Source organism: Myotis yumanensis, unplaced genomic scaffold (genome assembly GCF_028538775.1).
Source record: "Myotis yumanensis isolate MYYU_CA2020_CCGP unplaced genomic scaffold, mMyoYum1.0.hap1 SCAF_15, whole genome shotgun sequence".
Lineage (NCBI taxonomy): Eukaryota > Metazoa > Chordata > Mammalia > Chiroptera > Vespertilionidae > Myotis > Myotis yumanensis.
Window position 1 is genome coordinate 29,456,180 of NW_027223766.1, and position 144,179 is coordinate 29,600,358.

At 39.9% G+C, this 144,179-nt stretch overlaps 1 protein-coding gene across 5 annotated transcripts; it reads left to right on the top strand.

Moving 5' to 3' along the window:
* The first annotated feature begins 1,087 nt into the window (after positions 1-1,087).
* Positions 1,088-103,328, top strand: ENPP2 (ectonucleotide pyrophosphatase/phosphodiesterase 2). 5 transcript variants are annotated; one of them, XM_070391862.1, is made up of 26 exons: positions 1,088-1,185; positions 25,298-25,400; positions 35,730-35,885; positions 39,626-39,751; positions 42,157-42,217; positions 44,983-45,080; positions 45,286-45,365; positions 46,074-46,193; positions 53,440-53,495; positions 59,412-59,477; positions 60,254-60,326; positions 67,356-67,464; positions 70,290-70,415; positions 73,752-73,783; positions 74,476-74,603; positions 76,791-76,878; positions 77,041-77,128; positions 78,182-78,366; positions 80,352-80,403; positions 87,775-87,849; positions 89,184-89,320; positions 90,744-90,879; positions 91,744-91,821; positions 95,133-95,265; positions 97,234-97,390; positions 102,738-103,328. In XM_070391862.1, exons 1-26 carry the CDS (start codon positions 1,165-1,167, stop codon positions 102,906-102,908), a joined length of 2,655 nt encoding a protein of 884 aa, XP_070247963.1. In that variant the 5' UTR covers positions 1,088-1,164; the 3' UTR covers positions 102,909-103,328. The 5 variants fall into 5 exon arrangements, with proteins under 5 accessions (XP_070247963.1, XP_070247961.1, XP_070247962.1 ...); XM_070391860.1 differs by lacking the exon at positions 1,088-1,185 and adding an exon at positions 24,974-25,079; XM_070391861.1 differs by lacking the exon at positions 1,088-1,185 and adding an exon at positions 24,974-25,079 and having other exon boundaries at positions 78,182-78,354.
* Positions 103,329-144,179: the final 40,851 nt, after the last annotated feature.

Sequence of the window (144,179 nt, forward strand, 5' to 3'; positions counted from 1 at the left end):
CCATCGGGAAGGACCCAGCAAACAAAAGGGAAAGGTTATGAGGGTGGCTAGGGATGGACTCTGATGGACTCTGGTAGCAGTCTCAGGAGTCCCTGGCTTGTACCACCTCTCAGAGTGGCCAGGCTGGTCCCCAGGACTTCCTTTTAGTGGCTGGTAAAGACAAAAATTTAGACTAATATATATAGAGAATAAACCCAAAATATATGTGGGTATCAATAACCCAAACAGCTCTTATATTAAAATAACTCTAACAGTCATTTTCAGAATTGAAAATGATAATTGAAATAATGATAGCGACGGTTGCTTTATAGTATGCATTGTAATTTTTTTTTTTGTGCCGTAAGTAGATTGTGATATAGTTAAGTTAGTGTGGCTGGTCACCCAGCAGGGAGGTGAGTGGCCTGTGCCTGTGGATAGGAAGGTGGTTGAGGGCCCAGATTGCACTTTCTGGTTGGGTGATTGGGCAAGTATCTTATTTTGCTGGAGCTTCTGTTTGTTTATGTTGTGAAAATGCAGTAACAGCAGAGCCTCCTGGCATTGTCCCGGAGGCCAAATGACAACGCGGCTGTGAAAAGCCCTTTGTAAACTGTAGCATGTTCTAGGAAAGAAATAAAATAATGGTGGTATTATTCCTGAGAGAGTGAGAGGAATTTATACACTATAGGCCTGCCCACGGTTAACCTGGAAGTGCTAATTCCGGGAACTCCTAAGCAACACAGCAGGAATCTTCTGCAGCGGAAACCCTTTTGAAAACAGGGGGAAAATCTACAGAATGACGGAGAAATGGCAAATCAAACCTCCAGAGACTCTCCTTGAAAGATTGCGCGATGAAAAATTAACTTGGCGCTGTTGGGGGTGGGAATGTGGGCCGCTGCCCTGGGTGCCCCGTCTTCAGCTTAGGGACACTTTCCTTCCCCAAAGCCATTTTAGTCAAAGGTCATGTGTGAGTCTTGTCAAAGGCCAGCTTCCAATGGAATCATTGTCCCTCGGGACAGCGGCCCCCTGACTACATCTGCATTGGAGAAATCCCAAAAGCAAACGGCCCAATGCAAACAAGATCAGCTGGGGCAGCCTTCCCGGGGCAGAGCTCACAGTTCCACGGCCGCAACTAGAGGCCGCGTCCGCAGCTCCGAGGCCCCGATCAAACACCCAGACGCCCGCAGCATGACCCGCCGCGCCGATCGGGTACGGTAGGCGCCTCTCTCTTCCCGTCCTCCAGGGCCTGGGCTCCCGGGTCCGAGCTGTTGTCCTGTCAGCCCAGCAGCCTTGCAAAGGGCCCCCGGATTTTCAGGAGAGCGGTCCCCGTTGGACTGCGTTCCCGTGCACTCAGCTGGAACAGTTTCCAAGCGCGCAACGTGCAGAGAGCTTAACTCATTCCTTGTGTTTGTTGCCAGAGAGCGTTTGGGTTTGTAAATCGGTGTCTCGTGTCTGCAAAACGAGCCGGTAGAACTTGCAGAGAGGGGCCGCGTACAGGTCTCCAAACCCCGGAGCCAGTGGGAGCTCGCGTGGGCACATCGGTTGCATCTGTGAACCCTGTCCTCCCGGCCCCCCCAGGCGTGTTGGGGTTATTACCTGTCGGACATGGGCTTTTTGCAAGAAGGAGGGCGGAGGGAGGCGGGAGGTTTAACGCCATCTGTCAGTAATGTTCCCTGGGATCCAAAGGCAATAGAATCAGCGCGCAGATGGAGGGAGCCCCTTCAGCGCGCAGGGTCCCCTCGCGGGCTCCACAAAGCAAAGACGGGGATTCCCAGGCGTAAAGCCTCTGGGCCCTTTGTTACTTAACTATTTGAATACGCCTTTCAAATCAACTGCTAATTTTGGGTAAGAGTTGAAGGAGCCTGGAGACTCAGCAGAGTAGGAGGGCTTTTGATCTGGACTTGGAGATCTCCCAGGGCAAACAGAGCAGGTGGGGAGAGTCGGAAGGGGCAGTGGGCAGGGGCGGCGGGTCAAAGGCTTTCCGGGATGGCTGTCCTGCCTTGCTCAGTTTCACTTTAACAGGTTAAGCCCAGAGCCTGGTCTCGCTGATAAAGACAATGAGAACAAAAGCCTTTCTAAGGCTCAGCAGGACGAGAGGGAAGCAGGCTCCAGTGTTTGTTTATGTGTTTATCACACACCCAGTTCCACAGAGGATAGGAGGTTTTCCACATTTCCATTCATTAGATGTTTTTTGAGCTTCTGCTCCCTCTTCCTCCCGCCCCCTATCAGCTGCCATCTCCTCCTCTTTCCCTTCAAATTTCTTAGCAATGTCTATCTCCACGTCCTCACTACCCAGTTACTCCATCCAGTTACCAGACATCTGCCTTCACTTCTGAAGACACACCTTGGTCAGGGCCAGCAAAGACCTTGATGCCTAAACCTTGCCCTCCCGTCCTCTCGATGTCATTTTGAACTGTTGGTTATTGCCTCTCTGGGTTTTTTTGTGTTTTTTTTGGTGTTTTTTTTTCTTCTCTGTTCCAGATTCCATGATACCATGCTTCTCTGGTTTCCCTCTGACCTTTTGAGTTACTGTTTAATGCCTTTAAAGGACTTCCCTTCATCAGTGTTGGTGTGTCCCACTATTCCTTGACTCTCCTCCCTTTTCCACCTGCAGTCTCCCTGGATAATCTCATCCACTCCGTGGCTTTGGCCACGACAAACAATTCTATAGCCTATCCTACTTTTCACCTTTTATACAGAACATCTCCACTTTGATGTCTCATGGAGCACCTTAAACTCACCATATTCAAAATGAAATTTGTCTTCTCCCTCCTTCTCCCAGGCTAGCTTTTCCTCTTCCATTGCCAGTTGTCCATGCCAGACACCAGAAACATCCTAGGTCACTTCCTCTCTTTCACCCGTGACACCTTATCAGTCATCAAATCCTATCTATTCTTCCTGCGTAATGCAATTCATGCACATACCTATGTCTCCCTCCATCTCTCCTGCTACTGTTTTAGTTAAAGTCAGTACCACCCTAAATTCTGTTCTGCTCATAACTTCCCATTAGCCCCATTTGGAGCCAGTGCTGTCCACTCCCAGACCCCCTCTCTTGTTGCTATATTGTGTCAAATGGTCTTTTGTGTCAAAAGATCATGTGGATCATTTTTGAACCATCTTCAGTGGGAATATATATATATATACATATATATATATATATATATATGAATAATGTTGGTGTATACAGGTTTTCCGAGACTTGCCTTTTACTTTCCTCTTCAATCTCATTGCTTTGTCATTCACTCTCTCTCCACATTTTAATGCACATGCTATGGACATTGTGTACAAGTTTAGGCATAATAAACTAGTTACTAAACACAACTGTCCTCCTCATCCTTCTCTTAGATCTATGTCTAACTTTATATTTCCTTAAAGACTCAGCTAAGAGTCAACCTAGAACATCTGCTCTCTATCCTCTAGAATGGATATCCAACATGCTTCCAGAGCTTCCTTTATTCTATAAGAGCATTTACCATTCTTTATTGCAACTATCTACTTTTCTGTCCCTCACTGGTCTGTAAACTCAAGAGCAGGAATCAGCTCTTTTTGTCTTATAATCCTTAGAACCTGGACTCAATTGGGATGTTCAATGAGGTCTTATGAATTCTTGCATAATTCTTGTCAATGTTAGGCATTGAATAGGATGGCAATAATACAAAAGCATATCTGGAAATTATCATCTATAATACAGTATGGTTAAGAAAAAAGAATGAAGATCAACCATGATTATCAGGAAAAGTAACAATCTTCCACTAATTTAACAAAGGAAAGGTTTTTGAGATAATGCCCAAGGTCTCCGTGTTTACCAGGTCCCTGTCCAATTCACATGTCCTCTGATGGGTTTCTCCTATTGCTATCTGTACCTATCCTAACCTTGCTGAAAAGCTGCATGAAAGGCCTTTTGCAGTTTTGCTTTGACTTTGTGAAGGTAAAGTGATCCTTTTCAGGCTACAAACTGGCATGGGAGGAAGGTAGTAAAGGCTGAGAAAGGTGGCTTCTAAGAGAGCCCTTTGGTAAGCTAAGAGACCCTGTCTGTCAAAGGTAGATGCTGGTATTTTTTGAATACCAGAGAAGATGTCCAGGGACCTTCAAAGGGACAAGCAGATGAGATTTCAAAGGGCTTCTAGAGAATGATGGAGGCTTTGGGAGAGGATTTGAAAGATTAGAGATGAGAAAATTTAGTTTTGATTTTCTGTGCATCCTGAAACTATAGACAGAGAGGTGAGTGATGATTAAGTTCTATAGAGAGTTGTTTAAATTGCAAATTGTTCTTGTTTGAAGCCATGATTCTTTTGGAGATTTGGATGTACATTAATTAATCTCAGGGGAAAAATGCATGATATATATACATGGTCCTTTCACAAACTTTCAGGGGGCTTCATATAAGTCTACCCTTGGGCACTCTGAGTTGTCATAAACCTCAGGTTAAGAATCTCTAAGCAGCCCTAGCCATTTTGGCTCACTGGATAGAGCGTCGGCCTGGGGACTGATGAGTCCCAGGTTCAATTCCAGTCAAGGGCATGTACCTTGGTTGTGGGCACATCCCCAGTAGGGGGTGTGCAGGAGGCAGCTGATCGATGTTTCTCTCTCACTGATGTTTCTAACTCTCTACCCCTCTCCCTTCCTCTCTGTAAAAAATCAATAAAATATATATTTTTTAAAAAGAATCTCTAAGCCAGAGGTCCTCAAACTTTTTAAACAGGGGGCCAGTTCACTGTCCCTCAGACATTCCACACATGCGCACTGCAGGCCTGGGACAAGTCAGCTGCTAAGTAGGACAGGCAGCGGCAGCAAAAACACCCGGCGGGCCAGATAAATGTTTTCGGCGGGCCGCATGTGGCCCTCGGGCCATAGTTTGAGGACCCCTGCTCTAAGCAAAGGATTGGTTCAATATATATTTGGGACAGTGATTAGTAGGAGCCAGCATAAGTCCAATGATGTATATTCTCTCTTTTGAGAGGATCCCAGTGGAATGTGTGGTATTGACCATGAACTTGGAGTCACAGGATCTGATTTCATGTCCCTGCTCTGGTATTTACTAGTACTGGTATTTCTCTCTGAATGATAGTTGTTTTTTTTTTTTTTAATATATTTCATTGATTTTTTACAGAGAGGAAGGGAGAGAGATAGAGAGTCAGAAACATCGATGAGAGAGAAACATCGACCAGCTGCCTCCTGCACATCTCCTCCTGGGGATGTGCCCGCAACCCAGGTACATGCCCCCGACCGGAATCGAACCCGGGACCTTTCAGTCCGCAGGCCGACGCTCTATCCACTGAGCCAAACCGGCTTCGGCTGATAGTTTTATTATCTATTAAAAAGGGACAACAGATGTTGGGAATTTTAGCTAATATAAAGTATGTGAAAGCACCTGGAACATGGTTATACTCAACTCACATTAACCAATTTGAAATACTGATTACAGGAAGGGCCCAGATCTTGTGATATCTTTCTGAATTAGAAGAGTGTATGTGGGCTGAATTAATGGCTGGTTCAATGTATTCAATAAAGGAGAGGTGATTAATAGATGGATATCTTTGGTGGTATGCTACTGGGCTCTGTTTTTATTCCTATTTTATTAAATATCATTGACATCTATGGAGACATAATACACTGATCACATTTGTTCAGAGAAAAGACATAGGAAATAGGAGTTCAAAAGCTATCAATAAGTTGTAGTCTATTTTGAATTTTTATTTTTGGAGGAGTGTGTATTGTGCATGGGTCCTAAAAGTCAATTGCAAATTATTGGGTATGTGTTTGTATGAGAGGGAGAGGGGGAGGCAGTGAGAGGTAGAGATAAAGAGGAGTATAGAAAGAAAAAGAGAGAGAGAGAGAGAGAGAGAGAGAGAGAGAGAGAGATAGAAATTGGCTTACAGAGGCTGAGAAGTCCCAGAATCTGTCATCTGCAAGCTGAAGAGCCAGAAAAACTGGTGGTGTAATTCAGTTCAATTCCAAAGAACTAGGGAGCTGGTGGTGTAAGTTCCAGTCTGAGTCTAAAGGACTGAGAGCCAGGAGTGCCAATGTCCAAGGGCAGAGGAAGATGGATGTCCCAGCTCACGTGGAAGAGCAGATTCACCCTTCCTCTGCCTTTTTGTTCCACTCAGACCCTTAGTGAATTGGATGATGCCCACCTGCACTTGTGAGGGCCATCTTCCTCACTTAACTGATTTAGATGCTAAGCTCTTCCAGAATCACCCTCACAGACACACTCAGAAATGTTTACCGTATCCCTGAGCCCAATCCAATTGACACATCAAATTCACCATCACAGAGTCTTTACAGAGGTTATCAAAGTGAAGTGAGGTCATCAGGGTGGGCCCTAATCCAATATGACTCGTGTCCTTATAAAAAGGGGAAATTTGACACAGACACACACGTGGAAGAAAGATGAAGTGAAGAGATACAGGGAGAAGACGGCCCACTACCAGCCAAGAAGAGAGGCCTGGAACAGATCCTTCCCCCACAGCCCTCAGAGGAAGCCCATCCTGCCAAGCCTCAATTTTGGACTGTTAGCCTCCAGGACTGTGAGACAATAAATTTCTGTTTTGTAAGCTACACTGTTTGTGATATTTTGCTATGGCAGCCCTAGCAAATTAATACAGATTTTATGAGAACATAATCCCCTTAGCATGGTTTCTGCTGGTAACACAACATTATTTTGCTCTTCAATCACCAGAGATTTTATTGTTGTTCATGGAATGATAGATGACAGTGAATTGCTGTTTCTCAGCAAAGCATTTTCATATCCATTATCTCTGTTGACTCTGACCGAAGCATAAGTGATGGGGCTTCTTATATCTCTGTTTTAGGGACAGGTTCAGAGAGACTAAGGGACTTATTCAAGGTTGCACAGATGGGACGTGGTAGAGCTGACACTCAAGCATAGGCCTTTTGATACTAAATACTGTGCTATTTTAATGAGTTAAAACACGACACCTTTCACCTTCATGAACATGTCACATACCCTCTTTCTTCTTTAAAGTTTAAAAAGAACTGGTTTGTAGCATGCTGAATTCCTTTTTTTTCTAAATCCTTTAAAAATAATTTTATCATTCTACTTGTTGGACAGTATCTACTGCCTGAAGGGACCGACTCCATCCCCTTCTTCATTATCAAATATTTATCGGGAATTTAGGCGCCTGTGTTTATGTGCACAGAATATTTCTTCTACACTCAGAAGCTCTGTTGACTGACAAAATGGGCTTTCTCAGTACCCAGTTTGATTACCGACACATCTAACTGCAAAACGTTGGAGCTGTTGGACAGAATTGAATTTTTCCATCTTTAATATGGCTCCACTATTAATTCAACATAGTGACGTGAGGGGCACCTCACATTTTCCAGGAAGTCGCTTGACTTTAATCAGCAGGAACAAATGCAAGATTATTGCGCTTTTCCTTGGGTGACCTAAGCCTGTTCTTGGCACCCACGAGTGCAGAGCCCTGGCCGTCTCAGAGCGTTTCTGTGGCTCCTACCCAAGGGACTTATTATGTTTGAACCTTGGGGATAATTCCCTAAGAATGTAATCTTTTCTCCCTGAAAGAACAAAATGTTGCTTGTGTTTTGGTTATTCTTGTTATAAATAAAACCAGTGGTTCCCAAATTTTGGAACCATAGAGGTCTATAGGTAGGGTCACCAGATTTGGAAAAAACAAACAAACGGACAACAAAACAAAACAGACAACAATAACAATAATATAAACAAACTCAGGATCCTCCAGTTAAATTTCAATTTCAAATAATCAGTGAATATGTTTTTAGTATAAATATGTCCCAAAGATATTAAAAATACTAGAAAAAGTATTATCTCTGGCAACCCTACCTCTAAGGTCATATTGGGGGTTAAAGTGTTGATAATTTTTCAAAAGTCTATGAAAATTATACATTTACCCGAGAAGGCTTCAGACCATCTCATGCTGGCACCAGAATTAAGCTACCATTTTTGATGACTTGATGTATTTTAAGGATCATGCAAAGCACATACATTATCTCATGTAATCTTCAAAACCAGGGGCTGGCAAACTACAGCCTGCGGGTCAAATCTGGTCACCACCTGTTTTTTAAAATTAAATTTTATTGGAACACAGCCACCCCCATTTGTGGCTGCTTTCACGCTACAATAGCAAGCTGAGGAGTTGTGATACAGTGATTGTGTATGGCCCTCAAGACTTACAATATTTATTATCTAGCCCTTTACAAAAGCACCCTCTGAAGGAGTAACTGTTATTTCCATTTTTAGAAAGAATAATGAAGGCCTGAAGAGGTTTAACTGGGCAAGGTCTCATAGTTCTTAGAATTCAAACCAAGGTCTGTTGAATTGCAAAACTTCTGCTCTTACTACAGCTGACCTGAAGGTCACTGTAAATTGCATTTGTCTTAAATGGCTTTAACAATGGGGAAACTGATTGGTGACTTCTTATTAAAAACATCTATCTGATAGACAAAGCAGATGGGATGGTGTGTTGGTTAAGTGCTGAGTCCCTGGGGCCACACTGGTGAAGCCCCAGTGAAGTCACCAGTTTCCTTATACCTCAGTTTCTAGGTCCCCGCCCCCCCCCCCCCCCCCGCCCCCCGTGAATTACAGATAATAATTATACCTATTTGGATGATTGTGGCTGGAGTTTAATGAGATGATGTCTAAAGAGAAATTAGAATAGTACCTGACAGGTGATCCACAAAACACTTGTTATTTCTATTTCAAATAAGCGTTATTTCCAAGTAGGGACAAAGTAAAGAGTTTGGAAAGGTTGGGAGCACTGACAGTGGTCGGATGACAGACACTTCAACAAGGAAGCTCACAGACCACGGTGGCCCTGCTTGTCAGGTGACAGCTATTGAAGGTGCTTTTCCAGCTTCTTTGTGAGAGAGGTCTTGGGCCTGAGCATGTCTGTTAGTCCTTGGCTGGCTTTGGAAGTCGTGTTGTGAGATGTTACAGGATGTTCATCCCGTTTTTGCTGGATCCTGAACTGTTGCCCTGATATTTATAGGTCTAATTTCCACTCCCAATGGCTCCAGATTGACTACAAATGTAGCCAGGCTGCCAGAGAATGGCCTTCCCAAATAACACAAGACAAGCCTTTTTTTTCTTTTTTACTTTTTAAAAATTGTTTAAAGTATTACAAATAGTAGTACATATGTCTCCTTTTTTCCCCCATTGACCTTCCCCTGGCCTCCCCTAACCCCCGGCACATGCCCTCACCTGCCCTCCCTCCCCCACCCCAGTGTCTTGTGTCCATTGGTTATGCTTATTTGCATAAGACAAGCCTTTTTCCTCAGTAACACCTCAATCTATAATTTGATCCCAAGGCAAAATACAAGGGGGAAAAATCAGTTTTTACCAGTATTCCTCATCCTCCAAAGCATGTTTTGTGTATGGAATCACTTGGAATAAACTCTATATTGCCCTGGCTGGTCTGGCTCAGTTGGCTGGAGCATTGTCCCATGCACCTAAAGCTTGCCAGTTCGATTCCCTGGCAGGGCACATGCCCAGGTTTTGGGTTCGATCCCCAATAGGGGGCATGCAGAAGGCAGCCCATTGATGTTTTGCTCTGACATTGATGTTTCTCTCTCTCCCCCTCTCCCTTCCTCTCTCTCTAAAAATCAATTTAAAAATCTTTTTAAAAAATCTGTATAAAGTGCATATTAAGCAGATTAGAATAGCCTTGATCTTTTGAGGAGATAAGAAGATAAGTTTGTTCCCTGAGAAAGAAAGGAGTGGAAGCCTTGAAAAGACTGGACAAATGTTCAACATTGTAACAAACAGTTCATGGCTAGTCAATATGGTGGCCAAGATGTCTGTAGTCTTTGTTAAAGAGAAACAGCATGAATGTGATGATGTGGACATCATCAACAGAGTTTTACAATGTTCCCAGATTATTTTCTAGGGTTGGGGCTTAGCATTCTTCTAGAATCTAGAGAATTCTTGAGAACTGGGGCCCGGCTGAGGAGAAATGGAGGGAGCAGGCCCCAGAACACTGCTGCAAATTTCACAGAGTAAAACTGCAGGACAGTTGCCTGATCTCTTTTCTCTCCTGCCTCAACCCTCAACATTGACACTGGTTACAATTTCTTTCCTCTTTCTTTACCATTGTCTTCCTTTGTTAATTTACTCAACCGCTATTTATTGGATGTCCCTGTGTGCCAGGCACTGTGCTAGGCTCTGGGGATACATGGGAAGGGACATAGATGTGTGGAGCTTACAGTCCAATGGGAGGGGCACGTATGCCAGGAATTAGGGTGAAGTGTTGCAAGACAGAAGGGTGGAGTGAGAAAGAGCATACTGGGGTGGGGAGGCAGTGTGGTCAGGGAAGTTCTCTGGGCTGCGAACTGAGAAGTCCAACGAGTCAGTTTCCAAAGCCAGCCAACCAGTAAGTGGCAGGACTGAAGTTTGAGCCTACATTTGCCTGACTCTAAAAACCATCTACTTTTCACTGAATCTTAACCAAAAAGAGAAAAAAGTTATACTTGTTCTGAAAATGTTTCCGCTTAGCTGTGTTGTACTCCCACGAAACAATCTGAGCAACAATGAGGAGACAAACCATTCAGCCATTCTGAGAATTCTCCAGGGGTTGGCCACGATGTGCTTGTAAGTGCCAAGTGCAGCTGCAAGCACCACTGCTGAGGAGTGTGGAGAGAGCATTGTTGGGCTGGAGCTGGGTGATCCAGGAGGAGTCTGCCCGCTCTTCAGATGCATCACAATGCCCCCTTTACTCCCTGGGATCGTGACCTTGATTACAATGCAGGGCACGCGAATCCCACTTGTTTATTCCTTTCATTCTTAGACAAACACAAATCTAATGAAGAAGCAAATAAGTCTGTCCAGGTCACAAGTCCTCGTGGAAAGGCAGGTCTTTCAGGGAGGTTGATCTAATGCTAGCAGGTTGCCATTGCAACATGCGTCACTCTGGGCTTCAAGGCTAGTACTGCTTTCCATGCTAATTACACACTGCAAACCTCTGCCAAGGGAGGTTAAGAAGGTCTGAGACATAGAATTAGCAGCCATCTTTCTTGGGTATTTAGATTTCTGTCTGTGTGGGGAAGGCAGCTGGTCTAGATGCAGAAAGTCTAACACTTTCTATAAGAGATGTGCTAGAACTCGCAGTAGACGATGGAGATGCCAATCCCTGTCTTTGAGGAACCTTCAGCTTAGAAAGAACAATTTCTGACCTGTCAAACTCAATAGCCAGGGCAAGTATGGTGGAACGATCAGGGCCTTTGACCCACTCAAACTGGATTCAAACCCTTTCCCCAGCCCCACCACTTGCCCTGTAGCTTGGAGCAAATGATTTCATCTTTCTGAGTCTTGGTTTCTTTACTCATAAAATGGGATTTGATAAGTAATTCATGCATTTATATAATCACCTTAAGATGTTATTATTTTTGCTGTATTTACTAACGTTATTATTAGGATATGGCCAATTCCTATTCTAATACAGACTGGGTGACTTTGGGCATATTATTCCAACTTTTCTTCTAAATAGGATTATTCTAATAGTCTTATTTGTGTGGCTCAAGAGCTAATGACATTCTTTCATCACTCACACCTCTCTATTTATTCCTTATTCATAGCTCATCACTAATTGATATAGTTATATATTTTGTGCCTTTTCCCATGCATTAAAATGTAAGCTCCACAAGCAGGTATTTAGGTTCTCTTATTAGTTGCTGGTGTCTTTGGGGCCTAAAAGAGTACCTGGAACACATTAGGTTCTCAATAAAATATTTGCCGCATAAATGGATGAATAAGCAAATGAATGAATGCCAAATCCTCTGTTTATGTTTAGCAACTGGAGGCTCCCAGCACACAGTAGCTGTTCCTGTGCTTAGTGTCATTATGATTATAATATGGTGTGTGTCGCCAGGCGGATCAATACAGAAAGATTGCTGCCAGCTCTGTCAGGCGACAATCTTTGTTCTTAGCGCCGGCATCTCATGCACTGTGCTGTAGTTGGGCTGAAACAACCAGGTCATTGTCAATAGTAAGGTCACATGAGACTACGTGCAAAAATAAGAGTTTCAGAATTTTTTTATCCATTCTCAGGAAGAAGTGGAAACAGCTGCAGAAAGGGAGGGAAGACTGGGCAAAGCAGAAAATAGCATCTTTTGCAAAATATTTTATCACATGAGGCCACAGGCTGTATACATCTGTGACCGAGACTTACCCAGTCCCAAACCTAAAGGCATACAAAACCAGCTGCATTGCTCAGATGACACAAAAGAGTATGTGGGTATAAAGGCTCCAACCTCCAATGGGTGCCCACGTGAAAAACTTGACAGAATCTCTTCTGTTTCTGAACTGTGAAAGGCACTAGAGAAAACCCTCTCCACTGGCCTCCAAACTTGAGATTGGAGGACATTCTTTTAAAAGTAAGGACACAGACAATAGGATGGTGAAGGCCTTGGCAGGGGGTGGGGGCAGGCTTGAAGAGGTCAGTGGGGGAAGAAGGGGACATATGTAATACTTTCAATAATAAAGATTTAAAAAAATAAAAGGAAACTAAATGTACCACAATGGTGTGGACTATAGCAAGAAATGCTTAGAAGTGGGACTCTGGTTAGGTAGGCAGATCCGAGTTTAAATGAACCTTTGTGAATGTGGGCAAATGACTTAAACTTCTGTGAGTGTCTCAAAAAGAGAAAGCAGTATGTGCTGTGCACGATTGTTGAGAATTCAGTGAGATCATTTCTGTAGGATGTCTGGCACATTCTAGGAGCTCAGCAGATGGTAGCTGTGGTTATCAACAATGAACCCTACATGGATTATTTTATTGAATCCCCACAACAACGCTCTGAGGAAGGCACTGGGATGATTCCCATTTCACAAATGAGGAACTGGAGGTCCAGAGTGGGTTCCTAACTCCAAGGCCCACAGCTAGTAACCAAGCCCAGTGGCCCAGGATTTTAGTAATTAACAAGTTGTATAACATCTCTTCTAAGAGTATCAGAAGCTTAGCAGGACAACGTGAGGGCCAGAACTTCTGCATTTTCTTGCATAATACTCTAGTGGCAAGCTGGGGTTATTGGATTTCAACTTTGAAGTGGCTCTGTGTTCACAAAGTATTATGAGCGGCCTATAAAGTTGGGAGAGGCAATATAAGGCCAGCTTGTCTTAGGCCCATCTTCTAGGTCAACCCAAAAGTATTTTACTTCATCTCTTGCTTAAGTCTATCAAATTATTTTGTGAAAGGTGTTTCTTTCTCCTTAACCCTGGCCAGTGTTCCCTTTACTTGTATTAATTAAATAGCACACACTAATTATATATCAGTCCATACCTAGCTACTAGTATATCTATCTGTATATTTCCTTCAAGAGACGAAAGAGTAAGAACAAGGTGTATGTAAGGATCCTTCCCTTTCCTTTTGATTTATCCAGAAAACATATGACTGAATTTTGGTTGTTTAATCATTTGAGTAGCTCTTTGCTGGTCCTGACAGAGGGAGAATTCAGCTCCCTAAGAGTTTTAAGAAGAGAGGAAAGTAATAGCTGCACAGAGTTGGAAAGGACTTTACATGTTGTATAGTCAATCTTCCTCTGAGTTTAGAGACTTTATAAGAATTCCTGACCAGCAGCACCCAGCCTTTCCTTGAATAGTGACTGGGGATTTTTAAATTTTTTTTGGTAAGAACCCTGACAGCACTGATTGTTAGAAAGTTCCTCTTATTATGAGATGAGGCATGCTTCTCTGTAACTTTTAGTTTTGTCCAAGGAGATGCATACAATAAAACTCATATATGCCTTGCATTGCCCTTTAAATATTAAAGAAAGACAGCCACACCCACCTTTTCCCACCATTCATGCAGGGCACCTAGGTTGCATGGTCACAGGGTCCTTAACCACTTGCCAGAAGGGGAGCTCATTAAATATCCATTCTCTCAATACCTGTGAGAGTGAGCCTTTTGAAACACAAATTGAATGATGTCACTGCCTGCCTGGTTCAGATCCCTCCAGTAGCTTCTCACCACACCCAAAACGAAACCTAAAGGTTCCACTATGACCTTTGAGGTCCTGCATGAGCCAGCAGCCCCCATCACCTCTTTGACATCATCTGCTATTCCTCCCCCCATCTCTCCCTCCACTCCAGCCACATTGGCCTTCCTGATCACACACAGGGCTACTGCTATCTCAGGGCCTTCCACTTGCTACTCCTGAATACACCCGGTTCTTCCATCCACATTTGTGTTCAGATATCATCTCTTCAGAGAGACCTCAGTGCCATTTAATTGAAAATAGCTCTTCCCATTACCTCTGTTCTCTTGCTCAGCTTTGTTTTTCTTATCATTTTTCAACTACCCAATATTATATTTCTTCTCCCACTAGAATGTGGGACCCATGGAACAGAGCTTGTATTCTGCTCACTTTGCATCCCCAATGACTGAAACATCCTAGGTGCTTAGTAAAAGTTTGTTGAATAAATAAACAAATGAGTGATTAATGACTGGATTGGGTACGATGGACTCCTCATCATTCTGATCATGCCCCTCTTGATGCTGTCTAGTAGGGTTGTCCTAAAATGAAACATCCAGAGGCGAATACAACCCAGATGGAATCCAGACAGTACCAGGCTTTGCTGAACTTAACTCTCCTAGATCTAGGTAGTGATTGTTTATTAAATGGACCTACGCTAAAATGAGGTCATTTAGAGTTCTGGTCAAGAATGGGCTTCTATAGAACTTTGTAGGTAACAAAAACTCCCAGGTTTCTTTTACAAGAATTGCTGTCAATTCTGGACTCTCCTGTATTCTTTTTCAAGGATGTTATCCCAGATATTTTGATCTGGTTCTCTCTCCACTTTTTTTTCAACTCTTGATTTCAACCTGTCAAGGTATTTCTGAATTTTGAGTCAGTCCATGGTACATAGTACATGGCAGTTAGCTGTCACTGGAATATTGAGTTCAAGAACATACCCCCCACATCATGGTTCAGAAATCAGGAAGCTACTACCATGTATGTCACCTCCACAGATATCTCCTGATGCTTAGAAAGCTGAAGAATGGACATTGAAGTAATAGTGCAGAAAAACTTCCCATTCCACAGTCTTGTTTTCCCAGAGAAACCACTAGCAGGGGTAGGAAGATGGTTCCTGTCTCAATTCTGTATTTAGATCTCCTCTTCCACATAATGACAATGTCAGGGGCATAATTGGCAGAGTCTATAAACCATATGTATAACTCATTCTACAAAAAATCTGTAAGACAGGGGGGCCCTTGGAGGTGGGGTGGAATAGAGATTGAGTAAGTCGGTTCTCCAGATCCTCCACACATACCCATTGCATAGGTGAATGATAGGATAGCGTGTTTTAACAAACTGTTGACTTCCCAATCTCCCAATTAAAGTATGCTTTTTATCTCAATATCCCTGATAGCAAGTAGTATGTGGCCCCAAGTAAGTTTTCAATTAGCATTAGCTAATGCAGTTAGTACTTACTAAATCTGTGTGGATCCAATATTATATGAATTTGTAAAATTCTGGATTTTCAAAGTTTAGGGCAGTTGTCTCACAATGTCCAGCATTCTCTTTTATCTACTAGGAGTTTTGAAATGACATTACATAGTGGTGATATTTGCACATCCCTGAGACTATACTAAAACCCACCGAAATGTACAGCTTAAAGGGATGGACTTTACGGTTTAAGAAACATACCTCAAAAAGAGGAGAGGAAGGGGGATGCGGGAGGGGGGCAGAACTAGTGAGATTATCACTGCAGGGAAGTAAATTCCAACGCCTCTGAACTCACAGAAAAGGAACATTAACCTTGGCCTTCGGCTCTCAGGTCAGTGCCTTCAAAGCTGTCTCCAGAGTCACCTCAGTTGCCCTCTGAACCTACCAACAGGAAGAAGCATTTGATTCGTGGTATGGACCTATTTTTACCAGCCTCTGTGTATGATGAAACCAGAACATTCCTAGAAATAGGATTTCCTGGGGTTTTCTCAGAGCACGTCAGGCCCTCTGCCATACCACTTTCATCAGGTGTCCCGTTTCATTTTACTTTCAAATAAAATAGTGTAAGAAGAGAACCCAGTTCTCACCTACAGATCTCAAGGGGTTTGAATCTTAATGGCAAAAAACTGTAATCAGAATTTGTGGGACAGTTGTGGGAATTTAAGAGCCATGCCTTGAAACAACATGGATGAACCTTGAGGGCATTATGCTAAGTGAAGTTAAATTGCTTCTTTTGTTAAATTGCTCCCCAAGTATTTTAGACATTTTTGATACTATTGTAACTACAATTGTTTCCTTAATTTCATTTCAGATTGTCCATTGCTAATGTGTAGAACTATAACTGATTTTTAATTATTTATCTTGTATCATGCAACTTTCTAGAACATATTTATTAGTTCTAGTAGCTTTTTTATATATTCAATAGAATTTTCTATATACAAGATCATATCATCTATGAATATAGATAGTTTTATTCCTTTTTTATTTGAATGCCTTTTCATTGTTTTTATTGCCTAATTGCCCTAGCTAGAAATGCAATACTGCATAGAAGTGGTGAGAGAAGACATCCTTGTCTTGGTCCCAATCTTGGGGGGAAAGCATTTAGTCTTTTACCATTATGGGTAATGTTAGCTGTGAGTTTTTTTGTAGAAGTCTTTTATCAGGTGGGGAAAGTTCCCTTTTATGTCTTATTTGTGAAAGTCTTTAGCTAGTGTTCAATTGCAACGGGAATCCCAGAAATGGCAGTTTTGCTTCCTCCCCAAGAGGAAGTCATTGGGCTGCTGAGCATGTGACTATTCCATCCCAGTAGCAAGCATGCACTTCCTTTTAGGTTTGAGTTCAAACAAATGTCTTGAGTCGAAACTCAAATTCTTGGGGCTTTCCAATCCAAATCGAGGGTCTTTATTATTGTAGCTGAAACCTGTAGTTGAAAGCTGCCTCCAGAGTCACCCTACCCTTTGCCAAGTAAGTGCTGCTCATTTTCTCCTGAGGTTAGTGAGGACGCAGAAAGAGTGATTTATAGCATTTCTAATTTTAATTTACATATAATCTCACCATAAGTAAAAAGGAATTTTCCTAGAACCTATGTCACGACTAAACACCTATTATGTGCCCAGCACTTTGCTGAATGCTGAGAACATGACAGCAGATGCAGTCTTTATCCCCCTGTAAATAATAATGGCTAATATTTGTGTGTTTTCTATGTTTCAGGCACTGAGCTACTTGCTTAACATGCATTTTGGTCTTCATATCAACCCTGGGTGACTGTCATTTTGGTTGTTGTTAAAAGTCACCCAAATGTTAGAGAACTTAAGCAAGGTCTCATGCTTAAAAGTGGCAGACCCAGGTTAGTCAGGCTCTAGAATCCAGGTTCTTAGTCTCTATATCAAGTGGTTTCTTTCTCCTGTTCTTTGGGCATTTATGCTGTTATTGTTAAGACAAGAAATACTCAGATAAAACAGGGAAGCCTAGAGAGACAAGAGACAAATGTCTTTGGGTAGAATCCAGGTGTTCTTGAACTGAGGATGATGCAGTGGGTGCTGCAGTTAAGAAGAGGGGGAATGTTGTGAAGATGCTGAGCCCTGAGGAAGGCTATGGACTGACTAAGAATTGGATGAGTGCATTGGAAAGAGAAGGACTTTGGGGCTGAGAATCAGCATGAGGAGAAGTGTGATGCAGATATGAGCCTGGACTCCTTGGGGGAAGAGCTTGACTAGAATGAGAGTATCCATGGTTCATCAATGAAAGATCTGACTTGAGACAATTTGGGTCAGATTTTGGGATGTGTATATTACAACACAGGGTTGGATTTAGAAAAGTATTTAAAGAGTGAAATTAACTTAGTTATTTGTTGTTTTGTTTTCACAAGTTGCATTTCTTGAATTTCCAGGTTTCTGTGAAGGTGGTGTAGGTTAGAAGGGAGGTGTCTGGTTGGCTGGAATCCAGGCTCCCCACCTCTTTAAAGTACAGCCACTCTAAATTTAGATGTTGGTATTCCTTTTGAGATTTTACTTGATAATAGGGTTTTAGTGCTTAAAAAAGGGTTACAAAGCACCAAGTTAGCCAATAATTCTGCTTTACAGATGAAGAAACGTGGGTTTGAAGTGACACAGCCAGTTAGTAAGAGAGCAAAAATTCAAGTTCCAATTCAAGTCTCAATGCCAAGTAACTTCATTCAACAAACATTTATTGTCTGGCTGTTATCTCCCAGGAAAGATGCAAAGCTCTGTGGAGTACAAGGATGATTGGTCCCTGCATTCGAAGAGAAATCACAAAGGATAGAGGTGCCTAAAAAGAGATTACAGATAATGTGGAAGCAGAGAAAAGGACCCCATTGCTTTTCATGGGAAGGGGAAAAGCAGAGAGTGGGGAGGGCTCGAAGAGGAGTGACACCGGACCTGAATCTTCATGACTATGTTGGAGTTTTTCAGGGAGATTTGGTGGAGAAGGGCATTCTAGGCCAAAGAAACAACATATAATAAGGAATGAAAAGTGTGAGAAAACACAACTTAATTAAGGAATAGCAAATACTTTTCTAATTAAGAAAACTTACCATTTATTAAGCATTCTTCTGTGCCACACACTGTGCTAGGCAATTTGCATGGATTATTTCATCTAATACTCTTAAGAATCCTATGAGCTGGAAACAGATGAGAAAACCGAGCCTTAGGATGGAGAAGGGTCATGCAAGGTCTCACAGTTAAACAGTGGTAGAGCTGGGATCTGAACTCCTGGGGGCTTAATGTCACCTTGAGAGTCCTATGTACTTTGCTAGGCAGTTTGGATTTTATCCTCTTGGTCAGTGGTTCTCAAACTTGTATCAGAATCACCTGGTGGGCTTGTTAAAACCTGGATTCTGGGTTCTATCACCCCCAGAGTTTCTGATTCTGTAGGTCCGAAAAGGATTTGCATTTCTGGCAAGTTTCCAGGTGATTCCAACCCTGCTAGTTCAAGGATCACACTTTGAGAACCACTGTGATGGACAGCCATTAGAAGGTTTCAAGTTTGGGAGGAAAATCATCAGATTTGCATTTTATGTAGGGCTCTCTGGTCAATGAATGGGAAAAAATTACAGGCTGAATAAGAAAGAACTCAATGAAACGGTGTTTGAAGGGGGCAGAGAGGACACAAGGAAGAGCAGTTAAGAGATGAACGTCTAATACCCAACCATAAGCATGAAGATGAAGGGATGAGTCTAAAAGGAAGAGGAAAATAATTTAGGTACTAATAGCGTTCAGAAAGCTCTGATAAATGATAGTAATCATTGTAATTAATAAATAGAACCTCTGGGTATAGTGTCTGATTTAGAAGTGAGATGAAAGAATGGTTATAGAAGAAAAAGTAGTTTTGAGCTTGCTTTGAGTAGAAATGAAGAGGGGAGGGTGAACGGGTTGTTTGGGTCTTAGATGTGTCGAGTTGAGGCCCTCGTGTAGTGCAAGAGAGATTTCATGTTATAGAGAGAAGAGGACTAAGCTGGCTGAGGGGACCTGGATTCTAGTCTTGGCTCAATCACTTATCCACCACTTTGGAGATGACACACACTCTTTGAACTTCCATTTCTTCACCTGCAAGTGGAGTTAAGAACAACTTCGCAGCCTGCCTATGTAAGACTGGAAGGTAAAGGGTGAGAGCCTTCAACCCTGTGGTGGAACTCGGGATAAAAAACACTTTTCTCTTGCCAAAACCGGTTTGGCTCAGTAGATAGAGCGTCGGCCTGCGGACCGAAGGGTCCCAGGTTCGATTCCGGTCGGGGGCATGTACCTTGGTTGCGGGTGCGTCCCCAGTGGGTGATGTGCAGGAGGCAGCTGATCGATGTTTCTAACTCTCTATCTCTCTCCCTTCCTCTCTGTGGAAAATCAATAAAATATATTAAAAAACAAAACAAAACACTTTTCTCTGATTATATACACCCACCCACCCGTGCTCAGATATTCCACAGTGCACATTACAAAGTCGGCTCAAGATGAAAACTTTCAAGAGGTTCACCCACATGCTGGTGTGCCATCTGGCCGAATGGTGACAGCCTTCTTCCATTCCCCTGGATGTTTAGCATGCAGATTTCAGGGCAGCTGAAAAGATGTAGACTTATGCTGGGTTTTGAGTTTTAAAATGTTTTATTACAAGCTAGAGTTAGGGACAAAGCTGCATTATTTTGTTGGGGTAATTCTTTTTAAAACTCAATCATGAACCAATGTATTTTCAGTGTTTAAAGTCAGATATAACTTTACTTTAAATCAACTTTCTCAGCTGATTTTTAAAACTACTGGCTGATGTTTTAAAGCTACTAGCCTATCCCTTTTTTTAACTATGTAATTCTAGAATGTTAGCAAATGGATGTCTTTCTTATAAGCCAATTAAAAGTTAAGAAGTGACTTTACTGAATATGTATTTGGTCATCATAATGGTTGAATATTCATTAACTCAGGAGTCATACTTAATGCCTTCCTGCCCCTCAATGCCCATACCCAATTCATTAACAAGTCTTTATCCTGACTCACCTGGGTTTCTACCTCTCCATTACCCCCATAACCTTTTGGGTGGGAGGTATCACTATCTTTCGCCTGGATCACTGACATTGTTTCCAGAATTATCTATTGTATTCATTCCTGACTCCCTCCAATTCTTATTCTCATAGTACAGAGATTAATACCTCAAAATCTGATTAAACTTCCACCTGTTTAAGCCCTTTTAAGCCTTTTCATTGCTTTTAGGATAAAGACAACACCACCTAACATGACCATTGAGGTCCCACATGAACTGGCCTCTACTAACCTCTCCAGTCTCATTGCACTCCATGCTAACTTTTGCTTTTCCTGTACAAGTCAAACTGGCTGTCATTTCACCTTATGCGTGTACTGAGGTCCACTCTACACAGAACCTTTGTGCATCCTGTTCCCTCTCTCTAGAATCTTTTTCTCCTCTCTTACCTAGTTACTCCCACGTTTCTGCACATCACAGCTCAAGTGATACTCCACCAAGTCTTATCTGACCCTGCCGACTAGATCAATACTGAATTACAGTAGTTCCCTCTTGTCCGTGGTTTTGTTTCTTACACTTTCAGTTACACACAACCAATCCTGGTCTGAATATTAAATGGAAAATTCCAGAAATAAACAACTCATAAGTTTTAAATTGTGTGCCTTTTCCATTTATTTCTGTGTCTATTTGATGACAATGGAGAGCAGTGGACTATATCCGGTTCAGTTCCCTACATAATACCAGTGACCAAAACAGTGTTTGGTACACAGTAGGAGCTAATGAATATTTGTGCAGTGATTGAATATTCTTAGCTGAGATTGTTCTGGTGTAGGGGCTTATGCTTAGATTCCATTGGCAGTAAATGAAATGCATGGAAGTTTATGATATAAATTGAAGCCCTTGAAAGATGTGACAGTGTTGATTTCAGCTCTCAATTGTGTAATAACCAATAGCACAAGCCTGTTTGCATTTGAATAGGAATATGCTATTTCTCCACTGGAGAACCCCCTGGGGACATAGATTACTCATAGAACTTTGCATCTGTGGTTTAGAATCTTAAGTGGTGTCTACTTGGTACACATCTGCAGTTCTGGATTGCAGGAGCCAATTGAGCCAGCTTGTTTTTCTATTAGCTGTTAGAATGTCTTGCTCAATTTAGATTGGCAAAAGACTGCTAGCCCGTTTTTTTTCTGACTTTTCTAACAGCCCTCCACCACATCAGAATTGAAAACCAAGACTTAACTCAAAAAGTTTTAAAATAGACTCTGAAGAATACACCTGGAATTTGTCTTCTTACTTTCATAGTGCATGTGCTGTCGTTATTGCTAACTGACACCACTGAAAATCAGGTGGTCAGTGAATTGTCTAGTATCCTAGTGTTAGAAGTATTCTGGGAATGGTATTAAAGTCAAGGCATGTTAATTCTGCATAATGAGAAACTGGATATAGATAAAGTTTGAAGCAGTTCATGAAAATGCCATAATTACTGCAGGAGGCAAGAGTGACAACCCTCAATTACATCTCTCTCAGATCTCACTGTTAACCTCAAGCCCTCTTACCTTAATCAGAGCTTGGGAACAAGGATTCACAGAGCCATTTCATGAAAAGGTAGACTGTGCATTTGTATAAATGCAACTACTGTATTGCAATTAAGCAACACACACACTGCTGCTTTGTGCCACCAGCAAGGTAAATAAAAGACCGTTCTGCTGCTTACAGTTTGGGGATGATTTCCCTGGAGGAGTAGCCATGGTTTGTCACCAAGAGATCTGAACTTTAATGTCCAATCCATAGTAAATGCTGTTAATAATATATTAAAATTATATTATGAATTAGACCGAGCAAGTCAACTTTCAGGGCATAAACAAATGAACTCAGAATAATTTATTCTAATGCTCTGTTTCTCTAAATGTGGTCCTTACATTACTTACATTAGAATAGTCTATTCTGCCAGGTCTTGCCTGGTCCCTCAACTCCCCCTTCCCTGTCCCCACCCCTTAGACCTAATGCATCAGAATCTTGGGGAGTAGGCCATAGGCATCAACACTTTCAACAAGCTCCCAAAATGGTTCTTTTGCTTAATAAAGCTTGAGAACCACAGAGTGATTCTTTAGGGCCTGAGACTTTCAAAGATTTGTTTATACTTCTGGGTTTTCTTCTGCCAGGGGGCAGTGTTTTCTGACGTACAGCTAGATTAGTAAACCATCCTGGAAGTTAATTACAGTCTTTCTCATACATTTTCTTGATTACTGACCCGACCGTGGATGACCTTATATAAAAATCTTATAAACTCCAGATTAGGTGAACTTTCTTAATTTGGTTTTGTTACAGAACATTTTGGACTGTATTTCAGTCACTTTAGTTGAGTTTCTAGACCTATGCATTATTCAGATTTTTTGGTTTTCTCCGTTTTGGACAATGAGAGTTGTTTTTGTTGTTGTTGTTTTTTAAGAGATAATTGTATTTTGTAGTTGATTTGATGCCCAAGGTAGGGATTTTGGTCATCTTCCTGAGAATTAATATATAATGATGTCTTATAGTAAAATTCTGGTTAGCAATGGTTAGATGGTGTTGCGTGTGTGTGCGTGTTTGCGCGCTTGCACATGTGCAGTTATGTGTATGTGTCTGTTAATGAACTCCATATGCACAATGACCTGGTAGAAGATAAAGTTCTTTGGCAGAATGATGAACAGAAATAGTGACTGAGTTCAATCCTCTTAGATAATTGGTAACAAGTGCTGTACAGAAGCCAATTATGGATCAACTTGGCTATTATACTTATGGTTTTTTCTCCCTGCACAGCTACTCTGCATGTCAAAAAAATTAAGAGATGGTGTTCAACTTCTGAGTCTAATTTTATTTTCAAGGGGAGCCTTCATTATTCTCAAACCGAGTTTCCATGATCAAATGTCAGACAGAATCTAAAGTTGTTGGAGTCCGGCAGGGGCTGGGGAGGTTGGAGGGACAGGGAGGCAAGATTTGAAGGACATTGGGAACATCGTGGCATAGGATGTCATCAAGGCTGCCTTAATGTTTTCCTTTCTGGTTTATAGTGTGTCTCTGTAAAAACTAGCCTGCATCTTGAAGTTGAATATAAGTAGGAGAAAAATCTTACCCGGGTTTTGTTTTTTTAATGAGCCCTGCTGAATACCCCACTCAAAATCATTTCAGTATGGCACACAGATTAAAGTAAGAGACTTCTATAGAAAAATTCATGAGCCAGCCCTCTCGCCAGAGTGCACAACTAAAGGGGTTTTAGAAAGGCAACGTAATGTTTGCCAGTGTTTTCTTTTTTTCAATGAGCTGTTACTAAGTTCTAGAATATATAATGCCGCCCAGGCCTACTGTGCAGCCCACTATAATAAACAAGCTCTTGCTTTTGTGCAATACTGTTTTATTTAAGCAAAGCCACCGCTACGTTGCATAGTGAGTGGTGTATTTGTTTATATACACGCATGTTCTCTGTGGGAGAATGATGGTCGCTGGGCCCGGAGAGAGAAAAACCAAGGCCAAAGCTTCTTCCCTCATTTGAATCCTAAAAGCATACAAAATTTAAATAACTTTCAGATTTAGATGCCTCGATTTCTTTTTGATGGCTCCTGGCTGCCAAATAGCTTAGTACAGAAATTTTAATGCTCACAATAGCCTCAAAGGACACAATTTGAGGGGAAGAGGGCTGGATGATAATTTAACTGGGAAATAACCAGGGAAACAGTTCTTCAAAGATAAATTCTTGCACCACTGAGATTTCCTTCCTAAATTCAATCACTAATAAAGCTTCCCCATTCACCCCCCACCCCCCACCCCCCAGCCCCACATACACCAAGCTGACAGTTTTTCGGGAAGAGGAGGCAGAAATAAATTATTTCCCCCCTCCTCCAGGGCAGAGGACTTTCTGCTGCTTAGCTGGCATTCCCCGTGTTGTGATAAAAGTTACTTCTCTAAACTCTCACAACAGGGGGAAAATAATGCTGTCTCTTGTGTTAGTTACAATCTGGGGAGACTTGGTCCTGAGAATTACTTGAGGAGTCGGGAGTAGCTGCGAATGTGGCAACAGGAACAGGTCATTTCAACGGCCAGGAAAAATAAATACACGAGACAGAGAGGGGAAGCAATTAGGCTTATAAATGATAAAGCTTTCCTGTTTTTGTGTGTGTTTTTTTCTTTTAAAATAATGCCGTGAGGTTGATGATCCCTTATAACTAGCTGCATTGTAAACCTTCAAAGCTTAAAGCTGGTAGAAACCCCTTGCCAGTTCTGTTTCATTTTTATCGGATAAAACACATTTGGTTTCTTTTTGAAAGACCATGTTTTTGTGAGGGAAGGAAAATGAACATGAGCTGTTATTGGCCCCAGCAACCCAAGAAACCCTCATGTTAGCAGAGGAAACCACATGAAAGTGTGTGTGTTAGGGGAGGGACCGATAAGGGGGTGGAGAAAAGGAGGCTGATGTTTCCAGCCTCTTAAACTCAGGGCTGTGATTTGTGAACAGACTGTGATGCAATCGAGCTTTGGACAAATCAGAACAGCCTGTCAACCTCCCAGGTGGGATTACATGCAGTTAATAGACTGAGCTCAGAGCCCCAAAAAGCAGTGCATTCAGTGTGGGCAAAGAGAACACACTGCAAAAGGCTTTCCAAGAACCCTCTGCCATGGCAAGGAGCAGCGTGTCCCAGGCGAGGCAGGTAGGAGGAAGGTGGAATGGCAGGGCTTGGTCTTCAGAAGCAGCTCCAGATTTTGTTTTTCTTTTTGTTGTTTTGAGAAATGAAGACAGCGCTTTATGGTGCATTTTGGAAGCTGTGGAATTAGGTGGTGACGTTGAAGTCATTTGCATTTGCCTTCCTAGAATTTGATGCAGTCTTGTCTAGCTGTATTTGACAGCTCGATCTCTTTATTCCCTTAGGTGATGTCCCTGTTCACTTTTGCTATTGGAGCCAATATCTGCTTGGGATTTGCAGCAAATCGAATCAAGAGGGAAGAAGGCTGGGATGAAGGCCCTCCTACAGGTAAGTGTTGCAACTATCTGCATTTTCCACCTTTAAAAAGTGTTATACACTAGGTCATCAATAGAAGCTCAGTGAGAAAGGCATCTTTAAATAACTTTGCAGTATAACTAATTTAGTCCTTAATTTCTCCAAAATAAAATCAGCTCTGTGTATCAATCAGGTGAGAGAACGTGGTTTTAATTAGAGAACATTTATGATGTCTTCATGATAACTAGCCATTTAATTCTTTCTGCACTGCAATTCATACATATTAAGACAAAATTAAAACTCTTGTTAATAGCCGAGACCGGTTTGGCTCAGTGGATAGAGCGTCGGCCTGCGAACTGAAGGGTCCCAGGTTCGATTCCGGTTGGGGGCATGTGCCTGGGTTGCGGGCACATCCCCAGTAGGAGATGTGCAGGAGGCAGCTGATCGATGTTTCTCTCTCATCGATGTTTCTAGCTCTCTATCTCTCTCCCTTCCTCTCTGTGAAAAATCAATAAAATATATTTTTAAAAAATTATAAAAAAAATAAAACTCTTGTTAATAGACAAAATTAAAACTCTTGTTAATAGACAAGGCTAAAATAGAAGTGGTGAGAGCAGGTGCTGCTTTAATATTGGAGATACGTGAATCGGATTGATTATCCTGTGGCGTTGGATATAGTGCTTATCTCCAGAAAGTTCTGACCTGGGGGCAAAGAGGAGTGGGAATAAAAAAGCCAGTGAGCTGACTTCAAGAAACTTCAGAAATTTAGGACTAGCAGATTAAGATTTACCTAAAATAGGAAAAAGATTTTTAAAAAAGAAGGTGCTTCAAATTTGAGCTCATTGGTTTTTCTTTCGACCTTGAGAAAGGTAAGTTTTAACAGTGTACCTCGACTCAGCTAATAGAACTGAAGTGAAAGCGTTTCCTTTTACAATACACTGCGCCCTAAGCAGTGTGGGAGTTCTTATAAAGGAGCTCCTTGTGCAGATGGAGGGGGCTTAACTGACCAGGTCTTAAGTAACGAGTTGGTTAATTTCCTGGAAATTGGAGCTCCTGATGGTTTTATAAATAAAAATTACATATTAAGTAATGCGTACTCTAGGGGGCAATATTTTCTTGACTTTGCCTGACATCTCAGCATGTTTGTCTGCCTTCCTGTGCATTTTGTATTTCTCTGTATTTCTTGACCTGGCTGCCATAAAAGGCTATCACCTGTCTCTGGTTAGCCAGCATGAGCTTGTATTCACCAAGTTATGATACATATATTGTTGGATTACTAAGTCTTCCTTGTATTGAAAAGTTACTTTTGTGTGTCATGCCAGAATTATATGAGAAGTAGTTTAGTGAGTTGAAGTGGGGTGTGGTTGGGGTGAAAAGTGAGAAAACAAATAATAAAAATTGCACCCTCAGGGAACCAAATGGACACAATGAGTTGTCTTCTGTTGGGGCGGGGAGGTGAAGGGAGAGAAGAGTGGATCACTGGGCTGGAGAATCCTGTTTTTATTGGTAACAAATGCTCTCTTCAAAGACCTCCCTTTCTTGTTCCAGACAAGTATAACTCCCATTAACACCGACTGTAACTGCACAGACTGGAGGGGGCAGGGTCTCTAGACAATCCTTAGGATGGTCGTGTGGGCAAACTAGCAGCCCAGCAGCCCGGCAGCCCACTGCTGGTTCTTTCCAATGCACCCTCCAGGGAACTTTCTCCTGTTTTGTATTAATATAGCACTTTGGCTAAAACTGATAATTAGAAGCTGTTTCCTTAATGAATGTGTAAAATCCAGCCACTCATTATTTTTGGAAAACAGTCATGAAAGTCCTGGACTTGGCAGCCTGAATTCATGTAACTTGCTGTGTGGTCTTGGGTAAGTCACTTGTGAAGTCTGTTTCCTTCGCTGTACTAAGAGGAGCAGGTCTAGATGATTTCTAATTTTTCTACTGGATTAAAAAAGAAAGCCCATGGTTCTATGTATTCTGTGTCATTGCCTCTGAATGTATGTGCTCTCTACTGGAGAACTTGGAAAGTGTAGGCCACAGTTATTAACAAACTATTTCCATACATTATAAGAAACAGGTATAAGAACTAATGAAATAATGCTACTTCTGGGAAAATAATTTGATCTATATTCAAATTAATAAATCTAAGTGATCTTAAGTATACTACAAAATATTTGCTTCTTGAATTATTTGAGGAAATCATCTATTATTTTAGGCCTCTATAGTGTCTTCTAGAATAGTTTATTAGTGAAAAGTCTATCTATATGAAGCTTAGTCTTGCGATATAATGCCATTTAAGTCTGAGTGTTAGGATTTTGGTATGCTGGCACACTTTTTTATTTTTTATTTTTCTACTGATGGAGCTTATCTGCTGTTTAGGCAAGACCTAAAGAGATGCACTTTGGAAAATGGGTGAAGGCATCGTGCAGAGACTTGAAGCATTTTAATCTTGTTAAAGGCAATATGTGCCTAGAAAGGGCCTCCTTCAAATAACACATGTGGCTGGTTATTCTGTCAGCAAAGAGTTCACATCAGAAAACACTGGGTGAACTTTTCTATACATATTAGAACAAGATCCTGGGAAGAAAGACAGCCATGCCTGTGTTCAGCAACACTTTGATGTTCACAGAAATCTGGGAAGCTCAGTGCTTCTCGGTTGTTTCACAAAATAGAAGGAACACAAAGGGTATTAATGTATGGCCAGCTTCAGACTGATCAGAGCACGATCTCCCGTCCAGAAGCACACAGTGCCTCGTTTGGTAAATGTCGTTCCTCAGAGCTCTCAGCAATAGCTGAGGACATTCTACACACATGCAACTGCTGTACTATGGACTGGGCTGCTAGTTTCAAGGCTGTTGCAGTGCAAACAGTCTGTTATAATTAATTAACTAGCACATTTGTTAGCTGGATTTATTGTTAGGACCTGGTGATCTATTGGAAGTCATGGTGGAATAGGGTGTCTTCTACCAGATCATAAAAGATGTATAGATTTATTAGAAGATGTGAACTGAGTAGAGTCAGTTATAATTCTGTTGGGTAAATATAATGGGCAATCAGGTAAATGAGATGGCTGAAATACATTTTCAAAGACAGTGTAAGTGATAAATGCCATTTAGTTTGACATCTTTGTCCCATACCTAGATCTGATGCAGCCAGCTTGATTCACCTTTAAGACGACAAGAGAATTTATGTGTATACAAGTATGTGTGCACTCATGTACATGTGCATCCATGTGTGTTTATGGTGTTGTGGGAGAGTCTATTTTACTAAAGTTTGTGATAGATATTCTTTCAGTCTCCCGGTGAAAAATGGGATATCCTCTGAAGTATAAGAAACTTAATACTTTAAAGATGAAGGGAAATTGTAAGCTTGTGAATGGCTGGCTAGTAAACCTGAAAGCTCAGTTCAATTTATTATCATTTTTAGTAGCATGAAAGTTAAAAGTGTGTGAGTATGAATGAAATTCACAAATATAAATATGAAATGAATTTCTCTAACAACTTTATGAGCAAAGATTTTCTTTGTGAATCATAGATAAATCAGACAATAATAAGAGGAATGAGATGGTTCATGTTCATTTGATAACTTTAAGAATCTCTTTTTACAATGAGAAGAAAAAGCTATTTAAAAGATGGGCTAGTAGCATGTAGGAAACTGCAAAGCTGGCAGATATATCAACCCTCCTCTGTAAGGAAAACAATCTCATGATGTCATGGGGCTTTGTGTTAAACCTAGTGTAGAAATCAGGGGTGTTAGTCAATGGACTGAAATGACCTGAATTCAAATCTAAGGAGGGCACAGATATTTCATTTCTTTGTTACAGGGAGCTTTGGTGCAGTTATTTTTCAGTTATCTTAAAACTATACAGAATTCCTTATCTCATTTGCAAAAACAGAAATTTCAGTCCTCAATAAAGTTCAACATAGAATCTTGAGTCAACATAAAGTATCAATTCTTCCAAAATCATGTCTTAAAAAGAACATAATATAGATAATTCGGAGCCTATGTACAAAATGTGAAAAACCCTTTGTTAATGAAAACAGTCCTGTAGTTATATTCAGATGATCTAAAATTTTAGCCAGGCCTTTGCAAGCTCAAAGTAGGCCTAGAGATCAGATTTTCCAAATGGAAAAGTGGGATAATGTTGCCTCTCTACCAGAAAAGAGTTTTGAAAACAAAATGCCATACTAATGCTGATGACAATACAAGATGTTGGGTATTTGATGATATATTTAATTGACCTTCAATTATGTTTGAAGGCCAGTGTTTAAATTTTTATCTCATCAATTTGATAATAGTTGTGATTGAAAAAGGACAGTATTGTCCTAGCTGGTTTGGCTCAGTGGATAGAGCGTCAGCCTTCGGACTGAAGGGTTCCCGGCTCGATTCTGGTCAAGGGCACATGCCCGGGTTGCAGGCTTGATCCCTAGTGGGGGGCATGCAGGAAGCAGCCAATCAATGGTTCTCTCTCATCATTGATGTTTCTGTCTCTCTCTGCCTTCTCTCTTCCTCTCTGAAATCAATAAAGGCATATTTAAAAAACACGGAGAGTGTTTCACTGTGTTGCTGCAGCTTTGCAAATCATTTAGAATCACACTACTGACTACCATCACAAATGTGATCTGAGTGGTTTAGAAGTAAAATTCACATTTTTGATTTTTAAGATTGAAGTTTATAGAACTCTGTTTTGTTGCAGCCTCTGAGGTCTTTCTACATGAGGACGCTGCATTTATCCACACACTGAAAGTTCAGGTGTTTGAAACATCCCAGGTGGACTTATTTATTTAACACGTTATCTGTGAACTCTGACCCAGCACCTGTCAGAGGAGGGAACAGTGGTGCTGGCAAGGATGGGTATTTACAGACAGAGGTGAATTTGGGAAACAGGCCTGTATGAGGGTGCTGCTTGCTAAGATATGAGGTAAAAAATATCAAGGGAAAATGGCAACTTCGATGCAAGAAAGTATGCCCAGGAAGAATGAGTCACATGATCCAGAAGAGCCATAGACAGTATTACATTCTAGAGTTGGGTGACATCTCGAATGCCATCCATGTCCCTTGCCACCTTTCCCTGCCTTCTATACTTCAGATGGGGCCGGCATTCGCAGGGGAACCGTTATGTTTCAATGCTCTTAGAAAAGGAGGCAGCATAACAGGCTGTGAGCCGGTTCAAAGCTTTAGTTGCTCTCACTTTCAGGAAACACTCCAGCTGAGAACCACGGGAAACGGGAGGAACAGATAGGATGCCTCTCTCAAACTCTGCTCCCAGGGCCAGACAAAACTTAGAAGGAAGAATCATCCAGCTTTGAGCTGAGCTAACTGTTTTCAAGCTTAAGTACTGCCTCTCTCATCAGCCATCATCCAAATCTGGAAGTTTCTGCTTTGCAGGGAGATTTGGAGGGAAATATGATTGGGAGTCCAGGAGGAAGTAATGTTTAGGTCACATCTCTTGTCATGAATTAGGTTCTTTCCAATTAGGTTCATAGCAATAGTATTTTTAACTGCATAGATGGCACCAGAATTCTACATCACTACCTGTGGTGTGTGTGTGTGTGTGTGTGTGTGTGTGTATGATAAGATGGAGTGTTTCAGAAATAAGGTCTTATTTAACAAAGTAAAAATAATTTCACTTGGTTTTCTCAAAATTATGAATTTGGAGGAAATAAATCATGTTTCACATTGGTGTTTTTCCAAGTCATGCTACTGTGAAAAATAAGGGAAGCAGAACATTGTTTTTATGCATATCATAGATGTACATATATGCAGGTTTTAAAATTTGAAGTCCCATTTAAAAACAAAAAGTGTCGCTAGAGACCTGTAACCTTTATATTTTAAGATTCTGAAACTGACTTGTATCTTTGAAGTAAAGTAACGTCATTTAAGTGTGTCATTAAAAAGGCAGCAGTAGACATTTAATCTCATAAAAGTATTGGCAAATGCCTCGTACAAAATTCCAAACCTCCATCACACTTACACACATTTCTGATTTGATTTTTTTGAGGGTTTTTTCTTTGATGGTTTTGTTGTTGATTTTTTGTTAAGTTCCTTTTTAGTTCTGAGCTTCTATGGACATCTCAGTCATAGTCTCAGATAAAAATTATGGGATACTACAAGTTTATTGATCCTTCAGTTTTCATGACATCTTTCAATACATTATAGAGTCAAAATGCTCATGTCCATATTCTCTTGGTTTTTAGGTTAGATAAAGGAAGGCTTTACAGATGTTTGAATTCAGATTTGTAGTAAAGCAGGGAATCTTTCCATATTTGGCCATTGAATCAGGTACAATAAAAAGAGAAGTCCTAAAATCTGTTATTAGCCTGGAGTGGGGAGCAGGCTAGGGGACCTGGGCATAGAGGATGACTTACAAACGGCAAAGAAAGTAGGGGCAGGAGCTTGTTATGACAGAAGATCCAAGGATGGACTAGGCCCTGCAAAGGCAAAGTTCATTCTGTTCTACTCTATAACTTTATATTATTTAAAAAGGTGCAGCAGTTCAAATTTTTGGGGTTATTGGATTCGAAGTACTACAGGGCTCCATCCATCTTCGCACTTCTCATCCTGCCTTTGTCACTCGAATGCACGTCAGCCACGAGTGGATTTTGACATCTGTGTCCCTCATCCACACACACCCAGGAATTAACTCCGATCCAAAAGCTGTTGTTAACCCAGTCTTGGATACAATATTTTTAGGAGATAAATATTGGCATTATGAGTGTAAGAACAGCTTTATTTACAAAGCTGTCTTCAGTTTAAGGCAGCGGTTCTCAACCTGTGGGTCGCGACCCTTTTGGTGGTCGAACGACCCTTTCACAGGGGTCTCCTAAGACCATCAGAAAACACATATATAATTACATATTGTTTTTGTGATTAATCACTATGCTTTAATTATGTTCAATTTGTAACAATAAAAATACATCCTGCATATCAGATATTTACATTACGATTCATAACAGTAGCAAAATTACAGTTATGAAGTAGCAACGAAAATAATTTTATGGTTGGGGGTCACCACAACATGAGGAACTGTATTAAAGGGTCACGGCATTAGGAAGGTTGAGAACCACTGGTTTAAGGGTTGGAAAGGAGTATTGTAATTGATAGGAGCCAGGTATTGAATGAGATTCGATTGTTTTCAAAAACAAAGTGCAGGACAAATTTAGAGAATGATTAAGAAAATAGAAAAAGTCACATTGATAGAATGAAGAAAGTTTAAAAATGGCCAACATTCATTAGGTATTTTGGAAGTAAAGAAAGAGATAGTGAAGAGATTAGATGAAGGAAAAGCAAAGGACATGAATAGAGGAAAATTTCAAATGCATGCTGGGGCACCATAAAGAAGAGGAGATGGGGCAAGTAAGCCACTGTAAGCAATGTATTTTGAGATCTCTTATAATCTTAGCTATAAGCATAGCGAAGCATATTAATGTATGCAGCTCATGGGAATGACTGCTACTCAGAATTTATTAGATGACTGTTGGAATAATTCTGTCGAAGCAATACTCTTAAAAACAAATGATTCAATCATAAGCATTTTCCTTCTCTTTATTTTTACTATAAGACTTCTTCTAGTTTTCCTTTTTTCACATCTCAGTCCCCCTTGTCTAATCTCACCCCCTCCTCTCGCTTCAGTTAATTATGGTCCAGCGTGCACTGTTGATAGGTTGGCCAAAGTCAATAGAAAAATGTGGTTTATGAACCAGAGGGAAGGTATTGCTTTGGAAACCTGACATTAGTTCCTAAACAGTACTGGCTTCGTTTGTATGCATTTCAACATCCCACAGTCAACCATGCAAAAGCGTTTCACATCTCATGGTCTAGTGAATCTGTTTGCTTTAGCTGAACTGATCTGATGCCATAAAGGCTAAAACAGGGTGATTCTGACTTCAAAGAGGACAGAGGAGTAAGGGATGAACAGGATGTTCAGATAAATGGCTTCGCTGAACCTAGAAATGTCATTTAGCATCTGTTCTCCCCTGTGCCTCTGTTTTCTTGGTTTTAAAAGAAATGCATATTGATTATGAAAAAATTAAAAGATTACAAACATGTAAATAAATAAAATTACAAATAGCATGACATAAACAACACTTATTAGGATATTTATATGTAATACATATTATGTTATAAATATTATATATATATGCATATGTACATAGTCACATGAGAGACAGAAGTATGTACTAGTAAATAAACAAACAAAAAAGTAAAAAGTCTCTTTGTCTCCCTCTTTGTTAGTCATTTCCCCCAAATGTAATTTCTGTAAATATTTCATTACAGGAACAAAAAGGTTATTTTTAAAAAGTTATGCATACTTGCACTTTTTCTCCATGCTTCTGCCCCCATGCTTCTCCCTCATCGCTAGTTAGCTCTGGCTCTGTTTTTATTTTTTATTGTTTTCCTTATTACTCTTTGTATCTCAGTTACATGTAATATTATAACACTGTTTTGTACTTTGATCTTTCTGTTGTTATTGTTGTTATTATTAATCTTCACCAGAGGATATTTTTCCATTGATTTTTAGAGAGAGTGAAAGGGAGGCAGGGAGGAGGAGGAGGAGGAGGAGGAGGAGGAGGAGGAGGAGGAGGAGGAGGAGGAAGGAGAGAGAGAGAGAGAGAGAGAGAGAGAGAGAGAGAGAGAGAGAGAGAGACATGGATTGGTTGCCCCCTGACATGCTTTCTGACCAGGGTGGGGAATCAACCTGTGAACAAAGTACATGCCAGCTGACACTCTAACCATTTTTGCCACACTGTCCAGGGCTGTACTTTGATCTTAAAAAAAATTGTTTAGATATTTTGTAGATCTTTCCATATTAGCCTACACAGAACTGCTCATTCTTTTAAGGGCTGGGAAATATTTCATTTATGGCTAGAATGGTTCTTGTACATATATCTTAGCAAATTTTTTCAAATATGTATGAGAGGTAAATTCTAGTAATGGAATTTCTGGATAAAAGACGCATATGCATTTTAAGAACTGATAGATATTTCTGAATTGTATTGTATTTTACAAAAGTATTTACCTCTAGCAACAGGCATGACCCTGCTTATACATTCTGTTCAAAAGAAGGTAATTATTTTGTAAGCTAGGATGAAGATCCAGTTTAATTTTTTTTCAGACAGCTTGTTATTCCAGCACAACTTACTGATTAATCCTTCTTTCACTTACTGATTAAGTTTTCATTCTTCCTTTGATTTAAAATGTTACCTTTATAATACGAAATAATATTGAATATAAACTGTAATTTAAAATTTTTTAAATATTAAAATGTTACTTGCATTATAAAATAAATTCTCAGATATTTGGTCCTATTTCCTCTCCCACCCCTAACACTGATCTACTTACTTTCTAATACCAATCTATGCTAATTATTTAACTTCAGAATATATTTTACCATCTAGTCTTCATCAAGCTACTCTTTCTTTTCTATTTTTTTAATTTATTTTTTATAAACATTTAATATTCTTTCAAGTTTCAAGTAATCCTCTTTCTATTTTTATTGTGAATGAATTGAATCTTTAGGTTTATTTAGGAAGAACTGATATATTTATAATGTGGATCTTTTTACCTCCAAGATGGATAGCTTTCCATTTAATTAAGTCTTTTAAAATATCCTTATGAAAAGTTTTAATGTGTCCTTCATGTAGGTTCTACATGGGTCCTATTACATTTATTCCCAGATATTTTGTCTTTTAAGTAGTATGATGAATGGAACTTCCATTTAACTTTTAGTTGATTCTTAAGATTTCTAGCTATGCGATGATCATATGAAAACAATGAATGGGAATTTATTTTTGACAAGCTGAGATTGTGGAATTTGTGTTTGTGTAACTCTAGTTACAGGTATAGGTTTTGTGGCTGGAAGAAATCTTAAATCTCTATTTCAATCCCATGTGGTCAGATTGTTCTCAGAACATGTAGGCTCAGTTTTCCTTACAAAAAAAGCTATGGATTTTCAAATAGGGAAATGAGCTCTTGTCTCTCAGTACATAGATCGAAGTTCTCTTCTGTCCTGACATCATTCACATCCACAGAGACACTAACCCTCACAGCTTTGTAGTCATAATAATTGTAAAAAGCATAAACCCAATAGCCAACACTTGTTACACTTTCTCTATGTCTGACCGCCTGGTAAGTGTTTTGCATGGATTGTTTCATTTAATTCTCTTTATAACCTTGAGTTACTTTTATTAATCCCCTCACTTTACAGATGGGGAAACTGGCACAAGAAAGTTCAACAACCTGCTAGCAGGTGACAGAGCCATGCTGCTCAGCCAGAGTCTGACTGCATTACTGCGCTGCACCGCTTCCCAGGGCCACCCCTCCACAGTGACATGACTCACTTCTTTTGTCTCTTGTATCTTGCAGTGTTATCAGACTCCCCCTGGACCAACACCTCTGGATCTTGTAAGGGCAGATGCTTTGAACTTCAAGAAGTTGGACCTCCTGATTGTCGGTGTGACAACCTGTGTAAGAGCTACAGCAGTTGCTGCCATGACTTTGATGAGCTTTGTCTGAAGACAGGTATGCAACTTTTGGGTCCTCTAGCCTCGATTAGATCAACCCCTACTGTTATACACCCTGCTTTTGCCAAACCAAACTCTGGGTTTGAGTTTTGTTTCTTGAAGGGCTGTCAATTGTATGATGCGTACACCCAGCGTGACTCTTGTTTCCATACAAGAAGGTTCTTAGCTGTTGCAGTCATTACCTGATTTTGGAAATATTTGTGGCTGGGCATTTTTTTTTGTTTTGTTTTGTTTTTTATTTTTAATCTTCATCATTTCTGTTTCTTACTGTCAATTCCTGCATTCACTGCCCGGGCATCTGGGCTGAAATTGTGCATGTTCATAAAGTGTTGGGTTTTTTTGCATCTATCTATCTATCTTGCACAGTTTCTGGCATTTGTTTATTTTATCATATCGTTTAGTGACTATGGTCTACCCGGATTTTATTCCCAGTTCTCTGTGCAAGTGGAAAATTGCTCTGGAATGCTACTCGGGATCACCTGCTCAGGGTGGCTCTACAATCGCTTTCTGGCATATTTCTTCTCTACTAGAACAGTCAGTAGAATAGACAGGCTTCTGGAGCACTTTTGGAGACCTTTGCCATCCCACCTGCTCTGTTCCCAAAGCCTGATACTTTATGTAGGACTTGGACGATACCTTGTTTGCTGCCCACCATGCCTCGGGGCAGCATCACATTCAAACTCTCTGAGAAAGAGGACACTCAACCCTGCACTTCAGACCACTAGGTGCAGAGATCCCACAGCTCTATGGCCAAGTTATTACTTGCTTTTGGACTTCTCTGATGAGCTGATTCTTTAACAAAATCTAGGTTCTATTGATTTTGCTCTGACCTTTCTAATAATATCATTAGAAACAGAGACATTATTCTCCTCTACTAAGGAAATAGTCCTTAATTTATATGAAAACTGACATCAACTGCGTTATTAGTTCTGATTTGTTTGTTTCCCCCCCAAATAAGAAATGTTTTATTAGGTTGTTTTTTTGTGTTTTCTTGCACAATACATTTTCCAAACATTTTGGCATTTTGGGGCGGAGAGGTTACTTTCCTTTGGAACTCCTCCCAGTTTCCTTGGTTGTGAGTCTGCAAACTTAAATGCTAAGAACCTTGTAAACTACATGTATGGATGGAACAGATGTTCCAGCAAAGTCCGTTGGCTCTAACACATTCTTTCAAACCAGCAGCTGGTGTTTGCTTGGCAGTGAGGAACTAACTAACATTTTACGTTTCCTCTCTATGTTGAGTATCTTGTCCCTGACACGTCATGGCAGCCATCTGGATTCCTGATCTCAGAGCTCCTTGAAAAGTTTAATGGATCTCCTGACGCCAGCTTAGCCTTTTCTGAACGTAGCTCATGCCTTTCTTCCTAGGTTTAATAAATATGGACTACAATAACATGTTTAAAGTCATTTATTCTCCATGCATAAAGATAACATATGCCAAATGTGGAAGAATCAAATATCAATCAAATATTAAATAACCACAAAAGGCTAATGAAAACAGTCTTTGCGATTCTACTTTGCTGATAGAAGCACTCTCTGGAGATAAGCACAATCAATGTTTCAGTGTAAATTCTGACTATTTTGTGTGTATCTATATTTATACAAGTGTGTATATATATGCCGAATGCCTGCATAGTAGTCCATTGAACAGATATAACCTACTTCATTGAGAAATTGATCAGCACTTATATTTCCCTACCTTTTTACTATTATTAATGTATCATTGAACATTATTCATGCATATTTATATTTTGTCTATTTTCCTTAAGATAAATTCCTATGAGTGTGATAAAAATGTATATGCAAAAAAATGTATATGCATTTAAAAAATTAAATATATATTACAAAAATTACACTCTCAAAGTTTATATTCTTCTCCAAGGGCACAAGAGCTACTACTCTCTTTTCAGCAGTTCTCATTTTTAAAATGGATATCCTCATTTTTAAAGTCTTTTTTTCAGATCTGATAGGTAGCTTTCTTATCATCCAGTAAGGTTAAATGCTTTTATGTTTATTCCCATGCTTGCTTTGAAAATTAGGCAGTTGATTGACTCATACCTTGCATTATAGTTCACTCTGAACCCTGAATTTTTAAAAACTTCATTATTCTATGAAGTAATTAGTTCCTCAATAAATCAAACTTGTTAATAGTGATGCTGTTTTGCAAGCAAATGGATTTCCTTACGGAATTTGGGGAGGAATAAAAGTATGCTGGAGGGTAGAATTATCCTTGAATTGGGGGGAAAAAAAAACCATGATCTCTGTCAATCAAAGTCACCTTGGAAAATGGTTGATCCTTGGGACTAGGTCTGGATAAAGGAATTCCAAGCATTTAATCTTCTTGGGAAGAGAAGGCAGTGGAGATAGGAAAATGAAATCAGAAAATTGAATCAGGATGCAAAGGTAACTCTAAAAGAATAGAAATGAAACAGTAGTGGCATGATTCCCTAGAATGGTAACTATTATCTCTTTATCTGTTTATTCACTTAACAATGGTGTGGCTTAGTAGACTATTAATAAGGAGCAGCATGGCTTTTTAAAATCATTGCCTTCCCCTTAGGATATATTTTAGGAGATGAAGACTTGAAGTGTCTTGTAGCTCAGAAGAGGCTTTCTTGACCATTCTTCCTCAACCAGAGCCCCCACCCTGTCACTGTTTGTCAGTGCCTCCTGCTGTTTCTTTCGCAGCGCTCAGCACAAGCTGACATTATCCTGTTTTCTTGCTTATGGTCTGTCTATCCCAATTGGAATGTAAGCGCCATGCAGACTGGGTCGGGTCTTCCCTCTTCTTCACACCTAGAACACGGAAAACGTAGTAGAAGTATTTATTGAAGAAATGAATTTACTATGAAGTGTCTCAATATGGCAATCCTGAATTTAAAGAGTCGTATTTTATTTTCATGGTAATTTTCAATGGGATGGAATAGATGTTCATGGAATTCCACACGTGTGCTAGGCACAGTCTTAGGCACTGGAGATAGAATGGTGAAAAGGGGGGAGGGTGTTTTCCTGCTTTGGAACTTATAGTCTAATGGACAAAACAAGCCAAAACAAAAAATAAAACACTCTCTTTAAAATGAAAATATTACTTTTCTGAAAATATCCTCTGGGGAGAGTTGAGTCGTGAGCTCTCAATCAAGTATGCTCCGACAGAAATCCATAACTGGCCTCCTGGCCTTCACGAATATAGGGACTCTGACCTCTCTCAGTGTAGGTAGCACTCCACTTTGGTTAATGATTGGAACTGTGAGTGTTTTTAATATCCCTTTATAATCTTTTTAGGATTTAACCTCCAGTGCATCTGGAAGTAGATAGAGGCCATTTAGTTATACTATCATTTATATCAAGCTGATTAAAGTTAAGTAAAGCTATTTTGGAAATCAAGAGCTGAGCTATCGTGACTATGCCTACAATGGTATATACCCCTATTACAAAACTCCGATCCCATACATTTTATTGGGTCTTTTAGGAGAGTTCGCAATCAGTAAGGGTTCCATATTTTTTCCCCTAAGGAGCCCGATCATGTTTGGCTTTGTACTCTGATTTAAAAATCAGGCATTCATTCTATGTGTAAGTCCTCCAAATATCATCTGGGCATCAGGCCAACTCTAATTTCACAAGCAGATGAAATGATGTGGGGTTTTTAGCTCTTTTTGTTGGCAACCCTTGTGAGCAATTGTGGCCTCTTTCATTTGGTTTGCGTGAAGCAGCAAAAGTGTTTTTTTGTGTCGATTTCAGCTGGCGGCTGGGAGTGTACCAAGGACAGATGCGGAGAAGTAAGAAATGAAGACCATGCTTGTCACTGCTCAGAGGACTGCTTGGCCAGGGGAGACTGCTGTACCAACTACCAAGTGGTTTGCAAAGGTACATGTTTCCTTGGATTGACTTGAGCTTTAAAAGAATAAAAACTGGTGTGGCTCAGTGGTTGAACATCAACCCATGAACCAGGAGAACACGGTTAGATTCCCAGTCAGGGCACATGCCCAGGTTTTGGGCTCCATCTGCAGTAGGGACTGTGCAGGATGCAGCCAATCAATGATTCTGTCTCATCACTGATGTTTCTATCTCTCCCTTTCCCTTTCTCTCTCTGAAATCAATAAAAATAAATATATAAAAAATAAAAACAAAGGAATAAAGACTGGAGATACTCCAAGACATCCTGGCTATTGGGGATATAATGCCTTGGCTATGGGCTCTGGAGGAGGAAATGAGATGTGCCTTTACATTTCTCATGCTTCCTTCTTAGTTTTGCTTCCCTGCCTCTTACTGATCTGAAATAACAAGGAAATAACCCCAAATATTGAATTTAGCTAGAACCACAGTAATGAAGAGATGTTTAAAGTTCCTGCCTTGGTTGGTTTCCTAGAAGCAGAGCCTGAGAAAGGAATGCCATACGTGGAATTTATTGAGGGAATATTCTGCAGAAAAACCCATGTGAGAGAGTAAGGGAAGTGGGGGCAGAGGGAGGCGAGCAAGGATGCGGACCCAGGTAAAGTTTCACTTTGGGCTGCTCTACAGCAGTTGGGAAGGTAAATTTTAGTTCTTACCCTGAGGTCAAGGGTCCTGACAGTTCTAAGCCCAGGCACTAGCAGCAGCCAGACGAGGTAAAGAAGGTTGATAAAGAAGGTCAGGGCATCAACAGCTTCTGTCCTACCCCAAAGCCATGCATGTGTGTGCACTGACTTTGGATGCCTGATGGTATAATATGATGGTTTTCTTCCAATAATAAATAATAGTTAGTGGACTACCAAAAATATAAAAGACGCAGTTTCTGTCTTTAAGGACTTTCAGTTGCCATGGCACCCACTTATAGAAGTTAATGGAAAGATCCAAGAATCTTTATGTAAAGTTTGCAAGTCACTTTTTGGTGTCTAACTTAAGTCCTTCCAAGCTGTGGCATGGAATATTCAAGAAGAGTTTCTGTTAAGCATAGGGAATCTAGACAATAACATTGTAGTAGCTATGTATGGTGTCAGATGGGTAATGGAATTATCGGGGTGATCATTTCAGAAATTATATAAATGTCTAATCACTATGTTATACACCTGAAGCTAATATAATATTGTATGTCAACTGTAGTTGCAAATTTTAAAATACTAAACATAAAAGTTAAAGAAAAAAATTGAGAGAAAAAGCAAATCAGTTCTGAAACATGTGTAGTATTCAGTTGTGGCAAGAAGGTATTACATGAATATTAAATTAGGAAATTTCCCCTATCCAAATAATGATTGTCACTGTTGATAAAGCATAACTTTAATTGGAAATTTGTCTCCTCTTCCCTTTTATTTTCCTATGTAGTAAATGTACCAAGAAGCCACAAAGGCTATTAGATGAGAAAATAAAGAAAAAGTCCTAGGTATCATTGGTCATTGAATCATTAAACCAGCTTTTGCTGGTTTAAAATTCTAGTTTCAATACCTTTGTGAGGCCCATGTGTGCAGGGTACACTGGGTTATTACATTTTAAGAAGCGTGGTACTTACTTACACAGTTGTTAGTACTTAGATTCTTGTTGACCAGGGAGATTTCCAATGCTATTTACATGGGAGCAATTTCTCCAAAGTCTTGGTCACAAATTTTACTTATGTTTAAGGCTTGTGATTTTTGTTTGTTTTACAACAATTTAAGGTAAATTATTTTGTTAATTTTTATTTTCTCTAAAGGAGGCCACATTTTTTAAAAATCTGAGTTCTTTCTCTTCTCTGTCCTTAGAAGATGTAGTTTGTGCTCTCAGATCTTGGTGGGAGATAAAAGTGAAAGAAAGCATTGGTTTTTATTCCTAAATTCAAGGGCTGTACACAGATCCATTGGCAAATAATCTATTGCAATCTCCCAGCTATCGTCCCTGCATATTCTAAGCTTTTTCTCCCAACCTAAGAAAAGTGGTGCCATGCTGTCTCTGACTTTGAGATGTTTAGTGGGAGGGGGGGAGAATGTTCCATCTAATGACCAAACAGTTTATTTCTGGAGGGAAACAAACATGAAATGTTATTCACTGACGCCACTGGTGTTTTTATCTAGAAACCATTTAGACTCCGAAGGCTCGCATAAACACCACTCGGGGTTATTAAACCTTAGATTTCCCGTTGTGTATGGGGTGCTTTAGGAAGCCAACCCAGACACCAGGCTTTATTTCTGAGTTTCTTTTTGGATGGTGTCCCATAAGCTACAAATATCAACCAGGACACAGGTCCTGGAATTGTACTCTTCAAGGCTCTGGATGGCACCTATAATTTGATTCACCAATACATTGACCCATTTTCCTTATAGGAGAGTCACATTGGGTAGATGATGACTGTGAGGAAATAAAGACACCAGAATGTCCTGCAGGGTAAGTATATTTTATGAATAGTATGAAATTTTATGTATTAATTGATGAACTATCACAGGATATAGATGGGCAAATGCTTAAAAAGGATGCAAAACTGAAATCCACTTATACAGGCAAACTTGTGAATAATAAGTCAAAAGCTACAATGTGCATCTTGAAGTAGAGAAATTCACAGAAATATTTTTTCTAACCCTTCTGACATATCAGAGACTAGCATTCTCTATTCTCTGACTTAGCTGGAGATTTTACAAAGTGTATCTAAATGTCACTGAAGGAGGAAAGAAACATTTCTGCAGAGACTTGTGTTTTTAGTGTGTTTTGTCTCCCCCTAAAGTGCTGCTTTTGCCTTTTTGGGGGGGGTGGAGGGAAGACTCTAGAACTCAAAAATATCATCTGAGATGGTAACATCTACAAGATGCTGTAGAAACCTGACCTACCACCAAAGCAGAATGACACCCCAGTACTCAAGTGGGACCAGCAGAAGGCACTTATGCTTTTCAGGAAACTGTGGAAAATTCATGGACCCTTAGAATGCCTGTCAGAAAAGAATTTTTCAACAAATGTGTTTTATAAATGTATTTGTTGGGATGTGTTTTTTTTTTTTAAGCAAAGCTTGAGACACCAAATCCAAGTATTTATTTATTTTAAATTTATTTTTTAAAATATATTTTTATTGATTTTAGAGAGGAAGGGAGAGGGTGAGAGAGAAACATTAATGATGAGAGAGAATCATTGATTGACTGCCTCCCACATGCCCCCTACTGGGGATTGATACCGAAACCTGGGCATGTGCCCTTGGCTGGAATTGAACCCAGGACCCTTCAGTCACAGGCCAACACTCTACCCACTGAGCAAAACCAGCTAGAGCTAAATCCAAATATTTAGATATTGTCTCGATTCTGGCCTCCTTTTTAACTGTAATGGGAAACCTGAATGTCTTTGGACCGTTAGAATGGGATGGCAATGGTTTCTGACTTTAAAATGTGTTCAGTTGTTTTTGAGGAAAAACCAGTCTAAGTGGTAGAAGCCTTGTTAACTGATAATAGTAATGATAATAATGAACTCTTACATAGTATTGCTCTAAATGAGCGGTTCTCAACCTGTGGGTCGAGACCCCTTTGGCGGTCGAACGACCCTTTCACAGGGGTCGTCTGAGACCATCCTGCATATCAGATATTTATATTACGATTCATAACAGTAGCAACATTACAGTTATGAAGTAGCAACAAAAATAATTTTATGGTTGGGTCACAACATGAGGAACTATATTTAAAGGGCCAGAAGGTTGAGAACCACTGCAAATGCTTTATATGTGACTCATTTAAAATATGCCTTTTTAGTATGTGGCTTCAAGTAATCTCAAGCCTATATTAGCTGAATTATCAGAAACAGTTTTGCTTTTAGTTTAGTAGTCTCAAGTCTGATTAAATAACTGAATATTTAGAATATAACAAAGGGCCTATTTCATCAGATCCTGCTGATGTATAGTCTAGTCCCATGGTCGGCAAAACGTGGCTCGTGAGCCACATGCAGCTCTTTGGCCCCTTGAGTGTGGGTCTTTCACAAAATATTGCCACACTCAAGGGGCCAAAGAGCCGCATGTGGCTCGCGAGCCGCGGTTTGCCGAGCCGCAAGTTTGCCAACCATTGGACTCTAGTCCTTTACTGATTAAGTTTTGGAAATCTTCAATAATTTAAATTATTTTTGTAATTATTTTATAATTAAACCTAAAATAAATTTTTATTAGTGCTTAGTTCTAGTGACAGGAGTGCTACTGCCATTAATTTTATATTCATTCATTCATGTATGTAATAAATATTTATTGAAGCCCTACTATGGGTCCAGAAAATAAAAAGATAAATAAGACACAAACTGTGCTTTGAAACTAGTGAAGAAGTTAAACACTTTAACAGATCATTATACTATAATGTAACATATCCTATATAATAAAAGCGTTAATATGCAAATCTACTGAACGACAGAACAACCGGTTGGCAGGGGGCGGGGCTGGCAAGCAGGCGGTGCCAGGCCAGCCAAGGCGCTTGCCAGTGGGCAGAGGGAGGGAACGGTGATGGGGGTGGCGACCAGTGGAGGCTAAGGGGCAATGTGTGTCGGGGAGGGCCGGCACCATCCCCTGATTGGCCTGTCCAGTTGCCTCCTGCAGAGGGAGGCCAGAGGTGGCTGCGGCAGGGTGATGGGGGTGTCGCCGTCTCCTGAGTGGGCCTAAGCTATCAGTAGGACATTCCCTGAGGACTTCTGGACTGTGAGAAGGCGCAGGCCGGGCTAAGGGACCCCCCTATCCCCCAGTGCATGAATTTTCATGCACTGGGCCTCTAGTATAAATGATAAAAGAGGTATGAATTGATATCTTAAAGGAATTCAGAAGTGTAAGCAACTAATATTATACAAGAGGAAACCTTGAGCTGGGTTTTAAAGAGCAAATAGAAATTTTCCAGATAGCAAATGAGAGAATGCATATTCTAGGCAAATATAACAGCTTTTTACATTGTGAAAAACCTTGTTTGCGATGTGAGAGGCAGCCATGGAGGAAGTACATTAGGGGATATCAGTCTCTTCACTTGCTATTTTATGATTTTGGCCATTTAACTCTGGACTTCAGGTGCCACAAATGCTATGTGGCTGGAAGCTCAGCGGTATCTTTGGTTTCATCTTGGAAATCATTGGTCCCAATTATTGACAATGATTCAGCATGATGGAAACTCTGTGGCAATCATTTTTCTAAAGCTTAATGTGTTATGTTTCAGGTTTGTTCGCCCTCCATTAATCATCTTCTCTGTGGATGGTTTCCGTGCCTCATACATGAAAAAAGGCAGCAAGGTCATGCCTAACATTGAAAAATTAAGTAAGTCATCTGTAATCCATGATCTGCAAAGTAACGGTTCAGCTATGGGCTTTGAGATCTCTGGACACATGGCTGGAAATGAATGTTGTTATTGGAAATATAAAAGTAAAGATTAACACGTGCCTTTGATGGTTTATAGAATGGGTTTCTATGCACGAAGTGATTCCTGCCAGTTCTTTTGTTCTGATCTTAACTTCTGTTCCAGGGTCCTGTGGCACACATTCTCCCTACATGAGGCCTGTGTACCCGACAAAAACTTTCCCCAACTTATACACTTTGGCCACTGTAAGTATTTTTTCAAATGATATAAATTCAAAGGGCTGATTTCATCCTGAAATGACTTAAAGGGAGATTTTTTTTAAAGATGTTCCTTAGTGTTCAAAGAAAATGTTTCTGTTTTCATCTTATCTGCCTCAGCTGTTCACAGTAAATGCCTTTTACAACGTTGTAGGTGACCCAATGTCAAAGTAACTTTAAAACAAACCATTTTTTAGGTACAGTTTTCTCTGAATACACACATTAAACCTCTGAATTTTCAAATAAAAATGTTGACTTAAGGGCTGCTATGTATTAATTTTCAGATACTTCCATTTCTACCTTGCTTTCTTCTTTAAAAACATCCTTAATTAGTTTAATTATGCTTATTAGTTTTTGTTTAGGGTAGAAATAGAACTTAGAAAAAGGAAAAATGTATGTAGATATAGAAATGTTTTTGGAGGTACATAAGTAAATTTCAATTAAAGATTAATTTGGTATAATAAAAATTGTTGCCATCTTATTAAATTGCAACAGTTGCCAAATATTAAATTTCTTTATAATAATGTCAAGTTTATCAGATGACTTAAAATCAGTCTGTAGGTAATATTTATGTTTGCTCAGACACATACTTTTAGAAATTGTTTCTATAAAACCTTTTATGATAAGAAAATTTATAATAAAACTAATGTGGGTGGATTATTGTTACTTTAGTGATAAATTTCCTTTTACTCAAAGGGGCTGTATCCAGAATCACATGGAATTGTTGGCAACTCAATGTATGATCCTGTATTTGATGCCACTTTCCATCTTCGGGGGCGAGAGAAATTTAATCATCGATGGTGGGGAGGTCAACCGGTAAGTTTTGCATTTTTGGGTGTGTCTGTGCATTGAAACATTTCATCCCCAAATTGGTTACCAACAAAAGAGGTGCATATAATTTTCTCACACTTAGCAATGTTTCTTTCTTTTGTTGTTATGTATATATCTGTAGGTGTATGTATGTACATAATATACAGGATGGGGCAAAAGTAGGCTTACAATTGTGAGTAAATAAAATACAGTTTCTTCTAGTATTACTTTTATTAATTATTATATTATTTTCCATAGAAAAATAATGCAAGAGTAAATTATTTATGTACTCACAAACCTACTTTTGCCCCACCCTGTATATGTATATAATATGTATGTTTATCTGTATTTATACATGTATGATGTATTTCTATAGGTATGTATATACATGTGCATCTGTAATCTACACTAATAAAAGAGAAAGATGCAAATTGACCATACCTTTGCACCGCCCGCCAGCCAATCAGGAGTGAGCATGCAAATTAACCCAACAAAGATGATGGGTTAATTTGCATACACAGGGTCTGAGCAGCCAGGGGCAGGGTGGGATGCTTGCATCATCACCATGGCAATGACTCAGGCATTCCTCACCGCCCCAGCCGCTCCAGGCCTCTGGTCAGCATAGGAAGGCGGAAAGGCTGCTCTGGGCCAGAATGAAGGCAGAAAGGCGGCTCTGGGCCAGAGTGAAGGCGGTGCCAGCAGTCAGGGGAAAGAAGGGCCATTCTTGCAAGAATCTTTGTGCATCGGGCCTCTAGTGTATATATACAGATATTTATGTGTTTATGTGTGTACATTTATGTGCAGATATGATTATAAAAGCGTGAGATGATAAGTATCTTCATTAGGGTAATAGTGGTGGAAATGCTGACATAGGGATGAATTTTAGAAACATTTTGAAGAAGGAATAGTTAGGTCTTAATGATTTATTAGATTTGGGGGTACAATGAGAAAAAGAAGTGAATAACTATAACTACCCCAAAATTTTGGCCCAGGTGACATGTGAACAGAAATAGGGAAACTTGCTGAAAAAAGGGAACTCGATGAAACCCACAGTAATTTAATTATTATTTTTTTGTTTGTTTAACCCATTTTTTCAAAGTCTTGGAAGTTCCATATAATATGTGGAATCCTACCTTACTGATGGACCAGAAAATTAATACTTTGAAAGAAATCATCCTATTTACTTCAGATTAAATGGTTGGGCAAAAGTAAAAAGGGGTGTACATGGCTTTCTACATAATATTTTTCCTATGACTATGTGCTTGGTTAGGCAATTGCTTTGGTCAGACATGAGCAAAGCAGCAACGCGGGGCAATGGTTGTTGAAAGGACAGAACTGACTGAGGGTAGAAGGATGATAATCCCCACAGGAACACAACCCAGTACACATAGTCAATCAGAAACCTGTGGGAGAAGAATGGCAAACGGTTCCCTCTCATGTCAACTGTGACTGGGGGCTGTGTCTCCCTGGGGCACTGGTTAGGAAAGAGGGCTGGCAGACCTCCGTGGGGTCACCATGGCAAGAAGAGTGGACAGGGGCTGCAAACATCCGTGTGTTTACCATCCTGGAATGATCTCATACCTGGAAATGTTTGCTGCTATCTGTGGGCTAAATACAGAATATAAAGTAAGAAAAAAAAAATGGTATTGCTCTATGAGAAAAGGTCACAGTGAAAAAATATTCATATCGCATAATAAGTCAGCATACAAGGCTAAATGTGGACTTTTCATTAAAAAAATAAACATTGGAAGACTTCCTGTATGTCTGTAGAAGTGTTTCGTTATAGTAGAAGGCCTGATTCTGATCTTTATTCAGGCTGGACTCCCAGAAGTCTATGATGACCTAAGTTGTGAACATTGTGAAATTTGTTTACGGGGTGGATTTCACACACAGTTTATGATAGAGGAACAGTGTATGTGTAAATAAAATGATTGAAATTAGAACTCCATCTAGCTGTTGCTCGTTGGACTTTTGCATTAATTTTGTTATGGAAGCAGACTTGCCTGGAACCACAAAGGATATAGAGATAAATAGTAATTTTATCAAATTGGATCGCTTTACACCAAATATTGACATTAGGTTTCCTCTGGGTCGACATGACTCAGAAGATGAGTCCACACATTCATTAACTTCTGCAGAAACGGAGCAGAGGGATCGCTGTTAACCAGCCCAGTGAAGTGAAGCCTCTGTCTCAACTGTTTGCCTGTTTCCTTAATGACGCTCAAAGTTGACACATTTGACCAAGTTTAGTCCTCTCCTAATGCTGACCAAGATTTGTGGTGAAACTGATTTTGCTTCTATCTACTTGAACAAGACGCCACCAAGAATTCCAAGGAACATAGTAGCTGTAATTTAAAAACATATTTTATTGAAATTTGGCCTATAGGAAATACATGGGCAGAAACTACAAAAAACTACAGTATAAGAGTATAAGATACTATAAATAGTATAAGAAGAGTTACACCTTAATAAATATTTCTTAAACATTTATATCCTCTTCACAGAGGCTTGTACATTTCATAAAATCACCAGTAAAAAAAAATAATTGGTAGAAAGAGAATATTTATAAAAATATAATTAAAATACTTATAAAAAATAAAAATCTTAGATAATTAAGTTAAGCTCAAATTATTTTTATGGAGTGATGAAACCAGGAAAGTCATTTGGCTAAATAATATAGAGGTCAGATTAAATGGTGAATAAGAATCACTCTTAACCTAGTTTAAAATCTAATAGATGGGATGAGGCGTTTGTACAATGTCTATTTGAAAATTTGAATAGAAACAAACTTAGGCTCCATTAGGCTCCCCGAAATAATTTCTATAATTTAATTTCATCTTTTTAAAAATCTTGATATAGCCACTACAGCAAAAGTTGAGTCTGCTTTTAATTTGTCAATCTTTAGAATGCGCTGTTAAAAGTTGTCACTCACTCTATGATCCTACATTTCCCATACATATTTTAATGGAATTTCTTTTGTTGTTTTAAGATTTATTTACTTTTTTTCTCATTACAAATTCGTTACTCTTAATGGATTTTTTTTAAGTGTGTTTGTTTCTTTGAAAAATCTCTCTGCTGTAATCCTGCAATTTCTCATACTGAGATATCTCAGTGGGCAATTCCCTGTTCAGTTTAAATCTGGACCTGAGCAAGGTGGGGAAGGAATGAAAATCCAAGGGGCCCGCTACATGTGGGGATCTGAGAAATAAGTCCACCACCCCACCAGATGTGCAGTCTTTTAAAGCCCTAATTTCTGGAGGAAGGCCTTTCTAAGAGGAGCAGATACATTATCATCACTTCTCCAGGTGCTAGGCCCACTGCCGTTTTCTGCCAGGATTGTGATATAAGGAGCTGGTCTTGAGGCTGCCCTCCACAGTTACTGTAATATAAAAATGCAGGAAAGATGGTGAGTTCAAGAAAGAGACAGCAATGAGAAGAATGACATTGGAATAGAGTGAACTTCACAGTTAAAGGGATTCACTTGATGCCTCTTTTTGTCTCTTTCATTATCCAGCTAGTGGGAGGCTTTGCTTTCTTTTCAGGAAAATTTTATCTTTTCTTTATTCTGTTGTTTCTTTCCCATATACTGTTAGAAATCTGTATTTCTTTCTTTTGACTATATCTGCACATGCTTAGGATGGACTCTGCTCACCTGACCCCTTGCTATAGGCTCTAATTTATCTTTCAAATTGCAGTTGAACTATCTGCCCCAAGTAGCCCTTGCTAAGCTCCCCCATCCCCAGCTAAGCTCAGGGACCCTCCTTTGGGTTTTCCTATGATTTCTATCATAAATTTGACCGTATCATTTTGAAATGATTCACATGTCTGCTTTAGGGCCTTGATTTCTTTATTTTATTATTCTCAGGACCTAACCCACAGCCTGACACATGTAGGTGTCCCACTACTGCATTTTGAATAGATATGTTCTGCACGCCCGTTTGCCTGTACTTCCTTCCTCTTCTTCTTCACTCACCTTCTTTGACCCTAACCACCTGGAAAGAGCCACACTAGTCCATAGTCTCTTCTCCTGGATCATCCCACAGACTTCACATCCTTAGTTTGTTCTGACTCTAATCTCAATGATTGGTTTACTCCTGCTGGTACTGGACCCTCACCCTTCCTTCAGGTCTCCCAGAATTCAATGTATCACAGGTTCGTGCCTTTGAATGCAAAGGAGTCATTTCTCTCCAAAGAACTGCTTAGAAAAACTACAACAGTGATTCATGTTTTTGAAAAATGTGTTTTGCTTATTTTCTTTTTCAAAACTCTTCGCCTTCTCCCACAGCTGCATCCTTTACTTAATTTGAGAAAGTGTTTGATTTCACATTTAAATCCTTCTGGTTGCAGTGGGGAAGCTTTTTTCCCCCCCAATGATAACACATCAAGAGGGTACAATATTATTCCCACTTGTCTCTTTTTCAAACTCTTAATATCTAGGACACAAATGTTGAAAACTGTCTCTTGATAAAGCAGGGAAAAGGAAGAAATATTGGGATTAAAGGCAGGTGTATCTAAACCCAGTGTCTTCTCAGCTCATTTTTTTTTTAAGCTGTGTTGTTTTACCAACAGCTGAGGAAATTTACATTGCATTTATATTCGGGGGAAATCATAATCCCACTTCTCTGAATTAACAAGGAACTAGGAATTTGTCTCATTTCTCTCTTTTATGGCCCTAGGGGCTCTACTTCACTTTTTTTCTTTTGATGATTTAGTGCCTTTTTTTCTCTGTAATTACTAGATTTAACTTTAAATACATGTGACCTGCAAAGGAACTTTTCTGGCTGCTTATGATCTGCCGTAACTTAAGCACTCTCCATGTTTCAGTCTGGTGCCATTGGCCAACCTTACAGGTCGGCTTCATTACTGCTGGTATTTGTTTGAGATTTTTAAATGTGTTTGTAAAATTTTAAGTATTTGCTCTTATTTGTCCTCTTTTGGCATTTTTCTAACCATGTTGCCAATTTCCTTTTAGAAAAATTCTCCCAGAAAGCAGGGAGAAATATTTTGCTTCTTTTTTTTTTTTTGAGAAGAAATAAACACTTGAACTTGACATTGTCTTCATCATGCACATTGCTCTTTATACAATTGGTTACCTTTTTTCCCCGATTACAAAGATGTTACTTGTCACTGTAAGAATTTGGGAAAGTTCAGAAAAGCACAAAGAACAAACGATCTTGGTTTTACCATCGGGATACATTTAGCACCCCCTCTTGTGTCTTCTCTCCCAGTGCTCTCTCCTTGCACCCCCACGAAGCCTGCTTCTGGTGATCTTGTCCCTTGAGTGCTACTGGCTGAAAGTTATTTATAGGGCTTCCTGTTGCCAAGATAATGCCAACATCAGCATATGTTCCACAATACCAACATTTGAAAGTGCAGGGTCATCATTTGACAACATTGCATTAAAAAAAAAAATCCATTAGAAAACCCCATATCGATCTTACATTTCATATCTGCCAAATATTGCCTAGTACAGCTTTCTTGAAAATAGCATGCCACTCAATTTTTGAGGAAGTTGTTTGGAAATAAATACTCTAAGCTGTGTCCCTGAAATTAAAGTAAGTATGCAAACAGATCACTTAAAGTGAGAAACTGGTCTCTTCAGGATCTGGTGTGGTGTTGAGGACCTGTGGGGTGTTCAGCACTTATAGTTTGAGTGCATCTACTTGCTCACGGAGGTGCTGGAACATGAATGAATGAATGAAAGTCCAGGGCACAGTTTGAATCCTGGTTGGGCCGGGGTACCTGGGCATGCCAGAGTTTGTACATAAGATGGAAATATACTCTGGACCAAACCCTGGAACACTGGAACAATCTGAGATCCTTATCTCTCAGATCCATCCCCACGGGACCCCACCTCTGCCAGGCTGAGGACATCCGGGATCTGACAGGGTGCCTATGCTCTCCTGCCCCATCCCTTGCTTGCCAACTGCAACAGCTGCAATTTGGGGGGCTGAGGATTTTCATGCCCCCCAACCCCCCATGCCCTTCCCCCTTAAGGAGCTGGGAATTTGCAGTACTCTCCCAGGCCAGCCATCTCAAACCATGGCCTTCTGAAATCATGGCCGAGCTCCTCTATGCCTTACATCTCCCAATTACCACGTTGATCACAAAAACCAAAGGTTTTCGCTGGAGTCAGTAAGACACTCTCAAAGTCTGGATGCAATGAAACCAGAAAAGGGAGTGGCTGCGATTCCTAGACCATTTTTTGCTTCGGTCTTATAACAAACAAGCCACTCTTCTCCTTTCTGTTTGCCTCCTAAAGTGAGTGGGTTTCTTCTCACAGACTGCTCTTCAATGAAACACATCCTAAACTGTTTTTAATGTTTCTGGAATAACTGTATTATATTTCTTTCCATTATTGCATAATAATTAAGATAAAAATTAATCAAGTATTTACCAAATGCCAAGACACTGTTTTAAGGCCTTTAAGTGTATTATGTCCTTACAGCTTAGAATAAGCCTATGTGCTAGGGAATATTACCTATATTTTAAAGGAAACTGAAGTCCAGGGAGCTTAAGTAACTTGCTGGAGGACTGCAGGCTGGTAAATGACAGGGACAAGGCTTAAAATCCAGCCACCTAGCTACAGAGCTCAGGCTCTTAACGGCCCTATCTTCTGCCTGACAACCACATGGGCTGGAAAGAATAGTTTAAAAAACTTAATGAAATGCTTGGTTCGCCTAACTTATTCCAGGAACTTATTCCTAAAATTCCACTTCCTAACAGGCTAAGTAAAAGATACAAAGGAAAATCCAGAATAAAAAAAATAACCTTTCTCTTCCTTTTCATTCACTTAGTTTAAAGCAAAACGAGACAAAGTTAGGTTTCGAGATCCTGACATCTGTGTGCCAAATTGGGATTCTCCTCTGTAGGCTTTCAATAGTAAAGGAAACATATGGTCCACTCCTGGGTTCTTTGATGATTAGAATTCTGCCACATACGTGCGATGTTCAGAACAATGATCAGACGAGAAAGGTACAGAACAGACTTTTGAGATGAAATAAGAGTTTTTAAAAATGCCACTAGAATCAGGGCAGAGCTTTTGAAAGCTGTTGCAGTGAACAGATCAAATAGCATTTATGGAAATAATGATTCTGATTTCCAGATGTGAAAAAAAATCATTGCAAATAATGTGAAATTTATGGTGTGGGTAAAGTATCAGATAGCTGATCTAATATGCTTTAAAACTTTATTTTTTCTTCCTTGACCAAAGCTCAGAACATGTTATAAGGCTCTTATTTTTCCTCATTAGCTATGGATCACAGCCACCAAGCAAGGGGTGAAAGCTGGGACATTCTTCTGGTCTGTGTAAGTTACCTTTATTTTGTCAATGTTTGTAAAATTACAGTGATGACTGTGTTTGTGAAACATTGATTCAATTTTATTTCATTTCAGTTAAATGGAAAAGTGCATGAACTTACGAATATTTTCTGATTCAAAATAGCCTTCCAGTTATTTTTTCCAGAGATCATCTCTCTGTCCCCCCTTCCATCTCCTTCTCCCATCCTCCCTTCCTCTTCTATCTCTCTTTTATCCCATCTTTTTTTAATCAAATGTAAGGAAGATTTTCTCTTCCTCTTCTAGTCATTCCTTAAATTTCTCTGTCCCCTTTCACAGGTTTTTGATAACTTGCCACCCAGGGAATGTGTATTTGTCTTTGTTTATTGCCGTGGTTTGTATTATCATTTTCTATAAATAGTAGAGTCCTGGTGCACAGATTTGTGCACCAGTGGGGTCCCTCAGCCTGGCCTGTGTCCTGTCACAATCTGAGACCCCTCAGGGGATATTGGATTGCCAGTTTCGGCTCAGTCCCTGCAGGCCAGGCCGAGGGACCCCACCGGTGCATGAATCCATGCACCGGGCCTCTAGTATGCATATAAGATCTTTGGTTAATCTCTTCCCGCCCTCCTCCCGTCCCCCTTCCTTCTGAGATTCATCAGTCTGTTCCATGTTTCCATGCCAGTGCATTGAGCTTCTTCCCCCTGGTGGTCAGTGTGCATCATAGCTACCGGTCGAAAGGTTGAATGGTCACATAGGCTTTTATATATATAGATATTCTAACCTTCTATATTTATTTTGACTCACAACTTTAAAAATGTAGTGTGGGCTCAGGCTGATATAGTGGTCTAGACAGTGGATATTCCAGACAGGAGGCAGGGAAAGCCTCTATTTTCACCCCATTTTCCTAGTGAACCCCAGGATTTCCCTAAGTAGGAAAATGGGACCACTTACCCCCTCCCCCAGGTGATGGGGAGATTAGTAGTTAATGTTCATAAAGTAGAAGAAACTTACCTAATAAAAGTGCCAACATGTTGATTATTTTTAAGCTCTTGGTAAGAAAAGGAATCTGTTTTGACTTTCATGGGGATTTTGTTCCTCCTGAGATGTTCTTTCCATATTTTTTTTAAAAAACCACCTAAAGCTGTTTCCATGTTTGCCCCCTATTCCTTAACAAAAATCTGACTATTCTATAATAGTAGTGTGCTGACAGCAATCACAGGTTTAAATTAATCCAGAGTGGTACTGTCTATATTCTCCAAATTCAGGAATAAAAGTAGCTTTTTCAGATTTGAATGGTTAAGTTGTAATTGGGTTTGGTGATTTGAAGCGAAGACAGAGGACTCCTTTAAAAGTCTTTTTTCCCTTTTTTAAAAAGAGGTTTTCTGAGTTGTGAAATACACATGGGCACATCAGACACTTTACGTAAATGGCATGTTGATCTACTAGCTTAATCCTACGCATTACTTTTTCTATGACCCTTGACTGTCATAGATACTTATAGAAGTGATTTTTTCTGTTGGACAACATATTTGCCTGGCAAAATGGAGAGGAGCCAACAATGTAATTAATACTTAGTCCCTGCCCTTACCCCCCCAAACTGCTGTAAAGCTTTATTGAAAAGGCCCAGTGTTCTGGTTCTGAATGGGCATTTTCTCCACCCATTTCCAACCACTTATAAGAAGGTGGCTTGTGAGTGCTCCAAAGATGTCTGTGGTTTTGTTTTGCTTCTCAGGCCATTCTTCTTGTATCTATATCTTGAAAATGATTTGGATTCATTTTTTTGCTTTCTATTTAAAATATATTTTTGTAATTTAATAAAAACATGATCATATTTCCAGTTATTTAATGGAATATGTGTAAAGGCACTACACATAGTGCCTTTAGAAAAAATTTTAATTTAAAACCAGATTCAAGCCATAGACTTAGAAGGCCATCTTTTTAACATGATTCTGTGCTGCAATCTATATAATTCTTGCCTTTTAAGTGATAGTATTTCATTTCAAAATCATCCTCAGCTGATGCTGTTACATTTTTTAAAAATGTCAATTCATGTCCAAGGCCAGTAATTTCTTTTATTGTTTAGATTGATTCTAATCACAGCTCTGCCACTTAATAGATTGTTGACCTTGAAAAAGTGATGTAAGCTCTCACTAAACCCATGTCCTCATCTTTGAATGGGAATGGTAGTGTCTTCATCATAGGGTATTGTGAAAATAGAATGAGTTAACTTATTTAAGTGCTCAGTAGGATAGTTAGCACATAGAGAACAACCAATAAATGCTATTGTTCTTTTTTACATTATCTCTTTTAACATGACCAGAAAATGGCTATGTATGTCCTAAGGTAATTTGTTTTCCTTTATCACTAAATACCTTATCTTGTCCTTCATTTTGCATTCCTTTTTTTTTTTTCTGACCATGTCCAATGTACAAGGTCTTATGACAAATTATGTATCGATCAGTGATGGTCACGATGACAGCATGAACCCTATTTTCATTTCTGTGTGAATATATGTTCTTCCTTTGTCAAATATGTTTATGTTAACTCTAAATTGTATTTTAAACACTAATGGGTAAGGGCCGTGTTGTGTTGGTCTGTGGTTATTTCATAAAGATAATTTAGAACTCCTAGGAAATTTAGACACCACTTTGTCCAATACCTCATTTTTTGAGATTGGAATACTAAGGCGTAGAGAGGTAAAATGTTGTGCTCAAGGTCATACTTAGAATGAATACTAAGGCCTCCAATGTTGTCATCTTATACTCTTAACACACACACACACACACACACACACACACACACTCAGTCCCGCTCAGGAAGTCATAATGACCTGCTTATCTTTCTAAGCAGAGAATGGTAACTCCTCTGTTTTTTTGTTTTGTTTTGTTTTTTGGGGTTTTTTGTTTTGTTTTGTTTTGTTTTTGGTAGGAGTATCTTTTATCTTTAATTTTATTCCCACAAATGCCTTGAACATAATAAGCTTTTAACAAATATTTTCTGAATGAGTATATCATCTCTTAGGACCTGTGAATCCAGTACATAATTATAAAAGCTAACATTTTTCTAGACTCTTTCTATGTGCCAGGCACTATTCTAAATGCTTTATATATATTATGTCTTTTAATCCCTACAACAGTCTGGTAATATTATTACCATCATTTTATAGAGGCACAGAAGGGTTAGGTAACTTGCCAGTCTCATCACCATCACATGTGGAGTCAGGATTCAAACCCAGACATTCTGGCCTCTGAGTTGATGTTTTATTCCCTGCCCCCTACTGTTTAAGCACCCTGTCCAATGAAAGCCTTAAAGCAGTGGTTCTCAACCTTCTGGCCCTTTAAACACAGTTCCTCATGTTGTGACCCAACCATAAAATTATTTTTGTTGCTACTTCATAACTGTAATGTTGCTACTGTTTTGAATCGTAATGTAAATATCTGATATGCAGGATGGTCTTAGGCGACCCCTGTGAAAGGGTCATTCGACCGCCAAAGGGGTCGCGACCCACAGGTTGAGAACCACTGCGTAAGAGCATTCTGAACTGGACACAAATTCTAACAGCTTATATTTTTCCATTAGCATCAAATGAGTTCATCAAAGTCCATTTTTATGACTTAACACCGATTATATAATATAAAGCAGCTTGCACGTAGGTAGTGAAGTAAGATAAGATGAAAAGGCATTTGCTTTTTTTTTTAATTAGGAAAGAATTCAAAATACGTAATTCTTTTGTTCAGGGGATTTCTAAGGCTGACAAATTAAATATCTTATGCGATTAACCTGACTTTGCTATGCCTATTTCTAATTCAATTATAAGATATAATAAACGGGGTCACATTTATTCAATTGGAATTTGCTTGAATGAGGACTCATTTTATGGTAAACATGATTTTCTGAGTAGGATGGTTTAGACCAGTGGTTCTCAACCTTCTGGCCCTTTAAATACAGTTCCTCATGTTGTGACCCAACCATAAAATTATTTTTGTTGCTACTTCATAACTGTAATGTTGCTACAGTTATGAATCATAATGTAAATATCTGATATGCAGGATGATCTTAGGCGACCCCTGTGAAAGAGTCATTCGACCCCCAAAGGGGTCGCGACCCACAGGTTGAGAACCGCTGGTTTAGACAGAGAGAGACCCCTGTGAAGTGAAAATCCCTAGTCTATCAGAGAGGGCTGGAGTGGGTGGGGGTGGGGATAGGGGAGGCTGCTTGTTTAGAGATCCTGCCAACTCCAGTCTTCTACCATGGCTCTGAAAATTTGTCTTTCTCCATGCTCTTTCATGCTCACATCCACAAGGAGTAAATGTTTAAATGGCTCACCCAACATTCCAGGATACATTTTAAATAGTTTTTAAGAAAGGTTTTAGGTTCACAGCAAAATTGAGCAGTTGGTACAGAGATTTCCTATATACCCTCTGCCCCCACTCATGCATAGTCTTTCCCATTATCAACATCCTTCACCAGAGTGGTACATTTATTATGAGTGATGAGTCTGCATTGACACATCATTATCACCCAGAGACTGTGATTTACACTATGGCTCACTCTTGGCCACAGTGATTTTTACTAACCACAGTTAAACTTGAGCTTTAGTTTGAATTCATCATAAACATGCTCTAATGCCCAGTGTTGGATGGCGGAGCAGAAAAGCATGCTGTGCTCCTTGTTAGGAAAGAATAAGCACATTTCCCTATGAATAAAGACATCACTCAGCTTGTGAGCATCCGAAGGAAACTCCCCCAAGGATGCATTGCCGTCATGTTAGCCAAGAGCTCTTCAGGCGAGTGCCAGATTTAGGGTAATTACATTTCAACAGAAGAATGAGACTTAAAACACAAAAGTCATTGTGGATGAAGATTATACCCTTTTTGTCAGGCTCGTAATTATATGTGCCCATTCCTGATAGATTTTTATAGAGCCTGAAGAGAATTTCAAGAATGCCTTTCTAAACCCTTTATTTGTAGAGGAGGAACGTAAAGATTCAGATTAAATCATGTTTCCAAAGGCGTATCTATCTATCTATCTATCTATATATCTATATAGATATATATAGATATATATATTTAGAGATAGTACGATAACTAATTCTGATCATTAATAAAAAATAAGACTTCTTTTTAATACTTACTAGGGGCTAGAAACTACATGCCTTTTGCCTGTCTTGTCTCATTTCATCTTTACAGCCAGCTAGTGCAGGGTGTTTTGTTATTATCTTTATTTTACTGATAAGTAAACTGAGGCCAAAAGAGGTCAAAGAGTCTTAGAAGTCAAGAAAAGTCACACCACCTTCCAGAAGTAGATTGGACCTGGCCTGGTAGCTCAGTTGATTAGAGCTCATCCCAATATCCCAAGGTTGTGCTTTTGATCCCCTGTCAGTGCACATATAAGAATCAACCAATGAATGAATAACTAAGTGGAACCACAAATTGATGTTTCTCTCTCTCTCTCCAAAATCAATTAAAAAAAAAAGGCAGCTTGAGGATGTAAATCCTGGTCCCTCTGTGGCCACAGCTAACAGCTTTACCCACTAAATGGCAAAGATTCTGAGTCCTGGGTCCTTTCTGCCTGCAGCCTAGTCTCTGATCAGCAAGGCAGGTTCCTCATTTGATTGTGAATCAGTTTAGAGTCTCCTTTGTGGTTGAGCAATGTAATATGTTGCAAATGGAAATGGAAGTTCTAACACTGATTTGAATGAGGCTCTTTTACGAAAACGAAGTGAAAACAGATGGTGGTAATTAGAGAGCACTTGGCCTGGGTGCAAGAGCAAGTGCTCAACAGGCTGGAGCTTGTTGACACGCTATCTCCCATCATGCTTTGCTTGTTATTACCCTACAAAACTCCCATCATGCTTTCTTGATAATACCCTACAAAACTCCCACGTGTTTTGGTTATTACTGTATAAAACTCCCATCATGCTTTGCTTGTTTTACTCTCCAGGGTCATCCCTCACGAGCGGAGAATATTAACCATACTGCAGTGGCTCACCCTGCCAGACAACGAAAGGTATCTGTTTCCCTCTTACTGATTTTTCTTTCCCTTTCCTCCGTATATTTTAATCTTAGGTTAGAAGTGGGTCAAAACAAAACAAAACAAAACAGGCTGTGAAATCGAAGCACAGCCAAGGTTTGGTATTGTTAAGTTTTGTGATTCTTAGCCTTAAGCCTTACTTCCCTAAGAAGATACAATAGACTAGGTTATTGGGGAGCATTTAATTACATGGATTACTACATCTATTAATCCTGGCCTCTACCACATATTTTAAGGGAGTTCCTGGCTTGGATAAATGAACCAACTGCATTCCAAGGATTGGGGAAGCAGTAAGACTGACTTTTCCCTTTAATGGAGCTGCTGATTGCGTGGCCTCTGCGAATTGTCACTGGGCTGTATTATCTTGAGGATCAAAGACCTGAGTGTGTGTTCAGATTTTCCTCTGTGACCCTTTTTTTTTCTTTGTGAATTTTGATCTCTGAAGGCGGTACCAGACAGTTACTGCCTTCAGGAATCAAAGGGATGGTGATGTTTTATTATGTTCCTCTTTCATTATGGTGGTGGTGGTGTTGGTGGTGTGTATTGGAGGTGTTGTGAGTGGTGGATGTGGAAGCAATAGAAAGCAAAACAAAACAAAAAACAAGAATGTGATGTTTTCCATGGTAAGATTAATAGTTGTTGAGAGATTAACCTGATATGAGAGAATTTAAAAAAAAAATGTGTAAGGATGTTGGATATTCTTTGTTATATGTGGTTTGGGGGAGATTCTGAACCTTCCTGTTTTCCTCTAGGCCTTCAGTCTATGCCTTCTATTCAGAGCAACCTGATTTATCTGGACACAAATATGGCCCTTTTGGCCCTGAGGTTAGTAGCTTACCGTCTGCCTGCAGGGAACCTGTGTCCCTGGGCTACCTGATCTATGACCTTATTTCATGATTTGTACAAAGTCTCTTGGGGTGTACGTACCTGAAAGGTTTATACATAGTCAAAGAATTATAAGACTAAAATCATTTAAAAAAAATCTTCAACATACTTGTTTCTCTTGTAGGGATTTCATTTCAGATTGATTTGATATTCAAATAGATTTTAAACTTGGAGTTGATGGGAGGGGTATACCCAGCCTTGCAGGCATTAGTCAAAGGGTGAAGGATGTGGAAGGGCTGGCATTTTCCATCACTGGGACAGGAATGAAAAGGAATCTGGAGATAAAACCTGCAGCATAAAACATTGCAACTGACTTTCAACTTCATTAAAATTATTATGCAGTTCAGATGGGGTACGTCAGCTATAATCAACCAGGCATATGTTACAGCTCTGTAAACTTTTTAAAAACTATATTTGATTGATTTTTTTACAGAGAGGAAGGGAGAGGGACAGAGAGTTAGAAACATCGATGAGAGAGAAACATCGATTAGCTGCCTCCTGCACAAGGGGATGTGCCCGCAACCAAGGCACATGCCCTTGACCGGAATCGAACCCAGGACCCTTCAGTCCCCAGGCCGATGCTCTATCCACTGAGCCAAACCGATCAGGGCCAGCTTTGTAAACTTTTTATTTGATAAATTTTGACATTGGCATATACCTGTGAAACCATCACCACGATCGAGAGCATGAACATGTCCATCACCTCCAAAAGTGAAATAAGTTCTTAATGGAGAAAAATACTGTTGAATGAATCTAGTTAGCAGAGCAATGTGACACCCTTTATCAAACACTAATATGTGGTAGAAGACAATCTGTTTGTAAGGTAGTAGCCAGGATAACTTCAAATTCAGGAGGGGACGAGATGGTGATGTTTTATTATGTTCCTCTTTCATCTAGAGATGGAAATCTTCCAGTGTTTCAGCAATTATCGTTTAAAAATTCCATGACATTTGCAAAGCTAAACCTTTTAATATTTTCAATATTTCCCACTACTCATTCTTAGTAGAGTGATGAGGACTACACCAACATAATAAAACTTGATTCTGGCTGAGAAATCATTTAAAAACATTGTTAATGGCAATTGCCTTCAATTCCCTGTTAGGCCATGACAACACTGTTGGCTATAAATAAGTTCATTGTGTTCAGCATAAGGATGAGTAGATAACTGTAATACGGATAATACTTATTTTAAATATTTTTGAGCAAAACGCAGCCTGTTTAAGCAAAGACAGTAAATAGCAGGGAGCCGTAAGTATTTCTGAGTGCATTCACATTATGTCAGTGGTGATTTTTTAAGCACTGGAAACTAATGGCTATTTAAAATCATTCTTAGTTTGCCTTAAATCATTGAAGTCATATAAGTCTGATGCTCTTATTCCTATCCCTTTGATGTTCAACCAGTGTTGCATGATTATGAAACACAAATGATAAAATGAGATAAACATCTGCATGCATGAAACACAAACTTATTTTTGCCAGAGCAAGCCTGGCTGTTTTATCTTTAGGATGTCTTTCTTTGAGATTAAAGTGAACAAATGGAACCACATTTTATGAAAATGTTAAAAAACAAAAAACCTCTAAGCAGTTCCATGTGCCCTATTTAAAGGTTCGACTTTAAATAGATAATGATATCCCCCGAAAGACCCTGTGGCATAGGCACAATAGGGATTTGGGAGCCACTTGGTATAACCATGCTTTTAAAAGCATGAGGCTGGAACTTAAAGAGGTTTAGGGCTGCTCAAGTTGCATGGCTGATAAGTGACCTTAGAGATAGAACCTCAGAACTTCCAACTCCCAGACCAGGGTTCTTCCCCTGGAATCATTTAACCCCCCTTCAGGCCAGGAGATAAGCAGAGTGGTCAGTTAATAGCTATGTTCAAATTATACAAGACATTTTATGTCAGAACTTGGCTTTTTACAGTAAGCTCTTGTAATCCTCATTTTCTTAAAAGTTGTATGGGTTAGTAATAAGCATTCTTTTTTAATGGACCTCTCTGGATTTCTAATATGTGTAGTTCAGTTATGATTACTTACTTTAGTGTATGTGTGTATGCTTTAATTAAGAAATAAACTAAAAAGTTTTTTAATGTACTGAGCAATGATAAATGAAGCATAATATAGAATGTTTTAATTTGCTGTAATGATGAGTCTATGCTCATTTTGCTCATAAATATACAAACAGATTTTCCTTGTACCATTTTTTGAATTAAGAGTTGGAAGTATTCAGGAATACTATGTTCTTTTTAGTATTAATACTTCTTGTAACTAGGATATTCTCACATATTTACTGGGTAAAATAATCTGAATTAGATCTATTGGAATATGTCTTCAGTTATGATAACCTGGTAACCTGGTCACTTTCTTCTCCTAACACAAAGGATATTTCCAGAAGTCACTATTTTTTTTTTAAAATATATTTTATTGATTTTTTTTACAGAGAGGAAGGGAGAGAGATAGAGAGTTAGAAACATCGACAAGAGGGAAACATCAACCAGCTGCCTCCTGCACATCTCCCACTGGGGATGTGCCCGCAACCCAGATACATGCCCTTGACCGGAATCGAACCTGGGACCTTTCAGTCAGCAGGCTGACGCTCTATCCACTGAGCCAAACCGGTTTCGGCCAGAAGTCACTATTTTTTATTTGGTTCTAGGAATCTTATTTTTAACAGAAAGAAAAAAAAAGACAGTTTATACTTTAAAACACAAAACCAAAGCAAGCCAGCAAAATCTCTCTTCTGTTATAGACTAAATTGGTTTTATACCTATACATCCATCATATACATTTATTGTGCATGTAAAGATTATATTAGCTGCAATATTGTTTTTAAAATCAGGTACGTGCAATCTTTTCCATCAATGAGAAAATATCTTGCATTTGAAATTTCATTGAAATGATTCAGTCTAGCAAAATGGTTTGTGCTATACACAGTTGAAGTTTGTACTTTCTTGCTTAATTGAGTATACTTTTTTTTCAGGACAATTCTCAAAGACTATTCAATTAGATGACCAAACATTGGGCTAATAGTTTCAAGAAATGGTGTATTATTGCTCCTGGTTTCATAGTGTAATGGTGAATGTTCAGAAATATGCTTGCTTTTGATTATTGGCGCAACCTTTTTCTCTTTTGACCTCTATGCTTCCTCTGTGACCCCTCGTTCGGCTGCTCTTCCAGGCCTAGAGGCAGAGCTTTGGCTGGCTAGTGACTACCTTCAGAAGGCAAAGGATCCTGAAAAGCAGGGAAATTTGCCCCTCTCCCTCCCATCCTCTTAATAACCTCAGGCTAAGTCTTCTCAAGTCAGACTAAAGTATGGCTGGTCAGTGAACACTTAGCTTCCATCTACCTCTAACATTCGAAGAAGGAAATACATGCAATATAATCACTGGATGAAAACTCATTTTGACTAAATCCTGTTCCTCCCGCTGCTCCTCTAACCCGCTGCAATCAGAAGGGCCCGCCTTCAGAGTCTTCGGAATGTTGAGGTCTCTTGCAAAATGGCCGGGTGTCTGATAGGCAGACTTGAGCTCTAGCTGAATGTATTCAGTGACCATGAAATGAGAAACCCTCTTTCTCCTTTGCTTCTCTTCTCATGGAGAATTGCCTAAAACTAGAAGCATTTAAAAATAATACCAAACTCAACCAGAGTCTGTGGGGCTGTGTCTTTCAATCGCTCTGCTGGAGAGCGAGGATGAGACAGAAATGGAAGTGCCTTTGCAGTTGCTTGCTCTGGGAACAGTGAAATCGCATGGCAGATGGCCTCCTCTGTGGATACACTAACATTGTTCCTCCTTCTGCCCCTTCCTGCATCTGAATGAGTCTCTGGACAGTCCTACCGAGAGAAATCAGCTAGGTAAACAGCAGAGCTTGCTGCTTTAATTCACCTTTGCACCATCAGCAAATCAGGGGCCTGGTTTCCTCCAGCATCTGGGAAGTCCCAAAAGGTTATGTTCCTTTTTCAGTTTACGTGTTGGCATTCATTACTCTCTAGATTTTCAAAACAAGATGCATAATAGTGCCACTCCCCCCCAAATGGGTTTCTGGTAGAGTATAAGTTTACTCTTTCTTGATATGTGTACTAAGATGAAAAGATATTGATGACTTTTTACATTTTATCTAATTATACAAGAGAATTGTTTTTAAAAGACAGTTCTATTTATGGTTATCTTATGGCTTAGAGGTTCTCTGTATTAGAAACCTAAATTGTCAGTGGCAAGTTCTCTCTCCTGCTGAAAGTCCTGATTCATGGAAGTACATTCATGACCAAGGAGGATTGCTTATTATTTATGTTTTAGTTTATCCTTGGTTTTAAAATTTTTCCTGTTCCTTGCCAAGAACACTTGCTTTGATATAGTTGGTGGTGTGAACAGATAACTATCAGATTCTGAACTGGAACCACCTACATGAATCCCACTGTCACCTTGAAATAACCACGTGACTAATATTCTATTTAGTTTTCAGCTAGTACTTTTTAGATGGAGAGCTCTTCATAACCAAGATCCAGTCTCTCCCTAAAGCAGGAGTTTTGAAATGCACAATTCTAGGTCACCATCAGGTGTATCAACGCCTATCAGTAGGCTCCTCGGCCATAAGACATTTACATGGCCAGATTCTCTTAAATTACATGTTTGTTCTCAGTGAAGAAGCTGTGACAGCAGCATCAAGGTCAATTTAGGGGGTTTCTCTTGATAGAGATCCCTGAATAATCCTTCATACCAACTTTTTCTCACTTAAGGAGCCTTAGTTTTTCTCACTAAGACTCTACTGACCCCAGATGGCAAAGTGTGAGCTTTATTATCTGACCCAGAGGGACAGACGACTTCTGAGTCCAGACATCTCTATCCGCCAGTACAGGAGAGTAGTTATGGCTCACCTCTTACTCCGGCTAAGAGACCTAAGAGGAAGGTTATCCCTAAGAGGAGGCAGGAAAGACCAGTTGCTCCTCCAAAGAAAAGAAGAAGAAAATTACATAGGATGGATCATTATGCTGTGGAAACGCGTCAGGACAAAGTAAGTTTATCTATTGTTCCAAAGCTTTGTGGCGGGTAGGTCTGAGTTGAAGGTTTCCTTCAGTACCTTGGCTGGAAACTCAGCTGAATAAGTTTCAGAAAAACTCTGGTGCATCATCCTTTCCTTTGAGTCCAGAAGAAACTGGTCCTGCAGAGGTTAACACTGATGTGAAGACCTCCTAAACTTTCAGCAAGGCAGGAAAAAAAAGCCTTTTACTTTCTTTAGAGTTAGTTGCCTTAAAACTAGTATTTACATTGAGGCTTCAGTGAATGTGAGTGAAGAAGGTTACTGGCTTTGCTTCCACTTATTCACTGAATTGTTACAATGGTTCTTGAAAACAACCCAGCACAGTATCTGGGGGACTCTTCAAAGATAATGGAGATCAGAGCTCAATAGAAAATTGGTTTAGATTTGTGGTCTGTTCTTTCTGAATTCTAAAATGGTCTTAGGTTATGGACAAGAGAATAGCTGAGACAGAAATAAAGAGGAAGTAATGGGTAGATAAAATTGTGTGTGTTTTCACACAGGGATAATAAGTAATGTCTAGTCTTTTTAGTATATTCGCAGCAACCTAGAGGTTCATATTCTCAAAACCTTCAGATACCTCCAAGGCACATTTATGATGGTCTGAACTGATCCCTAAGAAGTAGGTTCCAGATTTTATCTAAGTTGTCTTGTTTAATAAAGGAGAATAAGTAATTGTCGAGGTTGATGTATGTTGTATATTTAGTATTTCTTTGTCTAGGCAAAGATCTTAAAGGAGAGCATGGTGTTCTCAGAAGCAAATACCACTCAATCCCCCATCTGTTAGCCCCTTCAGATTATGCATCTATCATTCTGAAATCTTCACTTGTGACTTCCTCCTTGGGAATTTGAAATACTGACTCCCATCATGAAGAAAAACAAGTTAACAACTGACCTTACCGGTGACATGTTATGAGGAAAGGTCTTGAGTCATCTGAGAAGATGCTAATGGAAGATAATATTGTGTGTCGGGATGGAAAATGCTATATAGATCCCTTCTGTTCTTATCTCAGTCATTTTGAGTGCATGTGTATAATTGTAGCTAAAATTTAAAATTCATCTTAAGTACTGTCAAGTCTTTGTCCGATGTTATGGCTCTTGAAAATCTTTCCGTTGCAGAGATGAAAGTGAAGGAGAGGCCACTAGTATGTGGGAGCATTCATACTGTTAGACACTTTCATTTGAAGCAAGAAAATAAGAGATGGATTATGTTTCTTAGACTTTGGACATGTTCTTCAGAGAACTAAGTTTTTGGGGTTTTGTTAGGCTAAATAAGATCAGTTGTTTACTTTTGTGTGCTAGGACTCTTGTAGATTCTTATTTTACTCAAAATCAGCTAGAAAGGGACTAAATTGATATGCAGAAGAGGTTCTTCTATTAAGAACCTATTATTCTCAGAAATTGACAGTTACTTGGAACATTAGATAGATTGCATTGTGTTAATGATGTTCTAATTTAGCATCCAGTGAAGATTACCTTTAACCTCAGAATTGCTTTTGATTCACTTAGCCTTCATCTTCTTGCTGTGGTTCAAAGCCTAAATCTTCTTGCTGTGGTTCAATGCCTAACGTGACTTCACCTAGGGCACAGGAGACTTAAACAATCATCTGACTTTCTGCTCACTCTCAAAATTCTTGGATTTAAATAGTTACATTTTAGAAAGGCATTTTATCTCTAAAAAAAGTTCCCTTAATATTTCTTTTATATTTTTTATATCAAAGTATCTTGTAAGGGATTGGATGAGGGGAGATTTTGTGCTCCCGAAAGAATACAAAGTGCTTAGACCAGCTTTCCATCAAGAATGGCAGGCAAATCCCCCTAGACAAAGCTCTGCCTCTGGGCCTGAAGTTTTCTTTCCAGAATGTTCTAGGAGTAGAAGATCTATGAGAAACTGAAAGGAAAAACAACTTGCAAGGACTAATTTGCTCCTTTTTCCAGATGACAAATCCTCTGAGGGAAATTGACAAAACAGTGGGGCAATTAATGGACGGCCTGAAACAACTGAAGCTGCATCGCTGTGTGAATGTCATCTTCGTTGGAGACCATGGTAAAGCTTTGTTTCTTCTTTGTTAATAGGATAGAGTCATTGATAAAGTTTCTGATGGTGTAGAGGAAAGGAAGGAACCCTTTCCCTCAGAATCCCAGGTCGTGTTCCTCACCTCTTTCCCCATTTCATCAGAATGGGGAAAGATATCAAACCATGACTCAAACTAGGAGATGACCTGAGGTGACCCCAAGTTCATTTTGATCAAAACCAGGCACTTCCTCTATCTACCTATTCTCTGTAGGAAAAGGCTTTCTACAGAAACCTTTCTCTTATTAAAATGTTGTAGGCAATTTGCTTGTTATGTTAACATCTTCCTCTGTGAATGTGACATTTTAGACAATAATACCCCATCTCTGATAGCCATATCCCCAAAAGGAGTACACAGGGTTTATGAGACTAAAAAGTAAATCCAAGCATGATAAGGAGGCAGAGATATAAGATTCTTGTCAAAGTGGCATATAAGTAAAAATATGTCTCTGTATCCACTGAGGGAATTCAAGACAAAACCAGAGGACGCTGCTTTAGTAGAGAAGACAGTTGAAAGACAGGAAGAGGCAGTTTTTCTAAATCACAGTGTAAAGTAGAAAAATTCATGGACCCTTTTTTGAGGTGATCAAGAATGTCATAAACATTATGTGATTATAGGGTTGGCAGGAGGGAGTCCTCAGAGAGCCTTCTAATTTCACAAGTGCTCAGATTGAGTTCCGGAAAGTAGCTACTACATTCCAGAACTCTTAAATTGACACAGTGACCCTGGAATATGGGGCTGCATTCTTCTGGAACTGGAACATTGGTTGACTCTTTAATAGTTTGTTAAGAATGAATGACAGGCAAATTTCCCTAGTAAACAGCTCTGCTCTGGGCCTGAAATTTTCTTTCCAGAATGTTCTAGATGATCTGTGAGAAGGTTTAAACAAACAAAAAAAAAGCAGTGGGACTGACTTGCTCTTTTGCAGGGACTAAATGTGACCCTCTGTAAAATCATGCTCCACAGGTTTAACCTTGTGGAAAGCTTCAGATAGGACCGAGACTTTGGAGCATGGGACACAGCTGATTCAATTGAAGTTGCCCAGAGGGGTCAAGAGCATTTGGTTACATGTTGGAGCCAGATGTCTTAAGAAGTAGATGGGTCCTGATGGAGCATTGTAAAGGTCTTGGGTAGATTAAACCTTGTGTTGCCATTGTGTAGGCTTCTGAGATGAGTAGATTGCTTTGGTTTGGGGAAGCCACAGCATCTCTTACATAAAAAGTAGTATGGTCCAGTGTTTCATTGGTGTTCATATTGCACTGCACCACTTAAGAGCCATTTGATGTGGTAGACGTTATGTGACCTCTCAAAGTCTCAGCCTCCTCGCCTGTAGAATGAGAACACTTACACCACCTACATGGGATTAGTCTGGAGGGTGAAGGATTATGGCGATTCAGAAGCACTTTCCATATGGTTTTCAAAAGCGAGAGAGAGATGGTTCACTACTAAGGTGGGGTAGGTGACTTCGTAGAAATGTAACAAATGGAAGATCCTTCCAATCTTCCATTAATATCTTTTTGTAGATTTCCTCTTCCTGGGTTAACATTGTACTAGAACATAGTAGCTTTTTATTGTTTTTATTTTTCTTCCTGTTAAAAAGCAAGATATAGAACCCTTGTACTATATTGGGATGTGCTTTTTCTCTCTTCATTTCAATTTGTTTATAAAACAGAAAGGTCTGGATCTGGGATCCCAGAAAGTGATAATTTGAATTTTACTAGATCCAGGGCACTTTGGGTTATAATTGTTTATTACAAAAACCTTAGGACATTCTTTATAGAATCACTTATTTCCCCCTCTTAGAGAATGTGCATCGAATGGATTGTGCAAAGCAATGTATTAAACTTTCGCAGTTCCATGTTATCTCATACATTCTGAAATGATAATAAAGGTCTCTACCAGCTTCCATGGTCTATGATTCTAAGACTTGAGTTTGTTTTTATTTATATATTTTAAACATTGATCAAGAAATTATCCTTGTCGAGGCAGGAAACAAATCTTGGGTCTGGAGGGATATTTGTTGGTTAAAAACATTCCCTACCTAGACCCTTTGTGTCTTCTAGTTGCTAACTTTCAGTTTTGACTGATTACATTGTTTACCACTTGTTTTCAGTCTTATTTTGCTTTTCACTGTTATTTTGTTCTTCGGTTTGGGTGGTCATTGGAGATGACATTTTTCTTTCTCATCTGCTGTTGCCAGTATTGTTTTGTCAGTTACCTCCAAGGCCACCAGTGGAGACAGTGAGGACTGGTGATTATGTACTCAAGTCAGGAGATATATTAGAGAGAGAGAGGGTTGGAAAATGACATTTTGTAAAAGAGACTTGGAACTATATATTCCAGTTATTTACACCACCCCCAGCTGGGGGGAAAAAAAGAATAAGATGCTTTTCATAAGGATTGTGTAAATAGATTTTTTTTTAAAAAAAGATTATGGTTTCTTCCTTTTCCTTGCTGTTCTTGCTGAATGACATAAAATGGTAATTGAGATGATGCATTTTTTAAAAAAAATTTCTTTATTGATTGAGGTATTACAGATGTGTCCTTATCGCCCGAGATGATGCATTTTTAACCACATGGCGCTGCAAGATAATATTCAATGAAAGCCTGGTGCAAAGATTATACAAAGAAGCATCAAAAAATGTAGTCAATTGAGAAATCTCAAAAGAGAGAGAGATCCTTGCATGTAGCTGTTAAAAACTAATTCAAGAGATGCCTGAATGTTATTAAGATGTGGCTGTGTTAAGATTTCAATTTTAAGATTGCCTGAAAATCTTTATTTTTTCCTTCCCTGTAGGAATGGAAGACGTCACATGTGATAGAACTGAGTTCTTGAGCAATTACCTGACCAATGTGGATGATATTACTTTAGTGCCTGGAACTCTAGGAAGAATTCGACCCAAATTTAGCAATAATGCCAAATGTAAGTCGATCCTTAAAATACTAAGTTGTTAGAGCAGTAATATTGTAAGGGCTTGTTCTCTGAAGCTACTCTGAATACTTGGGTAAAAATCCTGGCTCTGCAAAGATTTAGAATGAATTTAAATGAATAAGTCATTTAAACTCTAAGCCTCAGTTTTGCATCTGAACAATGGGAATGATAATAACAGCTACCACCTGGGGAAGTTGTGAAAATGAATCTGCATATCACTTAGAGTGGTTGCTGGCACATGGGAGCATTATATAAATATTTGCTCTTGTTTTTATTATGTAGAATCCATTTCATTTGAGGCATGTGTATAACCATAAACTTCTGTTTACAAGAAAATAACTTTTCAGGAAGAGGTTCAGGCTTGCTCTTGAGCTGGAGCTAGGGAGCCAATGACAAGGTTATGGAGACCCTGAGCATTCCTGCAAGTCCAGTTGAAGAGGAGTCTAAAAGTGGTTGACAGAACCCAGGAGGAAAAACTATTATGCCCTTGGGAAGTGGCTGCTGCTTTGAAAGATTAGAAATGAACAGAAATAATCTTATCACTTATGTTCTGCACATTCAGGTTCTGAGATACCACTGACAAGAAGTTTAACTTATGAACTAAGATGTTTTAGATGCTGCCACCTCGTTTTTGGGAAGACCATAGTTTTATTGGAGACATGCTGCATTGTGGGGGGGAAAATACTTTTAGAGTTTTTAGCCTTGGGCATAAGAAACCATTGGCACCAAGCGTAAAGCTTTGGAAAATAAAGTTTTTCTCAAACTATGTTCTTGAGTCAGCACAAACGGGAACTGTTCCAAGGTCATCTGCAGGCAACGTTGTGAAATCAACAAAGCATCAGTGTTTCCGCCCTCTCTTTTTAATGTCCTTTCTGCCCTCCACATCCTCCCTTCTCTGCCTACTTGACGTGGGCAGGTCCCCTTCAGAGACAGGGTACAAGTCACTAGGGCACCTCTTGAGTTAGTATTTGCCTTGCAGCACTTATGCACAAATGCTTTTATCTATTTTGAAAGATATCTCAGACCTCAATAAATGTAATGGGGAGGTTGTTATGGGGGGAAGAAACAATAACTACCAAATAATTGTTTTGTACATGTGATTTCATTTTATGAGAGACATTAGAGCGGTGGTTAAGAGCACAGACAATGGTGACAGGATGTCTGGGCTCAAATCCCTGGTCAGCCATGGGCTCACTGGGACCTTGGGTGGGCTGCTTAAACCCTCTCTGCCTCAGTTTCCTCATCTAAAAAATAAGGATTGTTGGGAAGAGTAAATGAAAGATTACATCTCACTTAGATTTGTGTTTAGCAGGTAGTCCAACCAAATAAAGGTTAGCTATGACTATGATGTCTTTGTGGCATCACTATTTTAGCCAAATCTATGCACCATCTTATTTAATCCTCCCAATGGCCATGTGTGATAAGTATTATTGTCCCCTTTTACAGACAGTAGAAATCAAGGCTCATAGAGAGGTGAAGAAATGGGCTTAGAGTATGACAGTGAGTGGCAGAGCCAACATTTAAACCCAGATTCTCTGATTCTTAACCACTATCCTGTGCTGGGGGCCTCTTCTACTCACACAATGTGAGAACTGTTAGCATGAGAGGACCAAGTACTTCGGAAATGATGGATTTGTGTCCCAAATGTGGCCTCGGGCATTTGTGACTTTCCATGCTCTTTATTTTCCTTCATTATCAAAGAACATGAACTTATTCTGGTCCTGCAGAGAACTGTGGTTCATGAGGCCACAGAGTAAAGAGGTTCAAAGCATGGCTTGCTCAGTCAGTGCTAGGGTCCCAGTATGTAAGCCCCTCCCTCCATCTTCTAAATGCCCATGGGTTTAGTGAGAGTTCTAGCACTTACCTCCCAGAGTTGTCATGAATGATCAGAAAGTGCTGCAGAGTCTTACAGTCTGAGTGAGTGCACATGGTCTGGACACAATTTGGGTTAACCATTATTGCTACCCTCATTACAGTTACACGCTGCTTAACAACAGGGATACCTACTCTGAAATCCACTGTTAGGTGGTTTCATCATTATGCAGCCATCATAGACTGCACTTACACAGACCTAGCTTACTACACCCCGGGGCTGTATGGCACACCACTGTCACACCACCGTCATATATGCGGTCCATTGTTGACTGAAACATCGTTACACAGCATATAACTGTATTTGCTTTCCGTGAAAATATGCAAGTAAAATTTAGCCCCAATTTAAGTAGAATGGAATCCTACTTTTCTAGCTTTGGATTTCATAGCTTTAGAACTATGATTCTGAACATTGTCTTTGATTGTATATGTTCATATCACAAGGCAAGCTTACTTATGCATTTTCAACAAATATTTATTTATATCTATTACTAAATATTTATTTATATCTATTTATGGAGTGCCTACTGTGCACAGGCCATGGGATACAGCAGGAGAGGACACGGACATGACCTGTCCCACTGATGCTTATATTCCCGGGAGGGCTGTGTCGTGTCAGTCGGTACCTCTTCTGAACTCTGTTTTCCTTTTCTTCTGATTCTATAATAACATACTAAGGCAGATTTTTTGAAAACAAAACAAAGTCCAACCAACCTACAATCTCCTCTTTCTCTATCCCCAAACCCCCCGCCAAAGGGGGCCTTCAGATAATATAATCCTGTCCACAGTTTATACACAGCCATCATTTACATAGTTTTGCTTTTAGCTAGTTCGGGGTATTGACTAAAATATCCTTTGTTTGCTGGTAGTGAAAACAAAGGAGGTGCATCCATGTGTGTGTCTGTGGCTGGAAGGGGCTGCTACCTATGTAATTAGACCCATGATATTACCCAGGAAACCAAATCCCCTTTAAAAAACATAACTCAATGGATTAGACATTCATCTCAAAGTGGATGATAGCTTGTTTCAAAGATCTGCAGATAAATAGGAAGTTATATGAAAATCCCCAAATGCCCAGTTTAGTTCCTGATGTTAAATTGCAAATAAACTAAATCTAGACTCCAGAGGGACCATTTTGGACCATTTGGAGTAACTTAAAGGAGCAATTACTTAGCCACATCTTGATGCTCTGGAAGGAGGAATTCCCTTGTGGAAGAGGAGACCCACACCCAGCAGGGAAGTTCACTGTATGAATTGTGCCACTTATTTATCTGCTTTTTACTTATTGAAATATTTAATACCCACATGCAATGTAAATATATTTTAAACAAAACACTAAAGGGACAGCCCTTCTGGAAGTGGGGTAAAAAAGAATTGAGTCTCTTGCTGCAAAAATGATTTCTCTCATTGGTTCTTATTATCTCTTTTTGACATTTTTCTCCTCTCTTTGAACAGATGACCCTAAAGCCATTATTGCTAATCTCACGGTAAGTACTGCACGTGACCAGGCCTCTGCTATTAGAGCAGCTTCCACATGTTCACCTCCTGTGTTTACCTCCCCTGTGGGGCGGGAGGAGCACTTTCCCCATTGCCCTGTATCCTGTATATTTGTTCTCCTTAGAGCTTTCAAAACTCCTGTGGACAGCTGCAGGCTCCCTAATGGTCTTGGCAATGATACAAACAGACAATATTTGATCTTTCCTCATTAGTACTGAACAGTATTCATTCAAGATTAAACAAATCCTTACTCTCTCTGAACCAGATCTGCCCACCACCCTGTTCCATCACTCCCCCGTCCAGGATAGAGTCCTTAAAAGCACATGAGGATGTAATCACATGGGCCTCAACATGTGTCCACCTCCCTTTCTTTCCACCCCCCACACCTTGATTGAAGCTGCTGGGAAAGGCCTTGGAGCTTGAATTGCTCTTAGTGAGTCAGCAATGTATCTTAAAAATGCCTTACTCCCCTCTCACGATAGCCTTCCATCTCCAAAGTTACCTGATCCTCTTTGAAACTATTTGTTTCCAGTTTATGTTATTTGAAAGGGGGTAACAAATTCCATTTATTCACTAACCTTTTCTTTGGCTTAAAACTTCCTTCAGTTTTCTAGAGAGAAACTATCCACACCTTTTTCTAGAAGACACTCCGTCTAAACTCCAATTTTCATTTACATTTCAGTGTAAAAAACCAGATCAGCACTTTAAGCCTTACATGAAGCAGCACCTTCCCAAACGTTTGCACTATGCCAACAACAGAAGAATTGAGGACATCCATTTATTGGTGGAGCGCAGATGGCATGTTGCAAGGTAACTTGGGCTTGCCTGGCCCCGTTTCTTACCTGCATAACCAGCTCTTTGACAACTGGAGTGCCTGTAAGGTCGTCAGCCATCCTAAGAGGAAATCTCACCCTTTCCAAAGGGTTTTCTATGCTAAATAAACAATTAGTGCTGAGATAATAACACATTTCTATTTCCTGGGTCTCAGCATCTCAGTGTCTCTCTCCTTTTCAATTTTTGAATTTACATTCTAGCCTCTATTCTTATTACTTGAGTAAGTCAAAAGTGTGACTGGGGCCCTGCTTTGCCACACGGAACAGATTTGGTCTCAGATGACAAAACTTAGTCCATAGCAATGTTTATAGAGGAGTTCAGAACATGTTAATCTTAAAACCTCTGTTGCTGTGGACTTGTTTTATTTCGGCTTAAAAGTTTTCCGTTGTTTATCTTTTTTTGAACTACCAAAGACTCCAATATTGAAGAGACCATTTCTTGTTCTTGAATCTTTTGTAAAACGTGTCCTCCGGAAGCTCTAACCACTTCCGAAGAGTTAAGCATTTAAAGTTTATCAATTTTCCACCCAAACTGGACAGCAGCCCCTTCCCCCTCTCACTCTTATTCTGACTTTCTCCTTTTAAAAAAGTGCTGAGAGTCAATCTGTAGTAATAACTGAACAGCTTCTATATGCACATGCACTCTAGCAGAGCACTTTAATGAGTTTCCAAGGGAGAGAAGATAATGAGAAAATGTTTATTCTCTAGGAACTTACATCAATATGGAACACATGGAGAGACACATGACATAATAGCCCATTGTTACTGTCAGGGGGGTACATAGAGTTAAATATGTAAGATTATGCAGACAGATGTATGAAGACCAGAAATTATCGAAATAATTTAGGGCAGACATGGGGAGTCTTCATGGAAAAGTTACAAAGATATGACCAAATGGCTTGGCTGAGTATGTCCTCTTTAGGACCATTTATGTATGGGTGGCTTAGAAGAGAGAGCAAATTTGGCACACTTGGTAAATTTATATGAAGTAAATGTGGTTGTTGAGTGGAAGTTAAATGAAAGATGATGACAGTTAAGCAAATTAGCGCAGACTAAAGCCAGACATTTTAATGTCTGCCTTTAGCAGCAAATCTTTTAACTCTTGCATTGTTGTGTTATTATATGTGCATATCTTATTAACCCAAGCTGAAAGCATTTTTCCTAAGGGTGGACACCCAAATGCTTAATTTCTTTATTTTCCCCTAAGCATTTTAGTTCAGTGTGATGTACTTAGGAAATATTTATATTAATAAACATGAGCCCTGGTCAGTGGGAGTCATCCCATGCACTGAAAGGTTGGTTGATGGTTTGATTCCTGGTCAGGGTGAATGTCTGGGTTGCGGGCTTCATCCCTGGTAAGGAGCATGCAGGAGACAGCCCATTGATGTTTGGCTCTCACATCGTTGTTTCTCTCTCTCTCTTCTCCCTCTCCCTTCCTCTGCCTCTAAAATGTCAATAAAAATATTTTTTAAAAAAATGAAAGTTCTTTGAAAAGTGCTACATGACACTTAAGCAAAAGGAGTCTTCTTGTCACAAAGAAAGTCAAATGGTTTTGATGTATACAAAGTGATGTTTCTATTTTCTGTTTATGTATTGAGATAATTATATAGGTGAGGCTGGGCTTTTGCTAGATATGTCACTATTACCACTCAGGTATACTCTTTAGTTGTATTATATCATAGGTAAAGTTGAAGCAAACATTTTTATAGAACGCAGATCTTTATTCATTGATTAAACATCCCATATTTAAAGTGCCTACCATGTGTTTGGCATTGAGCCTAGTGAGGAGTATAGAAAAGTGAGCTGGAAAACATGGCCCCAGACTGGAGAATCTTATGATCTCTGAGCTGAAGCACATGGGCAGACAGAACATTGCCTGTGACAGGTGCTTTGCTTCATCCACAATGTACAAAGCACAAGGTACAAGGAGGGCACCGTGACTTCGGTTCAAAGGTATGCATTTGCCCTGGGCTGATTGTCAAAGCAAAGGCATGTGGGAGAAATGAACAGCATTGCCTTTTTATCACCACAGGGATGGTGCAATTAAAATAGAGATAAATATTCTTGGAACATCTCTTAGAGATTCTTTGAGCACTGAACTTGGCTTTTTATCAGAGTGATTTCATGTGAAATCCTAACTGATTGTGCAATTATTTCGATGTAGGAAACCTTTGGATGTTTATAAGAAACCATCGGGAAAATGTGTTTTCCAGGGAGACCATGGCTTTGATAACAAGGTCAACAGCATGCAGGTATGAGCAAAGAACTGGTCTTTAAAAACGTGTTTTGGTGATTTTCAGGAGGGATGGGGAATGGAGGTGTGAGTGAAGGTACACGGTATTCATAAGTAGGAGAAGGGTTACTGATGGATATTAGCAATATCTAATTGTTCTTCCTTTTCTTATCTTTGGAAGACTGTTTTTGTAGGTTATGGTCCAACGTTTAAGTACAAGACCAAAGTGCCTCCATTTGAAAATATTGAACTTTACAATGTTATGTGTGGTAAGTCACTTACTATTAATCAAAACCAATGAAGCAATCTTGAGTTAACATATGAACTTCCTCAAAGTCAGAGAAAGAAATGAGGTGACTTCTTTTTGGGACCACCTCATCCCCCTGCAAAAAATAATATTGCCCATTGGTTTGAAGGACAGAATACCATTCCCTACTATGGCTTCTTTGTCTTCCTCCACCAGTTGACTAATGAGGGGTTTTCATCATGTTGCTGTTGGCAGCCTTTGGCTGATCCAACATAGCATTACAGTTTGACACCACTGGTCAGAGACCTAGTGAAGCAAGAGTTCTGCACAGAGCTTTCTCCCACCTCCATCTATCGTATTGCAGTTCAGTTAAAATTTTGCCAGCTTGCATCCTGGCCAGCTATTTATGTACTCCTAATTATTTTTCTTCCTTGAACTTCTAGTTGCTGAATGAGGACAACTTTTCCTATTTAGTAAGGGAGTGCCAGTCTGGTGGTTAAAGGGGGAGTCTGAAAGTCGGGTCTCCTGGGTTCTTTTCCCAACTTGGCTGCTAGCTCTCCCCTCTCTGCCTCTCAGCTTAGGCAAGTCACTGTGTGCCTGCTTGGCACCCATTCACTTGCAATGAAGTCAGCCTGTTCATTTCACAGTGGCACTTCAAGGCCTAGGGCCAAAGCCTCCTCTTGTCCCTGTACTTCTGTGGAGTGCATTACAGGGCAGGCCAGAGGTTATTTATTGATTATAAGACTCATTTCAACATTTGGGATACAAAGTTTCATAGAGATGCAGAACAGCATGACACTGATAGTCTTTGGGTTCCTTCACTTTTTCTTTTTGAGAATGTCTGTCTATGATCAAGCAGTGAACATGCTATTTCAGAAAGCTGTGCCAAGACATGCCAGGCTAGAATGATTCAGGGAGTAAGAACGGAGTGTCTACTATCTAAATTTAGTTTTATCCCATTTTGATTTGTGTTCAGAGTTTTCAGACTCTTGGAAGGTGAATGGTTTTGCCTCCCGCCATATCTCATCCAAAAATATTTACAAAGCCCCTGGCTTCTTTTCTTTCTTCTCATCAGATCTCCTGGGATTGAGGCCAGCTCCTAACAATGGGACCCATGGAAGTTTGAATCATCTCCTGCGTACTAATACCTTCAGGCCAACCATTCCAGAGGAAGTCACCAGGCCCAGCTATCCAGGGATTATGTACCTTCAGTCTGATTTTGACCTGGGCTGCACCTGTGATGATAAGGTAGAGCCAAAGGTAGAAATAATAGTTATGTTTATTGTGGAGGAGGTTGTTGGGTATAGAGCAGTTTTGTCCACTAGAACTTTCTGTAATATGTAAATGGTCTATATCTGTGCTGTCCATAATGGTAGCCACTGGCCAGATGTGGCTTTTGAGCACTTGGAATGAAATTTTTAATTTTGCTTAATTTAATTATTTATGTTGAAAGAGCCATATGTAACTTATGGCTACCATATTGGACCACATTTCTGTACCACTATAGGTATAGAAAGTGAAGGGCAAAAAGTAGAATTTATTAAGCTATTTTGTGGGTTCAGAATTCCCAATGAATGACTTTTTTCTTTTTTTCAACCTGAATCATGTGTCTATTAGTCATGTCCCAATAGGAAATACATGGCCCATGCAAAAGAGGTTTTTAAGAGTTTAAAGGGTCTGTTTCCATCATGTTTAATGAGAGGACTATTAATAAAGGCTGAGCAGTATAGAGGGATGTCATTAAGGGATAGTGAAGAACCCTGGGGCCAACAGGGGACCAGTCCTAGGCCTGAACAATTAAAGGCGGAACAGTTACAAAAACATGGAGAGAGAGCTATATGTAGGAAGGAACTATGGAATTTGGTAGATAGGTGCAGTCTACTATAACCTTGTAGGGAGTAAGGTTGGGGAATACATACCCCTGTTGTCTTTCCTTTAATCTCCTGCTTGCGCCTCCTATTGGTAAAGCCCAACAAGATGCCAGAGAGCAAGCTTGCTCTTCTGATGCTATTCTGAGAGGTCAGTTTCTCAAGGCACAGAGAAGAGAAGGGAAAGGTACAACCTGGATGGTGATGGTGGTGGTGGTGGTGGGGGGGGGGTACAAATAGAGACTACCCAGCAGATCATGTTTGGACAGTTTTGAATACCAAACTACTAGTGTTAAGCAATAATTTGTTGAATTTTGTATTGATCAAAGACCTTTATATTTGCCAATCAGTGCTTCTGACAGTAAGAAATTATGGCGTTGCCACACTGAGTTGATGTGATTCTAACACAAAGCAAAGAAACGGGTTATTTTTGCATGTGTGATTTTATTATGGGTAAATCTGTGATCTTTCTATTAGACCTCAAAGAAATGTAAACTAGTTCTTCTAGTGCCCCATCCCAGCCCCTACCATTTGTTACCTCCCCGAATTCCTACAGGCTTAGGAGCCACAGTTTGGGATCTCACCACTGGAGGAATTCAATTTGTCCTTTATCCCCCACCTCCTTTTTTGTTGTCCTTAATTTTTGCTCCTGACAAGAACCAATGAGGGTAATTACTCTCAGACCTCAGCTGAAGAAGTTGCATTGCCAAAGTCAACAGGAAGTGGTTTTGGAAGTGAAATCCAAATATAACCTTAGAGGAATCTATTAGTTGAATCTTGTTTTCCGAATTAACTTTCTTGTAGAGAACAATAAATGTTTTGGATATGTTATCTTAAGCCATTTTAGAGGAATAATGAATTGTCTTTATTTTGTCTATGGGTTTCCCCAAAAGACTGCCTTCCTGTTCTTAAAACACAACAACAGCCCAAGCTGGTTTGGTTTCAGAATTGCTGAGGCATTATCTTTCCAGCTTTGGAAAAAGCGATTCTATAAATTAGTTGAGGAATCACTTTAATGTACCTAGGGATTAATATGAAATATTGAGGCACTATTTGAATTAATTTACCTACCTGTGCCCAAATAATCATCATTACCAGCATGGAAGGTTGGTACCATGATTATTCAGTTTAAGAAAAGGAAAACCAAAGTCATGGAGAGATTACAGAAGATGCCCATGACCATAGAACTTCTAGGAAGTGGATGTCAATTTGCGATAAAATTGTAATTCCTCTACAGAGTGTATCATATTGATGGCATTTAGAATCTTCATATGAATTTAGCAGGCTAATAAGTAGAGACAAGGGTGCAGAAAAGAAGTAACATTTCTGATTTGCTTTTTTTTTTCTCTTTCCTTTTTCTGGATTTCACACATGAAGAACAAATTGGATGAGCTCAACAAACGCCTTCATATAAAAGGGTCCACAGAAGGTAAGGGGTTGATGGAAAAAGCAATCATATATGTTTTGTTTTCTAGTTTTCAAAAATTTAAGAGACTTTTTTTAAAAAAATATATTTTATTGATTTTTTACAGAGAGGAAGGGAGAGAGATAGTTAGAAACATCGATGAAAGAGAAACATCAATCAGCTGCCTCCTGCACACCCCCTACTGGGAATGTGCCCAAAACCAAGGTACATGCCCTTGACCAGAATCGAACCTGGGACCCTTCAGTCCGCAGGCTGACGCTCTATCCACCAAGCCAAACTGGCTAGGGCTTAAGAGACTTCTTTACTTCATAGTGTAAGCACAATCTTTTTTAAAATTCAAATTTGGATTGCAAAATGATTCCAATATCCATCTGGCAAAGGGTATTGGTTTATTCTATGTACACAGATGCCAGCTGTGTAATAGAAAAGTTGCATTATATATTTTTTTCTTCAATAACTTTTAAGCCCTTTAAAAAACAAACATACAGTTGTGTAGCTGATGGGTCATAAGTTAAGGTGCTGATGAGAACTTCTATGAAGGGACTGAAAGTCACAATTACAAATAGTAGCCGCTGGTACCTATATTGTAGCTCACTTACATGGAGAGTCAAGTATGTCTGTTGTGGTGGGGAGAGATAGACAGAAGGAACCAAATCAGAACTCCCTTTCACACAAGGATCACCCTAACTTATTCTCTCATTTTATGGATAATGTTAATACACATGTGTTCGTCAACTTTTGCAAGCTTGTGATAAAAAAAATAACTTCAGTGATTTATACCAAGAAAGATGCATTTTTGTGCCCACATTTCAGCATGTTGACTATAGGCTAAGTGTGGGTCTGCCTCATTATTCTGGAATCCAGGCAGAAGGAGTAGCCCCTAGCTGAGACATGCCCTTTTCATAGCTGAAGGAAGGAGGAATGACAGAACCATGGAACAGGTCTCAGGCTTCTGCTGTTATGAGGCATTTGTTAACTTCACAGTTCACTGGCAAAAGCAGGGCACATGAAAACAGTGGAGTGAATAAATATATTCTGTTGATGGAGATATGGTCCTGAAGTCACATGGCAATGGGCGGAAGTAATAATTAAGGACAATAACGCATCTACTCCACAAGCTCTTTTATCTGGTTTTGAAATTCCAGAAAATTAGAAGAAATCGGAAGGGGAGGAAAATGCCTCCATGCAGTTTATTGCAGTAGATGGGATAGTATCTTGTAACAGCGAGGAAATGACTAAAAGTCTATTAAAAAGTAAGTGGAACTCAAGCACAGCAGCCCCCAGTCATGCAGTAAAGATGTGGAGTCGCTGTCTCCTGAGAGCAGTACTTGAGTTACTAGCTGACATGTGGTTCTGTTTATCACATGTGCTGTTTCCAATCTGATGAAGTCAAGGTTAAGGAAACCAGTAGAAGGTTTTATTTACTTATTTTCCCTCTTTATAAAGATCTTCATCTTGTTTCTTCTTCCCTTTCTGCATCATCCCTCACCCGCCCCCCCAATCCCCCTTCTTCTTTGATCATAGAACACAGACTCTTTGACATATAATTGGAAGAAAACAGCTTTGAAGATAGGGCTTGGTTGGTGGAAGGTACACAGATCCTTCACACACTCTAGAAGTGATTTGAAATGTTTGACATCTAACCTCTAGTGGACTTCAATGTCATTATAATTAGAAATACGGTCAAACCTTGCTTCTCAAACATCTCCCATCTCGAACAGTTCGGCTCTTTATCAAGATATTCACAGAAAAAAAATGTCTGGGTTATTGAGCCAAACTTCAGTTTTTGACCTGACAGTCCTTTCATACTGATACTTCAGCACAACAAAAATTGTCTCTTAGGCGACAAACAAAGGAGAGAATGCTTTTGTTGCTGGTAAAGTCAATGATGAGCACCATTTTAAAACACGAAGAGGCCATCAAGAGTGCTAATGTTGCTAAGGGTGTGAAAGAAACAATGACCACAGGCAATTGGAGGTAGAAAAACTGTTGTTTATTTGAATAAACAAAAAGCTGTTAGCCAGTGACAGCCATTTCAGAGGCAGTGACACATGAACAAGTAAAGATGCGGCTTGCTGATCTGAAAGACACCCCTGGAACAAGTGCTGAAAGTGATTCCTTTAAGGCCAGTAGGAGGTGGCTCGATCAGTGTAAGAAAGGAATTGTTTATTATAGATTAAACAGTATGTTAGACATGTACTGTATATAAGAAAGGTTAAGATGGAATTATTTGGGGTCTGGAACAGATTAATTAAATTTACATTATTTCTAATGAGAAAAAATGATTCAGTTTTCAAACAAATCTCTTCTCCAACAGCCTTCGGGAATGAATTAAGCTCGAAACCTGAGGTTCCACTGTATTGGAATGTTGCCAGGGTCAAGGGTTCATGATTTGAGTCTTTCAATATATCATCACCAAGACAGAGAAATAATACTGAGACGCTTCTCTCCCAAAGTCACTAATGGAACAGGGAATGATGATAACTTTAAATTGAATCCCATCTTTTTGCTGATTCAAGTTCTGGCTCTTCCTGGCACTAAAACATTTCCATCTGGGGGGGAAAAAATCTGCATTTAGTTTGTTGGTGGCAGTGTGCTCATGTGACAAGACCAGCCCCACAACTCATGCTCAGTAACCTCAGACTTCTGAGTGTGAAAACCAGAGGTGTGTCTCAAGGTGAGTCACTTCCTTTCAGAGCTGGAGGACCTATAGTTAGACCTCACTCATCCATCAGAGGTGAGCCTAAGTGTCTTATTTTAAGATGATTTTACATCACTGAAGCTTAAAATGTATATACTTTCATGAAAATGGACCCACAAAGGCATTTGTAGAGTTCTCACCCTGGGTTGGGAACCGATTTCTCTGAAACATCTGGTTCCCGTCCGTTGTGTCATCTTAGTTAGATATGACTTCACACTGGTGACCGAAAATATTAGCCGAGGATCCTGGTGGCACATCTCCTTTGTCTGTTCAGGGCCTATTGGGATAGCCTTTAATGATACAAGAGAGACTTTAAAACTTACATGCAATAAAAATATATTTCCTTGTCTTACTATGTGCAAAGCATGTCCTTGTTTAGTGTCTAGAACAGCCGTGGGCAAACTACGGCCCGCGGGCCGGATCCAGCCCGTTTGAAATGAATAAAACTAAAAAAAAAAAAAAAGACCGTACCCTTTTATGTAATGATGTTTACTTTGAATTTATATTAGTTCACACAAACACTCCATCCATGCTTTTGTTCCGGCCCTCCGGTCCAGTTTAAGAACCCATTGTGGCCCTCGAGTCAAAAAGTTTGCCCACCCCTGGTCTAGAATGTGTATAAGCCTCAGTAGTCCCTTTTTTAAAAAATATATTTTATTGATTTTTTACAGAGAGGAAGGGAGAGGGATAGAGAGTTAGAAACATCGACCAGCTGCCTCCTGCACACTCCCACTGGGGATGTGCCCATAACCAAGGTATATGCCCCTGACCGGAATCGAACCTGGGACCCTTCAGTCCACAGCCCGACGCTCTATCCACCGTGCCAAACCGGTTTCAGCAGTAGTCCCTTTCTTGTCTCCTTCTGTCTCTCGGTCTCTTGGTCTTTGCCTCCTTAAGGATCCTACCTCCGTCATTTCTTCAGCTGCAAAGTGACATTTTTCGTGATCAGAGTTCTTTCTGATCTTCATGGTGTTTCCTGGGTCCTAAATCTAGTCTCCCACCTAAAGTATTCAATGTCTGCTCCACTAGAGTAGAACCTCTTGAATTCAAGTCAGTGTGTGTGTGAGAGTACATGTGCATGGTAGGAGTAATTGCTTCCCCTTTCTGGATATCTGTGAATATATATTGAAACCTTTAGGCATTTTTCAGACCTAAAGTTCTATCCAAATATCAAGTTTTATTACTTTTACTCCTAGTTTTTTAAAACACACCTATAGGGAGCTGATTTTTTTCAGAATGAATGATGTGCTATGCACATTCCATTTGTAACATTGATATGTGGCTATTTTCGTGTCATCTGCCAAAAAACACACACACATACATCTAGTATACAATACCCATGTGTAAAAGCTGTACGTAACAGTAGTGAAACAACCCAGGAGTTCTATTTGAGGTAACAAAAGAAAGGTATAGTAGATTAACCTTAGGCAATATTTTGCCATAAATATTTTGCTATAAATCTTAAACTATCATAGAATGAAGTCCTTTACTAAAAATGAAGAGGAAGAATACATAATCTTCAAAAACAGTGATCTAAACTGCTTGCTAAAGCCTTAATATTTCTAGACATGTGGTGAATTCTGGATCTTAATTAGATGACTGTTGTTTCTGAATCACATGTAGTTAATGTCTTGGCAAACTTACTGTGCAATGAAAACTCACTTTTTTGAGAGATTGAGTCAATGGATGAATGAATGGACAAAATGGAAATTTAAAAACTCTCAGCAAGCAATCTGGCACTCAAGCCAGGTAAATTTTCACTGTAAGAAGAATTGCACTATTTATTTTTACCTTAATCTTTCTCTATTTACATTGCCATAAAAATGTTTTATATTTCTCAGTCAGTTTGACATATCCTCTTATCTTTGTGAAAAAAGGAATTAAAAATCATTATACCTATATATGTTTGGCTCTCTGTCACACAGAATAGCAATTCATTTGGATAAGATATATGACTTACACATTGGTCATTCTTGTTAACTTTAAAGCACAGTCTGAATATGACTAGAGAGGGAATCTCTGTTACTTGTGCTAAAGTGTTTCTCTGTGTGTGTATCCTTGTGTGTGTTTTGGGGAAGACTTGGGAGAAATCATTATATAGTATAATTGTTTGTGAATTATAGTAGGATTCAAGGTGAATCAGATGGAATAGACATTGAATTTTAATAACCTTTACCTACCAATATTTCTTTAACTGCAACTCTAACTACTACAACTACAACTACTTTGGGTCAAAACTAGCTTTACATATTTGTCACCAAACAGTGCAACACCTAGGGAGAAATGAGACCTTGGGAGGTTAAATTACAGAATCATAACGCTATTAGGAGCTGAGATGGGTTTTAACTCTAGTTCTACGTGACACTAAAGGCCCTGTACTGTCCTGTGAAAAATTCTTCGTACTCTAAGAGACTATGTTAGGAGAGAATCTGGGCATTGCTATGTAGTTGAATTATTTTATGCAAATCATTATTCTCCAGTTCTTTCTCAGTAAAGTAGAGATGAATTCATCTGCTTAGTCTATCTCTTGGGGTTATGTTTGGCAGGTCATATTAGAAATCTACTTCTTTATAGTCATAAAGAATAGTATTTTAAAAAATAAAACAAGCATTCAACAAGTATTTACCAAGAAGATAGTATGTGGTTGATATTATTGGAGTTAGATAATAAACAAAATGAATAAAATGATATTCTTGTTCTTCTTCTTATTTTATTGTGAGATTTAGCCAGTTAATGAATTAGAATGTAGTGTCTTAAGGGTTGAGGTAAGCAAGAAGAAGACATGAATAGAGGCATTGAATCTAATCCCAGAGGAGGTTGACATGGTAGTAAAGGATAGTAGGCCCTTGAAGCAAGGCAAGGAGGAGAAAGGGAGGCAGGAAAAACAAAGATCGTGGGTAGAGATTTTATGGTAAAATGTAAAAGTACATTATTGTGGATGTTTTAAAAATCACAAAAAGGAGGAATTTTCATGTGGCTCTTAAATTAGCCAGCTAATGTCTGAGACTATGAATCAGGAAGCTGAGGAAGGAGAAGAAACACAAGATCAAGTCTAGGTGGCCAAATTTTGGAAGACAAGAAGAATGAGCACTGGGGAAGTCCACACCACTTAAAAAGATTTGACTCATAGTATTTTGCCAAGTGTGGTATCTGAGGGAGAACCTTGGCATGTACCCAGAATGCCAGAGACTATTGTAAACAGGGAACTGGGGTGTGGTATGAAGGCTCTGTCTGAAATTTCATGGAGTAGGGACCTAACCTAGGAAGATATGGAATGTGCTAGATCCCTATCAAAAAATCACAACAAATATATTTCCAAAGCAGAGGCTCTTGGATGTGTCTGCAGGTAGCTGGTCTCAAGATGAAGAGTTTATGTGTCCAAAAACTGAGATTCAGTCTCACTCTTTATGGCTCACGTTAGGGACATTTGCTAAACAGAAATGCAATGGGTGGCTTACCAGAGTAGCAGAGTCAGGCTGTGACCAAGAATCCGTGGTTCTTTGAAACTGATAAACTGGAAAAGGAAAAATCTAAATTTTGATTCTGGATTTTAAAGTTTGTGTTTCTTGGTTGGATTTTAGAAAACTGTTGAAACCACCACATTGTTGTTGTTTTTTCTTCATGACATATTTGCCCAGTTAACAACTGAGAAAAAAGTAGTCCATATGATATATTTGTGCTTCAGCTGTGTGCCAAAAATTGCAGTTGTGCATATTTTGGAAGCTCTGCAGCACACATTTCTGAAGAAAATTGAGGCTTTACATGCGGAGCAGAAGAGATGGAGTAACTTAACTGGGGAATCTTTCAGGAGAAAATAAATCTTAAGATGCCTCTTCCCTTTTTGTATCCCGCCCCCCCCCCCCCCCTCTTTCTCATGTCTCTTCCACGAGGGCTGAACAATATGACCATATTATTTGTCATCCACTTTTGAGTATGGAAAGAAGCACTATTAACAGTTATGCCAAGGCAATGGCATAAACTGGGATGTGGGGTCAACCTGGCTTAGTTTCCTATGTTCTGTGAGGACTGTACTGATGCCACCTCACCCCATCCATGGCATTCATCACACTCTGTGTTCCCATTACGCTCTGTAGATACCTCTAATATAGTGTGCCATGTTGGTCTCTCCCCTTGAACTATGAGCTTTTTGAGGGTAAGAGCTCTATCTTAATTATCTTTGCCTAGTATCTCTATTCTATAGCCTGAGGGCTGGCACAAAAAATGTACTCATTGATGAGAGGGAATATATTAATGAAAAAATGTGAAGGTAGATAGATAACAGGATTGGTGGAGAAATTATTCCTGATAGAGAGAAAGGGATCACATGTATAAAAGCATAGCGTTCCTAATGATTATGAGCTGAGTGTTGCAAATAAATCAGCCTTCGTGAAATGGAGTGTCATGTTGAAAAATGGCAATAGGTGACAAGGACTGGGGGGGAGAGGTGGGGGGGGCAGAGTTGGTAGAGTCTATTGATTGTCCAAAACTATTATTTGGTGGCTGCTCTAAGGAAGGGTGTTCCATGGAGAGACATGGCTGCTGCCACCCCTTAATGGAATAGACTGGACGCTAGGTTTGCATTTGAATTTGGAAGAATGTGTTTGGTAAGCATTAAAATTTGCATGATAAAGAGATAATAGCTTCTCAAAGAATTTTGATACTTCTGCTTCCAGCTGAAACCAGGAAATTCAGAGGCAACAAAAGTGAAAACAAGGAAAACGTTAATGGAAATTTTGAACCTAGAAAAGGTTTGGTTTGAGTTTTGAAGGAAAGTCTGACTTTGTTTACTGCCCCCAAGTACTACTGTTATGATTTGCTGGCTTTTTTGTTGTTATTGTTCATTATATTTCATTTATATAATACGATCATATTATGTCCTAATTCTTCCGGATGGGTCCCCAAATTTAGCTTCTTAACCAAAAGCTTCTATGTTTACTGCAGTGCTGAAGCCAGACTACCCAGAACAGGCTTGTGCAGTAACAGTGTGGGCCGCTTTGCCTCAAATCAGCAGTTCTACTTGGGGAGGGTCTCGCAAAGTATTCTAGGAAGAGTTTCCTCTGTTACTCGCATAGATGGGCAATACTTTAATTAAAGCAACATGTATAAATAATTTAATAAGTGACTGCCAGAACTGATTTTCTCTAATAAAAGTAAGCATAAATATTTTTTTTTTTGATGATTGCTTAGGGAATTGTGAATTGCCTAACACTCAATACCTCAATCTTTAAATATTTTGGTCTGTAAGACCCCAATTTCCAAGAATCTATGGAAGTGCTGACTTCAGCCCATCCAAACCGGGCAGATCAAGCTCCAGGCAGCTATTGCGGGCGTGGAATGAAAGTTTGCACACGAAACTGCTATCTCTTCCTGGAAGAGTGAGATTTCAGACCTTATTTTTCCCTAAGAGAAGAGCTTTCCCTTGGAGGTCTGGATCTACATTCTGGGGTCTTAACTGAGTTCTTTAGTAACTGATGACCTCCCCTCTTCTGTATTGAAAGGATGCTTCTAAATGCCCACTTATTTTATCTATACATGTTTCTTTAAGTTCTTACCTAAAGAGTTTTCCTCCATGTGATGAAGCTGCTTACTTTAAATGCTCATTACTACTCACTGTTTATGCTGAAATCATGCATATTTGAGTTGCTGTTTGCAACTAATGATCAAAGGGTGCCTTCCTCTTAATTAAATCATTGGTTAATTTGATGAGCCTTTTTAGGGGTCAAATGAATTAATTCCACAAAAATCAATCCTATTGATTGCTCATTCTGCTGAATCATTTCAAAATTTGCTAACCATGTTTCCTTCCTATACAGATGAAAATCCTTTACAACTGAAAAAAAAGCATTAAAGTAAATATGGCACTTGCATAATAGTTTTGATAACTGTAAGCCTTGACCCATACTTAGGTAATCAGATAAACCACAAAGTGTTAGGAATATACTTGATTCAATTAAGGAGAAGGAGCTCTATGTTATTAATAAGTAAGCAAGCAAATTTTGGACAACTGGACTCTTCCAATATTTCTTTAACATTTGATGTAAAGTTTAATTTGTGTTTAACACAGTTTATTTTTTTTCCCTAGAGAGACACCTCCTCTATGGACGCCCTGCAGTGCTTTATCGGACTAGATATGATATCTTATATCATACAGATTTTGAAAGCGGTTATAGTGAGATATTCCAAATGCCACTCTGGACATCATACACTGTTTCCAAACAGGTCATTGAGGAAATTGGGTTTTATATAATTCTTCATGTGATTACATTCCTTGCATTCATATTATAATTGCTTGCTTAACAGAATTTTGCCTTAGAAAAGAGTTTAATTTTTTTTTCTGATGAAAAAAACATCCTACGTTGAATCTATTGCAAGATATTTTGAACTGGACTTTATGCAATGTTCTAATAATTTCTTAGTAGTATGTTAAATATTAAAGGGGATATACTAGTTATTTTGTTACTTTTACTATGCTTGTCATTGCCCAATAGTTACAGAAGTCACCAAGATTTGTTTGTTTTCATAGACTTTATTTTTTTTTTTATTTATTTTTTTTTTTAAATATATTTTATTTATTTTTTACAGAGAGGAAGGGAGAGAGATAGAGAGTTAGAAACATCGATGAGAGAGAAACATCGATCAGTTGCCTCCTGCACATCTCCTACTGGGGATGTGCCCGCAACCAAGGTACATGCCCTTGACCGGAATCGAACCTGGGACCTTTCAGTCCGCAGGCCAACGCTCTATCCACTGAGCCAAACCGGTTTTGGCAGACTTTATTTTTTAGTGTAGTTTTAGGTTTATATCAAAATGCAGTGGAAAAGACAGAGAGTTCCCATATATCTACACCCTTACATACACACAGCCTCCCCACTATCAATATCCTATTTGTTTGTTTTTTTATAAAATTTTTTTTAATGATTTCAAAGAGGAAGGGAAAGGGAAAGAGAGATAGAAACATCAATGATGAGATCACCCTACTGGTGATCAAGCCTGGAACCTTGGCATGTGCCTTGACTGGAAATCAAACTGTGACCTCCTGGTTCATAGGTTGACACTCAACCACTGAGCCTGCTGGTCAGGCCTATTTGTTTTTTAATAAAAGTTTTATATTGGAGTTTCAGTTGTGATATCAGGAATTAGACACTTTTATTTGACAATTGAGGATATGTTTTTAATTTCTAAATACAACTGAGCACTTCCACTACCCCAAACACAGCTTCTCATTAATTTGTACTGTGTGCGTGTGTGTTGCTCTGGCACTTCAATATGCATGTGCAGTCTTCCTTTGCATAGAGACCAAGTTTATATTATTTCTCAGAGTGTTATTTTTTAACTGTCTTCTGTGGAATCACATTTATTATTTCAACAGTGGGACTCCTGCTGTATATAATTTTTTAGTTAAGACTTTATCAAGAGAGTTCTGCTGCTAAATAGATAAGTGTTTGAAAATTACTGGCTTACTGTATTTAAAACTGAGGTCTTTTTTATTTTTAAGGAGTCAGGATATCAGAATATGAGCTACAATAAAAGCTAGAGGGGTTTGGATGCTGCTGTAATAGAATAGATTGGTTTCAGCATGGCACTGTCGGTTTGATGTTGTCTTTGTGATGACATTACTGACCACCTTTGACTCACCATGCAGGCGGAGGTCTCCAGCACCCCTGAGCATCTGACCAATTGTGTCCGGCCTGATGTTCGTGTTTCTCCGAGTTTCAGTCAGAGCTGTTTGGCCTACAAAAATGATAAACAGATGTCTTATGGATTCCTCTTCCCTCCTTGTAAGTTACAAAGTATCAGGATCTGACCATTCTAGAGGGGTGTAATTTTGTGGAGTCTGGAGTGTGCAACTTGGTATTTAAGACTTCAGTGGTTTTAGCTTTTCTTCAGGAGAGCTTCTCAAGAGACTGAAGGGATGACCTTCTATGGGATCCTTCCAAAACTGGCCGGAAAAGAGACCAGCTTTCACAAATCCTATTCTCCAGGGGAATTCTAAACTGCAAGGGAATATTCTGTGTGCATCCCCATATCATTAAATGGGAATATGAAAGTGAAATAGTAAATCATTAAGACATTATCCTATATAATAAAAGGGTAATATATAAATTGATCAAATGGCAGAACGACTGGTTGCTATGACGTGCATTGACCACAAGGGGGGTAGACGCTGGAATCTTGGCATGTGCCAAGGACATCCTGGACTGCTAACGGGCGCAGGCTGGGCTGAGGGAACAACCCCACCCCCAGTGCACGAATGTTGTGCACTGGGCCTCTAGTTATTTAAATAATACACGAAGCCCTTTAATTATCTCTCATTAGCTTGATGACATTTTTTAAAGTCCAAATTACACTATTGAAATCAAGGACTTCTTTTCACAATATTTAAGAGATCCAAGACTAGGTAGGAAGAAAAAGCATTATAAAAAAATTTTGAGAGAGAGCTACTGACTGAAGGAAAGAGATAGAGTTGGGGGTGGGAAGTAGGAAATTCTATATAAAGTAAGAATTGAGTAGGAATATAAGAGTAGAAAGTGTTTGAAAATTACTTCCACTTCAGGCTATTTGGATTATTTTAGAGGATTGATTTTTTAAATTGATGTAGGTTTTGGTAAGTAATGGATACTGTTTGTTTTTCTAATGTTTAGATCTGAGCTCTTCACCAGAAGCTAAATATGATGCATTCCTTGTAACCAATATGGTTCCAATGTATCCTGCTTTCAAACGTAAGTCCAATATTTACCTAGTAAACTATTATTTATGAGAAAATATTTTCAAATTTACCACTTAACTTTTCTACCTATATATTACCTTTGTGTTTAGCTTTGCAACATTTGAAGACATTTCATGTAAATTCTCTACTGTTAATCCAAAATATGAATCTGTAACAGCGGTAAGCAGATTCTTTATCTATTGTTTAAAATTAAGAAATTGAGTCACAAGAAGTGACCCAGATCACCTGGCAGGTGTGGCTCAGTGGTTGAACATCGACCTATGAACCAGAAGGTCATAGTTCGATTCTCAGTCAAGGCACATGCCTGGGTTTCGGGCTCGATCCCAGAAGGCAACCGATTGATGATTCTCTCTCATCACTAATGTTTCTATTTCTCTCTTCCTCTCCCTTCCTTTCTGAAATCAATAAAAAAATACATCTTTTTTAAAGAAGTGACCCAGATCATGAATGGTAGAAGCTGAACTAAACCAAGTTTGTGTTTTCCTTTTGACCTGGTGTTCTTTCTACTTCAGTGCTGATTGATTATATGGCTGGTTAAAAGGGGGTTCTCTGTATTTTGGAAGCTACTTGACATTCAACAGCATCTATATGTATTTATTTAATGTTCCAGTAAAAGCTACTAGTACCTCTCTCCTTCAGGATGATGGTGACCATGTATTTTGAATGTTGATGCTGAAACATAGTAAGAGCTTAGTTGTCTTCTGAATCATCAGAGTATTGAATTCAGATGTTTTTTGGAGCTCTGCAAATTATCTTAGTTTCTCTGAACACTCATTATTTCTTTGCACATGGCATAAATATTTGTGGATGACAGTGATATGACTGATATAAGCACAATAAGCCCTGGACCAGAAACTGGGTTCTAGTCCCAGGAGGGTGACCTCTAACTCTGTGATCATATAAATGTCATTTAACTTCTCATTTGTAAAATTAAGAGATTTAATTGCATGACCTCTATGGTTTATATATATATATTATGACTTAATTGGCCAAAACAATCCATTTTCTATTTCTGATAACAAAGAATTCATTCATTTTCTCATTTATCCATCCATTTGTTTATCCATGCATGTATTCAAACATAGAGAAAGCAGTGTAGAATAGCTTTTACCTCTGTTCAGTTCATTTACAGTGAACAGACCTATATGCTTACAGGAAAGATAGGAAAAGGAGGTGTCTCTCCCTACTTGGAACAGGAGCATCGGGCTGTGTTACAGGACTCTCGGGGCTGAAATAAGGTCTCAAAATAGGACCCAGAGGGACAAATGATTGTAGAGTATCATTGACAGTGGCAGGACTCCCCAACTTGACTTTGGTGAAATGGCCAACCATGGTTTAGAGGGAAAAATATTTATGTGATGCCCTAGGTACTAAATGAAGGTTTATTTAAAGGTAAAATCCACTGTTTATGCATGAAAAATTAAAGTATGCTCTTAAAAGCTTTCCTGGTTTGTTCTCCAACCCAACTGAGAAATGTTTCAGAAACCCATTTTGATACATGTCATAATAATACATGAAATGCAGCTTCATTTAATTTCAAAAAATCAGAGTTCCCTGGATTTCTTTATTCTTACTGATGCCTTTTGACCAGGCAGTAATAAAGGAAACACTTAGTACCACCCTGAGGCTGGCATGACAGAAGGCCTTTCACAGAGGGCTCACTGTTCTTCACTGGGGAAAGGCTTTCTCATATGCCACAATTCTGTGGGCTTGCCCTTTTGACTGTTCTCATTGTTATTTCTTTCCCTATTTGCCTCTCCAGTTTTTATGCTTAAGTTAACATTTTAACTTCTCTCCTACTGTCTTCCTTTCTTTATTGCAAATAATTATCTGTAGTGTTTTGGCTCCGGGGGCCTGCTCTTTCCCACTCAGAGCATCAGCAGATGTCATATGCAGTGGAAGTACTGTGGGCACAATGGCCAAGTACTTTTGAATGGGAGTGGTAAGAAGTGCTAACAGCCTGCACCTTACCACCTCCGTGTGAAATAGAGCGTAGTAAGCTGAATCCAACTTTTCAGAACCAATGCATTGTTTGCCTTTCCTGTTTCCTTCTTTTATTTCCTTCTTTTGCCTTCTCCTTTCCTGCCCCTAGTAATGCAAAATGGAGCTAGAGTGGACAATTAAGTCCTCTCTAGCGTGAGCTTGAAACCAAGAAATGAGTAATGGAGAAGAAACCTGACTTGCACAGATCAGGGAATGACTTTTCCAGGCAGAAAGGAGATCAAAGGCAAAAGTTTAATTGGAAACAAGTTGGCAAGGTTGGGAACAGGAAGAAAGCCATGTACCTGAGGGGAAAGAGGTAGGAAGCAAAGCCATGGAGGTAGGCAGGGTCTATAGTGGATAGTTGGGATTTTATTCTAATTATATATAATGAGAAATCATCTGGAGTGTTAGAAATGCGTGTAGGGGGTAATGTGATGCAGCCTGATTTATAGTGTAAAAGAATCTGTCTATATAGAGAATGGGCTACAGGGAAGTGAGAGTTTCTTACAGAGAGCCCAGGAAGTAGTCTTTTGTAGCAGTTTATTGAAGAGAGGCTAGTAACTTTGACCAGGGTGGATGGGGTGAAAATGGTGAGAAGTGGTTAGATTGGATGACTGGGATGTATTTTAGAGATGACACTGTTGGGTCTTGTTCACATGTGTATGAACTAAGGAGAGAAGCCAGGGATGACTCTGAGGATTTTGACCTGAACATCTGGGTGTGAGTGCCATTAACTATGATGGAGAAGATAAGAATTGGGGCAAGATTAGATAGGAAAATAAAGAATTCTGTTTGGATACATTTTTGCTCTACATGATTATTAGATTTTCAAGTGGACCATGAGATGGGTAGTTGGATAGCATATCTGAAAATCTGTCAAGGCTGGAGACATAAACAGGGGAGCTAGCATGCCTATGAGATTATGAAGGAATAGATAATAGAGTAACTCCTTTTTTTCCATTTCTCACAAATATTGTACTTCTTCTTTTGTACTTACTATCCCCCCTAACTGGAATGTTCTGTCACCACCTCTTTGCCTAGGAAACATCCAGTTGTCCTTCAGATCTCAACTCAGTAACCACTTCATCTGCAAATTCTTCCCTGAGTTATTGAGCTAGGGTAAACTCCCTACCAGTGTCTCCATATCTTTCTCTTTGCTGGCCCATAAATGACACACACACAGCTAATGCTTTAGGATGGATTCTTCTCAGCTCTATTGTCTCTTGGTTTGTGACATTTGACTTATAGAATGTACTCTAGAAATAATTTAGCCAAAGCAAGGAGCTTTATTCATGAAGTACTGATTTTGTCTTTGCACAGGAGTCTGGAATTATTTCCAAAGGGTATTGGTGAAGAAATATGCTTCAGAAAGGAATGGAGTTAACGTGATAAGTGGACCCATTTTCGACTATGACTACGATGGCTTACATGACACACAGGACAAAATCAAACAGTAAGCTTTTCATCTCCACTTGGTGTGTGTGTGTTTCTAATTCTCATATATCACTCAAGACTATTCTTCGAAGATTCACATACTAGAGAAGAGCTAATACCCCTTAAATCTTTTGCTCTTTGAATCTCCTTGTGATTTCTTTAGTTCTTGTGGACCTTTGATTAAGCATGGCATTGGTGGTTGGAATGAAATTGGGTTTTGTGGTAAATAAATGCACTTTTCCATTCTAGGAAAGAAAATGGATCTGAAGATTTAAAATTTTTTGTCACTCTTCAACAGCTCTTCTGTGGGAAGATGATACTTTTCACATATCTTCATTATTTGGGGGACTTTTAAAATTTTTTAGATTTTCTGAGTTAGTACATCTCAGTAGGAAATTGTATATAGACTTTCATTGACTCTAGTTTCTACCTTCTGTGGTGTTATTGGGGATATAATAGGATACAAAGAATATTCTGCTCACAAGGAACTTACAATCTAGTGGTGAAGGCAAGAAGATACAAATAGAACAATTCATATGTCATTTAATTTTATACATACATGAAATAATCAGGAGCACAAAAATTAAGAAGGTTTAATTGTGATTTACAGATAATTAGAGAAAATGCTACTTTTTACATAGATAATTAATAAATTAGAAGTTATCTTACTCCCTTTCCAGTCATTCATTATATTTCATCATAACTGTACAATTACTTTATTGCTGGTTGTTGTTATAGTATTTAGCCAAAATTATGTTATCAGTTCAATGATAATTTTTAATATTTTGAAAATGATTAAAATTAGGATAATAGAACACCAGGTAAGGAATTGTGATTTGTATACTTCATTCTACTGGAAAAGATTTTTAATACTTCTAAGTTTATCACTAGCACTCAGTCCTTAGTATTTCCTTTAGTAAGTTCTCTGTACCCAGTTCAGGATCTTATTGTGGCTTGAAAGGACTATTAAACACCTAGCTTCAGTATGTCCTCTCTCTGGCCCATTTTACACAACTATGAAAGTTACCTTCCTGAAACATGGATTTCACAATGATTATTCCTAGTACAGAAACCTTCAGTTATGTGTTACTGCCTAAACAATAATGCTGTAATGTAACCGAACGCAGTTTTGGCTGCCTGCCACAACAAAATCTAAAATCATGAAACAGGTGCTGGAAAAAGTAAAGTGGTTTATTTAGGTGCCAGCAACCTTAGAAAATGGAGGACTCTTGTCCCAAAGCCCATTTTAACATCTCAGTGCAGGCAGGGGTTTTTATCAGGAGGGAGAGGGAAAGCAGAACAAAGAAATTAGGGGGAGGGAATGTTGAAAGTTCTTTACACGTAAGTCAGAAGGATCCATTTCAATGATTATATTAAAACTGGTCAAGCTTTTTATGGTTGAGAGCAAGTCTCCTAGAGCCAGAACATCTGGTTGCTGGAGTCAGCTTCCTTTCCTGAAGCTAGTTCCTGTAATATACTCAAAAGGCTGTTAGCGATTTATGGCAGACAATCAGGCTTTTTTTTTTTTTTTGAAGGCATATACCCTATTTCCTGATTTGGAGAGAAGCATTGTTCAGTATATTTTACTTAATCAAGAAGGTTATTTTGTTAGTTAGCATAAGGTTTCATATATCCTTTTTAACACAAACTCCACAACTTGGCACTCAGAACCCTTCATAATTTGAAATATGTTGACCCTTCCAGCCTCACTTTTCTACTATATTGTTCTATTCATCATATCCAGCATCAAGTCTTGATTCAAGCTATTTTATTTTCCTGGAATATCTTTTTTACTCTGCCAGGTTGAGAGAGGAGGAGTTGAGGCAGCTAAAACATTATGTTCAGAGATAAAGAAGTGGGCTACTCCTTAGAAGAAAAAAAATAATTCAATTGAGTGGGAAATATTTTTAGTGACCTAGGCAATAAGCGGGTACACCACTTGAAAAGGAAAGCTACTACAGCAGTTGTAAATATCTTCCTATTTCAGGTACGTGGAAGGCAGTTCCATTCCCGTTCCAACTCACTACTACAGCATCCTCACCAGCTGCCTGGATTTCACTCAGCCTGCAGACAAATGTGATGGCCCCCTCTCTGTCTCCTCCTTCATTCTTCCTCACAGACCTGAAAATGAGGAGAGCTGCAATGTGAGTTCAAAGAGAGCTCTTTAGGATGTGGTTACATAATTCATCTTTACTTCTCAATCTATATCCCACTGTTGAACCAGAACATACTTATTATAAGACACTTGGACTATACAACCAAGTGGAAAGAAGAAAGGATCCAAGCAAACTTTGCTTAACACTTGGAAACTGTGTTCCAATGGCTTTTTATTTTTCAGTGTAAGAGTGTGGGTGTATGTGCATTTAATGAAGTTCTATTTATGTATTTGAGTTTGACAGACGATAAAAGTGCCCAAATGCTTTGAGTTTTGCAAAAGACATACAGATTTTATAAAAAGAAAGAGGAAAGTAGTAAAATTTTGATACTTATTGAAACTAGTTAAGAGTTCTCTCTACTTTGATGGGTGTTTGAAAATTTCCATAATAAAAATTTTTAAAAGACACACAGGGGAGCCCTAGCTGGTTTGGCTCAGTGGATAGAGCGTCAGCCTGTGGACTGAAGGGTCCCAGGTTCGATTCCAGTCAAGGGCACATGCCTGGGTTGCAGGCTCGATCCCCAGTAGGGGGCAAGTAGGGGGCAGCCGATCAATGATTCTTTCTCATCATTGATGTTTCTATCTTTCTATCCCTCTCCCTTCCTCTCTGAAAAAAAAAATATTTTTTAAAAAGACACACAGGGGAATATATTCTTTACAAATCAGAATTCATTTGCTACTAGTTATGGGAGGGGTCACCCCATTTTCAAATAGACAGGTGACTCCTGACTCTCTTATTTCCATATAGAGGCAGGATGAAAACTTCCCAGGGAGGTAGACATGAGCCATGCTGTATGCTCTTGGCCCTGAACGGATTCTACACTCAGGGACAAATAACAGCTATTCCAGGTCTCACTAATGCAATTGAGTGTCTGTGCTCCAAGGCCGACTTTAGAAGTAATAGTCTTTATGCTTTTGTTTCATGTAATATAAAGAGCAGGTATAAAATCTACTCAAGAGGATTTTTTTTGTCAACAAGCACGACTCAAATTCCTAACTTGTGTAAGATACTCTGGGAGAAACAGAAGTCTATTCAACAGTCACTACCCTAGGCAGCCTTCAGTGGGAGAGAGCAAATGAAATGGGGAGAACAAATGAAACGGGTACAGAAATTGCTACAGTAAAAGGCAAAGTGCCATAGAAAAGCTTCAACAGAGATTATCAGCTTCATGGCCAAGTTGGCTTTTGGACAATGGTTTCAACTATAGGAGAAGATTGAGGCTATGAATATCCAAAGCAAAATAAGGGATTCAGGAAAAAAGAAAGAAAATTGAAATGATGGCCAAGAAAGCTAATTAAGTTCAGATGGAATATTGGAAATAAGAGTAATAGTGGGAGGTAAGGTTTTTTTTTTTAATTTTTCATTTAAGTTGACAGCCAAACTACATTAGTTTCAGGTGTACAACATGGCAATTACACATTTAGTATATATGTTATGAAGGGATAATCCCAGTAAGTCTAGTACCCCTCTGACACCATACCTAGTTGTTGCAATTTATGGACTATATTCACTACACTTTACGTTACAGCCTCGTGACCATTTTTTAACTGGCAATCTGGTTTTAAAACTTGCTTAAAATCAAATTTAAAATAAAATAAATAGTAACAGTAGTCATATTAGCAGCAGTAGTAGCTGTACCGTTTATTGAGTACGTGTGACCAGCCAAGTCCTGTGCAAGCCCTTTATATATAGGGTGTCCCAAAATTCACACAAGATTTGTAATTCAATTGAATGGCAAATCTTGTGTGAATTTTGGGACACCCTATATATATTATTTCTAATAATCTAATTACCCTGTGAGGCAGGTATGTATGCTCTCCTCCAATCCCTTTTTATTAACTATTGAGAAACCTAGAGCTAATAAAGGAAAAGTATGTCAGTTGGTACCCTGTTTAGTCAATAGGAGAGCAGGACTTTAGAGTCGAGACCTCTGACTCCAAATACCCATCCTCTTTCAAATTGATCAGATTTTCATGGTGGAACCTTGGGACCTTTAGGAGTTTTTCTTATTGCATAGGCATTAACAAGCAATGTAAAATGTTTAAGCATAGGAGAAACATTGTAGGCTCTGCTTTAGGGAGATAAATTTGAATGAAAGAGTGTCAAGCATGGTACTCAATGGCGTTTGGCAAGATTCATTTCATGGGATTGAGGTAATAACTTAAACTGGGGTTGTGATCTTAGAAATTGAAAAAGAAGGGTGGAAGGCAGCAATATTATACTGAAAGGATCATTAAGATCTTATAAATTATTGGATGGGAAGTAGAGAAGCAAGAGAACTATAAGAGAGGCTAGTTCTCATCAACATATTGGCTAGACCTTCTCAATTTTGATTGTTTATAACCACAAGAGTAGCTAATGGTCCACCAGAAGAGTGTATAACAGGATATGCTTTCTTTGAACCTCAAATTTACTAAAAATTTGTTGTGGGGAGGTAAATTTTTTGCAAAAAACAAACACATACATGTTGAGGAGTGAAATTCAAAATTGCCAGGCATTTTTAAGATAAAATGGAAACTAAAAAGAACATTTAAGACTCGTAATAGGCTATTTAAGGTATATGTAGATTCCTAGGGAATACATGCTCAAGTTCCTCTGTCAGTAGAGGAATTTGGTGATGGGAGAGTTTGAAAATGTTATTTTAAATTCAGGTCAAAGCAATTCTTTAGTCAGTGCACATTTTTCATCTGACAAATGAAATCCACTAATGTTCTCATAGGTCTTTCCTTCTTGGTTCCTGGCTCTGCATAGAGCTTAGAGGTATTTCCTGTAGAGCTCATGGCCAGCAAGCTTCTTATTGAAGAACCCCCTGTCCACATAGAAACCTGTCCTTGCTTTGAGGTTCACCTTAAAACAGCCAGGGCTTGAATTCAAACTCAGTTGGGATAAAATCAGGGAGAACAGGCAGGTGAACAGTAAATTTTCATAGTAATAGAGACAATAAGCAAGTTCATGGATTGTGCTTTTGGTTGCATTAGTGTTCTAAGTTATTTATTCTTAAAGTTTTTCCTTTCCTTCTTCCCTCCCTCGGTACACATGAACTTTTATTTGAGTTTTATTAGTTTTGCATTTCACACTAGAGTCTCCCTCAGAAAATGCTTCTGTAGATTGCCTGCTAATATCAGGTAGGAGACTTTTTTTCATGTTTAGCATAGCTAGTATTTTCTAATGATTAATTGGTGGCTAGATTTTAGCATGTTAGAACCAGAGGAGAATGTCTGTCAAATGAATTTGGCAAATCACTTCCCAAAGAAAGAAATAGCAAAACACAGATTTTCCCCTGAATTCTTATAAATTTAAATTAGGAAAAACCTTTTCACTCATGTCCACACATTCAAATGGCTGTATTTACAAAGAAACAAGTAGACTTACTGACCATTGAAAATCAAATAAATGAGTTGAATATGAAAATTCTCCCAAAATATAGCTTCATGCTTACTCTGCTTACTCGGAGGGGGTCCTGCAGGGTTTGGAGACCTCCTACTTCGTTAATTATATGGTCGCACTGAGGACTGGTCAGTACCGTTGTGGGTAGAGTTATATTTAGGTCTTTGCTGTGAATCTCAGAGATCTTGGTTAGCTTGGGTTAGGAGGGTGGGGCATGGAGTGTTAAAATCCTTACTCCTCCAGTCTGCAAAGCAATTTCTTCCTATTTCTTCATTTCACCTGGGATGGCTGGGCATCAGTTTCCTGAACCAACGCCCTCATGATACATATTTAGCACTGGCACAAACTGCTTAGCTCCCTGTCCAGGTCGCTGTGGGTTGGAGCTTTTCGAGAAAACCCATTGCAGGCTCTTGGGCTTTGGTTCATTGATCCCACTAGTGGTAAAAGAGTTGGGTGAGGGCAGGTCTGAACATTCTCAGCCCTGGGACACACAGCCACCCTTCATCTTGTAGAAAGACTCTTGGGAGCCATTGCACTGCTGGGGCATTTGGGAATAAATTTATTTGCAAAGGTTCCCCTGCTTCGTGCCTACCGATGAAGGTAGGTATCCTATATAATAAAAGCCTAATATGCAAATTGATCAAACGGCAGAACGACCGATCATTATGACGCACACTGACCACCAGGGGGAAGATGCTCAATGCAGGAGCTGCCCCCTGGTGGTCAGTGCGCTCCCACAGGGGGAGCGCTGCTCAGCCACAAGCTGGTCTCATGGCTGGCGAGTGCAGTGGCGGTGGAGGGAGCCTCTCCTGCCTCCGCAGCAGCAGTAAGGAGCAGTGAGCAGGCAGGTAGTAAGGAGCCAGGGGTCCCGGACATCCCCTGAGAGCCGGGCTGAGGGACACCCCCCCACCCTCCCAGTGCATGAATTTCATGCATCAGGCCTCTAGTTTCTCCATAATTCTCAGAGCTCTCAGACTTCCTTCTTGCTCTCAACTTCCCTCAAAAGTGAAATAAGTTGTTTTTAAAACATAAAGGACTGCTTCTCCTGAATTGCTTTTTGGTTTCAACTTAGACATGAAATAAATTGATTGGTGTGAGACATCTGACTGTCCTTCTGATATATGTGCTGGTGGGGCTGTTGTAAACAAGTAGCTAAGACAGAGAGATATTTTCTTTCTTTTTTCCATGGTGCTATTTTCTTACTCTCTCCCCACCCTTTCTTCCTTCCTCTTCTTCCTACCCCCCAGGGAGTGCTGAGGTAAGCCTTTCTCCTTGTGAACCAAGGGAGAAACTGAGGACTAGAGAGATCAACTAGTTTAACCAAAGTCTCCCAGCCGGGAAGTGGTATAGCCACAATTCCAACCTAGTTCTCTTGGGCCCCAGAGCGCCAGGTGTATCAACTGAGCTGCTTCCAGTCAAATTCACTATTCGAATGTCAATTCGTTAGAGTCTAATAGATGATGTAGCTGATGTAGCGAGTTCTTCTGAAAGACTAGGAATGCGCACACATAAAGTTGTACATTGGACACAAACTTCTTACTTTCCTGGGGAGGCAGAGGAACATTCCAATCACTTGTGCTCTGTGCTCAACACTGTAATTTGACAGGGAGGGGGCGGGGGGACAAATTACTGAATTCTCCAAGATCTTTGGTTTTCCTCATTTTGATTTATGTTCTGAGAACCTATTGAGTCAAATGCCCTTTCATACCACATGTCTCGTTTATTTAGTGCAGCTAATTGCTGTTGAGAATGTTTATAGCCAAGGGCAAGTATTTGTGGCACATTACTGACAGGAATGTGGTAGAGTGGCGGGGAGGCCAGGAAGGAATAACACACTGGCTTTGGGTGCAGAAGTGCGTAGAGGTCATTCGTGGACTTGGGACAAACAGCATTTGGAGAACCTCCTCTGGAAAATTCTGACTCTGATTGTATACTATTTCCATTGCAGAGCTCAGAGGATGAGTCGAGATGGGTAGAAGAACTCATCAAGATGCACACAGCTCGGGTGCGGGACATTGAACATCTCACCAGTCTGGATTTCTTCCGAAAGACCAGCCGCAGCTATTCAGAAATCCTGGCACTAAAGACATACCTGCATACATATGAGAGCGAGATTTAACTTTCTGATCATCTGCAGTGCCGTCTTATCAACTGGTGTATATTTTTATATTGTTTTGTATTTATTAATTTGAAACCAGAACATTAAAAAAATGTTAGTATTTTAATCCTGTACCAAATCTTACATATTACGCCTGAATGACTCCACTGTTTCTCTCTAATGCTTGATTTAGGTAGACTTGTGCGCTGCGTAGAGCTTGTAAGAAATACTGCAGCTAGAGATTTTTAGTGGAAGCTTCTAAATGGTGCTGCAAATTTGATACATGCATTGAGGAAATATTAATTTTCCAATGCACAGTTGCTACATTTAGTCCTGTACTGTATTGAAACACTGATTTTGTAAAGTTGCATTTATTTCTGTTAATGATAACAGACATATCTAAACCTTATAAACCAATCTTAAATATAATAAATCACACATTCAGGTTTTTTTCTGGTTTTATTTGGCCTTTATTCTACTTATGAACTAGAGTGTTTGCTGCAGGTGTGTTCATGCATGAAAGGCATACATTTCTTGCATTAGGTGGGCCCTCTTCCTAGTTGGATGTAGTTCACACAGTCAAAGGGCATGCTTGATGTTCAGCTACAGTGGCCTGGATAAGATAGTTTAGGTACATATCTATGGGAAAGCAGAAGGGAAGAGGGAAAAGGAAACCCGAAAAATTCTTTAATACCCTTTCTCACTTACCTCTTTTTAAAATACATTGATGTTTGGAAGAATAGGTTCTTCTGATCAAGTTGGTTCAAAGCTCTAAGTATTAGACTCAACTGAGACTGGATTAAGCATATATTCTATATAAGGTACCAACTTAAGAATCATAGAGGATATGAAGAGAATTAAGACAGTAGGATGAGATACAGACATAAAAGTATAATTGATCAACCAAGGTAGATACTAATAAGTGTCAAGTAAAAAGTTCTAATAATACACAATGACAGAAGGGTCCGGATGGTAGGTGGGGTGATTTTAAATGAACATTCATGCCTTTAAATAATAATGAATCACAGAGTAAGGAAGTCATTCAAACATTTCTGTCCTTCTGATTGTGTCATGGGGAAAGATTCACAGTGTTGCCATGTCTATAACAGTTCTAATCCCCCCCCCCCTTTTTTTTTTAAAGAAAAGCATATTGTTTTGTTTACGTTGTGCTAATTTTAATAGTTACCCTTTTTATGATCAGTGAAGTGGGCTTTAATTTTCTATAAAAATTTAAGAAGGAAGACATTGTGTCAAAAATGCATTACAACAAAAGTAGAACAGATGGTACAGGGATACGAGAGAAATCATGAAAGTGCTAAGAGAAAAACTGATTTTTGGGATACAGCTACAGCAGTACATTGGGAGGAGAGAGCATGGTAATACTAATGATAGCTATGTTTATTGAGAAGCCATTATGTCCCAGGCATGTCTAGCACTTCATATGCCTTGTCTCCAAACACTGAAAGGTGAGAAGCTCAGGGAAGATTTTATGGAAAAGGGAAGAACAAAGATGGGAATGGAGAAGAATGCTTGAATTGGACTTTGTAGTTTGGGATAGGGTAAATGCTTGCTAGACGTGAATTGGAATATGACTCATTCTTCATTTAATATTCAGTAATGATTTATTGAGCATTTGCTATATGCCAGGACCTGTACTTGCCATTCAGGATAAAATAGTAAATAAGATACACATGGTTTCTAATGTAAATCTTATACTTTAGCAGTGGTTCTCAACCTTCTGGCCCTTTAAATACAGTTCCTCATGTTGTGACCCAACCGTAAAATTATTTTCGTTGCTACTTCATAACTATAATGTTGCTACTGTTATGAATTGTAATGTAAATATCTGATATGCAGGATGGTCTTAGGCGACCCCTGTGAAAGGGTCGTTCGACCGCCAAAGGGTTCATGACCCACAGGTTGAGAACCGCTGCTTTAAGGGGAGAAAGAGAAATCCCCATGATTTAACTGTGATATGTGCTTTGAAAGAATTAAGCAGGCATAGACTGACCAGGGGGTGGAAAGAGAAGAACCCTGTAGATGACATCACAGCCAAGACTTGGAGGATAAGAAGAGCTGGCCTCAAGAAGAATAGGGACAAGAAAGAAGAGCACGGCCAAGGACTGAGGTTGGAAAGATGGTGGGATGTGTGACAGTCTGAAAGAACAGAGGTATGCTTGAACACAGCGGCGAGATTGGTAGGGACCAGGTCAGTAGATCCCTCTAGACCCCATTGCAGCATTTGAATTCTGTTTACGTGCGATGGAAAATAATTGAGAATTTTCAAGGAAGGTCAGACAGGATCTAAGATTTCAGTACATTGACTTTGATATGCAATAATTACATAGCTTGATTTCAATATATTTCCACATAAAATATATCTGATAAGAGAGGGTTCACCTATAAGATGCTGTAGTTCTGTCTTTTGAGAGTAGCATTACAAGGGAGAAGGGTCCTATTTTTCTTAATAGTTGCAAACTGTTTTCTTAGTTATATTTCTATATCACCTCAGATTGAACTCTTTTCCAAATTGGTTACACCCAAGGTTTTGGAGGAGAGCAGTTGCAATTTTAGTTGAGTACTGCTGCTCTATTTTTATTCTTAGGTCAAGTCTTTCTCATAAATAAACTCCATATTCAGAGAGAACATCAACCACTGTGTATTTCAGGTGAGTGGCTTTGTAGATAAACACATGTCATTAATTGTGGGGGTTATTTATGAAAGTCTCTGAATGGACAGGGACTCTATTAAAATGAGGTCTGGAAAACTATTTTAAGTTGGGGGTATTTTCTTTTTTAAATATTGAGACCTTGGTCCATTCATGATTTCATTGAGCAAGTTGCCAACTGTTTGCTAGCATGGTGGTCCTGCTCTAGTGGATGGATTCAGAAACCACCTTTCTAAAATGAGCTCGTCGTAAATAAGGTCAACCAGGAAAACAGCCACATCGTTTCCCAAGGACAAAAAGATTCTGAATTGTTTTTAGGAAAGTTGGCTTGAAAAATAAAAATCTCTGAATAAAAGTAATGTTTGGTGCCATTTAGGTTTGCATAACTCCCCAAGAGCCACAGCCCCCAATTCCAGTTCCCATTATTCTTTGTGGTGGCTAGGAAGAGGGGTTGGAGGTTAGGGGTGGGGAATGAAGTCGGGATGATTCCTCCTGTTTTTCTTGGTCTTACTTCATCTGTCTGTCACTATCTCTTTGCTGAGTCAGGACCCGGCTGCCTTGTGGGTGGGAAGTGGTAGAGGCAATGGGAATGCTCCCAGGGCTTTGAGCAGAGTGACTGTGTGAAACAGTGAGGAACAAGATTAAGATGTGTGAGTTTGCAAGTTGGATAAACACAGCCCTATTGGAGGCCTGGGTGGCGGCAGTATTTCCTGTTGGAGCTGCATTTCTTCCTTTTAGGGGGTGGAGGTGCGGGGGGCGGGGAGAACTGCATTTCTAGGAAACTCTGTCAACCATAAAAACAGAATTGACTAGGTATTCCATCACCAAAAGGATTTATTGGGGGGTGGGGGGAGAGAAGGATTGAAATTCTGTGTGTGCAGACATGTATGCACTGCAAAGATGTAGGAATACTTTACCGAGGGAAGAGGAAGTTCAGAGGAAGAGCTACTGCTATCATAGAGTTCTGTTGTAAACAGTTCTTCCTGTAGGACTCTGGCAGGACAGAGTGTGAGAACTCTTCCCATAAGCTCTAGCTCCTCCCCCAGGCCCTCCTGATTGGTATGTCCAGGTTAAAGACTCTCATAATTTTATCAGCGTATGACCTTGACCCCTCTTGACAGGGATGCCCAGTTTTGGTTGAAATGTCGAAGTGGATATGATGCCCCTGCCCTAGAAAATTTTGCACTCTGGCTATTTGGAACAGGCCAAAGTCCAATCCCGGTGTGAGCTCCGGGTACTGTTCCTTTAGGTGGTTCCTCGCCTGCCTTAGGCAGTTTGCTCACCCAGAGCTGGGAGTGCTGCTGATTAGTGTTCCCCAGAACACCTGGGATCCACTGCAGCATCCGGAAGAGTAGGACCACCCGTGTTTTAGGAGAGAGTGCGGAGACAGGCCATATCCGGCAGTGGTTAAAAGCTAGAGATTTGTAGTTACACACTCTTGGGCAACTTAAACTCTAAATTTTCTCATCTGTAAATAACAATACCCACTTCTCAGCATTGGCTTAGGAATGATGGCAGGAGACCTTGCTGAAACATAAGTTGGGAATATTTTTCCTCCATTCTTATTTCCACTTCCCACCAAGGAAGGCATGCCCCTTTAAGGTGTTTTCTTGGCTTTGGGGCATTTTGCAGAGTGGGGGTAGGGAGCAGAAGCAGTCTGAGAGCAATGGGTTTCCTGTCTGTGAGGAAACCTAAACGCACTGAAAAGGTGAAAAGAAATAGCCATTAGAGTGTCGAGAGAGGGACCTTTCCTGGCTTCAGAAGTGGAGAGTGTGTGGGTCTGAGCAGGTGACTGTACCTCAGGGTGTGCTGTATGATCCTTCTAGGGAAGTCGAACCCTAGGCCCTGGGTGCCCGGCCATAGCTTGGAAACAGGAGATTAGTAAACCTCAAGGGACCTGGAGCCATTTACAGTGAAGACATGCATGTTTGTTATACTCCTCCCACCATTTTCCATTTACCAGATTCCAGTGTGACCCTGGGGAAAGATGGGAGCCTCAATAAAGACTGATTTAGAACATCCCATAAGCCTGGGCCATATCAGGCAGTGGTTAATCTGGAAGCTTAGATTAGAAACAAAATTTATTGTAAGGAATGACGTTTTATTTCTTGTCGAGTGAGATACCAGCTACATTTGGAAAATGCTTAGCACTGTGCTTGGTACAAGTCAGGTGTTAAATAAATATTAATTCAATGAAACCAAGCCAGGAAAAAAGAAAAAGAAAATAATGGAAGGAGCTGCCCAAGAGGTAAGAGAGAAGCTGGAAAGGGAGGGAGCATTGTGAAACCCAAGGATAAAGACACTTCAAAATGGAGGAAGTGGTCAGTGATGTCAAACTCCAGAGGGAAATTAGCGTGGAATTTGAAGGCATCCATTGAGTTTTGCAAGAAGGTGGCCATCTATGACCTTCCTGGAAGCACTCTGAATGAAGTGGTCTGAAAAGCAGCCAAGCTGCACTGGACTGAGGAGAGAATGGGAGACCACACTGGAGGCAGGGAGTGGAGGCTGCCCTTTGAAGAAACAGGAAATAGGAGACATAGACAAAAATTGCAGGATGGGGGTGGGTGGTCGGGGGTGGGAAATGGAGTGGGTAGGGAGGGTTTTATTCTATTTAGGATGGGAAACAGCTTTTATAAGCTGTTGAGAAGAATTGATGATCCCAGAAAGGCACTAATGGGTAAAGCAACGGAATTGTAAACAAATTTGGAATTGAAAGCAATCGATGAATAAAGAGTCAGCTGTAATAGATTTGCCTTCAAATTAAGGAGCTAATGTAATTATCTCTTGGGATAAGCTTTAGTAGAGAACATATGATGTTCATCACACTTTGCAAAATGGTGGCCTGCAGGCTGGATACAGACCACAGATGTCTTTGTTGTGCCCACATGATATTTTAAAAATAAATGAGATGCCAAAATTTAAAAATCAACAAGTTTCACATGAAAAATCCAAGTTTTTGGCCCCTCTCAAAATGTAAAAATAATTTTTTACTTTGTCATTGTTTGTACGCTATAGTTCCTATCAACAATCAGTTGGCTGCCCTTAGGGCAAACGTTCTCTAGACTAGGGGTTGGCAAATGTTTTCTGTAAAAGGCTTTGCCATACAGTCTTTAATTACTCAAGTCTATCCTTATAGTGCAAAAGCAACCATAGACACTACCATAAATAAGTGGGCTTTGCTTTGTCCCAATAAACTTTATTTATGGACACTGAAATGTGAATTTCACGTAATCTCCACACATCAAGAAATATGTTCTTTAGATTTTTTTTCTTAACCATTAAAAAATGTAACTAAGCTTGTTGGCCAGATGAAAACCGGGGGCTGGCTGGGTATGGCTCTTAGACCATGGTTTGTGATTACTGCTCTAGGTCACCATCTGTCCCATTCTTTTCACTATATATGGAGTACAAGTTGCCATTTAAAAAAATTGTGTTTTTACTTTTGTTTTTCTCACACTTACCCTAGTAAATTAATCTGCTTTGTCTACCTTTAGGCATTTGATTTTGACCCCCAGCTAGGATGACCAGATGCCTTGGACTGAAAGACTTGCAGTGGTAACACCAGGAAAGTCTTAGGTAAATCATGATCAGCCTGTCATGATAACTGTCTTTTCTATCATTTTACATTTCTATTAGTACTTTGCCATCAAAGAGCATTGCCATTTTAATGAACTAACTTAATAATCTTTAATAACCTTTCATCGCTTTCCTTACTTAGGGCTTCTTCTTCTTCTTTTTTTCCCCCAAAAAGATGATCTAATATCTCAAGCCAGTGTTATACTTTAATGTCTTGTTCATCATTATTTTCAGAGAACTTTGCATAGTGCCTCACACAGATTTGATTATCGTAATGTGATAAATGAGTGGCTGATGAGCCTTATTTTCTCTTCACCCCGGATAGTCCCAAGCACACGGGAAAAATTGGTCACCTGAAAGCCCACAAGTGAAGTGTAGTGATGGGCCCATTTTATGGATGAGGAATCTAAAGTTTAGAGAAGTGAAGTAACTTGCCCAAGATCATGTGTCTGTGGCAGAGTTGGGACCCCAGCCACATCTCTTCAAGGTTAGATCCCGAGTTCTCAATCATGACCCACTGTTCTTTCTTCTCTCTTTTAGCTATACTGAATGGGGGGAGGGGGGGTCAGCTGTCAAGTCCCAGTAGGAAGATGGTTAAGTAGTGTTATAGTACTATGCTTAGGTTTTTTGGTGGGCTGGGAGGGAGTTTGATTTAAATCCTATCCAATGGGAAAGAATTTTAAATTGGGGGTTAGGAGGGAGAAGAGAGGTGGAGTCTGACCTCTCTCTCTCTCTCTCTCTCTCTTGTAAAAGCACTCAGTAAAAGCACAAGATAAGTTCAGTCTTGTCTAGCTCATAGTAAACTGTTCTCTGTGGCTTGTACAAACCCACATCACATACAGAAGGTCCTGAAATAACATCATTTTGAAACAGGTAGAATAAAATGTTCTTCAAAATTGCTCCATCGAGTCAAGCCCTGCCAGAACAAATTGCTCCATTGAGTCAAGCCCTGCCAGAACTATGGCAGTTATCAATATGCAGTTATAAAACAATGGTCCAGGAACTACCCTGACTTCTTTTAAGTCTGTTTTTCAGATATAAAGCCAAGCCACCAATTACAGAGACAAACAATACCTTGTTGGGAAAAGTCCCTTCCTGCATCCCATAATAAGTGCTGCACAATCCCAGAATGCTTTGCTTTGCTGACATATACCGGACATGTATTCTATATTGAGACATCAGTGTTCCCCAAAAAAGGAAAAGCCTGTTAACCTACTCCCTGATTGGTTGACCGAGCAACTTTCAGGTTCCCAAGCCATAAAAACCCCTAAGCCCCACATTTGGGGTGCAGAACCTGGGACCTTCTGAAGAGCCTCAATACATCTGCCTTTGCTTTTATCCGTGTGCCTGGTCTAAATTCTTTTATATCAGGAGACAAGAACCCAAACTCATCAGTAACAATGTTGTTCACGGTTGTTTCATTATAAGGTTAATGAGATTCCATAGGAACTTAACTCTTGTTTATATCAACTAGCCTATGGTAAAGTTGGTTTCATTATACATATATTGTTTTGCTTAAAGTCATGAGACCTAACAATATAAAGTGAGGATTTACTATACATCTGTTGATGTAGTAAAGAGTTCTGTTGCTCTGAATTTGGGTAAAGCATCCCTTTCTTTGCATTTACAAATTAAGTTTTATCCAAGGAGTTGTACACAGTTTTACAAAATCTGAATATAGAGGTGCCAGTTTGTTTTGACAACACGTGACAAAAGTCCAAGTATTTGAGAACAAAATGAACTCTCCTGAATTCAGCAATATTTTGTTCCTAATATTTATTAACAGTAATAATAATAATAGTGATAATATAGCTTTTGTAGGCCCAGGGGTGGAAATGCTCAATGGGTAATACTTGGGATTCTGAAGTGAAATGTGCCTTTCATCCATGTGTTATACCTGACATAGGCCAAATAAGAGTGACTTCAGAAAGTGATCCAAAGACTCCAAGTAGCCTGAAGAGCAGGAAACAACTGGTATTTTTAAAATATATTTTATTGATTTTTTACAGAGAGGAAGGGAGAGGGATAGAGAGTTAGAAACATCGATGAGAGAGAAACATCGATCAGCTGCCTCCTGCACACCCCCTATTGGGGATGTGCCCGAAACCAAGGTACATGCCCTTGACTGGAATCGAACCTGGGACCCTTGAGTCCGCAGGCTGATGCTCTATCCACTGAGCCAAACTGGTTAGGGTAACAACTGGTATTTTTATGGCATTTGCATCCAGGTCCCAAGAAGCAAAGCCATCTGCAGACTGAATCTTCGGGGTGTGGCCAAGTTGGGGACTTTGGCATAGGCTTTCAGATTGAGTGAACTCTTCCATTAAAAAGTGCCCCCTTCCACACCTTTTCTATGTGTCTTCAAATCTTGTGTTCTGTTGTCTTTATCACCTTAATACATTACCTTTAAAATATTATTAGCAATTAGGTTTGAGAACGTACTGGCCAGAAAACACTTGCTCCTGTTCTAACTACCCCTCCCTTCCACAAGCTGAGCTTCTGGAGTTGGACTAGTTTCGCTTATTAAAGGTTTTGGCTTCCACAAGTTAGGGAGCAATGACACTCCTTGCCCTGTTACCCAGGGTGTATTTCCATTTGGGGTGACTAGAAGCTGACAGTTTGAGCCAGTATGACCTTGGTAGTCAAGAAAGTATAAGGAGGATGGACAGTCTTCATTTTTTAATACCTTAGCTATAATCATAGCTATGTTTCACACTTTAAAATAAATAATTGCTGACCTTGCCAGTCTGAGTGGCTCAGTGGTTGAATATCGACCCATGAACCAGGAGGTCACAGTTCATTTCCTGATCAGGGCACATGTACATGTTGCAGGTTCTATCCCTAGTGGGGAGGTGTGCAGGAGGCAGCCAATTGATGACTCTCTCTCATCATTGATGTTTCTATGTCTCTCTCCCTCTCCCTTTCTCTCTGAAATAAATAAAAACATATTTAAAAAATAATTGCTGACCTTGAAATGGAAAGATTTTTATACAGGAAACGTAAGTCGGCATTTTGTTAAGTTCAAAAAGATGGTCATCTCCAGGTTTGCTTTTTTGTTGTTGTTCTCTTCGAGTCCTCCTGAGGTCTTCTTTGGGGATTTCTCCCTGGGGAGGAGGTGGAGATGACTCATTTCTGCTATTGGTCTGGCCTGGTAAGAAACAGACGGCACACTCAAAGGGGATGGAGGGAGAGAGTTAAGTGAAGGCATCATTTGCAATGGTTAAGGCAACCCAGCCACTTGTTTCAAAGCACTTGCTTCAACTTCTAACTTTTGCCACACAACCATATTCACTAATTTATCTTTTCTATGTCCCACCTGATCACAATCCTACCCACCCACCTGGTCCCTGTGCTTTCCTCACTAGCTCCCTCCCAGCCCTGGCTCCCTCGGTCTTTGGCTGAGTTTAACCTGGTCACCAGCACCCCGAAACTGCTGTAATGAACAAATACACAACCAATACTAACCTAGCAACTGGTCCTTACCTTATTCCTCTGAACTTTCTCAGCTCCAAGGATAAATGTTGAGTGTTCCAATCCTGTGTGAGGCTGGGAGGAGACCTAGTTACTTCTTTTTGAAAACTCACAAAACAACTCCTTCAGCTGAATTAGATGAGAAAGGGAATAGCTCCAGAGGCCTCCTCTATTAAGCTGTAGATTGCTTACTTGTAGTCACTCGGGGAGAAGGGGAAGGCAAAGGAGAGTGTGGTTTGATTACAGTATAATTTTCCTCCCTCTGGGAGCATTTCAAGCGTCTTTTACAAATGTCAGGGAACCAATGACTCATCAAATAGTCGAGTGTTGGTTTTGGAAAGGGGAGAGGAAGTCACTGCTTTGGAGCTCGGTGATGGATTTGCACTAAGGTAAGATCTCATCGCACCAGAGGGACTGAAATGTTGGCAGTAATCCCTTCTCTTTTCTGAGCCTGGGACAGGTGCCATGGCCCCCAGGTCCCAGGAGCAGGGTGACGCGCTCACAGTCAAAAACCGTTTAGACTGAGCCTTCCAATGGCAACACTTCCTGTGTCTCCAAGGGCCAGGGAGCTGTGACTGCGAAGTGAAACCTCAGTTTTCTTAGGACAGAGAGGAGACAACACTTGCCTTCTGTCCCACGGGGTTGGCAAAGGTGAGGTGAGCAGAGCATGTGTCTCTTGGCTAGTCTGGGCAGACGTGAGCTGTACAAGAAAAGCAGCTGAAAGAATCCTGTCAGACTTTTCTACACTAGGTCCTTATCTCTGTTCTACTTGTTGGGTTTGGGAAGTGAGAAAGCATTGATGGGGAAGCATGAGAGAGAAACGCAAGCAGAAAGAGGGAGAAACAATGATGGATGGGGTTATTCAGCATAAATCTCAGTTCTTTAGGTAACACGTATTCACGTGAACTCATGTTACTCACATGTTACAGGTAAAAAATGTGACTAATGAGGTTGATGTGGTGAGCCCTGGCTGGTGTTGCTCAGTGGGTTGGGCGTTGTCCCATGCACCGAAGGGTTGCTGGTTGGATTCCTAGTAGGGACACATGCCCGGGTTGCTGGCTCAATCCCCTGTGTGGGGTATATGGGAAGCAGCTGACAGATGTTCCCTCTCACATACATGTTTCTCTTTCCCCCTCTCCCTCTAAAAATCAATAAAAATATTTTTTTTAAAGTGTGGTAATCTATGTATAAAAAAATTGATGTGTTGAGGTGAAGATAACACACTGAGATTGAAACACCTATGACTCATTCTCATTTCCTTTCCTTTCAGTCTTGAACAAAGACCATAATTTTCTGACCACTTCTGCATCCTCCAGAAAGTTTAGACCTCTCCTGTTCAGTCTTTTTTTGTGGTGGTTGTTTCCTTTTTAAAATCATGATGAGGTGTGTGAAGATGCTTGTGAATGTTTGGTGGGAGATGGGGTTTTGGAATGAAGTCCTGTGGTCATAGGGACTGTTACACCTCTTCTTAGGAAGCCCTGGCAGTAGAAATTGCAGAAAGGAAGAGGGGCAGGGACCTCAGTAGTTGGCATTGAGTATGGGAGGCTCCCTTTGAAATGTGGCTTATACATGGCAACTTAGTCCTTGACGTTTGGCCTTTGTTATAAATCTGGGATGCCACTAAGCAGCCTGTAACACCAACATGCAGAGAAAGAGCGTTAGTTGCAGTCCTCAGGCCCACTCTTATTTGCCTACCTTTTTCTCACAGTGACAAAGGCCAAAATTCTAATATTTTCTGCTTTTCCTGGTCTATAGCTGGAGAAAACCACACAATGGACATAATGGTATCACAAAAAAATTCACAATCAGACCCACGTATGGACCCTCCAGGTGGTTCATCAGCTCTCTCACTCCCTGTCCACAGTGGCTTACTATCACTCTGGCCCAACATCTGACCATGTTTTATGCACTTTTTCTCTGAGCTTCTGACATCTCCTCTTTCAGAGGAAATGAAGCTGTCAGAGCAGAACTTTTTCAAACTTGAAAGTCTATGTCTGTCCTTATAGCATAACGGAGACTTACACAATAATAAATGGTGGAATCGTGTGGCCAATACAAGTGTATCTGACTCCAGAACCCAAACACTACCTGCAATAATTTGTGGAGTTACTAGGGAGTAACACTAGTCCCAGTGTTACTGTGTGTGTGTGTTTTGTGTTTATTGTTGCTACTGTTTTAAAATACAGAACTAAAGTACAAAATAACTTCTTAATGGCTCAAATCACCTTAGTTATACCAGAGGTTGTCATTAGGAGAGAGATGATGTAGAACTCTGTTAAACAGGGCCCATGTGATCTTAATATAGCTTGAGAAGGATTAGATTTAGGTAGGTTGACTATATGTCTTGATTTACTCTTGTTGTCTTGGCATAGTTATTAATAGTGCGCTTTTTTAACTCTTAGAGCAGTGGTTCTCAACCTTGGCTGCACATGAAAATCACCTGGGAATCTTTTTAAAATCCTGATTTCTGGGCCTCACCCTCTGGAAATTCTGTTTCTTTGTTACTAATGTTGTGGCCCCCACCCCATAACAAAGAAACAGAATTTCCGGAGGATGAGGCCCAGAAATCAGGATTTTACAAAGATTCCCAGGTGATTCTAATGTGCACCCAAGGTTGAGAACCACTGTCTTAGAGGTATTCCACATTGAGCCATACACAATAAGGTCATCCTGTCTATAGGTGAGGTGACTAGACCAGTTAAGGAGGTCTAAAGTTAGGAACCTTAGTTTTAGTTCTAGTTCTGCCTTTAGATTTGACTGTGGCAAATTACTTTAGTAAATTGGACAGGCTGGGTTCTTATTAGTCTGATTTTTGTGAGATCTTTAAAGTAACACATTAAAGCCCTAGCTGGTTTGGCTCAGTGGATAGAGCATGGGCCTGCAGACTAAAGGGTCCCGGGTTTGAATCCAGTCAAGGGCACATGCCCAGGTTGTGGGCTTGATCCCCAGTAGGGGGCATGCAGGAGGCAACTAATCAATGATTTTCTCTCATCATCGATGTTTCTATCTCTTTCTCCCTCTCACTTCCTCTCTAAAAGTCAATAAAGAATGTATTTAAAAAAAAATAAAGTAACACACTAAAGATAGGTAGATTTTCAATAGACAGATATAAGTCAGTGAGCCCTCTAAGCTTAAGAACATGTAAGTTAGGCCACAGAGACATCAATAAATGCATAAATTATTCTGGAGTACAAGAAACTTGGGTAGAGGGAACAGAAATAGGTTTAAGAAGGTAAATTTGTTTATATATATATTTTTACTGTCTAATTAGGAAAGGATATTTGATGAATGGAGTAAGATGGTTGGACATGTACTACATATAACTCTGGTAGGCACAAAAATGGATTTGAGATGTGTGTGAATAATATATAAAAAAACTTATTTGAAATAATTACAGTAAAAGGTGATGAAAGGCCAAAGTTTGGCAGTAAAAGTTGTTCAGGAAAGGGACTTGGAGAGGAGAGCCAATCTGGGGTTAGAAATGAAGTGTTGGGCTAGTAAATGATTGGACTGGGAAATCATTTATTCCACAAATATTGTGAATGCCTTTTTTGTGCCAGATTCTATGCAGAGTATTGGGTTACAGAGATAAAAAGACTAGATCATTGATTCCATGGGAATCTGTAAATTAATAATTATAATAAATGCAACATAAATATTAGAATGGAGTATAAAGTTAAATCATAAAGAAGAACCTTTTAAGTCTTTCTGGTGAGTAAGGATGAATAAGCATTGTAGAAGAGGTATTTGATCTGAGACTATAATAAAGGCCAAATGATTGGGCTGAAAGCAGAGTATTCAATGCCAGGGCCCATGTCTTACTCATTGCTAGAGGCCGTTATGGTGTCCAGCAAATAGAAGGACCAAAAAATGTTGGGGTCTAGCCGGAGGTGGCTACAAAGGGAGGTAGGAACCTATGAAGGAAGGAAGGAGAGGAAGGAAATGGTGACAATTCAGAGGTTGAACTTAAAGACTGCTTTGGTATCTTCCACATCCTGAATGGTGCCCTGCTAGCTTGAAAGAGCTGATCCTGCCTTTGAAGTTTGCTAGCCTGCAATTAGGAGAGTTTTAGCCATCAGGGAACTCTGACTCAATAAGCAGAATTAGAAAATTCTATTCTAATTACTTTCAGAAACTTAAAAGATTTTATTGTATTTCAGTCTAAGGGACAGGCCACAGATTTAAAGGAGTCTTGATATTTTTCTGGAATCTTTTCGCTCCTCTTTAACTGGAAAGGATATTTACTTGTAAACTGAGTTCGCAGGGAATCCAATTATGCTTCTCTGTAACACAGGCTCTCATTTCACCTTGGCAGATTGGTTTCATTAGCAATAATCCACCGTGGGGGTGACGGTAACATAATATTGCTTCTAAACTAGGCACAGTTTGATGAAAGATTTGGATGTACTTGGTGGGCTGCCATTCCAATTTCAGACGTTTGCTGGCATTCCCTGAGAGTCTGCCAAGAGCAGGGGATGACAGCTAAATGGGCTTTTCATGCTCTGAATGTGGCAGTGGAGGTTGAGCCTGTGACTGTCTTTAAAAGCCTTGGGGGACCGATGATCGAAAGTCCTGAACTCCTCTGAGAAATGTTATTTCCAATGACTCCTTGCCAATTCCAAATTTACCAGTTAAAATGTAAAGATGAATGAGGTGATCTCTCACATTTATTCATTGTTTAATCCAATTTGCAATGCAATGTTACACTCATTGTCCCATTTGATCTTTATGGTAACTCTGGGTTGTAGTTAGGAATGGCCTTGCTTTGTCCATTTTATGGCTTTCACAGATGAGGACTAGGTTTAAAGAGAGTAACTTATTTGTCCTTATTTGCACAGGTAATTAAATGTTTATGAGGTCTGGGAATCAATTTGGTCTACTCATTCCCAGTCTAGTGCTTATTATACTTAATCATGAGGACTTACTTGGTACAATTTTAAAATATACTCATGGAATGAATGACAAGCCAGCCTTCGCAGTAGGTAAGGTCCATACCACAGATTTAGGCAGGCAGGCACGCATAATGAAGATAGAAAAGGTACTAAAGGCAATGGCTTTTCTCTTTGCTTGAACTTTGATGCATCTTCTTGTCAGCACAATGGTGGTCTTACTGATCCACTAATCCAAATGCGTGTCACCTCATCATACATATGTCAATAAGCCCAAGATGTACATAGAGGGCTCTGTAAAGAATAGGGTGTGCCGTAGCCAGTTTGGCTCAGTGGCTAGAGTGTGGGTCCACAGACTGAAGGGTGCTGGGTTCAAGGCTCGATCCCTGGCCCTGGTCAGGGCACATGCAGGAGGCAAACAATCAATGTGTCTCTCTCACATCCATGTTTCTCTCTGTGTCTCTCCTCCTCCCTTCCACTCTCTCGAAAACTCAGTGGAAACATATCCTCAGGTGAGGATTAACAAAACAAAGAAACAAACAAATAAAGAATGGGGCGTGACTGTAATGGAGATATTTTATAGATAGACGTTCCATTTGACTAAAATGTTCTGCCTCACCAGCTTCACGGTACACATGAAGCTGCTTCTTTATTTTTATTTTTTTATAGTCAAAGTAATTGCATCTTAAGTTACTTTAGCAAAATGACAGCGCTGGTCCAGATTCCTTCACCTGCCACAGTGATTCTTCAAGGGAGAACAACAGATAACACTGTTGCCAAACAACTTGCCATTTTATAACTCTTTGGTTTATTCTCATGCAAAGACATGATTCTCAAAGTGGTCACAATGGCTGTTGGATTAAGAACTTCAACATCAGCTGCATGTTCAGCCAGAATCAGTCCTCTTCCAATGAGCAGTAGACCTTGGCTTTGAATCTATGTCATGAGTCCAGGCTCCATATTTGTTCATGGTGAAGCCCCTTTCCAAGGCCTTTGGTAGATTTAAGTTGAGATCACCTCAGTCTATCAAAGAGGATTTAATGTTGAATATCAGAATGGAAGTTGTTGAAACCTCTACCATCTAGGTGTTCCTTAACCTGTATGCAAATTTTCCCATCTAACCACAGTGAAGCCTTTGGCACAAAAAAGAATACCAGGAGGGGGAGGGCTTTGGTAAGTACCCCCAAATGATTGCAGTTAATGTTCACTTGCTTTACCTACATATCTGAGAGAGGCATTTTATTTTTTTATTTTTATTTTTATTTTTTTTTATTTTTCGCTAAAAGTATTACAAAGGGTATTACATAAGTGTCGTTTTCCCCCCCCCCGCCCTTGACAAGCCCCTGCCCTCCCTTACCCCCCAGTGTCTTATGTCCATTAGTTATGGTTATATGGATGCATACAAGTCCTTCGGTTGATCTGAGAGAGGCATTTTAAATGATTCTTTCTGGAACCAAGAAGTCAAGAGTTTATGTCCTCAACATTGTTTACATAGCAAAACCAAGAACAAATTAGTGTTTACCTATCAAAGCAACTTGATCTAACTATTGAAAAACTTGAAAGCCTTAGTGTGACACAAATATTTGGAAAACCTTCTGTATGGGAACAAACCTTTGTCCTGACATTTGAATACTGAATGATCTAAGAAAAAAGTCAAACAATTATATAGAAATGATGAATGTATGAATATCTGACTTGTAAACCCTTACTCAAGCTACATTTCACTCCATTGCCAGAGAAAGGGAACATAATGAACCATTTTATATTATAAAGGACAATAATGAGGTAACAGGATGGGCAGCAGAGTTCGGGGTCCAAGAAGAAGCCTGAACTATATGTGAACACTAATTTCAGGGTTGGTCTATGCCTGATGTGAAAATGGTGGGCCCAATGGACTAGAGAAGGATGCACCATAAAGTTAGAAGTCAATGGGACAACTGCAGTGGAATTGAGTAGCCAATGGCAGAACCCATAGAACCAGCCAATGGGTTCAAGTTCAGTGGTATTTGTGCCCTAAACAGTGACAAGTCCGAGTACTCTGGCAATGACATCAGTGGTAACTGTGGTGGTGTTCTGGTTATTTTTCATTTCATTTAATTCCTTTTGGGATATAATTTTCCAGCTTTCCTGTCAATTCTGTGAACCACCAATTTTCTTCCAATAATTACTTTTTTTATGCTTATGAAGTTATTTTATGTTACTTTCTGTCACTTATAAACAGGAATTCTGACTAGTGCAGATATTGGTACCAGCAATATATGCAGGTATACCTCAGGAAAATATAAGAAATACGGAGATACCTGAATTGGTTAGAATTAAAAATGATGGAAGTTCAGCTCAAATTTAGAAATGAGAATCTGGAAGCTTATGGCACATGGTTGAGAGTCTAATAATTAAACTATCATTCCTGATAATTTGGATTGAAATATACATTAAAGGGTCAGTTTAGTGTCCTACAATGGAATAAAGACCCCTAGAAATTAGAATCTATGTGTTAGGGTGTGTATTATTTGGGGTTCTGTAGGAAAGAGATGTTTCACTCATATGGAGTATTTGAAAACAGTTTATTTAACAAAAATCTTATTTACAATATTGTGTGTAGGGCTGAGGGAAATCAACACGGGATGATGAAGTACTTTAGGGATTACAAGATCTTTTACTGCCCCTTAGGACTATAAGAGAAAGGAGAAGGCACAATGATAAGAACCTGGAGGGAGCTGTACTTGCAGCTGTATCTGTGGAAGGTTTTCCAATAGTAACTCTCGACCCTGGGAAAAGAATTCAGCCACTGTTAACTTACGACCTGGCAGGTTGGTGGTCAGGAAATAAATTCCTCCTTTCTTCACCTGATTCTCTCCTCCATGTATTCAATTGGCTAAACCCAAGCCCAAGATGAAGGTTAAGGTCACCTAACTGATATAGTAATTGAAGATCACCTCTCTGGGGTAAAGAGCAAGGTGGAAAATGAAGGCATATGAGCCAGGATGGGCAAATGGAAAGCATCCATCACAGGGCAGCTATTTCTAATGACACTAGATAAGTTTCAAGAGACTGACCAATTCAAATTCCTACATTCTTGGCTCAAGAAACAGCCTGAAAAACAGGTATTTTCCATGACTATGGCAAAAGAATATCTTCTCTCTTAGAGGCTTAGAGCCAGGATAGCAAAAACCAAACAAATAGTGGTTCTGTGCTTTGACAAGTTACAATATCAGTGCAATTCAAAGTCTCATCAGGCTTCTAAAGTTGGGCCAGTGAAATAGGCTGTGACCCCGTGACCCCATGAATTAGAATGTAAATATGTGGGAGAACTTAGGGTGTAAACCCATAATCGCTGTGACCATCTTGGCCACGTGAAACAGCTCCTCTCTTTCCAACCTGGCTGGAAGGCTCTGTAACTAATTTCCTAACTCTTGCAGGGGAAACCAGTTCTCCCTTTGTCCTCTCTCTACCAACCTTATTGATTCTCAGTTTATACATAAAGATTGATCCTAGAAGACCTGGTATGGGACATTTAAAAAATTCAATCTGAGGGAAGGAATCTTATACTCCAAAAGTATGACAAGACTACTAATTTGTGTGGACAAAAATATAAGATATGTGTGCCAGAATGAATTCTGAGGGAATTAGATTGAGAATAGAAGAAGTTAGTTTTATTTCAGGCTGCATATATTGATATTGGTCCGTTTTCTGGTTATTTAGGGTTTAACGTACAAGACTGAACAGCTAGGAGTGGTTCCAATTGTTTGTTCACTTAGTTGAGTGAAATCTGGACCTACATGAAAAAGATGCCAATATCATCGTAGTGATGGAATCCAAAGAATTTCAGAGATAGGCAGGTTGAGATGGATTAATTATGCATGACTCACCCACTCATTGCCTCACCAAGGTCTTCCCTTTATCTACTCTGTTTCCTTCTCCACTTTTCCCCTGGTGTTGTCCTGAGAGCTTTTCTAAATAAATATCCTGTCTTCTTTACCAGTGATTACCAGTGAATTGAAGAAGAGCTGTGTCATAGGCTTGGGCTGATCACTGAGTAAGAGCCCTTTTCCAGTTCTGCAGCAGCTAGAAAACTAAATGCCACCTCAGAGTCTACTTTCCAAAGAAGGAAACCTATAATATCAGTTATAGAGTCATCTTTGTTACAAAAGTGAGGAATATAGCCTCAGCCCATATTTCTTTCCTTGGTGTGTGTGTGTGTACTTTTCTTCCTTCTCTGCTCTCTTGCTCTATCCCCTTTTTATATGCATGTAGATATCATGTATTGTTAGGGGCTGACGTTTAGTTAGTCTGAGTGGCAGAATATCAGGAAGGAGAAAGGACATTATCCCAAGACCCTGGACCTGCAGCTGCCTACAGTACCATATAAAGCACTGCTTTGCCTCCCATCAGGAGACAGTAGAAGGTTAGTTGTCCTGGGGTTAGTTTCATTGTGTTAGACAAGAACAGTGTTTTTGGAAATGCTAAGAAGGGAAGAAGGATCTGGGAAGATGTCGCCGGAGTGCAGGACTATGAAGGATGTTAATCATCTTGACTGCCCAGAATCTGAAAATTTGTATTTTGGGCCAAGTCCCAAGAGAGGTGGGAGATTATTCTTCCTACAGAACTGAAAGAAGTGGGCCATTCTCTCCTTAACTCTGCTGCTACCTATTACCTGGGGCATTGTCATGTGACTAATGCTTAGCCAATTAGATTCTCCAGTATCAACCATTGACTGTTGAGGGAATGAAGCAAGTAGCACGGTCAGTTAAAAATTATTCCTGGAGCCTGTGGCAGATTCATAAGTCCAGGGTCATTACAGCAGGAATTTGGTGGCTGAGGAACATTCTATCTAGATGGGTGGCATTCCAGGCAGTTCATCACTGACAGGACCATAGCTGGGTTTCCCTTGGTTCCTACCACACTTGGTAAAGTATTTAAAACCTGTGCAGTCTACAAATATCCCAAGACACTCAGAGGTTCTTGGAGTACAGATACCTAATGGGATGAAGAATTCAGGCACTTGAACTCCAGGGAAAATCGGTGCAAGGTAGATGGAGATAGAGGGGAATGAGCTCCTCTCCACTACAGAAACTCTTGGGTGAAATAACTTACCTGTTCTTTGCCCTTAGAAGTCTGGGTCTTTGTAGTGAGAGAAATATGATGGCAACAGAGTCACAATATAAGCAACAAATATAAGCAACAGGAACCTACTGTTCTTCTGTGGCCTTGATTTGGTTTGTAACAGTCTGTACTCTCTGTTCATCTGTGACTCCAACACATATTTTGTTGACAGGAATATTTCCCGAATACCTCCACCACCTAAAAATGAACAGAAACCTGTCTTCTCTACCAGTGATTACCAGTGAATTGAGGAAGAGCTGTGTCATAGGCGGGGGCTGATCACTGAGTAATAGGCCCTGGGCTATCTTGAAGAGCCCCTTTCCAGTTCTGAAGCAGCTAGAAAACTGACAGAAACAAAGAAGTGTGTTGGATCCTCCAGTCAGAGCTAACTTTCTGCCCCTCAGAGGAACCCTTTAATCATTCACTTAGATGCATTCTCGAAGCTATATGCCAGACTTGTGAATACCATAGCAATGGCAAGAAAAGAGGTTACTTGGCAAACCTTGTCGGGTTGTCAAGGCAACCACAAGCTGTTACACATTTCTTCCTAACTCTTATGGCATTTTCATTGCAAGAAATAAGTATAAATCTCCTATTATTTAAATGGAAGATATTGGAGAGTATTATGTTTGCTTAGGGGACCCCATAAAAGGAGAAAATTAACTCATAGCATCTGGAAGGTGTGGAGTAGGTTGATCCCAGGAAGGGGTTGAGAAAGGAGGTCTGAGCTCTCAAGATCACCTAGGGATCAAGAGTAAACAGAGCAGAGCTTCTCCTGCAGCCTAAAGTGGGGACACTGTGAGCAAAATACCAACATTCCCTTCTGCTATGGACTGAATGTTTGTGCGTCCCCGCACTCAAATATCTATGTTGAAGCCTTAAATCCCAGTGTGATGGTATTTAGAGGTGGGACACTGGGGCGGCAATTAGGTCATGAGGGTGGAGCCCTTGTAAATGAGATTAGTGCCCTTTTTGTTTTGTTTTGTTTTGTTTTTAATCCTCACCTGAGGATATTTTTCCATTGACTTTAGAGAGTGGAAGAGAGGGAAAGACAAAGAAAAATACTGATGTGAGAGAAACACATCGATTGGTTGCCTCCTGCAGGTACCCTGATCAGGGCCCGGGCTGGGGAGGAGCCTACAACTGAACGTAGTATATATGTGCCCTTGACCGGAATCAAACCCTTTGGTCCACAGGCCGGTGCTCTATCCACTGAGCCAAATGGGCTAGGGCTAGAGCCCTTTTAAAGAGAGACATGAGAAAACACACTCTCTCTCAGCCATGTGAGGACACTGCCAGAAGATAGTTAACTGCAAACCAGGAAAAGTGCTTTCTTTAGGAATCAAATTAGCTAGCAGCACCTGGATCTTGGACTTCCTAACTTCTAGAACTGTAAGAAATAAATGTTTGTTGATTAAGCCACCCAGGTTATGGTATTCTGTTATAGTAGCCTGAGCCTACAGCTTCCCCTAGGAAGCATAGGTATCTCTTGGTGAGGTGGGAAATCACTTATTAGAGGAATGGAATTACAGTAATGGTTTAGATATCATATACAACTGAACTATACTACTGCAGCAGGAATTGAGAAATTATGTAGAGTCGTAAGGGAGTTTTAGACAGAACCTCCATCATGTTACTTGTTCACATTTTTTGAGCACCTGCTACATGCCAGCTACTGTGCTCGGTACTGCATATATATTTCCTCATTTAATTTTCTCTTCCATGCTCTATGCTCAGTTCTATTCTACAGATGAGGCTCAGAAAAGATAAAATCCTGAGTCAAAATCTCTTGTTCTGTGTGACAGGATAAAGTCAGAACCCAGTTTCGTCTGATACTGATTTTACTAGAGATGGAGCAAGACATCCATAAAGCATCTGCCCACAAGATAGGCATTTGGCTGATCAGGGCTCATGCCTGTCCTTTTGAGGTTAACAACAACCAGTGCGTGTGTGTGTGTGTGTGTGTGTGTGTGTGTGTGTGTCTCACATGTCCGTGGGTACCACTGGCAGATTCAGAACCCCAGGCTGCCCTGAAATTTGATCCTGCCCAGTGGGATCTTTCATATTCCTCTGTTCTTTGGCCTCACGGTTTACAGAAAGCACAGCATCAATCCAGTTTACCTTGGAATGAGTTCTAAAAGAAAGCACATTACTTTACATGCATGGGCAACAGAAGATAAGGGAGTGAGGTTTGAAACAAACTTTGTTTGTGAGAGTGCTTTGTTTTGTCACAAGGGCCTTAGTCACGTGGGACTTTAAAAGAACCCAGACAACAAACCACGGAAATCAAGAGTGGTTTTAAAGACATACGGTTTGAATCACCCCTGTTCCATAGAATAACAGAAATAGGAGAGGAAAATGACCTGCGTGGCCAGCTTGCTCTCTGGAGTCAGTGCAGATGGGTCCCTGTAGACCAGGCTGCCTCTGTCCTCTGGGGCCTGATGAGCTATGCATGGTGTGTGTGTGTGTGTGTGTGTGTGTGTGTGTGTGTGTAATTTCTCATTTTCCTCCTCCAGGAGTCAGTCCCCTAAGTGTCCTTTCTACTTGGAAATTTTCCCAACCCAAGCCAGGGTTTTCTTTTGCTCCATTTTTATCTTATTATTTGTCCTTTGGGCCTCTGAGTCATTCTCTCTCTCTCTCTCTCTCTCTCTCTCTCTCTCTCTCTCTCATTGCTTGATTCCTGTATGTGTCCTGACCGGGATTGAACCACAACCTTGGTGTTCCAACCAACTGAGCTACCCAGCCAGGGCTGAGTCATCCTTTTGTCTCTAACAGCTTTCACTCTTCCCAAAGGCTGGCAGTCTCAAGGAGCTTCCCCAGGGCCCTGGCTCCTCAGAATCCTCATCAGCACTCCACCTTCTCCAGGACCAAACCCAGACACTGCTGCAAAGAGTGGGCTCAGGGGCTGATGTGTGCTTAACCCAGTTTTCCCCCAGGTCTTCTTCTCATAACCAGTGTTTCTTAAAAGTTGCTATTAATGGATCCTTAGTGACAGAGAAGAATGGACGCATATCTCATAGGGATTTGCAGGTAGCCCAAGTGGCTTGAAATTTCTTTGATGTCACCTATTTTTGTCTTGAGCATTCATATCTTAAAGGCATCTATTTGTTTTAATGAGAAAATATTTTTAACACGAACCAATTGAAACATTCAACCCTTCAACCTCCCCCACTCAGCAAACCAAGCCCCAAAAATTCCTCAAGTAAAATTGTCATTGTAGGAATGTGCTTTATTCTAAGTCTAGGACCCAAATACCCCCAAACATTTTATAATGAGAATATAAATTCCAATCTGAGAAGTATCACTCCAAAAGTAAAGTGCCTATTGGAGTAGGCTGAGAAATAAAGATTCTAGGATAAAATAAGGGGTGAGAGAGTGTAAGTAACAGAAAATGGCTGTGCTCCATTTTCTGATAGACTAGAGTTTGAATCCTGAGTGAGAGTCAGGATTATTTAACATCTGCATCTTCTGCACTGAGGAAAATGAGGGCAGTAGACTTCTTCATGAGGTTTTAGAGAGAGAATATTGGTGAAAACACTTAGCTCTGGTTTAGTATCATTGGCAGGAAATAGAGGTTACTTGACTTTATTTTGGGGAGGGCTCTGGAGGAGCGCCCTGGGTCATTTATTTTACCAGTGTCACCCTCTCCAGCCCCACTCATTTGCTGGAGTGGACAACTTTCATCTCGGTCTCAGACTCTACTTGGTGTCTGAGTCAGTTCTGGCCACATGTGGCCATGTTTTAAGGCTCCTCCGTTTACCACTGGAAAGAACCTGAATTCATCTTGTTGCCAAGGATGTGCTGGGGGTGGGTCATGGGTATCTGCCCACTCTCTGAGCTTCAGTCCTCTCGAATCTCCATCTTCTGACTGGACTAGGCCTTGGTTTCCTGAGTGCATTTCTGTTACTTTGCTGAGCATGGAGCCGTCTGTCAACACCACATCTATCCTGCTGGGCCCAGCATCTGCATAGCTCTCATTAACCCCTTCTCACCAGTGCAGAGCCCAAGTGATGGTCTGGTCTTTAGTGTTTGTTTTATCAGTCCATTCTGCACCCCCTTTATATGCTTGTGGGCCCTGATATCTGCATGACTTTTACTCATCCTTTCTCATGAGTGTGGAGACATTCATTGTCAGGCCTTAGATGGATAGATGGATGGATGGATAGATAGATAGATAGATAGATAGATATTTTAAATCAGTTCAGTGTGCGAACTCCTTCTGACATTTGAGGGTACTCCTTCTCATGAGTTGAGGTGGCAGCAGGTCCTCACCTCCTGCTAAGGATGCCTGAAAGACCAGCTGCTTCCTCCCCCTCAGCCCTGGCAGCTAGAATGTGGGACCCTGCCTAGTCATGGCCAAACAGATGCTTCTGCCTGGGTCTCTGAATTTGGAGCCAGTGACGAGTAGTAGGGAACAGGTAAAGATTCTTTCCTGGAAGAAGTGGTGACACCCATTCTTTACTGGCCTCAGGAGAGGCAACTAATCCAGGCTGTCCCTATGGCAGGACCTTGGTTGAGATTCTGGACACCCACCCTCTCTTTGCTACTCCTGCTTATTTTGGAGCTTGTTTCCTGGGCTTTCCCATTAATTTCCTGAGCTTATCCATGTCCTTCCGTAAATCCTTTAATGCGTTCGGTAACTGGAGTTTGTTTCAGCTGTTTTGCATTTAGTAGTAAGAACCCCGACCTAACAGATCCTTTAATCCAGGCTGACCAACCTGAATCGTAATGCTGCCACCTGCTGGATTAATCGCTTCATGTCTGTACCTCGGGCAAGACCATGCCCTCCTGGAAGCAGAAACTGTATTGTTCTTTGGGGTGACACTGTATGTGTCCCTCAAACCTCCCATCACTGAAAGACTTGTTTCTTCAGATGCCGGGAGCGCTGTTGGGTGATGAGCTCCAGCTGTCAGCCCCTTCAGCTGTCAGCCTCATCAGCGGACAGCCCCTTGCCCAAGGCCACATCCCCATATTGGCTTCCTGGAAACAATCTGTAACAGTCTTTTTCATAACTAAGTTGTCAGGACCTAGCCCAGTTTCTAACAAAGGGTACGTGAAAATGTGTATTTGCTGCAAAGCTGAGTAATTCCTTTTATAGATGGAAAGGCTACCCTTCTCTTGCCTAAGATTGAACTTCACTTCTTCTCTGGATCCCACCTGTTCTCACCTCCTCTCGTTTTTCTACAGACCTCTCTTCACCCTCTTCTTCAAGTTTCTTACCTGTCCTCCATCCTTAAATAGAGGAGTATCTCAAGGCTCGGTCTCAGACCTTCTTCTCTAGGTGGTGTCAACTGTCAACATGGGTTATAGGTTCTAAAGGGCAGTTGACAAGTTCATTTGTTTGTTACATTCCCAACACCTATCACAGTGCTTGGCACTTAATAGTCAATAAATAAATAATTTTTGGCTGAAAGCCCATGTCTTCTGCATTTCTCTGTTGGGGAAAAAGAAGTTAACTTACTATCAGCAGGGGAGAAGTTTTGAAGAAGAGAGAGTTTATGTTAAGCCTCCTAGGGGACCTGTTATTCACTTTCTTAGTATAGCTGAACATTTTTGCTTCTTAGAGCTCTTCCTCACTCATTTCTCCTCCCTTTACTTTTATTATTAATTCACATTAAAGTGCAAAAATTTGGTGTGGCTAAAGTATTATTCTCAAAGGGAGAAACAGTTTGAACAGATACCAAAAATGCAAATTAGAGATGTAATGAATAATCATTATAACTATTTTAATATTAACCATACTTATTTTGTTTGGTTTGCAAAAGAGAAGTATGTATGCCATCTCATTTGATATAGACAATGCCTAATAAGGCCATTCTTACTATTTCCATTTTTTAGTTGATGAAACAAACTCAGGGAATGTAACCTTCTCACCCCAAGTTACATGTCTAGTAAGTGGAGAGTCAGGCTCTGGCTGGTGGCTCAGTTTGTTAGAATATCATCCTGTACACCCAAAGGTTTCAGGTTCAATTCCTGGTCAGGGCACTTGCAGAAAGCAACCCATCCATGTTTCTCTCTCTCTCTTCCTCCCTTCATTTTTCTCTAAAATCAATACAAAATATATCCTCAAGATGAGGATAAAAAAAAAGGAGGATCAAGAATCAAATTATCATCTGTTTAACTCTAAATTGCATCTCTATTTTTTGTATCATGTTATTGAAGCTGAAACCTAGAAATGTAGGCACCTTTGGGATGCCAGGTGTGGGAGGATTGGTCAGATTCTAGCTTATGCCACTTGTCAGTACGATGTGCCTGTTCAGCAAATCTGCAATGCACTTCCTTTCTGTGATGGCTCTTGGAAGAGGAAGGCTCCCCAGGCCCACTGTCTAGCTGGCTAGCCTCTTTCAAAAGGAACCCTGAAGGAAATAGAAGCTGATCTTCTTGCAGAAAGTATATCAATTCATAGGCTTTAGGGACAACATTTGTTGTGGGAATCACAGTGTCCAATAAGGTAGGAAAAGCAAAACCAATTCATACAGAGCATAGATGTGCTACCTCTACTGATTCAAATTTGAGAATTTTACCCAAATTATATAAGGGCGAAAATGCCATAATCAAGCTATTTCTTTAAAATGGAGGATGGGGAGAAGAGTGAGCCCTTCTTAAGAGAAGAACCAAGTTGCACCCTGATAGTGATCTGGCCCCCAAACCAGTTCATTTCTCTCCAGAGCATGGTCTTAGCCACAGAGCCCTCCTGCCGGGACACCATCTGTGACTACACTATACTTTTCATTTGGAAACAAACCTTCCTTTCCAGTTTTCCAGGCCTCTCTGTCTAACCATGTTCTTGGCACATTATTTGATCATAGCTCAGAGATCTTAACCTGCCTGAAAAATACTGTGAATGGATTTTCCAGGAATGCTAACCTAGACTTGAAAACAATGTTTGATCCTAAGTAATAGTTTCTTTTTTCTTTGTGCCCACTGTCATGCACAAAATATACCCCAATAAGCTGCTGAATGCATATGCGTGTGTGTGTGGGGGGGGGGGGGGCGGGGTGCGGGGGGTGGGTTGGAGGGGTTGGTTAGGGAGTGGAAAAGCAATTTCAGCTTATTGATGGAGAAGGGAAATGCCTGAAAGGTTTGCCTTGGTCTGATTGTTCACAGATGCGATAGACAAACTCATTATTGATAATGTGGAAGAATTGGCAAAGTATTAGGCAAGAAAATTCAATAGTATAGGCTCCTTATGAGGCAGGTGAGTAATAGTTCTTCAACATCTGTGCTCCCTGCTTCTTTATTTTTTTTTTATTGATTTTTACAGAGAGGAAGAGAGAGGGATAGAGAATTAGAAACATCGATCAGCTGCCTCCTGCACACCTCCTACTAGGGATGTGCCCGCAACCAATGTACATGCCCTTGACCGGAATCGAACCTGGGACCCTTGAGTCCCCAGGCCGACGCTCTGTCCCCTGAACCAAACCAGTTAGGGCTCCCTGCTTCTTTGTTCATCATCTGAAAATCACCCTTAAACACATTTTTAACCATTTCAGTGGAGCTTGCCTAGGTTGTTATTATGGTTTTTGCTTCCCCTACATTCCCCCCACTTCATTGTATTTGTTTTAAGGTAGAGAGAGAGAGAGAGAGAGAGAGAGAGAAACATCAATCTGCTGCCTCCTGAAGGCTCCCTACTAGGGATGGGGCCTGAAAGCATGTGTCCTGACCAGAGAATCGAACTGGTGGCCTCTCGGTGCATGGGGCGATGCTCAACCAACTGAGCCACACCAGCCAAGGCTGCTTCCCCTACATTTTCATAGCTTTTCTCTTGAATGCTCACTACCTGATAGACACTGTGTTAAGTGATTTATGGAGATCATTGTGGCAAAGCCTTACAACCCTGAGAAGTGGGAATTTATTCGGGTCTCCATTTTACAGGAAGATGCTGAAGGCTGTGCGGGGTAATACACATGCCCAGTGTTCCAGAATTAGTAAGAAGCAAAGGCTGTGTTCAAACCCAAGAGTGTCTGGCTCCAGAGACCGCACTTACCACCATAAAACCAAACTGTCTCCACCTAGAAGCTGCTGAAGGTGGCTTGATTGCCGAGGAGAACTTTCCAAACTGTCTGCAGGTTCCAGCCCTCCAGCCGTGGCCTCCCTGCCTTCCGGGGGAGCTTGGTCAGTGGGTGAAACTTAATGAAGTGGGGAGCCAAAGAAAAGATGACTTTAACAAACACAGACTTGCCCTCCCTCAGAATGGTGTTGCTGGCGACAGGCTGCTATGTCTATTAGCAGTGGAGACACGGGTCTGCTCTGCTGAAGAGTTTGTGATGTACAAGGAACTGTGTTTGTGGCCTTTCCTACTTCAGAGAAAAGCAAATGCCAGGCAACAGGGTTTGAGTGATAAAATAGGAAATCTGATCTAGAGCGCATCCCAGCTAGTGTACTGCCCTCTGCAGGTGTCATCGCGAGGGAAAACCATTGTGGTCTTGCCATAGTCCAGGTTTTGTTTCTTCTTCGTTTCCTTCTGCAGTTCAGGTTTTGTTTCTTCTTTGCTTCACCTGAGTGGGGCACTTTCATTGAGGTGCTTTAGGAAATGCCATAGTGTTCTCAGTAAGAGAACATGGATAGGTAAGGCAGAGAGTGAAACTCAAAAGAAAATATTACTGAAGCTAGGCCAAGCTACATATGAGAGAGCTAAGGGAGAAACACATGGGGAGAAAAAAAAAATCTAGGGGAGAGAGAGAGAGAGAGGGAGAGAGAGTGAGAGCGAGAGAGAGAGAGAGAGAGAGAGAGAGATTGGAACTACAACTATAGGATAGGAGAAAAGAAAGGAAATTTTAAAGAGTTTTGCCTTGCGTTATTGACTAAATTTCTCTAAGAGATGAAAGTACTACATTGAATGATTTTAGGAATTAATTTTATAACTGTACTCTTTCTTTGCCACATTTAGTTGAGCTTGGACTATATTAAACCTTGAGATTTAGTTGGGATAAAGAAGTTGTTGAATATTGCTTCAAATTGATCCATTGAGGATCAAATATTAATTATAATCATCTTCCAATTTGTATATGCAAGCTGTGTAGCTATTAACTAGGCCATGTCACAATATTGGTAACTGATAGCCTCAGGGGTTGAACTCAGATTTGTGCGACTCCACAGCCTCTGAGTTGTCTGCTATCTAAGAATGGAACAGCTTCAATGAAAACTTATTTCAAGGAATAATAGCCTTGTCTGTGTGTGACTACCATGGAGGAGCAAGTAGCTCACTGAAGCTAGGAAAATGGGACAGATGTCAAGCCTGCAGATGTGTAGATGGTGATATCGTGGCAGATAGGGGGTAACAAAGAAATGATGAGCCAGGCTTACAGAGCATGTATCCATTTCTCATCACATGATCATCACTTACTCAAATAAATATTCCTTCCTGATAAAAATGAGATAAAATAATGGGCTTCTATTGATGGTTCAGAAAGATGACATGAATTTATCAACGGTGGGATTGTTAGGCAACGGTGGGAGAAGAGCAGCAGAACTGTTTTCTACTCCATGGAATAAGGTAGGGAGGGTGGGAGGTAAGTGGGAGAAACTACCATTTATTGGTTTTGATAGTGCAGGGCTTGAGATAGTTTCTCCGAATCGTTTAAATTTTCTGTAATAATATCATATTAATTTTTTACATTGAAGACTTTTTGAAATGAAAGCTATCACATGGGTTCCAGAGGTTAAGTCTTCATTCTGTTATTTACTAAGTGTAGGACCCTCTGCAAGTTACCCAGTTGTTGGCAGTCTGGGGTTCTTGATCTGTAAAATAAGACATGATGGTATCACCCTCGTAAGGTCATTGTGAGGTAATACTTATTATCTTACTTAGGTAATAGCTGCATAAAGGACTTTGTAAACTGAAAGGCATTCTGAGAATACTTTTACTGATAAAAAGAAATGTTCCTATAGCATTGTAAATATTTTTGTATTTCATAATAATCATTCTGTCCAAGGCATAATGTTCTATCAAATTGATGTATCTTACGTTATGTAGGATGTGGAGGTAAGTGATTTGACTTATGTTGCCCAGAAAACGTTGGCACCAGGATATGAACACGATTCTCTTTGACCTCCAAGCTTGTCATTCATGCACTATTGAAAAAACTTTGCTGTAGTTATACAACATCTGTGAAAGGTAGCTTTGCAAGGGTAGGGCATAAATCTAACACTGTCAATATTCTTGTAAGGGAAAGAAAGAAAATGTGTGTTTTTTTGTGTGTGTATGTGTTGGGTGTGGGAAATAATAAAAAGTATAAAAATAAGTTCTGCCTGAATCGGTTGACCAAGGAAAAGTGGACAAGGAACTGTCCTCATTTTGGAATCAAGGCTTCATTGCAGTTGAACTCAATGTTTAGGGAGCCTCCCCTTAGACAAATATGGAGGGGGGTGGCTTATTAATGCCAGGGCTGGTCAGAGAACCACGTGCTCATCGGGGCTGTATGGTCAGTGATGGGGAACACCTCTGAAATAACATTTGTTCCCCCTCAGCTGTTATTCTGTTATTCTTAGGAGGTTTTTCCTCTGCTTTGGGAAGCCACAGCCCAAATATTCTTCTTCAATAGTACAGACTGACTTGGCAATGGAATCAGGCAGACTACAGTTCCAGGTTTAATATGATACAGTTACCAAAAACTTCAGCTCTTTGAGGAAACTGATCCTCAGACTTGGTCTGTTCTCCAAAGGGAAAGAAAAATGTCATCTCTTTGGAACGCAGAATATTCTATATATTTTACTTCTCCCAATGGTGTTTAGAAACTCTGGGCCAACCTTTCATTCACCAAATACTCAACGGTCACGGAGTGGGGTGACCAGAGCCACAGCAGCAGGAATGCATTAGCTTGCCACCTTTCTTCTTTACAGTTCTCTAAAGCGTCCCCACCTCTGCCCTCCTTCCTACTTGGCCAGCCTGTACAGAGGCCCAGGCCCAGTCATCTTGGTCACCTTCATGGAGTGGTGGTTGAACTGATCAACAGCATTTGTTTAGTTAGTACCCTCAAATGCAGAGTGCTCTGCTGGGCTCACCATGGCCAGCAGGAGGAAACAAAGTGTGGTTATTAAGCTGCACTAAGGATAGAAAAATAAATAAAACTCCACCCCCCTGTTCTTAGGAAGCACACGCTTTGTTGGGGAGATTACAAAGTCAAATGCCTACATGGGGACTAGGCAGGTAGGGTCAGTGAGGGAAGAAGGTCATGTGGGGACTGTGGCATTTTGGAGAGCAATTCTCCTGTGTAAAGTGGTACCCATGACTCAACTCCAGAAAATTCTTGCTATTCAGAAGTTTGGAACAGTTTTGTCTTACATTTCAAGATATAGTAGAAATCCAGAATTTTTTAAAAATATATATATTAATTAATTTTTAGAAGGGAGATGGAGAGAGAAATAGTGTGAGAGAGAACATCAATTGGCTGCCTTCTGTATACCCCCCAACCGGGGATTGAATCCACAACCTGGCATGTGCCCTGAGTGGAAATCAAATTGGTGACCTTTGGGTGCATGGGACAACGTTCAACCAACTGAGCCACATTGGCCAGGACCAGAGTTTTTTTTTTTTTAATTAAGGAAATTCTTCAGATTTTTACTGTTGGCAACCAAAAAACATATATAAGTTGGAATGCAGTCTGTGGAAAACCATTTTGTGACCTTCAAGGGGAAACAGACAAGAAGAACAGGTATTGCCCAAAAGGTATGGCTCAGTGGTTGAGTGTCAACCTATGAACTAGGAAGTCACGATTCAATCCCCAGTGTCAAGGCAGCTTATCAATGATTCTCTTTCATCATTGATGATGTTTCTCTCTCTCTCTCTCTCTCTCTCTCTCTCTCTCATCCTTCTCCTTCTCCCTTCCTCTCTGAAATAATACATATATTTAAAGAAGAACAAATATTCTAAAGCATTTGACAGGTGTTACGATAGGAGAGGTTTGGGTGCTGAGTGAGCAGAGGCAAGGCACTAGTCCAGATAAGGGAAGTCAAAATAGGCTATCAGTCATGTGTATGAACCATGTGCCCAGTACTGGCTGGTTAGAGGGAGGTGTAGTAGAGTATGAGTTCTTGGCTAAAGAGACCGTATGCTCAAAGGCAGGGACTTGATTGAAGAAGGATTTGCTGGGATAACTGGAGATGATTTAGGGGGACAGAAGCACTGTATACAAGTCCAGGGCTATTTAGGAGGTAGCCTCAATAGGACTTAAAGAGAAGAGTGGGGGGCAGTCCAGGTTCATGACTTGGAAGACTTAGGGGTGAGTTGATGGTGCCCAAAAAGAGAAGGGGTGCAGGAGGAGTAGGTTTTGTGTTTGAAGCTTAGAAGTTCAGGTTTGGATATGATGAGTTTGAGATGGACAGCAGAGATGCTCACTGACAGGTTCATCTAGAGAACTGAGTTCCAGGAGTATGAGGTAGATTTCCAGGAACAAGAGGCAGATTTGGGTTCTGTGGCTGCATTTGTCATTAGAGACAGGGGAGTGAGTACATGTGATCACTCAGAGGATAGAGGATTGAACCCTGGTGAGATTGAACCCAATCAAGGATGGGAGGTAAAAATGAAGGCAACTAAGAAGGAACAGCCATAGAGGTAACAGGAAAGCCAGGAGGGAGTGATGCTCTGCTAACCAATCACAGAGAGACTCAGGAAGAAGGCAGTGGTATACTGAGCCAACTGCTGTGAAAAGGCTAATATGTAGAGATTGATAAATATTTGTCTATTGGATTTAGCAACAGGATGGTCATAGTTGATCTTGGCAAGGGTAACTTTAGGAATGGTAGGGAAAGAAGCTGGCTGAACATTGAGAAATGTGAATGGAGGTGAGAAAGTGGAAAGAGTGAGTATTGAGTACCCTTTTTAGAGTAGTTTCGCTGTGAAGGGATGAGAGATAAAGGGTGATAATAAAAGGTCCATAGTGGTAAAAAGAGGGAATTTTGAACTTGAAAGAAGCTTATAAATACTTATGTATTGACACAAAAAGCTATTATGAATAGGGTAGCTCAGCTATTAAGAGAAGATGATTGTACATTGAGTTGTCCAAAATGGGTGACCAGATGGTCCTGTAACATGTTTCATTCACAGTCTATTGTCCTCATAGTGCTTTGGTCATCTTGCCCACTTTGGTTCTTATGAATGTTTGCTGGCATTTTTATATACGTTCTCTGTGGTGGTATCTAGGAGTGGCTAATAAGGACTAGAGGCAGGCAGACACGCTTCTATTTCCATACATAGGACTGTTACTTATGAACCAAGAACAAACAGGACCTATGTAACATGTAGTTTTACAACTTTTAATCAAAGAATACTAAGAATATTTTTATTTTTCCTGGAAGCCAATAAATGCAGTGGGAAGCTTGGTCCCAGGCCACTGACAATCTGCCAAAGGCAGAAGTAAATGTACCCTTGGTTGTCATTATTATTTTAATTAAATTGCAAATTGAAATGCAAATTGTGTGTGCCATTTTTCTAAGTGACCAGGGTTTTCTAAAGGAAGGAGAAAGGAAAGAAAAGTTCAAGACTTGGTCAGGGATTGAGAACTGATTCTCCAACTTCCATCATGATTTTTTATAGCTGGCATCCACACAGCCCAGGAGCTCTGTTTGGGTTGATTTTATGCTAAAATGTTTCAATTGCCACCAGTGCCAAAACCTTCTCACTCCCACCCCCACCCATACCCCCAGCCTAACTTGGGCTGGACACTGAAATCTAAATGAAGCTTTTATCAAAATGTGGTCCTCAAAGGCCAAGCAAGATGAAAAGACTTCATCCATGCTGAAAGTATAGTGTGGAAAGTGTTGGAGGCTGAGTGGATCAAGGAGGGTGTCTATGGGGGGGCAGAGTAAGGAGGGCATCTCGAGGAGGGGTGATCTAATGGAACATGGGGTGAAGAGGTCACCCCACTTGGATGAGGGCAGCTTGGTGTGGGAAATCAGACCCAAATGGGATGAGGAATGTGTCTGCATGGGGGTGTGGCCTGTGTGACGTGTCAATGCTTGAGAGGGAGGGCATCTATATGGGGAGACTGCATATGAGAAGATGGCAGATTTGTTACATAAAGTGGGTTTGATCATGTCGGTAAAATATATTAAACATAATGGGGAGTGTCAGAGAAGGGAGTTACACATATAGAAAGGAAGTAAGAATACCTGAATTAACTTGATATGGTTGAATTGAAATTTAATGTATAATTGTGAACTCATGTTTTTCAATATATATGTACATAGAAATAAAATGGTTGTATGTGGTGTGTCTATATACATTCCCATATCTTTCTACTTTGAGGGTCTGGAATCAGGGACAACCCTATAGCAGGAAGCATGCCTAGCACCCAGGTCTTAGCTTCTAAATTCTCCACTAAAAAGATCAGAGTTACTTGAAGAAGTGACTGATTCCAATTCTGGTGCAGGGAAAATGCAATGTGAACCTGGAATATCTTCTGCAAGTAAGCAAGGGAATGCTTGAACCAGGATGAAGATTTGTCAAAGAGACAAAACTTCTTCAAAAGAATCAAGGTCCTGGAAACCAAGAAAGAAAGCAGGAAAGTCAAGGTCAAGAAAAAGAAGAGAAACTGTTAAGACTGAAGGAGTCTCAAGAGACTTGATAACTAAAGCAATATGTGATTCTTTTCTGCATAGAGAATATTATTGGGACAATGAAGCTTAAAGATTAATGGTAGGTTCCAACAAAGAATTAGCCTCCTGTTTTTGATGGTTGCAGTGTGGTTATGTAGAAGATATTCCTGCCAGTAGAGATGCAGACTTGGGAGTTTGGAACACCATACTTTCTGAATCTTAAATGGTCCATAAAAAATGTTCTTTGTACTGTATTTGCTACTTTTCAGTAAGTTTGTGATTATTCCAAAATTATACATATAGATATATAATTTTATTAAGATTTTTGAAAAAGAAAAGTTCACAGTAAGATTGAGGAGATGGTACAAAGACTTCCCACAAACCTCCTGTTCCCACATATGCAGTTTCCCCATCATCAACATCCCCCACCAAAGTGGTATTCTTATTACAATAGATGAACATACACTTCATTATCACCCAAGGTCCATAGTTTACATTATTGTTCACTCTTGGTGTTGTTCATTCTATATGTGTAGATAAGTATTTAATTATATGTATTTATCATTATGGTATCATACAGAGCATTTTTGCTCCACTAAAAATCCTATGTGCTCTGGTGATTCAGCCGTCTTCCCATTCCAACCTCTGGCAGCCACTAATCTTTTTATTGTCTCCATAGTTTTGCCTTTTCCAGAATGTCACACAGCTGGAATCATACAATATATAGCCTTTTTAGATTGACTCCTTTCACTTGGTAGTATGCATTTAAGTTTCCTCCATGTCTTTTCATGGATTGATAGTCCAAGTTTTTTTTTTTAAAGCACTAAATAATATTCCATTATCTGGAGGTATTGATACTGTTATAATTAACTGAATTATTAAAACAGGAAAATAGCAAGGGAAGGCCAAATATTATAGGCATGGCATTTGGGAAGCTTCACCAAGAAACTACAACTTTACCCTCTCCAGGGGTCCAGCAAAGGAAGATAAACGCATGCCCAGTAAATTGGGGGGACTAGTGAAGGTGCTTGCTATCAGTCATACCTGGGAACAGGTCATAGAAAAGAATAGACATGGCCACTGCAAGGGTTCAACATTTGAAATATTTAATCCCCTAAACAAAGAACTCACTCTCTTGTTCTTGTCCCCCCCCTCTCTCTCAAATATATTTTTATTGATTTCAGAGAGGAAGGGAGAGAGAGATGGAAACATCGATGATGAGAGAATCATTGGTTGGCTGCCTCCTGCTGGCCTGGGATTTGAACCATGACCTCCTAGTTCATAGGTTGATGCTCAACCACTGAGCCATGCCACCGGGCATCTCCTGTGCTCTTTTGGTGCTCTTGGCTCTCTTGGGACTCTTTTTTAAAAAATATATATTTTATTGATTTTTTACAGAGAGGAAGGGAGAGGGATACAGAGTTAGAAACATCGATGAGAGAGAAACATCGATTCAGCTGCCTCTTGCACACCCCCTACTTGGGATGTGCCCGCAACCCAGGTACATGCCCTTGACCGGAATCAAACCTGGGACCCTTGAGTCCGCAGGCCGATGCTCTATCCGCTGAGCCAAACCGGTCAGGGCCTCTTGGGACTCTTGTTGCAGGGGTGTGCTCTCTTGGCTCCCCTACCTTTGCCCACATGGCCTCTGGCTACGTGGACCCCACATACAATGGACTAATGGACTGCAACTGGCCTGATACTGAACTGGACCCAGCTGCAACATGGAATGGAAACTCTGGACACTGGCTTTGCTTCTGGCTCTACTGAAATCCCAATTACACTTCTTCTCTGACTGGACTAAGGGAAATGGGACTTTGGAAACCCAGGGATGTAATTCCATGCAAATAAAAAACACTTATCCTCCCGTGCAAGCCTCAGAAAATTCTTTTTTTTGAGATATCATAAGAACTCCATCCCCGGCACTCAGTAGGGAAAGGGATACCCCAATTTCCCTGATAACAGTCCTGGGCTAACTCCCTGACCCTGTCCGTAAGGCCCCCTTTTCTCTGACTTCCCAGAGAGCTAAAGCAGCCCAGCCTAATCTCATTTCCCCACCTAGTCTCTGTCCCGTTGCTTCTTCTCTCCTAAGCCCTTCCTTGTTTCACTGTCCCCAGCCTTAATAAACATCCTCTTAAAATCACCTGGACTCCTGTTGTGAAATCTTTCCTGCAGGAAGTCAAGAACCCGCACACTACCGGGCCGGCCCTAGGCAGACCCGCTCAGGGCCAGGTCCCCTTTCCAGTAACAACCTTATGGCATAAATATACTCATTTTTTTCAGGTGAAGACACTAAATCATAGAAGGTGTAAACAAGCTTCCCAAGAATGCATTTTCCAGATTTCTGGGCCCTCTGACACCTAAACCATGTCAGATTAATCTCTTCCCCATTCTTTTCCTGTAATGCTATTGGCCCAAGTCAATGTTCTCTAAGTCAACTTTTTCTACTTCTTTCCATTCCCCCCTCCCTTCACCTAGATATTTCCTGTCAATGGCTTACTGGACTTGGCAGCTCCCCTGGGATACTTGTTTGGGGCTGGAGGTGTGGGTGATGGCGACAGCAGGGTGTGCTTGGATTAACTCTTTGGATGTACTGCCCAGTCTCATTTCAGGTCAGCTTCACAGGCTCTTTGGATAGCACAGCAGAATTTGGCCTCAGGTGCTTCCAAGCAAAGGAAGGAAATGGGCTTGGACTTCAAAGAGATTTTGCATGGTGGTGGTGCCATGAGTACTGACCATTTATTAGTATTTTAATAGTTGTCAGTTCATCTCAAATATACAGGGAGGCCAGAACTAGCTGGAGGTGCAGGATCAGCCTGCTTTCACTCTTGTTTTCTGGAAATTTAGACCATTTCTCAGGTTCAGTGCTTAGAAGTTTAGGGTCAATCTGGAGGTTATGGTAATGTTCAAAGCTTGAAACAGGCCTGAGCCTGTTCTTGGGTCTTTTCCTTGATCAAATTAGTGTTATTTATGTCCCACATATTTTATAAGTACATTTTTATTCATGTTTCCACTCTGTAACCTTTTTTAAAGGAACTTTATTGAGCTATAATTTAAATATAATACACCTTCGAAAGTGCAGTTTGATGAGATTTTACACATGTAAACACCCATGTAACTGTCACGCTCATCAAGATAAGGGATATTTCCAGTAGCCCAGGAAGTTCCCTCATGTGCTTTTGTAGTCATTCTCTCCCTGTCCGGGAGCACTCGCTGATAAGACTCCTATCACCATTATTTTTGTCTGTTCTCAAAGTTCATATAAGTAGAGTCATACAGTGTATACTCTTAGATCTAGCTTCTTTTCTTTAGCATAACTTTTTGGAGATTCATCCATGTTTTTGCATCTGTCAGTAGTTCATTATTATTCTTTTCTTATTTTCAATATAATTTATGTAATTGTACGTCTACATAATTTACTCTTTCAAATTTTTATTTTTAAATAAGTTAGACTTATAGAAAAGAGGTAAAATATTAGAGAGTTCTTATAAATCCTACACCCAGCTACTCCTTAGGTTAACATCTAGGAAATATATGTATTTCCACTAACCCATGTGTACACATGTAATCTATATCTATTGCTGTATCTGTCTGTATGTGCATAAATAGAGTTAGATGTACAGATCCTAACATAAACACATGCAGTAGAACAAACATGAGGCCACAGTAATGCCTCTGCAATCCAGCAGCGGCATGGGGCTTGTTCTAGCATCAGTCCTCTGCTGATTTGTAACTTCTTTTCTGACGGTGAGAAACCTGCCTCACATTTTCTACAATTTATGTGCTAAATTGTTCCATATCCCTGGGAAAAACAAATTGTTCAACTGAATACAGTGTATGCAATTTTTGTCTTTAAGTTTACAGTATATAGTCAAAACACATTTTTTAGTATATATATATATATATACACATATACATATACATATACATATATATATATTTACCTTCTTAGTGGTTACTCTAAGGCTTACCATATACATCTCAACTTATCAGAAGCTACTTCAGGTTTACACTGACTTAATTCCAATAAGATATACAGATGTTACTCCTACATAGCTCTATTGCTTACTTTTTGTGTGTTGTTATATATATTATAGGCATATGTTACAAACCCAAAAAACATTGTTACAATGATTTTTTTATCATTTTATGTCTATTAAAGAAATAGGAAAGAAAGAGCAATGAAATTTATAGTTTGTTATATTAACTTTTTTTTTAGAAAATAGGCTTTCAGTAGTGAAAATTCATGCCACGTTCTTTAAATTTCTTTGTATATGCTCCTCCTAAATTGATTCTTTCCTCCCGTAAGCCTGACTGAGTTTAATGGTTTCAATTCTGTTATTACTAAATTCCTTCTTTGCGACTGATTTGCATATATATTCTTCTGTTATGTTACTTCTTTAAAATGTAGCAAGTTATTTATCTTTTTTTAAATCTTAGGTTATAAACAGACTAAAGGTAAATATATATGCCTCTTACTTTTCCTGTACTTTATACTTCAGTATAGTGCTCAAATTCTAATGTGTTGATCGAAAATTTTCTATTTTCAATATTTTCTATCAAAGTGTTTTATACATAGTTGGTGACTTGGAGATAATGTTTGTTTAATAAAGAATTTGCTAAAGTTAGAGGGAAAATGGGGAGTTAAGTTTTCTCTAAATGTATTCCAAATAGGACTATTTGTGGAAGGGTTTCTGAGTGGTGTGAGATAAGAGATAGGAAGTTTACATGCTAGTGTGTGTGTGTGTGTGTGTGTGTAAAAGCTTGGTTTCAAAACTGGCTTTTGCCCTAAAATAAATCACTTGCAATTTTACACAGTAGATGTAACTCTAATGCACCCTAGTGGCCATTTTCTGCCAGAGCAAATAACAGAATTGAGGTGGTATTCAATAGATACGCAAAGACTGTAATATTTTTTAAAGATTTTTGTTGACTTTTTTTTTTGAGAGAGAGAAACATCTGTGTGAATAAGAAATATTGATATGAGAGAGAAACATCAACTGTGCCCTGAGTGGGGATTGAACCCACAACCTGGGTAATGTGCCCTGACCAGGAATTGAACCCACCACCTTTTAGTGTACAGGATGATTCTCTAACCAACTGAGCCAAGCTGGCCAGGGCAGGCTATAATGTTTTTCAAGTCAAAATGCCTACTTGGAAATCCAAGAAAGTTTCCTTTTCCCAAGATAATATTTTAATCACTCATAAAAGAACATAAGATTGGCTGAAGAAATAAAACCCATTCCCTTTTAAAAAGATTTACACATACTAAAATCTTTTTCCCCCTGCCAATATATTGACATCACTGTCTGACAGTCATAAAGTTGACTTACTAATGAACCCTGCTCCCAAAGAGCTTACAATATTATGGGCATACAGACATATAAACACCAACTGTTACTCACTGGGATAAATTCAATAATATGAGTTTGTATAAAATCCAAAGGGAGGAGAGAGGATAGGTTGAAGATGGTGTAAAGAGGAAATGGTTTTTGCTTTATGTTTTGAAGGGTGGATAAGCAACTTTTAGGTAGGGTAGTAGGAGAAGGGCATTCCAGGTAGAGGAAGGTCAAGGTCCCAGAGCTTGGAGAAGTGAATGGCCTACTCAGGCCCTTCCTGGTAGAGGCTTGAGCATCGGCTACCCATGGGACTTTGGCAAAAATAAAAGATGGAAAGAGATGAGTACAAGAGTCAGATGATGCAAAGACATAGATGTAATATAAGGAAGAAAGTTGGGTTTGTGTGTTGGGAATAGGTGACCCACATTGTAATCTGGAGAGTAATTAGATTTTGGTTTTAGCAAGGATCTTTGGTATTAGTGGAGGAGGAGCTGGAAGGGGCATTAGTAGTACAAGTGTATTGTAATAATCCAGGACATAAATGATGAAGTGCCTATACAGAATGTTATCATAGAGATGGAGAGCAGGAGAAACTCCAGAGACTGTGCTACACTTGAACAGACTTGGTGAGCAACTGGATCTAGGTGAGAAGAATGGAAGGCTGAGAAATATTACCTGTCTGCCTGGATGAAATACTATGACCACAAGAAGAAATATAAGGGGAGGAGCAGACTGAGACAGGGGTTGATAATAGTAGAGATAATAAGTTTATTTTGGGGTAAGTTCAGTATGAGACATCTACATCACACTGAGGGAGACTTCACTAGACATTTAGGAATACAAGTCAAGCTCAAAAGAGAGAGTCTAGAGTAGTGCTACATATGGGGGAGAATTCCCCTCCCTTTGTGGTTAAGTGATTCATATTGAATGAATGGAAAAGAATGGAAGTAATAGTTTGTGACTTTCAGAGACTAGGTTATCAAAGGCACTGTGGATTCTTTCTTGCTTCCTCTCTTGGATTACTTTTTCTAGGGGAAGCCAATTGTCATGTTATGAGGATACTCATCGAAAAGAGATCCACATGGCATAGGAATATATCCTCTGGCCATCAGATAACAAGGAACTGATGCTTCTGTCAACAGACAGTTTTTTGAGACTAAAGAGGATTTTTTTTAGCTCAACTGAACCTTGAGATGACTGGCACCCTGTCCAACATCTTGCCTGCAAACTCATGAAGTACCCTGAAATAGAACCCCCAGCTAAGCTGCCCCCTGAATTCCTGATCTACAGAAACGATGCAATAAGAAATACATATTGCTTTAAGCCACTAGGTTTGGAGATGATGTTATTATAACTAACTTACAAGATCACATGCAAGTACAAGTCTAGAGAGCTGCTTCTCTGCTACAACTCTATTACTGTAGAAGAGGAGATCAGTAGATAGAAAGTTTAGTTATCTTCTCCACCAGATGGTAATGAAACTGATTTTGTTAAAAAGTACAATGGTCAGCTGATGAGGGGACTATTCATATGCTCTGTTGTGAAAACAAAGCAACGTTAGGGAAGAAATGAGAAGAGTAATTGAAAAGCTTTTAAGGTAGTTCAGGCAAGAGTTGCTTGTGCCAGGAACCAGGGTGGAGGCAGTGAGGAGTCAAATATATGACCACTCAAACTATTGGAAGTGGTAAAGAGAAAAGAACCACAGAAAGAA

Bases quoted from the DNA above. Each gene is read 5' to 3' on its own strand.
- ENPP2 (XM_070391860.1), top strand. From the start codon at position 25,047: ATGGCAAGGAGCAGCGTGTCCCAGGCGAGGCAG. The intron at 74,604-76,790 runs GTAACTTGGGCT...ATTTCGATGTAG, and splicing joins CGCAGATGGCATGTTGCAAG to GAAACCTTTGGATGTTTATA. The intron at 90,880-91,743 runs GTAAGTTACAAA...TCTAATGTTTAG, and splicing joins TGGATTCCTCTTCCCTCCTT to ATCTGAGCTCTTCACCAGAA.